The sequence below is a fragment of the Canis aureus genome, chromosome 36 (genome assembly GCF_053574225.1).
Source record: "Canis aureus isolate CA01 chromosome 36, VMU_Caureus_v.1.0, whole genome shotgun sequence".
Taxonomy (NCBI): Eukaryota; Metazoa; Chordata; class Mammalia; order Carnivora; family Canidae; genus Canis; species Canis aureus.
The window spans coordinates 8,916,172-9,060,350 of NC_135646.1; the positions used below are offsets into that span (position 1 = coordinate 8,916,172).

Consider the following 144,179-nt stretch of genomic DNA (forward strand, 5'->3'; position numbering starts at 1 on the left):
TGGGCTCGTCGTCCCCTCCGCGTCCCTCCGGGCGGCCCGGCCCCGCCCCTTCCCCGCCCACCGCAGGCCCCGCCCACCGCAGGCCCCGCCCCCGACTGGCGCGCCCGGGCTTTGGCGCGCTTCGGCGGCCCCGCCCCCTTTCCCACCCCGCAGGCCCCGCCCCCCGGCCCGCGAGCCTGGGCTTTGGCGCGCTCCGGCGGCCCCGCCCCCTTTCCCACCCCGCAGGCCCCGCCCCCCGGCCCGCGAGCCTGGGCTTTGGCGCGCTCCGGCGGCCCCGCCCCCTTTCCCACCCCGCAGGCCCCGCCCCCCGGCCCGCGAGCCTGGGCTTTGGCGCGCTTCGGCGGCCCCGCCCCGGCCCCGCCCCCCACAGGCCACGCCCCCAGCGTCCCGCCGGCCCCGACGCGGGACCACTCGGGCGGGGGTCGGGCGCCAGGCCTGCGGCGTCTCGGTCGTTGCCCGGGCCCGCCCGCCCGCCCGCCGCGGCTCCCGCTCGGGGAGGACCCCTGGCCAGGCGGGGCGATGCCGGGGGGCCGGCGGCCGAGGGTCCGCTCCGGGAACCAGCCTCGTCCCGCGCCCGCCATGGAGCCGTCCGGGCGCGGGCCCTGGGCCCACAGCCGCGCCGCGCTCGACCGGCTGGAGGAGCTGCTGCGTTGCTCGCGTTGGTAAAGACGGACCCGGGCGGGCGGGCGGGGGCGCGGGCATCACCTTGGCGGGCCCCCGCGCGTCTTCCCGGCCGGCTCGCAGCCCCTCCGCGCGCGCTCCCGCCGCCCCCGCCGCTCCTCCCTGCCCTAACCAGCCGCGACGGCAGTTCCGGAACCTCCGCGGCGGCCCGGCGGGCGGGGGCGTGGCCTCGGCCTGGCCGCGGCTCCCAGGCCCCGCCCCCGCGGGAGGTGCGCGCTGAGGCGGCGGCGCGGGCGGGACCCCGACGACCGGCCCCGGCCCCGACCCTCACCCTCACCCCCGCCCGCCCGGGGCTGCGCCCGCCCCTTTTGGGTTCCTCTGGCTGGAGGCGCGGCACGGACACCGCGGTGCGGCTTCAGGGGCTCGTCGCCTTGGTTCCGTCCGAAGGCGGTGCGGCTCCGGCCCCGGCCCCGGCCCCGGCCCCGGCCCCGGCCCCGGCCCCAGCCCCAGCTCTGACGGATGCTGTTTATCACTTTTTTTGCTTCCTGTTTTCCTTCACGCCGTGGCACCGCGGGAGTCTGCTCACTTCCAGGCTTTCGTTGTCCCTGAAGACCCCCCTGTCCTGGCCGGTGCCCCGTGCTGCTGTTCCCGGAGCTCTTCCCGGTCTGGGAGGCAGGCAGGTCTCTAACACGCAGGAAGGGCTTTTGCCGCCCTTTTTCGTTTCGTCCAAAAGCAATGATTGAGCACCTGCTGTGTGCACAGCTCCGTATTTCTGCATCGGTGTCTCTCGGGCGGGTTTTCTCTCTGCTTGTAGCCCAGTATTTATCTTTCTTGGACTTTGTTTTGATTTGTCCCCCCACGCCCCCCCCCTCTGATTTCCAACCTGCAGAACTTAGATGTACATAAAGTACAAGTAACACAGCAGCTTTTTCTTTAAAAATGAAATGGACTTCACTGTGGGGCGCCTGGGTGGGGTAAGTGTGGAACTCTCGGTTCTGGCCGGCATCCTGAGGGCCTGAGCTCCAGCCCTGGGTGGAGGGTCTGCTTCAGGTCCTCCCTCTTCCTCTGCACTTCTCCCTGCTTCCCACCCCGCCCCCCCATCTCTCTTCTCTCTCACTCTCAAATGAATCTTAAAAAAAAAAAAAAAAAAAAAAAAAAGAAATGGACTTAACTGTCAGAGACTTCTGCACTTTAGTTTTGTAAAACCTTTACAAAGTCATTGCACTCCTTAGAAAAGTGGCACTTTTGCTAGAATTCATGGAGACATTCTGAGTTGTGTGTGTTTTTCATAACACAGGGGCCATCCATCTGAGAACAAGAAATTTATTTTTATTTTATTTTAATTTTTTTGAGAATAGGAAATTTAAAACTGGCTCTGCTAGTTGCTATAATAGAAGCAATTATAATTACACCTTCCTAGTTCAACAAAAGTTAAGACATTCAGTTGGCACATTTCTGTATGGAAGGCACTAGGGCAGCAGCATAGTGCTTCACTTAGACTGTGGTGGAGTCAGGTTCCAGCTTTGACACTGTGGCCCAGGTCATTCAAATTCTCTGCCTCAGTTTCCCCGTCTGAGTGATAATATCACTCCGCTCATCCACCCTACGAGGATTCATTAGTAATAAAGATATTATTGAGCACCTGCAAAGTGCTATTTTGGCATTGGGGATTCATTTCGGTAGTGAACAAAGCAGACAAAACCATCAATCCTCATGAAACTAACATTCTGTAGGAAGAAACTAAATGAAATTGTACATGCAGAGTGTTGAGTATGGGTGGTTGTCATAGAATAAGTGATAAATAATAGCTGTCTTATAAAAATACAAAGAAGTATAGCCTGCTTGCTGAATGGTTTCGAGGAAGACAAAATAGGTGATTTGTAAGACTAATCTATAGGTTGTCCTGAAATCCATTGCAGCCAATTTCACTTTTTATCCTCTGCCAACGATTTTTCCAGTTTTTAACTGAAGTGAGCAGAAAATTAGAGCCAAAGGACTGAAAGTGGACATCAGTAGCTAGGTCCAGACTTCTAATACAAGTTGTTCTTTTGACTGGACAGTAATGGTGAGCTCCAGTGATTTTTCTTAAAAAGATAATATATGAACCACTGACAGAATAGCTAAATTTCACCTGTTTCTTTGCTTATTTTAATATAGGGGTCTGCAAACTTTCTATAAAAAGTCATATAGTAGGTACTGTAGACTTTGCTGGCCACAGTATCTGTTCTTTATTATTTATGTTTTTTACAATCCTTAAAAGCAAAAAGTGTTCATAGCTCAAGGCCGTACAAAGACAGTCTACTGACTTGATTTGGTGCACAGGCTGTAGTTTGCCAAACTGTTTTAACAGGTACAATCTTAAGTTTAAAAATACTTCTCTCTAAAATTTTATATCACAATATTTAGAAATGATTTTGTGTTCTTCTCGATGTCTCTGTGTTTTGGTACTGTCCGAGTGAATAGCGTGGCTAGTTGCTCCTTACCCATGGGGGACAAAAAAACATTCTTTCCACCTCTGCCTTTTCCTGCCTGACATCATTGCTTGAAAGGAGCAACTCCAATGGTTTGCTTCTTGCTTTTGCGACCCACCATTCAGAGCAGTGTCATATTATTTGAAATTGTGTCAGTATGCCCTTTTACAGAGTTTCAAAGTTCTACCCAGTGGGCTAGTGATTACCCCGATTACCCTCACATTCAGCTTGCAGCTGTCATCTATATTGTGTTCCCAGGTGTCACCTGTCTCGTGTAGCACATTGAATCTATTTTGCAGGAAGCATTACTTGCGCGTGCAGGTGGATTGGCTACATTACAGGGCATCCTTTCTTGACCTTTAACATAAGTGTGGCTCCAAGGTGAAGCTGATGAAATTTTTCAAGAGGCCAGATGTGACATTTGTGTTAGGTCCAAGCCTCACAACGAGATAGAAGCTATTTAAAGATTTGGACAAATGAGACAGGAAGACCGTATCGTTTGAGAGGCTGGCAGAAAGCATAGTAATAATGTGATCCTAAAGGAAGTAGGAAAAAATATTAGGAGCTGTAATGTAAAAACCCAAGTGTCATATGACACTGTTTTGTGAACTAAAATAATTAGGTACCTCTTGACGGTTAGAGCAAGGGGCTTTGATCTCTACTTACAATGTAATTTGGAGTTGTAGCATGTTTTATTTTTTATTTTTTTTTTAAATCTTTTTTTTTTTTTTTTTATTTATGATAGTCACAGAGAGAGAGAGAGAGGCAGAGACACAGGCAGAGGGAGAAGCAGGCTCCATGCACCGAGAGCCCAATGTGGGATTCGATCCCGGGTCTCCAGGATCGCGCCCTGGGCCAAAGGCAGGCGCTAAACCGCTGCGCCACCCAGGGATCCCTGTAGCATGTTTTAAATCAACTTTTAGTAAAAAGTAAAAAAGTAATCTTGTGATTTTTGGGGTAGGTGAATTTTTTCTAAATTGTCTTGTCATCGTAAAGGCGATCAAGATTTTTTTCTCTTAAGCAGAGCTTAGCTGTTACGAGCATTGATTTTGAACATTGGCTTCAAATCGTGGCTTAGTGGTTTTGGATAAATTATTTTATCTTTGTATGCTTTTCTCATTTGCAAAATGAGTTAGTAGTCGTTTCTATCTTATAAGTTGGCTATGGGAATTAAATGAGTTAATATTTATAAGATACTTACAGCAGTGCCCATTATGTTTTAAGTGCTATATGAATGTTTGTAAAATACAGGATGGATTTCCTGACCCCAGCATTAAGCTTTTGCCTTCATTAGTTTTGAATGTTCAGAAGCATTTTAATAGGCCAATGATCCTTAAATGGAATGATTACTCCTTTGGCTTGCTCTGGTGCTGATTAGGACCACAAGCCATCTCTGAGGCAGTACATTAGTGGTGCTATGTGGTGAGACATTTTCAACCTGTAAGGAGCATGCTTAACTATAAGGGATAAAATGTACACAGAGTTTGGGGTAAATTATGATGAAGGCCAAAGAGATGCAAAGGAGAATACTTTGGATGGTGCCAGTAGAGGAAAGTTTTATGGCTTTTGAATTGGGCTTTGGAAAGATTTTCACAGATGGAGACAGGTGGAATGTGCTAATTACAATATGTTAAAAGGTACAGTAGAATAAATAGGAAGTGTGAGTAGGTGGGTCAGATCAGAAAGCAATTAGTGGCCCAACAACAGACTATTCATTTGGTTCGCATAGTTCCTAAGGAGAAGCAATTTATGTACCTTTCCTGGGACTCTGGTGTCCCCATCTATAAAATGAGGAAGGTGGACCAAGTGCTTTTTAAGGCTCCTTCCAGTTTGTAGGTTCTATAATATTAGTTTCCATTGGATGCACATTGTTGTTTAAAACTTTTTTTTTTTAAAGATCTTACCCATTTATTTATTTGAGAGTGAGAGAGCACAAGCAGGGGGAGCTGTAGAGGGAGAGGGAGAAGCAGGCTCCCCGCTGCCCAGCAGGGAGTCTGACCCAGGGGCTCAATCCCAGGACTCTGGGATCACAACCTGAGCCAGAGGCAGAGGGGCTTAACCAACTGAGCCACCCAGGTGCCTCTGTTGTGTAAAACTTGCTATTGAAGTTTAACCTACAAAACTTGCTATTGAAGTTTAACCTACATCTAGAAAAGGGCACAAACCATTGGTGTTCAGTATGTATCAGATATCCCTCCTAACTTTTGGTGTTTTGATTTTTTGGTACCTGTAGCCTTCAGTAATACTACACATTTCATAAAGACAGGTTCGCATTTGTAGCCACAGTGCTGGACACAACATTTCTTCGTGTTTGTTAAATTAATGGATAAAAGAATTTAGATTAGGTTAGGATCACATTTGAGAAGCTTTTGCAGGTGGAAATAACCAGAAGGACCTGGTAAACTTGCCTCACCAAGAATCCTTCATAGGTTCCTGGGGTTTACTACCAGTAGTAAGTAATGACTGTGGTCTTAGAGTAGATGTAGAAGGCAAAGGTCTTTACCTCTGGGGGTTAGAGCTAGAACTATAACTTGCACAGACCCACTACAGGCCTACACACACCTAGTGCTATACAGGCTTGGGACTGCCAGAGAAACTTAGACATTGAGCATCTGTTTCCTAGAGTATAGGGGAAGGTCTTACAAGTGGACTTATTATTAGTTGGGTCTGGGACTTACAGGAGAGGCTGGGAGTGCACTTTTGACAGTCATCTATCTGCATGTAGATCATAATTGAAGGCATACTTCTGGAAGTGAGCAGGGAAGGGAATACAAAGATGAATGAGCCTTGAAACTCAACATTTGAATATAAGGTGGAAGAGGTGGAGCTTTAAGAACAGTTACCTAGGTACTGTTTTGCTTTGGAAGAAAGAGAATACAGGACAGAGTAAACCAGTGCTATTTGAGTCAGATATACGGGATATTCTCTGTGACTTACCTGTCTCATAACAGCAGATCCTATTTTAATTAGTCGTTAATAGATAGGAGTCTATTGCCCATTTGGCTTTTGGTGTATTGGCTCATTGATTTTATTCAGTGTTTGTTAACACTAAACAATTAGACATGATTTTTAAAAAAATTTTACCATGTGACTTACTTGAATCTGGCATACAAAATACACAGAAAAAGATGCTTTTGTGTCATTATTCATGTCCCTTGTTAACAATTTTGTTTATTTTGAAGATAAATACAAGAAATTGATTGGCTTGGAGAGCCTGTTAACCAATTGTGTTGGTGCACACTTAAAATAACTGGGCAGTTTTCTAAAATGTAAGAGCACTGTGGTAGCTAGCTATGTTGCCTAATGTTAAATAACAGTTTATCTCATAGAAGCTTAGGGAGCCATTCTGTTAAGAAATGGGTCTGCCTCAGTATTATAATCTCAGCTGAATTTACTTTCCTTTTCTTCTTTGCAAAGACATTTTTATATCAATAGGACCTTTTTTTTTAAAAAAAAATTGTTTGTTCTCACTACTTAGTCCTTCCCTAAGTTATAATCCTCTGACTTTGCCAATCTTTCCAAATCAACTCCATGTAAAGTAACAGAAATATGACTGCAGATGGGAAAAAGTAGAGTAGCCGAATTTTCAAGGTACGGAAATCCTGTTACCATGCAAATGTCTTTTCTTATTCTTCTGGATTTTTTTTCTTTCTAATATATATGTATATCAAACAAAGAATAGGGTAAGGATAAAATAGAATTGTTAATATAAATTCATTTTTGCATGTAGTTTTCCATTTGCTTCATTCACTAAGGATTTATCAGAGTCCTGCCGCTCACATAGCACCACGCTAGGGAGGAAATAGTGTGTTGGAGAGCTCAGAAAAAATAAAAGTCAAGACCTCTTGTTTGTAGGGCTACAGTCTATTTGGAGATGAGGGAATCAAGCGAATACAATACAAAATATTTTGCTTTCAGCATTGATTTCCAAAGCCCCAACTAGATGCCATCTCTCTGGGACTTTAGAGCATTTTGTACTTCTCTTAAGTCATATAGTAACTTTGCTTACGAAATTACCTATTTATATTATTTTATTTTATTTTATTTTTTTAAATGTAGGCACAAGCTTTTTTTTTTTTTTAAATTTTTATTTATTTATGATAGTCACACAGAGAGAGAGAGAGAGAGAGAGAGAGGCAGAGACACAGGCAGAGGGAGAAGCAGGCTCCATGCACCAGGAGCCCGACGTGGGATTCGATCCCGGGTCTCCAGGATCGCGCCCTGGGCCAAAGGCAGGCGCTAAACCGCTGCGCCACCCAGGGATCCCCTGAAATTACCTATTTAGATTATAATTCTAAAAAAAAAAAAAAAAAAAAGATTATAATTCTAAGCCCCTTAGGGTATATATTATATTGCAGGTGACCTTCTATTGTTTCTGGTCTTTTGCTGTAATAAGCTGTGCGGGAGGGAATATCTTTGTCCCCTGGCCTTTACATTTAAAAATTTTTTATTAAAATTATACATGAACATAGTCAACAAAGTAAGGCAAAGACATATGAAAACATTGTTTTGCTTCATCTATACTCCACATACAACCTCTTTATTTTAGTTCTTGAAGATTTACACCTATATTTCCAAATGATCAGTTTCTATTGCTACTTCTTGAATTTTTCCATTTTAGACCTTGTTCACTTTCTAACTTCCTACTCTAAAAGATGAGTTTTCTTATTTTTTTTTATTTTTTATTTTTATTTATTTATGATAGTCACACACACAGAGAGAGAGAGAGAGAGAGAGAGAGGCAGAGACACAGGCAGAGGGAGAAGCAGGCTCCATGCACCGGGAGCCTGACGTGGGATTCGATCCCGGGTCTCCAGGATCGCGCCCTGGGCCAAAGGCAGGCGCCAAACCGCTGCGCCACCCAGGGATCCCATGAGTTTTCTTATTATCTATTAACTTTCTAATATGGAAGAGGAAGTACAAAATAATTTTCAATCATTATTTTGAAGGCCAGGCATCCCTTGTTACCCTTGAGATGTCTTAGGCAATTTTGAATATATATATATGACGTTTTAGTTTTATTATTTCTTAATCTCTGGACTCTCTTGGTGAGATATCTCCTGTCTAGGTAGATATTTTTTGTGTTTTGAAGTTTCAGTTTTATAAGGACATATCTCTAAAAGATAAAATTCCTGGCAGGGGAATAGTTGAATTAAAAGTGGGTACATTTAAAATTTTGATACTGTCTGATTATAGTAGAAATTGTTTTATTCCTGAGTGTCTTCTCAGCTAAGCTCCTGGCATTGTCAGAAAGCCTGGCTTTGACTTGGATCTGTGCCATCTTCTGTCTGTATTTGCTCTTTGAACTCTTCATTAACCTTCTTTTGAACTTGACCTCATTCCCCCTAGCCTTGGTTGTAACATCCCTCTCCCTGCTCCTTCCCTTATGCACGCACACCCATACTTCTCAGTCATTCCTCTAATGTCTTTTTAAAATTTTAAAAGATATTTTATTTATTCATTAGAGACACACAGAGAGAGAGACAGAGACATAGGCAGAGAGAGAAGCAGGCTCCTCATGGGGAGTTGGGTGCAGGGCTCCATCCCTAGACCCGTCATCATGCCATGAGTGGAAGGCAGATGCTCAACCACTGAGCCACCCAGGCGTCCCCAGTGTCTTTCCTCATCTGTTAACAACAACAAAATATATTCTAGCTCAGTAATTAGAATAATTAGTACAATTGATCAATTGTTCATAGATCTTAGATTCATTGCTAATCACACTATAGCTTCTCATTACTGGGGTGAAGGGTCAGAACCATAGATAAAGTGTTCAGAGTCATCTTAGGACATTTAAGTTTAGAAACAGAATCAAGGCATTGAGTTGAATGCTGCCATAGAAAACCATTGAATGCTGTGGACTGCATCCTGGGTTGAGAGACAGGAAAGAGGCATTAACAAAATGCTGAAACAGGCAGGTAAATGTGCTCTAAGGAAATTCAAAACTCAACAGAAGGAAAACTTTCAAGAAAGAAGTTGAGGTCAGTGTTACTTCACAGAAATGTCAGGGGGAATGAGGCCTAAAAGTGTTTTTTGGGGGCAATTTCAACAGAGTGCTGGGAGTTAAAGCTAGGGAGATAAGGAGACAGTGACTGCTCTAGAGCTCTAAGTTAGGACCTTACATCTGTAGGGAAGAGCTGGGGTTGAAAGTAGAGTGAGAAGCAGGATCTAAAGAAAGTGCCCCCCCCCCCCTTTTTTGAGTGGAGGAGAGAGTACCTACCTGTGCATTTTTAGGCAGAGAGAGGAAGAAAGGTGACTATAATGATGAGAATAGATTACATTAGGGGACAGAGAAGATAAGGGACATAGGGAGAGATAGAGCAGTGCGTTGTAAGAAAAAAAGAATGACTGCAGGAGATCTCCTCTGAGCCTGGAGGGAGGGATAGAATTACGGGTGAAAAGGTTAGGAAAGGGTCCAGGTGGTAAGAAGCTCACACAGTTCATCTTCAGTCAGGTTAATGGTATTTCAGAGCATAGAGATTGTTAGGAATAGCCACCTATTCATTTATTTACTCATTGAAAATATAATGTGCCACTTTGGTAGAGATACATAGGTGAAGAAACTATCAAGTAGATTTATAAAGACATATTTACGTATCTTCTTTTTTTTTTTTTTTTTTCTGAGAGAGAGTGAGTGAGCCTGGGGAGGGGCGGACAGAGAAGGAGAATCTTAGGCAGACTCCACACTCTGCAGGGGGCCCTGACATGGGGCTTGCTCTCAGGACCCTGAGATCAAGAGTCCAGTGCTTAACTGACTGAGCCATCTAGACACTCCTATCTCTCTTTTTATGATAGTTAGTCATAGCCTGAGAGTAGGTGAGGAAGGAGTGGACTGTCAGGCCTGTCTGGCATTACAGATTGGCATCCGTGAGTGTCTAAGAGGTCAGTGGAAATAGGGTGATGGTGAAGGTGGCTGTGAAGTAGTTAACTGTGGCCTAGGGAATCCAAGGAGCTAATGAACTGAATGGTATTCTCTCAAGGTAGGGAGCAACCTGAAGGTGGAGGCTTGGTCAGTGATAGAATAAAAGAGACATAGGGAGTATATTGTGATAGAGGATGTGAACTACCACCACTTCAGAGATCTTAGAGCAGAGCTTGTAATGAAGTAGAATTTAATACATTGATTAGGAGATAAGAGATTAGGTTTGGTAGATGAAATCATGAACAAAAATTACAGGAGGAGCATGATTGTTGTAGCAGATATTATCTTAATTGCTAGAATCCCAAAAGTGGCTGGCATGTCACAAGTCATATATTTATCACTGTGATCTGTGTAGTGTGATAGAAAAATCAGATATTGTGAGTTTTTGAAAAGTAATGGGTTTTATGATGTCAATGAGCACCGTATGTGGTATTTTGAGGATAACATTGTAGGTGTGTACTCTGTTTTTAGCATTCTTTCTGAAAGCTCAATTTCACTTTAATGTTCATATCTATTAAAATGTGCAGTGTGATACTTTTGATCTTTTAAGAAATGTGGAAAACTGTTTTTATTGATATGTGGTATGTATACAGAGGTAATTGGATAATAATGGTGTAAATACCTAAAGGTCCTAAGGTTATTGTGATAAACCAAGCACAAAAAATGTTCATCCTTTGAAAGCTTTATTTCTCCTGTCTGCTCTCACTACATTACACCCTCTGAAAATAATGATTTGATGTGTTTATTAAGAAGTAAGTACTGTTATTTTCTGAGGATTATCAAATGTAGCAGGTATTTCCATGGACAATGATTGTGTTTCTGTCTTTCCTCTCCCAATGCCATGAATCTCATTCCGTCTGCAGAATGTCAACCTGATGATTCCTATTTGCAGTTGCTTAAAGTACAAAATAGTCAACTAATTGTTAACTGAAAGAATGGCTGGATTTTTGACAGGGCATTGATGAAATGTAAATAGCCACTTAACAATGGTCAGAAAACAGGGTATTTATTTCTATGGGAAACCATGAATTCTTAGGATCAAAGTGATTAGATGTCCTGATTTTCCTAGGTCAGCCTTGGTTTACACCTGCTGTCCCAGTGTCCTATTCAGTTACCACGTCCCTTCATTCTCAGAAATGTTTTTTTTTTTTTTTTAAAGATTTTATTTATTTATTAATGAGAGACACAGGCAGAGGGAGAAGCAGGCTCCATGCAGGGAGCCCGATGTGGGACCCGTTCCCGGGACTCCAGGATCACACCCTGAGCCAAAGGCAGATGTTTAACTGCTGAGCCACCCCGGCATCCCTCTCAGAAATGTTCTTATATGGAAAATATATGGTCATTTTATTTTTAAGTCTTATTTTGAAATTTATGGTCTATACTTTTGAGTCATTAGGTGACGATGTGTTTTAGTAGTTGAAAGAAGCAGCCAGTGGTTGGTTTTGCCTGTAAGGGATATAGAGATACCAGCACAGAGTTGCTTCTCTCTGTGATTTCCCAGTATGTGCATTATAAAAATTGTTACAGTTTGTACTGAGTTTGATAGTAGCTATTTGAATCCAGCAGATGTGTGATGATACAATATTTAATGAGGTAGTAACAGCCTTTCAAATAAATACATCCTTAGTATCTTCTGCTTTAAGAAAGAGAAATATGGTAGTGTTAGGCCTTGGATTTATGAAATGTTGGGTGTAAAATATTGATCTAACAATGACCTAAGTCTTGATTGTTTTCCTTTTCTTCAAACAGCTCTAATATTCTGAGGGAGCCTGTGTGTTTAGGAGGGTGTGAGCACATCTTCTGTAGGTAAGTAATTACGGCTTGATACTTAGCGTAATGGTATTTTTTACTAGGTCATCATCATGTAATCAATGACATTACCTTATGTTTGTGTAGCTCTCATACACTGCAGGTAATTTACTGTATATTCTCTCATTTTGATTTTTAGAACTGTCTTAATTTACAAATAATAGCATCAAAGCTCAAAGGGGATGGCTTGTCCAAAGTTGCAAAGCTTTAGTAAGTAGTTTTGCTGCTAAGGTTGGGGAGAAAATCTCTTGTGTTGTTGAAGTATGTCTCTTTTTCCTTCCAGTTAGTTTTGAGTCTAGACTTTCCAAATTATAAAAAATCTAGTTCTTATAGTTGTTAGATTAGTTTTCTAGGGCTGCTGTGCGAAATTGCCCAAGACTGAGTCCTTTAGAATAACAGAAATTTTTTGTCCCACAGTTCTGGAAGCTAGAAGTCTGAGAGCAAGGTGTCAAGCAGGGCTGTGAGGAAGACTATTCCATGATTCTCTTCTGTCTTCTGGTGGAGCAGCTTTGTCTTCTGGCAGTTTTTGGCATTCCTTGGCTTGTAGATATATCACTCTGATTTTGACCTTTATGTTCACATGACATTCTCTCTTGTGTGCATATTTGTCTCTGTCCAAACTTCCCCTTTTTGTAAGGATACTAGTTATATTGGATTAAGCCTTACCTCGATGGTCTCATATTAATTTGATCATCTAGAAGTCCCTATTTCCAAGTAAGATCCCATTCTTAGGTACTGGGGTAAAGACTTCAACATTTTTTGGGGGGCACAATTCAAATAATAATAGTTATGTGAAATTATATCCATGTTATAGTATGAGAGCTCTGGCTTATAGATTAGAATACCAGATTTTCATGTCATTCTATTTCTTATTTTGGAGAAGTAAATTCAAGGACCGAATGTCTTAGTTTAATTGTCTGAGACAGGGTTAACGTAGCCTCCTTTGAGTAGTTTTTTAATGATTTCAGTTATGACTATGACTATCTGGTATGAACACCTGCAAGACGAGGTTTAAGCACATATGAAAATAATTTACTAGGTGACTGCCGGGCTGGGATGTGTGGGAAGCAATTATGCTTGGGGTCCCGATTTTCTTTCTGGAAATATGGATCTGATATATGGGACCCACCAGCTGGATAGGAAGTAGTACCTGTTGCCTACCTGATAACTCCATATGGATGATAATGGGATTTCAGACTTGACGTGTGCAGAACATGCCTGTCGGCCACTCTTCCTTTTGCTGTGCCTGTCTCGGTGATCTTCACGGCAATAAAGGGTACTACCCATAGCAGTGTTGCTTAAGGCGAAAACCACAAGTAATACCCAATTGCTCTTTTTCTTCCTTATCACATCATGAAGTTCTGTTAGTTCCACCTCAAAATGTGCCTTGAATCTTGAATTTTCCCACTTTCTCTGTATTTATTACCATTGCCACTTTGGTCCAAGCCATCATCCTATTACCGTATCTCCTCCTAATAAGTTCAAAACTGAACCCCTTCCCATTTTATTCATTCTTATCAGCGATCTTTAAAAAAAGGTACATCACATCCCTATCATTAAATTCCTTAAATTCCTCTAGTGGCTTCTTTTACAGTTAGAATGAAATCTAGACTCTTCACTCTAAGGCCCAGAAGACCCTCCTGTACAGGACCCAATTCCTACCTGCCTCTACAGCCACGCTTCCTGCTTAGCTCACACTGTTCTACTCACCTTCTCCTTTTAGTTCATTAAACACACCAAACTCAACCAGTGCCCCAGGACTTTTGCACTTGCTATTTCTTCCATCTAGAATTTACTGCCACATTTTTGTAAGGCTGACTTTTCATTAGTTACATTTCAGCTCAGATGTCACCTCCTTCAAAAGGCCTCTTATGATCCCTTCACAAAATGATGCTACTTCCTGTCCTTACTTGATAGGAAGCAGATTTGTTTCAGCTGATGTACTCACTGTATATAATATGAGTGACAAATCTGCTGGAGCATAACAAACTCCCTGAAATTCTATGTAAAGCAAGTGTGTGTGTGTGTTTGTGTGTGTGTGTGTGTGTGTGTGTGTGTTTAGTGTGAGAGAGACCTATACTTTTAATTGGGTTCTAAAGCGGTCTGTGGGGATCCCTGGGTGGCGCAGCGGTTTAGCGCCTGCCTTTGGCCCAGGGCGCGATCCTGGAGACCCGGGATCGAATCCCACGTCGGGCTCCCGGTGCATGGAGCCTGCTTCTCCCTCTGCCTGTGTCTCTGCCTCTCTCTCTCTCTCTCTCTCTCTCTCTGTGACTATCATAAATCAATAAAAATTAAACAAAATTAAAAAAAAAATAAAGCGGTCTGTGGCTTAAAATGGTCAGTGAAAAATTAAGATAGGCATGGGAACTTCTTAAAAGAGAAAGTGGTCATCTGTAAATGACACGAACACAGGAAAGAATAGATTCAGTGCAGTTTTGGTTCATTTTGATTATGTGATGCCAAGAATTAGGGTTTTGCAGATTCGAAGCTGTGTAAAACTGTTGAGCAATGCTGTAAATATCATGCAGTTTTAAAAGATGGTTTGATATATGCCAATTTAGCTGCAGCTTAGAAGTGGGGTGGGGAGGGGGATGGTTGGAAGGGCACAGATTTTTATGTTATTGACAGTGTTGTGGTGGTTTCAAGGTAATTTCATGCCAATCCCTTATAAAAAGTAGGCCATGTATTCTCCTTAAGACAAAAAAGATCATTTAAAACATATGGCAGACATATGCAAACTTTTTGACTTTGGATCATTTTATACCCTTAAAAATTGAGGACCCCAAAGCAGTTTTGTGTGTGTGTGTGTGTGTGTGTATTTACCATGTAAAACAGTGTGTGTGTGTGTGTGTGTGTATTTACCATGTAAAACCGAGACATTTAAAACATACTATTCACTTAAAAATAACAATAATAAACTTATTACATGGTAACATAAAGAACACTTTTTTTAAGAAAAAAATAACCATTTTCTAAACCAAAGAAAAACTAGTGAGAAGAGTGAGACTGTTCTATTTATGCAAATCTCTTTTATGTTTTGCTGAATAGAAGACAGTAGGTTCTCATACCTGCTTACGTAATCAATCTGTTGTGATACATTGCTTTGATTGCAATATGTGAGGGAAGTCTTGTATTACACATGTGCATAGTTGGAAAAAGGAAGGATTTTTAAGTAGCCTGTTTAGATAATTATGGATATTCTTTTTTTGATACTACACTATTACTTGGCAAGTGCTAGTTTCTTTAGATTTGTTACAGTGTGGAATCTAGAAGGATAACAATGAACTTTTTGTATTCTGTTACATTAAATATCATTGGTTTATCCTGTGCTTTGAATGGGTCTTTTACCCAGCATGATTTTCTGACATGATGCTTAGGTCATTTGGAAAATATTGACTTACTATGTTACACAGATCTATTGAGAAATAACCTCTTTCCCCAGAATTCTATATTTATGTTTGTAAACTAATTTGAGAACAGTTATAAGATGAACATTATAGAATGTATAAAATAGACTGATCTGGGTATCTTATTAACCTAAGTGTCTTACCTAACTGGATTTCATTTTCTTCATCTGAAAATAAGGTAAGGATTCTTGATGAGTGGATTGTGACTCGTGTCACTGGTGTTCCTCAAATACTTTATTACACAGTAATTGATAATTTAAATCCCCTGTGGAATCAGTTTCCTCTTTTTATATATTGGGGTTTTAAGTTAAGAGCTCTAACTACAAGTAAAGAAACTCTCAAGAAGTTCCTTTCTTTGCTACAGAAATTTAACACTTCATGATCTTGGGGTTGTGAGATTGAGCCCCATGTTGGGCTCTGTGCTGAGTGTGGGATCTGCTTAAGATTGTTTCTCTCAAGAAAAAAAAAAAAAAAAGATTCTTTCTCTCCTCCTCCCTCTGCCCACTAGCCCCAAACCCCCAACTCACATGCACGCTCTCAAAAAAAAAAAAAAAATTGACATTTGTTGAGTGCAGTGCGGTGATCTGGAAGGTCTTTCCTAGCTCTAGTGTGGTTTGCAGATTTGTTTTATAACATTTATTGAGTTACTTTGCATCAGAATCTAAGATGCAAAGAATAGAAATGCCACAGGCTTTTTTCTGGAAGGAGCTCTCATTGTAAGAATCCTCTGTGCCTATAGAGGAGTGGGTCACATGGAAAGGAATGTATTTGGGGGAGATTGATGTGGCTTTCATCACTGTTAGCATTACTGTTAGCTTAGTCTTGCTGGAGCTCCTCTGGTGAGGCTAAGGAAGGAGTGGATTTTTTAGGTTTCTTAACCCACAGATAAGCTTTGGAAGAGGAGTTGTGAGCCCTGCCCCCCCCCCTTTTTTTTTTTACAAGAGCTTCTATATATCTTCATCAGATTTGCTAAGGATTTGTAACCGCTAAAGTCAAGGAACCCACTGCCCCCAACTATGAGACTTTCACTCCCAGACAGATAACCTGAGGTAATTTGAATCTGCAGGTTATAAAAGTATCTGAAAGAACCAAGTATCTTTTCTCAGAAACTATGTTAAAGCCTTTAGACAATTGTCAGCAACAAAACAAAAAAATACCTTTCCTAGTCTCTGCAATAATTTTCTATGAAGCACAGTGCATACAAAAAATGTTGAGATGCATGGCTGTTAAGCATTTACTACCAAATATATTTATTTATGTCCCTCTCTGTACTCTTACTGAAGCTATAGATTTATTTGCATGAAAAATTATGCAGACTCATGTCTGGCTAAAGTAAAGTCTCTTCATATCAAATTACCTAAGCAACTTTAGATTTAGATTTTGTGTGTGTATTATACTCTTTCAGAAGCATTATTTTAACAGATATTTTATGTTTACTCATTGCTTGTTAAAACAACCTTTACTTCATTTATTCTGTTCAAACTCTGTATCTTAGAATTAAGGTTCTGCTGAATGCATTGATATATATATATATATTTTTTTTCTTTTAATCCTTTTTAAAGTAATTGTGTAAGTGACTGTATTGGAACTGGCTGTCCAGTGTGTTACACCCCAGCGTGGATACAAGATGTGAAGATAAATAGACAATTGGACAGCATGATCCAGCTTTGTAGTAAGCTTCGGAATTTGCTACATGATGATAAGCTTTCAGGTGAGAAAAAATATTACTGCCTCTCTTCATTAAATAACTGATGAATTCATATTGGTCACATAAAGTATGTAAACATCTCTCAGGAATTCTGATAACATATTTCAGATTTTTAAGAGTTATAGTGTTTGCAGTTACTTTGAGAAGTGACAGATAATGTAGAGATAACTTAGAGAAACCAAGGTCCAGAGAGGTTAAATGATCTTGCCTAGAGTCACATGTGTAGTTAGTACCAGAAACAGGAGAAATAAAGCCCATTTCTTCTGAATGTCAGTCCAGACACTTTTCACCACATACACTGCTTGCTTTTTACAGTTAATATAATTTCTGTATAATATATATGGAAAAAGTGATTTTGTCCTTAAATTCATTTAAATACACTTTTACAAGATAGAATACAACCTTCTGTGCATCACTTTTCCAGACTGAATTAATTAGATGAGCACATTTTGAAAGAGCAAAAATCTAATATTCATTTTCTTTTCTATTTAAACGGGGGTTAATGTTTTTCAGATTGTTCTTAGGCTCTGTATTAACTATATATCTTCCCATTGTGCTTTCTGCTGAGAACTAATTAGCTGGGGAAAGAAAGTAAAGGGTTTTTAATCTTCGTAATTAGATATTGGAATTATCTTTTTATTGACCAGATCATATCATTTTAGCTTATGTTTATAGGATAACCTTCTCTTGACTGGCAGGGTGCTGTGAATGATTGATAATATTCATATAAAATGGTTGAATTTCTTTTTTAAAGCTTTTGACCTTAGATTTCTGACACAATGTGTTATTGTCAGCTACCAAAGGTGAAGTTGATTAGACAAGATAAACAAGGCAGGGGATCCCGGGTGGCTCAGCGGTTTAGTGCCTGCCTTCGGCCCAGGGCCTGATCCTGGAGTCCTGGGATCGAGTCCCACGTCAGGTTCCCTGCTTCTCCCTCTGCCTGTGTCTGTCTGTCTCTCTGTCTCTCTCTGTCTCTCATGAATAAATAAATAAAATCTTAACAAAAAGAAAGAAACAAGACAAATACTTTGAGTCTTATTGACCAGGTCTATATTTTTTAAGAAGAATTTAAATCATAGTCTACTTATGAAAAGTTTAGATAAATAAAATGATCAGACTCTATTGATCATTTTATCAAACTCTATTCTTTTTTAGGATAAAATGTGCTGTAGTAATTAAGTTTTACTTATTTGCAGATGTAATTATACACAGATACAGATTTCAAAAAGTACTTCCCTTTTTGAAAAAATAATTCTGTGTTGTAAATGTTTTTAAGAGTGAGGAAAAGTTTCATGATTAGTCCATCTGTCTTTTTTTTTTTTTTTTTTTCTTACTCAGAGGTAGGGCTGATAGTGTTTATTTTCTAATTAAAAAGATTAGTGTATGAGCTGCCTCCTCGCCCCCCCGCCCCCACAGCTACTGCTGATTAAAGAGAGTCCATGTATCTTTGGCCATGTTCGGGGTGGAGGGGGAGGATTAAATTTTTAATATTTTTTATTTTTAAGTAATTTCTGCACCCAATGTGGGGCACAAACTTAAAATCCCAAGATCACGAGTCACATGTTCCACCAACTGAGCCAGCCAGGTGCCCCTAAACTCTTAAGTGTACAATATGAAAAATGTTCACGTCTGAATCAAAGTGGCTTTCATCAGATTCTTAAAGACATGTGGTCTGTTAGGATTATTGGCTGTGCCATTTGGGTGCCACTCTGAGAATTCCGTCAGGAGGTTGTGATTTGATTCTCCAGTCCCTCACAAATTCATATATCCAAGTCCAGTCTCCAGCTGTATGGTGATACATTAGCATACTCAGGCTGTGGTAATAAGCTGGATGGCTTAAGAAATACAAGTGTATTTTCTTCCAGTTTGGGAGTTTAGGAGTTTTAAATTGAGGAGTTGGTATGGTTGGTGCTTTCAAGGACTGTGAGGGAAAGATGTCTGTGAAGGAAGGGCCTCTCTGCTTGGTTTGTCTTTGTGTTCACGTGGTGTTCTCCCTGTCTGAGTGCTTATGTCAGATCCCCGCCCCTCCCCCCCCCCCTTTTTAAAAGATTTTATTTATTCATGAGAGACCAAGAGTGGCAAAGACAGGCAGAGGGAGAAGCAGGCTCCCCGCAGGGAGCCTGATGTGGGACTCATTCATCCCGGGTCTTCATCAGGATCTCGCCCTTGAGCCAAAGGCAGACCAGACACTCAACCACTGAGCCACCCACGTGTCCCAGATTTCCCCTTTTTATAAGGATGTAAGATGTATTGCATTACAGAGACCCACTCTACTCATTTTTACTAATTATATTTATTTATTTATTTTTTTAATTTTTATTTCTATTTATGATAATCACACACACAGAGAGAGAGAGAGTCAGAGACATAGGCAGAGGGAGAAGCAGGCTCCATGCAGGGAGCCCAATGTGGGATTCCATCCCGGGTCTCCAGGATCGCGCCCTGGGCCAAAGGCAGGCGCCAAACCTCTGCGCCACCCAGGGATCCCTACTAATTATATTTATAATGACTTTTTACAAAAGTAAGGTCATCTCCTGAGGTACTGGGAGTAGGACTTGGATATATGAATTTGTGAGGGAAACAATTAAACCTGGGACGGGGGATCCCTGGGTGGCGCAGCGGTTTGGCGCCTGCCTTTGGCCCAGGGCGTGATCCTGGAGACCCGGGATCGAATCCCACATCGGGCTCCCGGTGCATGGAGCCTGCTTCTCCCTCTGCCTGTGTCTCTGCGCCTCTCTCTCTGTGTGACTATCATAAATAAATAAAAATTAAAAAAAAACAAAACAAAAAGAAAACCTGGGACAGGAACGTGACTATTTTTTTTTAATGTGACGTTTTTAATGTTGATAAAAAGGGAATAGGGTAACTCTTGATGGGTAGTGAACTATGGCATAATGGTGGTATTGGTATGGTTCTTTAGGGTGCTGAGAAGAATAAGCTAGCGTACTTCTGAAATTTTACTGTGGTTGATGGTGTTTGAGTCTTTAGTATGGTTTTCATATTTGTGGACTCTATGAAGTGCCTCCACATTTTATTATTACTAAAGATATTTAGGAAAATCATTGAGTTTAGAACAGTTTTTGTGTGGGGTCTGAGGCCTTTCAGAATCTCATCAAAAAGTAGATGTGGAGTTTGGGGAGAGAATTCTGGTGATTAATTTTTTGAAAGCCATTTTGTGTTCATTTTCCTTATTATAGTAAGTAATAACTACTTTTGTCCTGACCAGACTGAGCAGTGCTGGCTTCAACATTACTTATTTTAAGAGGAGTTGAAATTTCAGTTTGGATAACATACAATCAGAATATTAGGAGCAGGAAGGTCATCTTGAATTCCTTATTCTGTGGGTGAGGAAATTGAGGCCTTAGGTTATGCAAGGAGGTCATGCTGTAAGTTTTCTTGTTTACTGTTTTATCATTTAGCTCAGTGCTGTCAGGAGTATAGGTGTTCATTATATTTGTTGAATTGAATTGGAGACAAATTGCGAGTGCTATTATTAATTCATATCCCAAAGACTTAAACAGTGTTAAAACAGATTCTTCGGTTTTGGTTTCAGCAATTCATTTTATAACGGATTATCATCCTCCTTTGCTTCCTTTATAGAAAATGATAAATCTCGAGTATAAGCGTATTGAAATAAAAATCTCTGTCCAGATCTATAAATTACATGGTGCTGAGCCTTTTCTACTTAGCAGTTGCATTGTCATCACCTTTTCCTCCTGAGGTTTCCAAAATAAACTAGTCTCAGAGGGTATTTGAGTTTGAGGATATTTCTTTTTCTTTATAGTGCATTAAATGTCTTATGTAGCATTTGTAGAAGTACTTCCAAAACTCATGCTGTATAAGATGTACTAGATGAACAGGTAGAGGGAGCAAACAGTTGGGGACAAATAATGGTTTATCTTCTTTATAATGAAGAAATTGGAAATGGATCTCATAAAATAAGGGTATTAAATTAAGTGATCCATAAGGTCTAGCTTGAAAATTATATGGTTCTGTTAAATGAGTGTTGAGGATGATGAATTAAGCAGGATGGTTGGATATCTCCTACATCTGTATTTTTTTTTAAACCCTGTAGTTCACGATTTATCTTTCAAATGGAACCTTGTTACTTTCATTTACTATAAAATATATAATTACCATAATTAAGGTGGGTAATTAGGAAGAACTTGTCAAATCATGGACATGGTATATGATATGCTGGAGATAAAGAAGCCTGATTTATAGTAATACTTTTTAAAATGAGCTTCTAAATACTCGAACAGATTTTCCTCGGTTCAGTGTACTTTAAAGAGAAAAGATGGTGTGTCACAAATTTTTCTGACAACCATTTATGGATTAATTTTACCTTATTCTTTATAACATAATCTGCTTTCTACTAATAGAGTTAAATTTAAGAGTTTGTCTTTTATATTGCTTCCCATCATATTAAATCAGACCTTGCAGGTGCTGGTCAGGCTCTGTGAAGCATTTGTTGGTGTTGGTGATGCCACACACACACACACAAAAAAAGGCACTTTGATTATGCTTTCAGTGGATCACAATTTCCTTTTCTCTCCAGAAATGGCTTCCGGAGAGATAGATGCTTGTCTTTCTGGAGTGAATTACATAGTGTTTCATATATGTTATGACTTTTTTATAATAGATGAAGATGAACATTTGAATAGCTGTGTTGCTGTTGTTTTTTTTAAATGGAACTGAATACTTCTTAACTTCCAAAATAATCATTCTTTAGTGAAGGCGTTAATGTTGCACAGATGGTAGCAAAGTACTTTCCTTTGATTTTTAATAAGGGACTAGTTTGTCAAAGAGATTTCTCAACTTCTGTTGTGAAACCTCTAATAGAGAATAATTTGAAAGGCACACAATGTACATCATTATAATCCTTTGATGTAGATTAATGATAGCTAAATCACATTTTCTAATTGCCTCCTTTTTCTATAGTTTATTATTAAATTTTAAGAAAAAACTTGCCTAAGCTGCTCCTTACCAACGTGTGCATCTCTGTTCCTCGATATTTTGTGGTTTTCTCAGAAATATTTATATTCAGAGAATAGAATTTTTAAAAACGTCATCATTAAGAAATGTACTATGTAGAGGAAGGGACCAGTATTTTTCTTCATGAAATGAATATGACAATTTATCGTGCTTAGAAGCATTCACTCATAAAAATTGTTGTTGCTGTTAGTAATATGATTTACGTTCCAGCAGGGTGGATTTGGTGGTTTTGCTTTTTACAGTCTTAACTTAGATATGCTGTATAAAATCCAGGATTTACAATCACGTTTGCTATTGTGGTCCTTGCTTAGTTAGGACAAGATGTATAATTTCAAAAGCAAGTCATTTGTGATAAAATTTCAAGTCTGGAGGAAAGATCAACATGAAATCTTCCTGAGTGTATGTATTGTTACTGGATGATTATTAAATTATTGTGTACATATAAATTACATGCACATAGACTCTTTTCATTTACTTCTTTATAAATTAAGGGATAGGTACACCTGAGTATGAAATTGTTGTCTTAAATCTTAGATGTAGATTTTTTTTTTGTCAGTTGAGTGTGTTGCTACTACTTACCAGCCTTAATTTTCCCTTAAGTGCCTAATTCCACATTTTGTAAATTTTGTAAGTATTAAGGACTTTAGCATTTGACTTATTTTTAATTGAAAGTGTCATCCCCTATCTTTAAAATAAATTTTAGCACATCAAATACAAGTTTTACAGACTACCAGAGGATTAACCTTTCAGTCTTTGTAATCCTGAGTCTTAAAAAAGCAATCCTTGATAACATTTCATGTTGACCTTTCCTCTAGACTTGAGATTATATCACAAATGACTTGTTTTTTTGAAATCTGCCTATTACTGCAGAAAAGACCTTGTTAGAAATTAGACGTACAGTCTCTGTGTTGAGTGGATACCTCATTCTGATTGTTTTTATTTCCAAGATCCTGACCAAAATAACACTTTGTGGATCAACTGATATTCAGCTGGGATGTAAGAAGGGTGCCAGAGAGTCTGATGTTATTCAGATACACCCTCCTGCTTCCAGCTGGGTTTGTTGTCTTACTGTCTCCATAGTTGGGATGCTTCCATTTGCATGAGGAGGAAGGGATGGCTTCTTTGGAGTAGAATGGAGTTGGACTGAATTTCTTTGCTAGGCAGAGAGAGGGTCTGTGAAATTTCTACATGGTTAAATATGAATTATTTGTTTTTTATAATCCACTGTTTTTCATTTTTTCTTACCTGTTTAAAGTGCTATCTTGGCAGATCTATTTATAAAGGAGTTTTATACTCCAGAAATATGAGGTGAAAGGAATAGAAGAATCAATTTTGAACTTAAGAGATTTGAGAGATTTTTAGTTTACTAATCCTCTGGTGTATCAATAATTTTAAATGGATAAAATAATAGTGTTCTGTGTGAATAAAAATACCTAAAAGGAATTCAAAAATATTATTTAATAATTTCCTTTTCCCTTGCTTGTATTTTAAGACAGGAGAATGTTGAGAAGAAATGTATTCTCAGAAACAAATAAGAAAAATGAAACTAAAATTATGTTTTCTCTCTTAAGTATTAAAGCTTTTCAGGAATAGGCGCACTTGGCAATTTTGTATAACACCTTAGTAGCATCAGACATTTATTTCCTACACAGCAGATGTTACCGGTTCTTAGAAGTAAGATGCCATTGGTTTTCTTCTTAAAGTAACTTAGTTTTAGAACTAAGTTTGTTAAAACTTTGCTTTAGATTCTGTAATGTAAGAGAAGGCTTATGAAGAGTTCTCATCTTGAATGAAGAGTGACTTCTGAGGAGAAACACGTAATCAGAGAGCTTTCCTTTCTTCTTTTTAAAAATAGGACAAATCAAAAAAAAAAAATTAAAAATAGGACAAATCAAACATAGTCCAAGTACTCTGGTTGGTCTTAGGAGATTACGTCTCTGTTAATTTGGAGAATGAGTATCAGGCAGTACGAACTGATTTGTGAGGCACTGAAACCTGTCAGGTGGTGGTGATGATTTTCCATTTTCCCTGCCTTTCCTGGGTTCTTTTACCGGAAGCAGCCTCTCGGTAATCCTGTTCTCAGTGGAGAAGAGTGCTGCACTGGGCGACCTCCCTCCTTTGCCTTTCTTTTTAACTTTAATTCCTCGTCTTTACATGAGAGAATTGGATGTGTGGCTCTCAAGTTATCTTCTAGCCCTTAGATTCTAACCTCTTGTATAAATACTTGTGAAGATTTAAGGGCAGGTATCAAATAATTTATTTATCCGTATGTTTTTGAGCACCATTGAGGGTGCTCACCCCTGTGCCGGACTGACCTCGGTTGCCTTTACCTGTCTGCGTAGGATGAAAGGAAAGATTTTTGAGGGAATGCTTTTTAAGGAAAAACGAGTGGGCTTAAAGGCAAAAAACAAAATAAGACAACTTGAAGAGGGATCATGACAGAGTCGGAAAGTAGATCACTATATGTCTTACCCACTGAATAGTTCTTAAGCATCTGTTAATGAGCAAGATTGATAGGTCTAAAAAAATACATTATACATAGATAATATATAGTATATATATACTGTAGTACAGTGTATATATATATACTGTAATACTATAATATATATAATACCATAATACTATTTTCAATACTAGAATTATCTATCTATCTATATATATATATATAGTATGAAAAAAAACTCATTTGCCTGTGTGTTTTTCTCTATTTCACTCTGATACCAGATGTGTAGGTTTTCCACACATTAAGCCATTCTGTGACACTGGGTGGGCATCCTACAGTTTCTTTCACTCAATTCTTTCTGACACTGTCTGCCTGCAGATAACATCAGAGCCACAGGCTAAGAGCTTAGTCCTACAAGTCTGCCCCAACCAACTGGCCTTCAGAGCCTGACTGGCTATGAACATTAGAGGTTCCCATGGCCTCCTTGGATTCTGTTAATTTGCTAAAGTGACTCACAGAACTCAGGAAAATGTTTTACTTACTAGATGACTGTTCATTATAAATGGATATAACTCACGAATAGCCAGAGAGAAGAGATTCACATAGGCCAAGGAGCGTGGGAAGAGGTGTGAAGCTTGTATGCCCTCTCTGGGTGTGCCACTCCCCCAAGACCTCCATGTGTTTACCAGTTTGGAAGCTCTCCAAACCCTTCCTTTTAGGTTATTCTTTTAAAGGCTTCATTACATCGACACAACTAAGTCTTTGGCCATTGGGGATTGATGCAATGTGTAGCTCCTCTCCCCTCTTGAAGTTTAGGGGTGAGACTGTGAGTTCTAACTCTAATCTTGATTGGTTCCCCTGGCAACCGGCCCCCATTCTTAGAGGGACTCCAAAGTCACCGCATTAACATGTTCAGGTGTGGTTGAGAGAAGTGATGAATAACAGGAGATGCCCATTTCCTCTTTATAACTCTGGAACTGTTTTTGGAACTGGAAACATGACTAAATATTTATAACAAAAGATGCCCCTATGCCTTTTTTTTTTTTTTTTAGTTTTCTCATTTAGATCAATTTTTTAAAAATCTAAATCACAAGGGTTTTTGAACTTATGTACTAGGAACAACAGATGAAGACCATATATGTTTTCTTAAATTACAGTATTGCATAAAGTGTGTACTTGGTGAACAGTTGTCGTTTTATTTAGTAAAGTCAGGTATGAGTTCAAATGCCAGGTCTTTCAGCAACTAGGCTTATAACCTTAAATTTGGTTCTCTGTTTGTTTAATTTGTATAAGAAATATAAGAAAGCATTCTTTTCTACAACCAATTAAGCTATATAAAATTGTATAAAGCGTGAAAGTCCTCCTCTATCCTTTCTCTCAGCTGAAAAGTAGAAAATCCCTTTCTTTTACAGAGGCACTGTTTTCTACTTTATCTTTTGTGAATTTTTGAAAATATTTGGATGTAAATGCAATAGAACTTTTAGGACATAAATGGGATTGTGCTACACTTACAAGTGACTTGAAGATCTTTGCATGTCCATTGATGTATGTAGTGACCACATAAGATTTTGTAGTCCAAATCTTTCAAAGTTGGCTGATCGCTGAACACTGATTTTCTTTTTTCCTTAATTTATGCTATTGCAAATACTGCTGCAGTTAACATTCTTATACATTAATGTTTGCAGGTACCTGCATGGATTTTTCTATATTTGGTAAGAAAGATGACTAGAGGTGAAATTGCTTTGTGAGAGGGTGTATACATTTAAAATTTGCAAATATTTTACCATATTGCCTTTGAAATTCTGGATTTGATAGGCTTATGTTGTATTTAGCAGTTTTGCATCTTTGAGCATAACTGGCAAAGGCCTCATCATGGATTCCCCCACACACAGTGGGTTGCAATATAGGAAATGAACCCTAAGCTTGGGGAATAGACTTTTCATAGTAAGCAGAAATAGGCCTGCTTTTTTTTTCCCCACAAGGAGACCCTACCACATCCCTCAGAGATGATTGCCGTGAACCCAGTCCTCAGAAATGGTCTGGGTAGAGAGCAGCCAGGGCCTTGCCTTCCTGCAGGATACGGAGGATCCCTGGCAGCTTGTGTCCTCCCACATCCGTGTTTCTAGGTGCCTTCAGTGGTGTAAGCCACAAACATGTGAATCATCCTTGTTGCTGCCTTCTTGTATTCAGTTCACCAAATTCTGTAAATTTTATCTCCTAAATACTTTTCAAAGAGTTCTCTTTTTATTTTTTCCCCTTTCACCACCTCCCCAGTCTGTTACCTTCTACTTGTACTTCTACTTTGACTTCATAAGCATTGCCTTCTTCGAATCTGTTTTCTCTCCAGTTAGGACTGATTTTATAAAACACAGATGTAGGCCTGCCTTCTGACTTTTATAAAACATTTTATTGGTTTGAGGAACAACACCAAGGAGACCCAGTGGCTGGAAGAGAGTAAGGAGAGAACAGGAGAGGAGATGAGGAAGGTAATGGAAGATCAGGCTGTTCCTCACCTGTTAGATGGCTTATGAAGATTCAGAGTCAGAATGGAAGTCTGAAGGGTGTTAGTGATATAGTTTGACCAATTATAAAAGGATCACTGACTGCTGTGTTGAGAATACATACATACACTCATGGGGGAGGAAGCAATTACATAATCAGGGAGATGATTTAGGAGGTTATTATTATAATCTAGTGCAAAATGGTGTTTTATACCATACTGGCAGGAATGGAGGCAGTAGGAAGTGGTCAGATTTTATATGTATTTTGCAGGAATTATAGAACTTGTATTTTGCATATAGGATACGAAAGAGATAGAGGCAGGTTTGATTCTAAAGTGTTTGTTCTGAGCTACTGGATTGATGATGTTTCATTTACTGAGATGGGGGCAACTGTAGGAGGAACAGGTTTGGGAGGATTTGGATCAGGAGTTCAGTTTTAGTCATGTTCAATGTGAGATACTTATTATAAGTAGACTTGCTTATAAGAGCTGTTTAGTAGGCAGTCAAACATTAGTCTGGAGTTCGTGGAAGAGGTCTGGGCTGTACATACACGTTTGAGGTTGCTAGTGGATGGAAAGATAGGTAGGTAGGTAGATAGATATAAGGTTACCAAGGGACTGATTGCAGATGAAGAAGCCCCAAGCCCTCCCACTTCAGAGATTGATGGAATGAGGAATACCAGCAGTTAAACTTGAAGCTGAGCTCAAGAGTGCTCTGCTCCATAGAATACTTCTGCGTCCCTGTCTGCTTAATTTTCTGCTCCTTCTCCAAGCTCCAGCCATCGTGGCTTTCAATCCATTGAATGTGCTAAACTCATTTCCAGTGTAGGAACTTGGCACCTGCTCTTCCTTCTTGGGCTCCACTTTCCTACATACTTACGTGGCTGCTTCCATTTTGTCATTTGTCACAAGGTCTCAAATCAAAAGTGAACTTCCCAGGGAGACCTTCCTTAATGACCTTAGCTAACGAAGCAAGATGTTTGTACCAGAGTACTCACCCACAGACTGTGGCACCTGATCTACTTAGTGACAGTGATTCTTTTCTTTTTTAAACTCTACTGAATCTTCGTCTTTAAAATCTGACTATTAATAAAAAGTTAAGAAAATTCTTATAGTATACACATTATAATTATATAGTTTGATGACTTTTCACAAATGAACTCACCCAGAAGAATAGAAGTATTCTATTCTAGAAGCTCCACTTGTTGCCCCTTTTCAGTCACTAACTCTGTTCTCCAGAATTACTGGATAATCACTATTTTGACTTAACACATCAGATTAGTTTTGGCTGTTACTATGTATTCTTTTGTGTCTGACTTCTGTAGTTCATTCACTTGCATTAGTTTCTGTTGTACGTAGCTTGAGGTTATATTACGTGGCACCTAAAGAGTTCTGACTATGATCTTTAATCCCTACATTCATTTTGTCTGAAGTAAATTGAAGTCAGGTAGTATGAGTCCTCCAATTTTGTTCTTCAGTGTTGATTTGGCCATTCTAGGCCTTTTGCCTTTCTATATTAGTTCCTTTGCTTTCTCATGTAAATTTTAGGATCCACTTGTCTATCTTTACAAAAAAGCCTGGAATTTTCATTGGATTATATTATAGTCTGTAGACCTACTGGGAAGAATTGACATCTTAACAGTTTTTGAGTCTTCCTAGTCATGAACGTGGTATGTTTTTCCATTTGTACGGATTTCTTTCATAAGTATTTTATAATTTTCAGATCTTGTACATACTTCGCTAGATTTACCTTAAGTATTTTTTATACTATTAGAATTTACCAAATTTTAAAAAACTTCTTTGTACATTTGTTCATTGTTATTACATAGAAATATAGTTGGAGGGATCCCTGGGTGGCGCAGCGGTTTGGCGTCTGCCTTTGGCCCAGGGCGCGATCCTGGAGACCCGGGATCGAATCCCACGTCGGGCTCCCGGTGCATGGAGCCTGCTTCTCCCTCTGCCTGTGTCTCTGCCTCTCTCTCTCTCTCTCTGTGTGTGACTATCATAAATAAATTTTAAAAAAAATTAAAAAAAAAAAAGAAATATAGTTGGAGTTGACTTGGTATGTTGACCTCGTTTTCTACGGTCTTGGTAAGTTAAAGTTGTTAGTTTCATCAATTTAAAAAAAAAAAAACATTCTTTGGCATATTCTATATAGTGATTTAAGTCAATTGTAAATAGATACAGTTTTATATCTTCTTGTATAATCTGTGTGCCTTTTATATCTTACCTTGCTGTGCTATCTAAACCTTTCAGTATGATGCTGAATCAGAGTGGTGAGAACAGACATTTTTGCCTTGTCCCTAATAGGAGGAATAAAATGGCAGTTGGAGTCTTTCACCATTAAGGAGGATATTAGCTGTGTGTATTTTTGTAGATGACTTCATCAGGTTGAAGAAGTTACTTTCTATCCCTAATTTGCTGATTCCTTTTTAAAATCATAAATGGAGGGGATCCCTGGGTGGCTCAGTGGTTTGGTGCCTGCCTTGGGCTCAGGGCCTGATGCTGGAGACCCGGGATCGAGTCCCACATCGGGCCCCCTGCGTGGAGCCTGCTTCTCCCTCTGCCTGGGTCTCTGCCTCTCTCTCGCTCTCTCTCTCTCTCTCTCCCCCCCCCTCTGTGTGTCTCTCATGAATAAATAAATAAAATCTTAAAAAAATTAAAAATCATAAATGAATATTGGATTTTGTCATTTTGCTTCCTGTGTCTGTTGACAAAATCATATGGTTTTCCTTCAATTTGGCCATGCAGTGAATTGTTGAGGTGAATTTTTTTTTTAAAGATTTATTTATTCATGAGAGAGAGAAAGAGAGAGAGGGGCAGAGACCCAGGCAGAGGGAGAAGCAGGCTCCATGCAGGGAGCCCGATGTGGGACTCGCTCGATCCTGGGACTCCAGGATCACGCCCTGGGCCAAAGGCAGGTGCTAAACCGCTGAGCTACCTAGGGATCCCCTAATTTTTTTTTTTTTTTTTAAGATTTTATTTATCCATTCATAAGAGACACAGACAGAAAGAGAGGTAAAGACACTGGCAGAGGGAGAAGCAGGCTCCATGCAGGGAGCCCAACGTGGGACTCGATCCCGGGTTTCCAGGATCACACCCTGGGCTGAAGGCGGCGCTAAACCGCTGAGCCACCCAGGCTGCCCCAGGGATCCCCTAATTATTGATTATTGTAGTGTATTGATTGTTTTTCAGAAATCTTTTTTAAAAATTAGGCATTGTGTAACAAGTCTTACTTTTTTGACTACTGCTTATTAAATCCCATATTGCCTGCCTGTCTATCCATTGATTGGTCGATCTAATATATCTTTCTCCATGGCTCTTATTATTGTCAGGATGCTCTGTGTTCTACTTATTTATTTGAATATTCTGTCCATCTCCAGTGGAAATTAAGTTCCATTTTTTTGTTCTCTGTTGGATCTCCAGTCTGTAGAATGTTGTCTGGAATTAAAGTAGGATTCTATAAGTATTTGTTCAGTAAGTAAATATCTGCTCTCAAGGAGATCATAGTCCAGAAGAGGAAAAAGAGGTACAGAAATGAAATGTGATACAACTTAGGAGAACTACAAGCACAATTCTTTGAGAGCTCAAGATGGGGGATATTAAGTTCATGTAACAGATTTCTTTTCCTTTTTTCTGTCAGATTTGAAAGAAGACACATCTAGGGAAAATTTATTTAATGATGCAGAAAATAAGAAGAATTCAATAAAAATGTGGTTCAGTCCTCGAAGTAAGAAGGTCAGATATGTTGTGAGTAAAGTTTCAGTGCAAACCCACCCTCAAGTCATAAGTGATGAGAACGCTCGGCAGGCTTCAATGTACGAATTTGTTTCTACAAGTCCTCCAACAAGTGTTTCAGAGAGGGCTAAAAAGGCTCGTACAAGATCTAGAAAAAAACAAAAAAAGAAAACTTTAACCGAAATCAACCAAAAATGGAATTTAGAAGCAGAAAAAGAAGATGATGAACTTGACTCCAAAGAGGAATTTAAGGAGAAGCTGGTGTCTTTCTGTAGCCAGCCGTCTGTTAACCCTAGTCCTCAGGCAAATGGTGAAATAGACTTACTTGCAAGTGGCTCTGTAACAGAATCACAGTGTTTTAGCAGCTTAGCTGAAGTCTCTTTACCATTAGCTGAGCAAATAGAGTCTCCAGAATTGGAGAGCAGGAATGAAGAATTGACTCCCCAGAAGAATCTCTGTGAGAATCCTCTTCCACCTAAGCAGTCCTTGCCATCAGGTCACAGTGGGCGGCGTGGGCGGCGCAGCAGCCGGTCCAGTCCCATTTCTAAGAGATGCAGAAGCAGCATTCCTGGCACCAGTAGCCAGCACATAGTGCTTTCAGAAAGCAAGCCATTGCCTGGCTGCTCTTCACCACCTTCAAGCAAACTTAAAATTGGTGACACATTAAGGAGGAAAAACAGTAATCTATCAGTTGAGTCCATGACCCTTTCACCAGGTACACCGCCTTCTGCCCTGAATAGCCCACGTTACAGACGGATGATGTCTAGCCCCTCAGCAACAAAGCTGTCACCCAATAGCCTTACGGCTGTGAAGAGAAATCATAGAGGAGAGACTCTGCTCCATATTGCTTCAATTAAGGTAGGATGCTTACTCTGAAACACAATTTTGGAATGAGACCAACTATATATAAAACAGTTTCTGTGGGGCTTATGAACAATGACATAAGATGGCTGGGATAATTAGCATACCCCATGTCATAGTTCCTGTGAACTAGAGAAGAAAATTCATAGGGACTGCCTCCCCACCTCAGTTAGAGCCGTGGCCTCTGGGCCCGAGGAGCATGATCTTGCAGGAGAAAACCAATATTTCAACATTCCAGCTTCTACTTTGCCAGGGGCTTTAGTTTGTTCCATGAGAGTTTTGTTCAGTTTTTACCACTTTCTCATGCTTTATGGATACAGACAATTGCCAGGTTACTGCAGGCAGTATGTCTTTACCTGCCCAAAGAGCTAGGGACAGTGTGGGAGGGGACAGGCTTCTGTATATTGGTCACTTGTAGTGGGCACTGCCAGAATTTGCAGGGTTGAAAGAGGTGGTCTGTACATCTTTCCAATGATGTGGAAATGTGATTATCAGAAATGGCTCCCATGACAGACCATGAAGGAGCTTGTCTGTATCCTAAGGCCAGCCATTTCTTTTACTAGCTGTGATTAAAGTTACCTCTTTGTTTACTGCTCAACACTGGGGGTGTGGCAGTGTAAGTTTTTTGGAACCTAGCCTATTTGTCAAGCATGAGTTGTACTTGCAAGGGTTAATCTTTGCAATTGACTCAAGAACTGCACATATAGGGAGCACTTAGCGTCACAGCTTTAAAGACTCTGATTTCATGTGAGTGTTATCAAAATAAAATCTAGGCATGCTTAGGATGAAATTAGGATAGCTCTTATGGTCTTTTACGTGAATGGAGAACTTTGGGAGATCTGGGAGCCATTGGAGGCCCTCAGATGGAGGCCATCAGACACAGGGCTTGGTGAGCAACATGAAATACTTGGGAAGAACAGGGAGTAGACATTGAGTCCAGGCATTCCTGTATTTTTGTATGGAGAAAGGGAAAAGCACAAAAATGAGTTTCCCCAACTGTTAGGGTTTTATTTTTATTTTGTTGTTTTGTCTTCCACTAAATGATGAATGTAGAATACTCTATATCTGATTTCAGGGAGGAGGGAAACTGCAACATGATGACATGCTAGTTTCTACATACACATCCTTTGAACAACTTGAATGTTCAGAGTTTGTCCTGGTTATATTTTAGTTTATTTTTTGCAAAGCATTGGTTTAAAAAAAGCAGACTATATTTTTTTGTCCTATTTGTTTTTTTTATTTTTTGTCCTATTTGTTATATTTTTAATATACATGCACATAATCTAACTTTATAATGTTATAAATGTTTCATTAAACTTAAGTAGCTAGCATAATAATAATTTTTTTGTTTGTTTTTCTGACTAATACATGGGAACGAGGACCACTGTAGTTTCTACACTTTCCTTTCTGGTAATTACTTTCAGACCACCAGGCAAGCCTTTGTTTACATTGGTAGAGAATTTTTCTTTTAACCATAATAATAATTTATCTTTACTAATAAAGATTCTAAGAGCTAGGCCATGGTTTGACAAACTTTTATTTTTTTTTTTTTTGACAAACTTTTAAAGGAGCAAATATTTTCAGCTTCGCAGGCCATATTGTCTCTACAACTATTCATGTCTGCTTGTAGCTCAAAAGCAGCCATTGACAGTTATGTAAATCAATAAAATTTGACATATCACATCATGCACCTGGCCTGTGGGCCATCGTTTGCCAACCCTTGACCTCGTCAATGGGGGAAAAAAGACACAATCTTAAGACCAGGAAAACAGTATACTCCCCTGTGAATTTTCTCCATTGAAAATTGCTTCATACAAGTTTTGTCAGATTGTTAGTTTACCTAGGAAGAGTCTTGTCAGTATTAAAGCCCATTTGACTCTCTTCAACTTACTCAATACTGTTATTGTCATTAGTTGGCAGATTCTGATACATAGTACATTTAAGAAAAGCTAATTGATTTCTGTAGTTCTTTTAAATCACTATTTAACAAAAATGCACTCTTTTAAAAATTTGTTATGAGTTGAATGTAAACCCTTCACCCAGGTTGATTTTAGTAGAACTAATACTTGAGAAAACAAAAACAGTAGATTTATCAGGAGATCTATCTTTTTATGAATAGTATTCGTTTTGTTTTCTGCCCTAATATTCTCATTTGCGGTCAACAGTGAATAATCTGTGTGTACTAGAAAACCAAATATTGTGATTCTGCTATCTTAATTTATGTTTTGTGCCCACCCAGTTTAGAAAAAGATTTGAGGTGGCTCTGAAGTTAAAATACTAAAAATGGAACAGGGAGCAGGGAAAGAGAGAGAAAGAGTTGCTGTGGCTGAATGGAATGTAGATCTGATGACCAGGCAGGCAGCCCCACCAAATAAGGGGAAGTACCAGGTTTTCTGTCATCAAAGGTAGATTTTTGTTGTGCTTGTTTTTCCCCGAAGTGACTTGGTAGACTTGCCATTTCCATTGTCCAATCGGCTTTTGAGAGTGCATGGTTGCACCATACATGCTTGGTGTGTGGGCTCTGAGGGTAGAGATTCCACCCCCACCCAGCAGTTACATTGGGCTACTTCTCTTCAGCTTCTCTTACTGCAGTTACAGCTTTACAGAATGATCTCCGATCTTGGTAATGGTATTAACAAAATTCTTTAATATATTGCTGCACACCTAGCCCATGGTGTCTTTCTTGGCCATAACCTTTCCATAGCTACTATCCAGGTGGAAGTTCCTTACCTTTTCTTGCCCTGACCCTATGTGTTTCCTTTTGCTGGCACCATAAATGTAGTGACTTAAGACAAATTATTATTACTATTATTTTTTACAGTTCTATAGGTTAGAAGGCCAGTATGGGTCTCACTGAACTAAAATCAGTTTGTCAGCTGTGTTACAGCTCTTAGGCTCTAAGAGATAACCCGTTTCCTTGCTTATCTGGGATGTTGCACAGAACTGGATAGTTCCTTGTGGTTGGAGGACTGAGATCCTGTTTTCTGGCTGACCTTCCACTGAGGACCATTTTCATATTTGTTTTTTTAAAGATTTTATTTTTAAGTAATCTCTACACCCAGCATGGCCCCAGACTCACAACCCTGAGATCAAGAGTTGGATGCTCCACTGACTGTGCCAGCCAGCCAGGCGCTCCCATTCTCATGTTCTTTAGTTGATGGCCCCTTTCCTCTGTCTTTAAACTTGCAGCAGCAGATGCTTTTAAAGACTCCCATGATTAGACTGGGGCCACCTGGTCAATGCAGGATAATCTCCCCATCGAAGCTCAGTACCCTAAAGTGTAGTAGAAACCATAGCACATTACAAAATCCCTTTTGTCATATAAGGCATAACATAGTCACAAGTTCTGGGGATTAGGGCACAGACATTTTGGGGGACAGGGTGAGTATTCTAACAACCACTGAGGTAGCTTCCTAAGTTCTCACCCTGCTTTTCTACACACTTCCTGCAATCAGTTCTCTACATGGCAGCCAGAATAATCTGACCTAAGTTAGAATTTGTCATTCTCTGCTCCCCTACCAGTAACTTCCTGGCCCACTTAAAGTAAAAGCCATAGTGCTTCTCATGGTCTACACAGCCTGATGTGATCCTTTCCCTTGAGGCTTCTGCTCAGATGCCACTTCTTCAGAGGGACTTCCTAGCTTACCTGAACTAGCAGCCCTGCTTGTTTTGTTTTTCTTCCTTTATTTCCTGACATTATGAGTGTAGATCTCTTGGTTTCTTGCCTCTCTTTAGAATGAGAGCAAGAATTCTGTTTGTTCACTGTCATGTCTTCAGGATGTAGAACATTGCCTGGAACATAACAGATGAATTTGATGAATAAATGAGCAAATTTTCTACTCGGTCATGAGCTGAACCCCATTCTCCTGTCACACTGAGATTTAATATTATGACTTATTCAGGTACGTTCATTAATGCTGCCAATACTTTTCATGTGTTCTTTTTTCTGACTCTGAAATTCCTTCCTCTCCATGCTTCTGTCTTCCTTCCTAGCTCTTTGTACCTAACCTTTAGAATCCAGTTTACATCCTACCTTCTTAGTAAATCTTTCTCAGAATTCCCAGAGATAGTTTCTTCTCTATGATGACATTATTTTGTTTGCATTTATATTCATTTAGATTTTTATTACATGTCTCAGATATTGTGGTTATCCAGATTTTTCATTTAAAATTTAATTTTGAAATTTGAGTAATAACTGCATGTTTCAAAAATAAGAATAATAGTATTTATCGTAGAAAACCTCACTCCCATTTCTGCCCCTTGCTACCCTATTACTGACAAGCCCTTTTTGCTAACCACCTTCCTTACTTGTGTGTCCCTTGTGAATTTCTTTATGTATTTATAAGCAAATGCTTTTATATTGGCACACAGCTTTCTGTATATTTTCATAGTAGTATTGCTTTCCATGAATTTTCATGATTTAACTAGTCCCTTACTGGTGGATGCCTTTTTGTTTCTATTCTTTTGCTTTTATAAACAGTCCTGTAGTAAGCAATCTTTGTTTCATATCTGAGCAGGTGTATCTTGAGGATAAATTCCTAGAAGTGGACTTCTGGGTTAATGTAAAGCATCTGTTACCTTATTTATCTTGATAACCTCCATACTTGACAATAGAAGGGTCGTATTAAATATCCACACTACCTAAATTCAGGCTGCCTGAATGTAAACAGCTACTGTATCACTGGCAGATATTGTTTGTATTCTCAGTTCTCAAATCCTTTTTTCCCTCAGGATCATGGATTTACAGATGAGCCATCTAGGTTTTGAACATTAAGCACTTTTTGAATGCAAACCCTACACAGGATTATTCTTGAATTCCTTACTTACACTTTCGTTTTATTACACTGTGGAATTTCAAGCAGAATATTCATTAATATGATGTCTTGGATGTTGTGCATATTCTCATTTAACCAGAACAAAAGTTGAGATCCAGTTGGTTCTCTTTATTGCCCATGTTTCTATTTGTATTTGGATGTGAAGGTCACCTATGGTTAAAATGCTAGTGAGAATGTTATGTTATAAATGTGAAATTTTATGAGAAAGTGTTATACCTAATTAAAAACTAAGATAAATACTCACTATTCTTCTGATGTAATTTTTAAAAATTTAGTTTAGTTCGATACTTATTTAGACAGAAAATTTTGATTTGTTACTTATTATGTTACCTTTGCTTGAAGATTCGTAGTTGCTGGAATAAACGTCCTCAAATTTGTAGCACAGATTCTTAAAATGGTAATGATTACTCGTAATTCATGCCACAGCATTGAACATATCATGAAATAGAAGAAAGACCTCAGCTTGGCATGTCATGAGACGCATTTGATGCAGACATAATGAATCGTATTTTGAAGACAACTTACAAAGCATGATGTACTTAACGTAACAAAGGTGATGGGAATCTCCTGGGTGGAGAGAACATCCCTTGTGAGGAGTCTCCTTTAGCGTTTGACTTTGTAATTCATTATATTTTAAGGTGGTCATGTGTGTAAAGTTATTGTTACTACATGTCCTTCATAGTAGCTTCCTGAGAAAGTAGTGGAGGATTCAGAAGCAAACTAGCATCTATGATATCTTCAAGATTTTAATTTCTAGAACATCTCTTGGACTCAGTATCCATTTTTCCCTCTGTCACCCACCACTTTTATAATACTGAACCTCCTTAATACCAGAATCATCTGTGAAACTATTTTATTCAGTCAAGTCTGAGAAGCCAGGGAAGTGTTTAATCTATTTTAGAGCTTCATTCTGGATAACTAAAAAAAAAAAAAAATTTAACAATATTTAGTTGCCAAAAGAGGTTTTAGGTAGCTGATTAGTTCATTTATGTGGAAAAACTTAACCATTTGGGGTAAGTCATTATTATAATGTTTGTGCCATATTTATCAAATAATATTCTTATATTTTAGGAAAGCTAATATTTATAATAAGGGAAAAAGTGTGTGTGTGTTTGGGAAGTTAATTTATACTGCTGAAACGTGTGGATGTGTGAAGAATCTTTTTGAATGAAAGGTTAGCAATAAGAAAATTGATTGTGGTACACATGCTCTCTTTATTTTCAGCCTTTTAGGTATTACTTGAAAATATCAACTCCATTTAAGATTTCATACAAGCGTTGGTAAAAACTTTGCTTAGACTGTTTTTATTTTCTTGCTGTGGTTTAAGAAAATCTCAATCTTTTAAGTTGTGGGGAGTCTAAAAGTGAGTGCTTATTACTCAGAAAATATTGTTAGTAAAGAATGTAATTTAAAGAAATGAGAAGCAGAAATTAATTTATTTCCCAGAAACTCCATATTGGTTCAAGCTTACTCAGTTACTGTGGACTCTATCTAATTTTCATAATTTTATTTATGTGCATGACATTAAATTTACATAAAGTACAACAATGAAATTATGACAAACTTTTAAGGACTAGGGAGGGAGGAGAAAGCAGATTAGATTGGGTATAAAAAAACAAGCACTTTGCAAATTGGGTATGTATTTTGGGGAAGTCTAGGGATGGTTTGTTACCAGAAGACACTTTGATAGTCTAACGAGGTGACATGAAAGAAAAATACCACCGTCTAGCAACCTTACAAGAGAGTCTGCTTTTCGTCTTTAGATTGTCACTGTTTCTTTGTGACTGTTCCTGTGTGACTCTTCATTTCAGTTATGTTTATATTATTTTATGGGCTGCTTTAGGTGAATATGTCTGTGTGATTACTATGTAGAATTAGAATGAGGGAGTCTTTCTGAAGGCTTTTTGTAGTGGTGGTTTGGTTTGTTTATTTTAGATACTTTCATGTTGAAGGTTGGAAATGTATGTGGTTCTGGCAGTTCATCTGCCCTCAGTATTCATGGAATTGTTTTAAAAAATTCAAATTTGTATCTCGACAGATGTTCCTGGTTTTATTTGGAACTGACTTGAATATAGAGCAAATGTTGCTAAATAAATGTTACCTTGTACTAGAGGTATAGAGTTTGCACCCTTAAGTAACTATGGGAAATTTTTTTTTTTTTTAAATTGGAACGGGGACAATTGATTTGATTGGGTCATTTTGTTATTTTAGGAGCATAAAGATGTGTGTGTGTTGCATTATTTTTTTTTAAAGAAAGCTAAGTAAGGTACCATCTTAAGATTTGCTGTGTTTGAGAGGTGCCTCAAAACAAGCAAATAAACGCAGGTATTGGGAAACTTAGTGACTCCTACATAATCAAACCAATAGGGGAAAAACTCCTTTCAGAATATTGGGGCTGGGAGTGGGAGAGGAGAGGTTTCCTTCTCCCTAAAGAAGCTCTTCACAAAACCAGTTGAACACAACTTTTTCATAGGTAACTTTTGCCATATGTAACTTTTATTTATTCAGCCTTTTTTCAGAGTGAGCTCTGTCAGTAATTATTTGGAGAAAATAAGCATTGCTTTTGCCTAAAAAAAAAAAAAAAATCTTAGAGCAAATAACGTAAATATAGACTAAATTAATGTATTAAGGGATAAGTGGGTAACTGTCAAAAAGAAAGCAATTTTTGGTAATTTTTTTTTTAATTTTTATTTATTTGAAAGAGAGAAAGAGGCAGAGCATGAACTGGGGGAGAGACAGAGAGGGAGAGGCCAAGTCTCCACTGAGCAGAGAGCCCAGAGGACCCTGGGATCATGACTCTAGCCCAAGGCAGACACTCAACAGTCTGGGTCACCCAGGCACCCCAATTTTTTGGCAGCTTTAACTTAGCAGCCTTCTTAGCATTAATTTTGCCTTTAACGGTACTTGGAATTCATTTTAATGCATGCTTGAAAAGGATGTTTTTCACAAATGAAGGGATGACTTTAAATACTTCATTATCACCAGTTGATTTTTGGCTAGTGCCCTTTATTTGGTATTTTGAAATGACTTTTGATAAGGGTTGCTAATCTCAGGCATTTTGTGCTTGATAGTCAGGGATGGACAATATAACTTCATGACTTGGTACCTCACCACAGTTCATCTATACATTACTTATTATTCATGAGCAGTAGGCTTTAAATAAAAGACGTAATTTTGATTCTATCTTTGAGGAGACAGAATTAAAAAAAAAAAAAGATAGAAAACCCAAACCTAATTATCTTCTTTTCTTTTCTTGATGATTTTTAATTTCTTTTATTTTTTCATTGTTCTACTAGGGTGACGTACCCTCCGTTGAGTACCTCTTACAAAATGGAAGCGACCCAAATGTTAAAGACCATGCTGGATGGACACCATTGGTAGTTTTCTATTTGTTTTTTATTCTCATTTTGTTTATGTTTTATAGTTACTATACTTTTATGTATATAGTCATCTATATATTATTCTCTGCAATATACACTCTCCTTTTAACCTGAAGAACTTATATTTTCACCAAATAAGGGAAGATGATGATTTTTTCATCTGACTTTCCATTTGTGACAGGCAAGAAATTGGCTACCTTTACACTGACTACCTTTAGATTTAGGAATCTAGTTATTGCTATCTACTATGTTGCTGAATGTAGCCACTGTGTGCAGGTACCTACTACAATGTACATCAGGCTCCCTTTTGCCACATTGCATGTCATTAGAACCAGATTTCTTGGAACATGCAGAGGTCAGAGAACAGGGTATAGGATTCTATCACAAGGCAGTGATTCTTACTGAGGGTCTATTATAGCCTCATTTAAACCCGACCTAATTGCAAATGTGTAGAAGTAGTAGAAGATCTTGGCAGACATTACACAATTAAAAAAAAAATCTTTATTATTATTACTAAAAATGCAATGTGAAGTATAGCCTGCAAAAGGAATGGCACAAATACATGGTAATAAGCGCTGTATGGACTGCCTGATAGCCGTAGAGGTATCAACAGAGAAAGTGGAAGCCCTTATCCTGTGAGCTGGAAAGTTATCACAGAAATTAGGAGATTCTCATTAGGCCAGGTATAAAAAAGGTTTAAAGTGATATATAATTCTCACCAAGTTTTTAAGCTGGGAGGGGTTAGTCTGGATCAGAGTCACTTTGTTGTTTTGACTCCGTAGGCTAGCTAACCTTTTCAAAGAAAGGTCGAAAAGGTCAAAAAAAATTTTTTTTTAAAGCCAGTAAGGCAAATTGTAGTAAAGTTTGGTGAGCGATTTATTAGAGGACCTGATGTCTAATTTGGCTTCCTTTCTCCTAGAAATAGACCCACAGACATTTAGTGTGATATTGCTTATAAATTGAATAGATGTACTCAAAAAACAGTGTATGCCACAGAGATTTATTGGAGTTAAACATAGTGGCATTGTTAACAGTTCATTCCACATAAGGAAAGATTTGCATCTTTGAACATTGCATTGTTAAATCATTCATTCTTTTTGAGCACTTACCTCTATATTTGTTACCATCGACACCAGCTGTACAGCAATTTGTAACTTCACCAAAAAAAGAGGTTTGTCTTTTAAATACTCTCTCGGGGATATTCATTTTGTGGGGTGATTGTGTATATGTGGGTGCACCACTTAAATATATGTGTACTAAGAACCTGATTTAGTGAATTCTGTTCAGCCGTGGGGAATTTCACTTTTTATGCACGATCTAGTTGTTAAATACTCTGAATTTTTGTTGTTTGTGATTTTTTTACGGTGGAACAGTTGAGCTGGAGTTGGTTTATACCATATGTAGAGTTGTTCAACTACATTTTTCTTAAAAAAAAGAGTAGTTGATCAAAGGCTCAGGTAAATAACCTCTTTTTCCATGAATTGCATAGATCTTGATCATCATGCTAATAATCGTGAATTATTAACTGGGCTTTACTCTGGGTCAGCACTTATGGTCTATGTGAGTAGGTTAAGAACCAATTTACTGACTAAAGTTCATATTTTTCCTAAAGTGCAGTTTCACTACAATATTATGCACTGTGTTGTTATGCATCATCACTTTTCTCCCTTCTTCTCTTATCACTTAGCACGAAGCCTGCAATCACGGGCACCTGAAGGTAGTGGAGTTGTTGCTGCAGCACCAGGCGTTGGTGAACACTCCTGGCTATCAGAACGACTCCCCACTTCACGATGCTGCCAGAAACGGGCACTTGGAGATAGTCAAGCTCTTACTCGCCTCTGGAGCCTCCAGGGATGCCGTGTGAGTAGTTCAAAACTGTTGTTTTACTTGTATTCCTGAGTCCAGACTGATGGAGCACACACTATGAGACCCCAGCTGACAGCTCCCTTTCTTATCTTTCACAACCGAGGTTAGACGTGACCATTATATTCTGTATTTAATATCAACATTCGTGCCCTCTTCCTTTTGTGACGCTTACATATTTGAGGGAGGTTTGCTCCTTTAATTCAGAAGCGATTGCCAAATTAATTTCAGAAGCTTTGACTTTCCTGGTTAAGTTCACATAGTTACCTTCTGTAGATTGGGTCATACTTATTAATTAGAAAGGAATTAGAAACGTAGAAATAGCAATTTTGGATGCTTCCCGGTCCTTCAGGATTTGTTTTGAAAATTCTATTATGTTACACTTTTTCTGCATATTTAGTTAAAATAGATAAGAATTTAGATGTTGGGCAAGTGCTGTTGAGTTATTTCTTAGACTTTTCACATCATTCAAATGAAGCTCTCGGTAAATTGTTTTGCAGTGTCAGGGCACAGAGATGCATTAGTGAATGCTGGCGGCTGCATTTTCAAATTGCTATTGTCAAGAGTGTCACAAGCAATTGCCATATGTGGATTTTATATCTTTAATCTATAACTTGGTTCGTGTCCCCCTATATATTATTTTACTCTTTTCAGTTAATGAGGGAGTTGAAATGGAAATAGAAGAACTGCCTCTTCCTATCCCCATTGCCTGTATAGGTTTAGAAAGAGCACACAAAAGTCACGCTTACTTTGGCTACCGAGGCAAACAAGAATTACAAAATGCAGAGCTTCTAAGTTGTCATTTTTTATAGCATAATTAAAAAACAAATTAATAATGCAAGAGTGTACCATACCTTGAGGTTTTAGTTTCAGTAAGTGTGTCTGATATCCTTTATTTTCTGTCACATGTGATGAAATAGTTAAGGCAAGCTCAAGGGATACCTATTTTTATGTACTTTTATTTTTCTGGTTTGCATGTGCACACGCGCGTGCACGCACACACAAAAATACATGGTCCTAACAGATATGACCCTCCTGTGGGTATAGCCAGCCATTTGATAAAGCAAATGGTTGCTTGGGTCAGGTGAAACTGAATAGTTTCCATCCTTGGGTTCTTAAATCAGCCATGACTACTTTAATGAATGGAGCACTGGTCAGGGCGTTAGGGAATTCAGTTTTTATTTGCGACTCCATTATTGACTTTATAGCCTCAGGCAGGTTAATTTCTGTGCCTAGGTGTCCTCACCTATAAAACATGGGTGATGCCTGCTGCTTTTCTATTTCTTCAGAGCATAGTGAGGATTAATGAGCCAAAACACAGGGCCTGTCTGGTGGTTTGTACACCATGATTCTTCACTACACGGTGAAGCTTATTAATATACAAGGTGTGGGCATGAGACAGTGAGCTGAGTCTGCCTTCACAGGTGCCTCTCAGATAAATGTGTTGTTTTTAAATAGGCTTACCTAGTGAAGTGGCAGATGTAGGTATATCTGTAGCCCAGCACTATCCGATAGATCTTTCTGCAATGATGGAAGTGCTCTATGTCTGTGCTGGGCACGCAGTAGCCAGTAGCCATCTGCTGCTGTTGAAGACTTGAAATGTGGCTGTCACCACCGAGAAACTAAAATTTTTTTTAAAGATTTATTTATTTATTTATGAGAGAGAGAGAGAGAGAGAGAGAGAGAGAGAGAGAGAGAGGCAGAGACACAGGAGGAGGGAGAAGCAGGCTCCATGCCGGGAACCTGACATGGGACTCGGTCCCGGGACTCCAGGATTGCGCCCTGGGCCAAAGGCAGGCGCCAAACCGCTGAGCCACCCAGGGATCCCCTCCCCCCCCTTTTTAAAGATTTATTTTGAGAAACTAAATTTGAAAATGTATTTTAATTAATTTAAATAGCCACGTGGGCCAAGTAGCTACTGGATTGGACAATCGGTTGATACAATTAGGATAGAGGCAAGATTTATTTGGTGAGAGAGGTGAGGATAACGTTGAGTAGAGGACGGTAAGTCAGCTATGGTGCAAATACAGTGGTAGATTCATCTAGGGTATAAGTGTGTGGTAGCTATTTCTAAATATTGTTATTTCTTCTTTTCCAGACTGGTGATCATCATACTTTAGTATTTGCTATGTTTTTTGCTTTTCTATTTTATTTTTAGTTTTTAAATTTTTTATATTTTATTTAAATTCAATTTGCCAACGTATAGAATAACAGGCAGTGCTCATCTCAGGATGTTTTCATAGTAGTACTTGTTCACCTGATTGGCTTTATCAGTTTCCTAACTGGTCTCCTCCTTTTCAGATTACTTTTCCTCGTTCATTCCTCACACTGTAGCCCGAGAACTTTTAAATAAAAGTAGAAGTCTGGCCAAATCACTTTACTTGCTTAAAACCCTTCACTGATACCTCTTAATGTTTTTAAAATAAATTTCAAGATATGGTTCATAAGGCCCTGGATTGTGTGGCACCACTTAACCTCTCCAGCCTCCTCTTGCTAATAATCTTCCTCCTGTTCCCTTTGCCTTCAGCTTTTTTTTTTTTTTTTTCTTCATTTTTTATACCAGCCTTTCTAAATGATGCCTGTTCTCCTGGTCCTGCCAAGTGCCTAACATAGTCTATACCCACATTTATTTGTAGTAGAAATCAGTAAGTATTTGAATGCATGAGAAGATGATATATTTTTTCCTCTCTTTTGAAAAAGAGATCTGATGACAATAGCAATTGCCTCTCTGCTCCCAGATTGACTTTAAGTGTGGTGTGAAAAGTCTAAACCTAGTTTCTATAAGCTGCCCCTTTTCTGGGGTGGTGGAACTGGTTCCTGGTAGATGTTAGTGGACATGATGTGTGCTCCCTGGGGGAATCCTTAGTCTCTTCTCCAATGGTGGGCATCCATAGTATGTTACCTTTTGTAGGTTCGTGGCTTCCCAATAGGAATCTATTGCCTTGACATTTTTAAGATCTGTTTTTTTCTGCCAGTGTTATGTATATTGTCTTTTTTTTTGGTTTCTAAGCACTTTTATTTTTAAGAAAATTTGAATCTATCTCACACACACACACACACACCCAGGGACATTAAATACTACTTTACCAGGATAGCTGAGCATACAATTATTAACCTATTCTATGTGGAATACAAAATACCCTTATCTGAATTAACATGCATCAAAAAACCAAATTTAATATATTTGAGAATAAAGGAATCATAAATCAGAAGGAAAGCAGCAACTATGGTAGACACGGTAACAATCAGCTCAGCAGATCCTGTCTACATTTGTATCTTTATAAAGCTAGAACCTCCGTAGTAGGATAGGTGAATTGTCAAATATAATTTTGCCCTGATGCCATCAGTCACAATACCAGGAGATAATTGATCGTAATTTAGTTTCAATTTCCCATTTGCAAGGAGAAACTGACATTCATGATGTTCAGTTTTCTACTTGTTTTGTATATTGTCTTTTTGAGTTATGTACTGACAAGTGACCATAGATGAGAATTCATTCCTTGACTTTCTCCATTTACGAGTAGAGCATGGAGAGGGGGACCATGGGGACTAGATGGAGTTTTTACTACGTTTTTTTTTTTTTTTTCTTTTTTAGCCTAAAACTCTTGTTCCTTAAACCATTAATATCTCTGACTCTAGAATATGAGTTGGCAGGCATATTACTTTTATTTACTCTTATATTTTTATTTCTATTTATGTCTCTTTTACTCTTAATGGAACTCTTCTCTCAATAACTGGGACTAGACTTTTCTATCCCTGGAAGAAGGAAGAGGGTTGGAACTAGAAAGGGTGAAGGCTGTCCTTCTGTCCTTCCCTTTTTATGGCTTGGTACTTTGACTAAGTGAAGCCGTAGGTGGGTAGGGTCTATCTGCTTTTTCTGAGTTTCTGAATGGCAATCTTCAGCTCTATAACAGACATTTTGGCAGTCTTCTTCATTCTTTTGAGATTAAAGTTTTCTTACTCGAATGCCTTTATTTCTTCAGTAACATCCTGTTAGGTTTTCTCATATTTCTTTAGTAACATCCTGTTAGGTTTTCTCATATTCTTGCCACTGCTACTTTACCTCCTCATCCTCCAATCATTTTATCTGCTTGCTGTGTTTTAGTGGAGTGAATAGGAGTGAATAGACAGGCCAGTGATTACAGAGCTGTGTGACACATGCCTTCATGGGTCACTTCGCAAGATTCTGTGAAAATCTAGATTAGGGGCTGTAATTTTATGACTAGAGGAAGTCATAAAAGCTTTTCTAGAGGAAGGAGCACTTCCATTGACTTTTAAAGAAGAGGAGAAGGAGGATGGGCTTTTTAGAAGGGGCTGATGGGTACTAAGGGACATTGCCGTCAAGACGTCTTATCGATTCAGTTCTAGGAGCTTTGGTTAGTGATGTCAGCTAGTATGAAGGGGGGAGGAGGATGACCGCATAAGAGGCTGGAGAAGTTGACAGAGGCAGAACGAGACCTTGTGTGCCAGAGGGTTCAAATTTTACATTGAAAACTTCTTTCTGCACACGGCTGGGAGCTCAGTGGAGAACTCTGTCCAATAACCCAGGGAGGTGAGTCTGAGCTAAAGTAGTGACCGGGACAGTGGTGGCAGGGGCAGGGGAAGGATGGATGGATTTCTCTCTCTTTATCAGCTTCTTAGGTCACTCAAAGTCTAATACACTGTGTTAAGAAGTAATCTTACTAGAGTTGACGTTGAAATTGACTAAGGGTATGGATTATAGTGGATTTAATAAGCTTGATTTTTCATTCAGGAACATAGCATGTTTCTCCATTTATTTAAGCCTTCTGCTACATATCTTAGTAAAGTTTTTCATCTGTTATACATATGTGATCTTACATATGTATATTTATGTGTGCACTTGATATTTATTGAGGTTTCCTAGATATTTGATTCTTTTTTTATTCTGGTGAACTGGATGTTCTGTAAATAAATATAACTTTTTACTTTGATATATAGGAAACTGTTCATTTTAGTACATTTCTCTTATATCTAACCAACACCTAATTCTAAGGATCTGATTATCATTTATTAACTTTAACTTCTTACCGCATTTATCTGAGTTTCTAGGACAGTATTGTAAAATAATGTGATAGTTGGCATCCTTATTTTATTGTCATTTAAAAAAAATACTGTAGGTTTAGAGCCAGTGTTAAAGTCAATATGAAAAATAAACATCTTGTTATTTTACTATTTTTCAACAAGACTGTACTTTATTAAATGAATCTGAGTTTGTACTGAGATGATCTTAAACCTTTTGCCTGTTGTGTCATTAATACATTTAAAAATACTAAGCCATATTATATTCTTGTGATAAACTTGATTTAATGTACTGTGCTATTTTTTAAACAAATGCTTTACATCAGTTTGCTAGGATTTTATTTTGTATTTTTGCATTTCCCAGATGATTGATGGTGATCATCTTCTCATGTGTCTGTTGGGTATCTGTATATCTTCGTTGGAGAAATGTCTGTTCGTGTCTTCTGCTCATATTTAATGGGATTATTTGGATTTTTTGGTGTTGAATTGTATAAGTTCTTTATATATTTTGGATACTAACCCTGCATCAGATATGTTATTTGCAAATTATCTTCTCCCATTCAGTAGAATGTCTTTTAGTTTTGTTGATTGTTTCCTTTGCTATGTAGAAGATTTTTATTTTGGTGTAGTCCCAATAGTTTATTTTTGCTTTTGTTTCCCTTGCCTCAGGAGACATATTTAGAAAAACGTTGCTATGGCCAATGTCAGAGACATTGTTGCCTGTGGCTTTATTTATTTATTTATTTATTTATTTATTAATTAATTAATTAATTATAGGCACACAGTGAGAGAGAGAGAGAGAGGCAGAGACACAGGCAGAGGGAGAATAAGCAGGCTCCATGCACCGGGAGCCCGATGTGGGATTCGACCCCGGGTCTACCAGGATCGCGCCCTGGGCCAAAGGCAGGCACCAAACCGCTGCGCCACCCAGGGATCCCTGCCTGTGGCTTCTTAAGGAATTTTTATGGTTTCAGGTCTCACATTTACATCGTTAAATCCATTTTGAGTTCAGTTTTGTATATGGTGAAAAAAAGTGGTCCAGTTTCATCTGCATGTGGCTGTCCTCTTTTCCCAACACCATTTGTTGAAGAGACTTTTTCTCATTGCATATTCTTTCCTGCTTTGTTTATTCTGTTTAAGATTGACCATATAGGGATCCCTGGGTGGCGCAGCGGTTTAGCGCCTGCCTTTGGCCCAGGGCGCGATCCTGGAGACCTGGGATCGAATCCCACGTTGGGCTCCCGGTGCATGGAGCCTGCTTCTCCCTCTGCCTGTGTCTCTGCCTCTCTCTCTCTCTCTGTGTGACTATCATAAAAAAAAAAAAAAAAAAAAAAAAAAAAAGATTGACTATATAATTGTGGATTTGTTTATTTTACATATTTTCTTCCATTGATCTATGTGTCTGTTTTTGTGCCAGTACCATACTCTTGAAGTCTGGAATTGTGATGCCTCCAGCTTAGTTTTTTCTTTTGTGTGCCAGTACCTATAACTTGAAGTCTGGAATTGTGATGCCTCCAGCTTAGTTTTTTCTTTTCAAGGTTGCTTTGGCTATTTGGGTCTTTTATGGTTCCATACAGATTTTAGGATTGTTTGTTTTAGTTCTGTGAAAAATACTGTTGGTATTTTGATAGGGATTGCATTAAATCTACAGATTACTTTGGGTAGCTAGTATAGACATTTTAATTTAAGAATATTTATTCTTTCAATCTGTGAGCATGGAATGTCTTTCTATGCATTTGTGTCATCAGTTTTTTTTTATCAACATTTAGAGTTTTCAGAGTACATGTCTTTCACCTCTTAGATTTGTTCCTAGGTATCTTACTATTTTGGGTGCAATTATAAATGGGATTGTTTCTTAATTTCCCTTTCTGCTGCTTCATTATTAGTGTATAGAAATGTAGCAGATTTCTGCACATTGCTTTTGTATCCTTTGACCTTACTTAATTCATTTATCAGTTTTATCAGTTCTGGTAGTTTTTCCGGTAGATTCTTTTGGGTTTTCTGTATGTAGTATCATGTTGTATGCAAATAGTGAAAGTTTCACTTCTTCTTTACCAATGTGGATGCCTTTTATTTCTTTCTGTTGTCTGCTGAGGCTCGGACTTCTAGTACTATGTTGAATACAAGTGGGGAGAGTAGGCATGCTTAGCTTATTCCTGATTTTAGGGGAAAAGCTCGGTTTCTCTCCCATTGAATATGATGTTCGCTGTGGGTTTTTCATATAAGGCGTTTATTATGTTGAGGTATGTTTCCTCTAACCATACTTTGTTGACGGTTTTTATCATAAATGGATGTTGTATTTTTTCACGTGATTTTTGTGAGTCTATTGAAACGATCATATGATTTTTATCCTTTCTTTTTTGATGCGATATACGTGATGTATCACATTGATTGATTCGTGATTATTGAACCACCCTTGCATCCCAATAATAATCCTACATGATTGTGGTGAATGATTTGTTTATTGTTGGATTCAGTTAGCTAATATTTTGTTGAGGATTTTCGCATCTGTGTTCATGAGAGATAGCAGCATGTAGTTCTCTTTATTTTTTGTGGTGTTTCGTTTTGTTTCATTTCATTTCATTTCTTTCTTTTATAAAAAATATTTATTTATTTATTTGACAGAGAAAGAGCACACAGGAAGGAGGAGCAGGAGAGGGAGAAGCAGGCTCTCTGCTGAGCATGGAGCCCGACATGGGGCTTGATCCCAGAACCCTGGGATCATGACTTGAGTTGAAGGCAGATCATGACTTGAGTTGAAGGCAGATGCTTAGCCACTCAGGCACCCCTTTTTGTGATACTTTTATCTGGCTTTGGTATTAGGGTAATGCTGTCCTCATAGAATGAAAATGGAAGTTTTTCTCTTATTTTTTGGAAAAATTTGAAAATAATAGATATTAACTCTTATTTAAATATTTGGTAGAAAAAAAAATATTTGGTAGAGTTCATCTGTGAAGCTTACTGATCCTAGACTTTTGTTTGGAGCTTATGGATTACTTATTCAATGTTGTTGCTGGTAAATTGGTCTGTTTAGATTATATATACATATATGTATATAGGTATATGTGTATATACACATAAAATCTTTAAAATATATATGTGTGTATATACACGTACACATATGTGTATGTATATACACACATATATATATTTTAAATATTTTATTTATTTGAGAGAAAGAGCACGCGCGCACGCGCATGAGTGGGGTTAGGGAAGGGGCAGAGGGAGAGGGAGAAGACTTCCTGTTGAGCAGGGAGCCCAATACCAGGCTTGATCTCATGACCCTGGGATCATGGCCTGAGCTGAAGGTAGAGATGCTTAAGTGACTGAGTCACCCGGGTTCCCCAAGTTCAGATTTTATATTTCCTCCTGCTTTTGTACATTATATGTTTCTAGGGATTTATTCATTTCTTCTAGGTTTGCATATGATTTTCCACAATATTCTCTTATAATCCTTAGTATCTCTGTGGTATCCTTTGTTATTTCTCCTCTTCCATTATTGATTTTGTTTTTTGGAGTCCTGTCTTTTTTTTTTTTTTTTCTTGATGAGTCTGCCTAGAAGTTTATTAGCTTTGTTGATCTTTTCGAAGAACCATTTTGGTTTCATTGACCTCATCTTTTTTTTCTATTTTTCTTTCTCTCTTTTTCGTTTGTTTCTGTGTCATTTATTTCTGCTTAATTTTTATATGATTTCTTTCCTTCTGCTGGTTTGTATTTTATTTATCCTTCTTTTTCTAGCTCCTTTAGGTGTAAGGTGTTAGGTTCTTTATTTGAGATTTTTCTTACTTCTGGAGGTAGTCATGTGTTGCTTAGACATTCTATCCTAGAACTTCTTTTGCTGCATCAGAAAGATTTTGGACTATTGTGTTTTCATTGTCATTTGTCTCCATTTGCATTTTGATTCCTTGTTTGATTTCTTGGTTGATATAGTCATTGTTTAGTAGCATGTTATTTAATTCCTTGTATTTACGCTTGATTTTTTTTCTTATGGTTGATTTCTAGTTTCATTGTGTTACAGTCAGAAAAGATGCATGGTATAACTTTGATTCTTTTGAATTTGTTGAGGCTTGTGACCTATGTGATCTATTCTGGGAATGTTCCTTGTGCACTTGATAGGAATGTGTATTCTGCTTTAGGATGAAATATCTTAAGTCCATCTGGTTCAGTGTGTCACTCATTGTTTCTTTGTTGATTTTCTGTTTTGATTATGTGTCCATTTATGTAAGTGAGGTGTTAAAGTCCCCTAGTATTATAACACTATTGATTAGTTCCTTTAGAGTTATTAACTGTTTTATATATTTGGGTACTCCCATGTTGGGTGCATAAATACTTAAAATAGTTGTATCTTCTTGTTGGATTGTCCCCTTAATGACTATACAGGGTTGTCTTTTGTTACAGTCTTTGTTTCAAAGTCTATTTTGATACAAGTATTGCTGCCCCAGCTTTCTTTTGATATCCATTTACATGATAAATGTTTCTCTCCCCTCACTTTCAATCTGCATGTGTCTTTAGGTTTGAAGTGACTCTCTTGTCAGCAGCATATAGATGGGTCTTGTTTTTTTAACTATTCTGTTATCATCCTATGTCTTTTGATTGGAGAGTTTATTTTCCATTTATATTCTAATTATTGATAGGTACATATATATTATTGCCATTGTATTATTTGTTTGTGGTTGTTTTTGTAGTTCTTTTCTGATCCTTTTTTCTCTTGCTTTCTTTTCTCATGGTTTTCCTTCGTACACTGGGATTCCCTTCTTTATTTTGCATGTCTATTACTGGTTTTTCATTTGTAGTTACCATTAGGTTTGTAAATAACATCTTCTGTAAATAACAATCTGTATGAAGTTGATGGTCATTTAAATTTGAATCTGTTCTTTACTTCTCTCCCCACCAACATTTGGGTATATGGGGTCATACTTTATATCCTCTTATTTCCTAATTCCCTTGACTGATTTATTTTTACTGCTTTTGTGCTTCCTACTTTTCTTACCCTTACTTATAGTCTTTCCTTTCCACTCAAAAGATTCCCTTTAACATTTTTTATAGGGCTGGTTTATTGGTTAGGAACTCCTTTACCTTTCATTTGTCTAGGAATCTCTTCTTTTCTCTCCTATTCTGAATAATAGCCTTGCTGGATAGAGTCTTCTTGGCTTCAAAGTTTTTTTCTTTCAGCACTTTGAATTTATCATGCCATTCTTTTCTGGCCTGCAAGGTTTCTGCCAAAAAAAAAAAAAAATCTGCTGATGCCATATGGGGTTTTCTCTTGTATGTAACTATCTTCTTTTCTCTTGCTGCTTTTCAAATTTTCTCTACTTTTTGCCATTTTATTTTTTTTTATTTTAAAGATTGTATTTATTTATTTAGCACAAGCAAGGGGAGGGGGCAGAAGGAGAGGGAGAGAATCTCAGACTCCTCACTGAGTCTCAAGCTAGACTGGAGGCTCAATCTCACATCCCTAAGATGACGACTTAAGGTGAAATTAAGAGTAGGATTCAGCTGCTTCACTGACTAAGCCACTCAGGCACCCCACTTTCAGCCATTTTAATTACTATGTATCTTGGTGTGTTGGAGAAATCTCTGTGCCTCTTGGATCTTAATATCTGTTTCCTTTGCCACAATAGGAAGGTTTTCATCAATTATTTCTTGAAATACATTTTCTGCCTCCTTTTTTCTCTTTTTCTTTTAAAGTGTTTATAATACAAATGTTATCACACTTGATGTGTTGGAGTTGCTGAGTTTCCCTTAGATTATTCTCATTTTATATAATTTTTTTTCTCTCACCTGCTTGGCTTGATTACTTTCCATCACCCTGTCCTTCCAGTTGCTAATACATTCTTCTGCTTTCTCTAGCTTGCTATTTATTCCACCTAGTGTATTTTTCATTTCATTTATTATATTCTTCACCTCTGATTGGTTCTTTTTTTATCTTTTTGTTAAGGGTTTCACTGATGTCCTCCACTCTTTTCTCAGTGCCAGTGAGTAACTTTATGATTGTTACTTTAAATTCTCTATCAGGTATATTACTTATATCTGTTTTGCTTATGTCTCTTGCTCTGGTTTTGTCCTGTTTTTTTATTTGGGATGTATTTCTGTGTGTTCTCATTTTGTCTAACTCTCTGTGTGTCTGTTTGTGCTAGGAAGGTCAGCTATATGTCTCTTGCTCTTAGAAGTAATGGCCTTAGAAAGAAGAAGTAATGGCCTCCTGTGGTGTCCTGCAATGCAGTGTTTCCTGTTTACCAGAGCCTGGCACTTCAGAATTGTCTCTTACATTGCATGAGCCCTGCTGTTGTGTCCTGGCTGCCTTTTCCCTTAACCTAGTTGTCTGCAGTGATTTCCTTTGCCAATTGTGGGCAGTGTTGGGTCCCGCCTAGGGTGGGTGCATAGTTTTAACAGTGTGCAGGGTATTCTGTGTGGGGGCCTCTGCCACTGCTGAGACCAAGGCCCTGCAATATGTGCAGGTAGGGAGACTTGGTGTTGGCATGGCTTGCACAGGTCTTCTAGGGAGCTGGGATTGAGGTAAGATGGGCTGGAGGAGGTGGAGCTTAGTATAAGCAAGTTAGTGAATGTTGGCACTGTGTTGTTTCCCCAAGGGCCATGCCACGTGGGGCCATTCATTTGTGCCTGGCAGCATGGGGGGAAATGGTGCCAGCTGGCTCCTTTGTTCCTGGTGGAATCTCCCGGAGAAACCTCCCTGTCACTCTGAGAGGAGTAAATAACTCTTTGGTATCTCCCAGATGTTTTCAAACTGCTGCTTCTATACCATATCTGGCTCTTGTCGAACTTTCTTTAAGGGTGGGAACTCTACCTCCTGATGCCCTCTGGGCTCTCCCAGAACCAAGCTGGCTAATTTTTTTAAGTTTTAGGCTTTAACTCCTTCTGGTTGTAAGAATTTATGAAATTCAGCTCCTCTCACTTTCAAACCCAAATATTCTGGGGAATTGTCTTCCCCATGCAAGCTCTCTGGTAATGTTCTGTTTTTTCCTCCCTTCTCTGTGCCCCCAGCTCTCTCCCTCTCAGGGATGCCATTGTCCGATTAGCTTCCCACATGTCTCTGCCCTTCCTACCCTCTTCAGTGTGGCCTCTTTTCTGTCTTCTGTGGGATTTGTTCTGCCAGTCTACTCACTGACAGGAGTATTTTCTAGCCCTATCCATGGGACAGGGTGATTGATCTTAGGGTCCTCCTACTCCACCATCTTCCAACTTCTGCTCATCTTCTTGAAGATAATCAAGGATGCTTTCTACCTTCTCTGGTCACTGGAACATGAATGGAGTATGTTATAGAAATAAACTCTCCATTTGGCACATCATTGTCAATTTTATAATTTGCATAGTATGTAATATGTGAAGATTTCTCCAATTGTGTTACTAGTAGTTAATTGCTCTCAAATAGTAATATATTCATAGTAGAATACAGATACTAAAATAAACCTTGTCTGCTACTGTAAGAATTTAACTTAAATTATTTCAGTTGTCTGTAAAGCAAACTTGTAGAGAGAAGTAAAGATTTTTGTAACTTAGCCCTGATAGGGAGAAGAAAAACTGAGACAAAATCTAGCCTTTAAAAAAAAAAAAAAAAATCCAACCTTAGTTATTTTTGGATGTCTTTAGAAGGGAGCAAAGCTCATATATGAGAGCCAAGGGATCCAAGTTAAAAGTTCTATATTCTAGGGATGCCTGGGTGGCTCAGTGGTTGAGTGTCTGTCTTTGACTCAGGTTGTGATCCTTGAGTCCCAGGATCAAGTCCCACATCAGGCTACCTGCATGGAGCCTGCTTCTCCCTCTGCCTATGTCTCTGCGTCTCTCTCTCTCTCTCTGTGTCTCATGAATAAATAAATAAAATATAAAAAAAAGTTCTATATTCTAATAGGTTCTGGTATTAAATTGTCGTAAATGGTGTTAAGACCATGTGACTTTAAGTTTTGGGGAGAAGGCTCAAGAACTAACTTTTTTAGTAATACTTTAAAAATGTGACAATAACAGAATCTTGTTATAGTCCAGGAGGTAGAGAGAGTCAACAACTGAGAAATATAATTAGGCATTGAGCATCTATGGAAGACCAGATACAGGTAAAGAAAGAATGGAACATCATTTATCACAAAGCTAAATAAATTTAAAACCATCTTACTGAATACTGGTGGAGGAAAATCTTGAAATGTCAGTCAAGATAAGGTAATTAGGAAATAACTATATGCAGTACTATCATTGATGCTCTTCATCTATCGTCTTCATTGTTTAATTTAAAAAATACAGAAACTTTTATAAGTTCAGTGAAATTTCCCAGTCCATTTCCATTTCTTCGTGAAGGCTGTAATCCTCAACTATGAATTTTATGCTGCAAGGTTTTGGGGCCATAAGTCTTTATTATTATGGAGGGAATATGTATACAGTAGAAGGTTATATATATATATATATATATATATATATATATATATATATATCTACTTCAGACTTAATCTTTTGTTTAGATTTAATCTAACACTTTTAAATCACATTTTACTTAGAATACTTATGTGATTTGGACTTTTGCTATGCGAACTTTGCCACTTTTAAAAATACGTTTTTGCATTTAAATACAGTATTGATTCATTTAACTCTGATTTTACTTACGTTTTGCATGAGAAATTTATATCTTAGTCACTAAAATAAGAGTCCATTACCCAAGAGGGAAAATTAACTTCTCTTTCAACCTCAGATAAAAAGGTCCATATCTTCTATGCTTCATTGTTGCTTGAGAATATTTATATTGATGACTAGTCAAAACCTCAGTGGCTATCCTTCTTTCCCACTACCTTCAGTGCATCTGGTGTGAACCTAAAATAAAAGCTCTTCATTGTATCAGAACCATTTTGAGTGTATGGAGAATAGCATATGCCTTTTTTTTTTTTTTTTTAAAGAGATATATAAAGTTGTAGGATTTGGTACTTGGTCTGCCATTAACACAGTTTCCCCTGCAGGGGTGTAGAATTCATAATTAGAAAATAGTACATGGACCATTGGACCTATTAATTGTCCTCTGCCCTGGTTAATTTTTAAAAAATTAATCTTCTATAAAAATAATCTTCTATAACAGATAATTTATGTTTTATAATTTAAAAAAGGAATGTTGCTGTTTTGAATTTCTGTGCCTTTTCCTGCTCCACAGCCAGCCAGTGACTTGAAAATTAAAATGTATGTGTTTGCAATTTTATAGGATTCATAAAGGATTTCATTCATGGACACTGTCTTGGTAGCCTGTCATGCATGATAGGTTTAGTATTAGTTAAAATGCCTTTTGGCATGAGTGTTTGGGACTGAAAGACCTGTATGTGTAAGTTCAAGTTTGAATTTGCCCATCTCTCCTTCTGCCTTTTTTTGAGTGGTGCACCTTCTCTTGGGCCTAGTTGTGGACAGGTTCTAGTATATTCTTGAGTGGAAAGGACACTAAAGGGCTATACTCTATTCTGAACTCTTGCCTGTGGGGTAAGACTGCACTGTTAAACACAGCAGTTCAACTCTTTAGTAACTTCCTTGTCATCAGTCTTAGTGATCAAAAGGAATCCTAGTGAGGAAAGTTATTCTCATTGTCTTCAATTAATAATCGGTCACATTGGTAGTCTTTTGTGATTTTTCTCCCAAGTATTACTTTTTTTTTCAAAAAAGAAGATATATCTAACTGTACATTTTATTTATGTATTTATTTAAAGATTTATGTATTTATTTTAGAGAGAGGGAGAGAGAAAGTGGGTGTAGATGAGAAGAGGGAGAGAATCTCAAGCAGACTCTCCACTGAGTTTAGAGACAGACACGGGGCTTGATCTCACGACCCACGAGATCATGATAGGAGCTGAAATCACAAGGTAGACACTTAACTGACTGAACTACTCAGACACCCCTAATTTTGTACATTTGAAACTGATTTTTTACACTAAGTCTAAAGAAAATAATTCATGCATTCAAATATATCATTATGGGGGGAAAAGTTGTATGACTTCTTTGTGTCCATGTGATAAAGGAGAAATCTTACCTATGCCCGGTCTTGCTGTGGGTTTTTGAAGGTGCCACATTATTAAAACTTGATTCTAATTTCAAATGTCAGTGATCCACGACAAAGCAGAAACATGACAGGATTTAATAGGCTCCATCTCCCATGATGCAGGACTGAGGTTTAACTGATTATCTTTCAATCTGTAGCATTTGTATGTACCATTTGCCAGTTCATTAGCAATACAAGAGAGCTAAGGGTTTATTGAACTGTGTATAAGCAGAAGCATCCATAATCCAAGTACATGTTTAAAGACCATATGAGATAGTGAGCTTTGTGTAGTAAGGACTGTAAATGTAAATTAGAATCATGCCAGTCATTTTATGAAGGAGAACTTTAGACAGTATAAGCATCTTACTTGTTCAGACAATTGTTTTACTGGTTACTTTTTGTTTGCAGACCACTGGCTGATGGTAGTACTTTTGGGAAATATTTCCATTAACATTGTTTTCTATTATCAGAGTGGACTTAAATTCATATTTATATAAAACAAACTATACTATAGTTACTATTTATTAAAGTTTATTTCTTAGGCTTTCACATTTTATTTCTTTGAAGTTGTCTTTTTAAAATTTACAGTTGTCTTAAAAAGATCCTCTGGCGGTGTACAGTTTTTTTTTGTTTTTTGTTTTTGATGGCATAGGGTGTGACACATTTTTTTGTTGTTTATTCACTTTTGTACTTGGTGGTTTAAGACCTAGAATATTGATTCATTATCTCATATTCCTAGTTTTTGATTGTCATACTTACAGAATATATGTGTGAGGAGATTGTTTATTTGGTATGTGAGTACAGTAATTTAAAAGAATGAAATGAAGAAATATCAAGTATAGTGGATGAAATCCACTGCCTTTTGCAGTAAACTGAGACCATCTGCTATAAATGTATGTGGATTCAGAAAGACCCAAAATCCAGTGCAGTGGCTTGTCACTTGGTTGTAAATCAGAAAGCAGAAACACAGTATGATTCTTGGCCGGAGAAAGACTGTTGCTAGAGAAAGATTGCAAACTATTGAACCTAGGTCTAAACGGAAATCTGAGAGTACAAATTTATCAGTGTTTACGGGTACATTACAAGAGGAGCGAATGAACCTGAGTCATGAGTGGCAGTCATTAGAGAAATGGTTACTGGGGTTCATTTCTTAATGCATTAGCTATCTTTTCCTGCTTTGCTATCAAAACCACTTTCTCCAGGGTCATTCATAATGACCTTGTCTCCAAACCAGATTGGTGCTTCTATCTCTCATCTGTGTGCCTGCCCTTCATGCGGCATCAGAGTTGACACCTTCCTCTTCCTTCCACTCTGTTTCTAGATCTTCTAGATCTTTTCTGTATATTCAGGACAGTTTTAAAAACTGGTATTGTATCATGTGTATCGTTTTGTGTCCTGTTGAAATCATTGCATTTTCATGTGCACTTCAGTGGCCATTACTTGGATATACCATAATCTTAAAAACCCTGAAAGCATATAAAAAGAATGCTCATTTTAGGAAACTTTTTTTTTTTAAGATTTTATTTATTTATTCATGAGAATACACAGAGAGGAGAGAGAGAGAGAGGCAGAGACACAGGCAGAGGGAGAAGCAGGCTTCACATGGGGAGCCTGATGTGGGACTCGATCCAGGGTCTCCAGGATCACACCCCGGGCTGCAGGCGGCGCTAAACCGCTGAGCCACCGGGGCTGCCCTTAGGAAACTTTTTTTGTCATAATACAATATATTAAAATTATTTGGAAACCACACGTAGGAAGTGGAAGAGTAGACTAAGTGTATATTTTTAACAATTTACTTATAATTAAAAAACTAATGATGGGCAATATTGCCTGTTATTGGAATAAACGAGGAAAACACAACCTTCATCATCATTGGAACCTTGTTCTCTTTGTTTTATCTTTGAAATAACAGATTTCTACTATTTCTGAATTCTCTTCCAGAATCTCCGACTTGTGAATTAGTACATTCTGAGAAGTCTGTGTTGTTTCCTAAACCACCAGTTGATTCTCTTAGATGGCTGTGATTACTATATAATGTACATACATATTAAAGTTAATTTTAAAAGTGCCCCGTTCACTGCTTTATTCATTTGTTTGTCATGTGGCATGGTTTTCTTTCTAGCAGATCTGAATGCCTGTCCTATGTATTTATCTAATTTCTGTGTTTGTTTATGTAGAATATAGAGCCTATGATAGCTATGGTAAATTATTTTTATTTGCATTTGAAAGCATCTTGCCCTTGGTGATTAATGATTATGAAGCTATATTAAAAATATGAATATGAATACAGAAGAATACAGAGTTGTGAAAAAATTCATGTGTAAGTAACAACATATTCAATTAAAAATACTCCCTAGAAATGGTTGATGTCAAATTGAAATTTCGCATCCTTTTTTTCATTGAATTCAGCAGCTTGTGATACTTGATCCTTAGGCTTTATGTGAATTATGAGTCATTTATCTTACTAAAGTTGTATATTATTAAGGAAGTTGGAAAAAATCTTCCCCTGGTGCATTTAGTTAAAAATCAAGGCACACATTTTATTTACTTAAACCCATCTGCACTTATTTCACCAGTAACATATTTGGTTTGCGGCCTGTGGATTATGCAGACAATGAAAATATGAAATCACTATTGCTGCTACCAGAGAAGAATGAATCATCATCAACTCGCCATTACTCAGTAGTAAGTATGGATTAGGCTTTGGGGAATTTCTGTCTTTTATTGAAAGGAATATAATAGGAAAATTTCCAGTTAGCAAATTGCTTTCAATCACCACACAATTATTGAACGCTTCCTTTGCATTAGGTATTGTTAATTCAAAGACTGTTAGAATAAGTCTAACAACAAGTGGGTTTTTTTTTATCTCCCCCATATATTTTAGGGAGCATTCATACTGCAACCAATGTGATAGGTGGAACTCTTATTCTCAAGGAGCTAACATTCTAATGAGAGATAGGAAAGAGAGAAATTATAAATATGTCAACTAATATAAATGAAATAATTTCAGGAACTTATAAATACGTGGTTTATAGATTTTGTAGTGTGTGATTGAGTGGCAGTTGAGGGCTCCAGAAAAGGTACTACTTTAGCAGTGTCATTGAGGAGGGCCTCCAGAAAGCTGATGTTTGTTTGAAACTTGAATGAGGAGGACGAGTAGGCATCCATTATCTGGAGGACAAGTGTTCTAAGCAGAGGAAATAGCAAATGTTGTGTGGGTCTTTCAGTGGATGAGCTTGGCATGCTTGAAGGGTAGAGAGAAGAAGGTCATACTTGCTGGTGATGTCAGTGTCTAATCTAAGAATAGTGGTAACCACTGAAAGGATTTAAATTAAGGGAATAACATGATTTATGTTCTAGAAAGTTCACTCCAGCTGCTTTGTAATAGAGAGGGGTGGGACAAAATCAGAAGCAGGGAGATTACTGAGGAGGTTTCATCCAGGTATGATCACCTGGATTAAAGTAATAGCAGTGGAGATTATAAGAAATAATGATTAGTGATATTTTTGAGTTAATGGCAACAAACTTTCTGATGGATTATATATGAAGTGTGGACACATACTAGAATTAGTGTGACTTTAGCAATGCAGTGGTAAATGGTGGTACCATTTCCTGATATGGAGAAGGAAATAATTAATTCTCTGCCAATTTTGTATCTGTAAGGCAGGAAACCTGTTGAACCTGTAGCTTAGGAAAGAGCTATAAGCTAGAGAAAGTGGAAAGAATGCTTATTCTTTAGGAATTCATGGTTTAGTGAGAAATATAGATGTTAAAAAGTTAATTACATACTATAATAAATTTATAATAGAAGCCATAAAAATGTACAGTAGATTCATAGGGAAGGAAGAAGCCAACTTCAGGACTGATCAGCAGAGCTTCACAGAGAGGGTGGCAAAGAAGTCATGTAAACTTATAAGGTAAAAGTTTTAGCAAGATACGTAATAGAATGCTGTTGGCTGCAACTAACAAAACATTTAGCTGAATGCCTAAAGGCAGTATATTATTTTTATATAAAGATCATCTCAGTATAGATGGATTTTTTTGGTGAGTTCAGCAATTAAATGGCTGCACCAGAAACCCAAATTCTTTGTTTTTGTACAATTCCATCTTTGACTTGTTGGCTCTGTCCTCCCTCATCTCCCCTGCCTGGTTGTAGGATGATTGCTACAATGTCGATGTGACAGTGTCCAGTGTTAAAAGAGGGGCTAAAACCTTTCCCAGAAGCTTTCCAGTGAACTTCGCCCTATGTCTTATTGGTGTTGACATACCTTGTGGTTGAAGACACAATCAGTCCTCAAAGAGTGGGTATCTGTAAAAATTGGGATCTCTTTGTGTGGAGGAAGTAAGGCATGGATTCAGTGAGCATTGTCCCCCGCCCCCCCATAAGGTATACAGAGTGGGAACGGAAGCCCAAATCTAGGGAACAATAGCTCAAAGGCGAGGAGGTGCAAAGAACTTTCGAAATCTCAAAAACTAAGTTTAATGTGGGTGGAGTGCAGAGTATATTATTATTAGAAAGAAACCAGAGGTCAGGAGTGAGATTGGGGTCAGATTGTAAGGGCTTTGAATCCCGAGAAGTGTAGACATTACTGCCCTACTCAAGGGGGCATCGTCAGTGCTGTTGGTACAGAGGACAGCTCGGAGTGGGCTGAGACCAGAGACTGGTTGAGAGACCATGTGGTAGACCGAGCTCTGATGTGAAATGGTGGGGTGTGTGGGCAGGGAAAGAAGAGGAGTGTGGTGGACACATTGCAACTGCCCAGGTGGAGGAGGAGGAGAGAAAGAGATGAGTTGAGGTCTACGACCAGAGGTCCTGCCCTTCTTGTCTAGTGAGGGCAGCGGCATGGTGATTGATCTCTTGCTGAAGATGAGGAGGTGACCTAAGGCACTTGAAGGGGGTCATAGGTGCTGTCATGGGTTTGTTACTCTTGGGCTCTGAGAACTCTGTCTCCTGCCTTCTGGACGTCAGCCCGGCAAGTGTGCCCCAAGCTGTAATTTTGGTAATGAAGGGAAAAGTAGAAATCAGCAGTTTAATTTTCTTGGTTCACAAATGAGAAAGCTGAAACGTAGTATGATTTGCTTATGGTTAAGGAGCAATTATCAAAAAAGGGGCAGGGAAGTCAGGTTTTTGTTTTTGGTTTTTTTTTTTTTTTTTTTTTTTTTAAAGAGATCAATTAGAACTTGAATTTCTTAGATCTTAGGTCAGTACTCCTTCAGTCCCACCATATTTAAGAACTATGAATTGCCATTTATCTTATTCGTTTGGACTTGAACCCTCCCAGCAGAACACAGAACTAAGAACCAAGTGGTCATTTGCCAGTGTTCCTCCAAGCTGGAGACAGGGTATTTTAAATGTGTCAAAAATAAGGCTGCGTTTACGGTATTCTTGGAGTGTGAAAGTGGTGCTGTCCATCAGAGAAGAGGGCATCGGTTATTCTCCTTTCCATTCTGCTGTCCGTTTCCCGTTTATTTTTATTAAATGTGAGAAACTTACACTTTCTGCATGTCACATGGACATGGCCTGAGAATGTCATTATTTACTTATCTTAGTGGTAGATTTTTGGCTAAGGAAAAGATCCTTAGATCTAAGTTCAGGGTTGAAATGGTTGTCTCTTTCTGGAATCTGGCTTCTCAGCTGCTGCCAGACTCCCTTTTTACTCCTTCTTCTTTAGCCACATTGGGCTGCCTACTGTTCCTTGAATCCACCAAGTGTGCTCCCATTTCAGATCCTCTGCACTGGCAATTTTCTCTGCCAGGAGCAGTTGTAGGGAGCTGCGTCACCCCCTTCAAGTCCTGCTCTGGAGTAGTCCTATCCAAGAGGGCTCCGTACTACGGGATCTGAACATAGCAACCTTCCAGTGCTTCCTAGCCCCCAAACCCAGCTTTATTTTCCCGTACCACTAATCATTTGCCAAAATATATTTTTATTTTATTGGGTTTTTACCCCTCTCCCAACTAGAATGTAAACTGTGAGGTCAGGGACTTGCCTCTTTTGTTACTGTAGTAATCCCAGTTTTTGAACAGTGTGTGCAAATAGTGCGTGCTAAATATGCGTTTCCAAGCTGTCCCAGGAGCTGCTTCAGGAAGAGCATCATGTTGGGGGAAAGAGGTGAGAAGTGGGTGGGGTTTGAGTGTCTCTACTTCCCATTTAGAACTTTTGTTTCCTGGTGGTTGGAAAACACAGTTTTAAAATTGAAAAGCTGTCTCTAATGACTTGAAAAGCTGCTTGCCTTCTTTATTTTGTTACTTCTCTGCCCATGATCCCTTCAAGCAGCGTATTTACCCTTTTTGTTCTTTTTGTAGTTTTTAAACCCTATTTTTTATAAACTCATTAATTAAGAATAATTTGTTTAAGACAAATTTTCATGTCTGATTAACTCTTTAAATAAGAGTTTAATGCTGTTGTACATATAATGACTCATACCTATAAAATCAGGATATTGAACCCTTGGGATGTTTTCTGAACATTTTTTGAACTTCGTGATTTTAAGACCTCTGCTTATTCAAACCAAATGCCTCCCGTACCCCTCACCTCCTGTTCCAAATCAAATGTATAGCTTTGGTGGCTGTTTGCTTTATCTTTTTTCTTTTTAAATAGTATTCCTTAACTATGAGAAATTAGTGCCAGTTTCTATTCTTTATTCAAATTTTAAAACTATGATAGGAAAATGCTTGACCCACTTTGGTGCTTTTCTTGGATTGATGGAAATAGTATCATATGCTATATTTAGAATTGATATCTTTTCACTCTTGTATTTTGTGCAGAGAACTCATTTAGCTGAAGTAGAGTTATATAAATTGGAAAGTAATGTGTTCCATTTAGAGCTATTTTTGTGGCACTTATTTGTATAACACAGTAATTTTTGAATGACTGTTTTTTGCTATTATTTAGTAATTGATCATAAAGTATCCTGCATTATTTTCATTTTACAGAATATTTACAATGTTTAGGTTAGACATGGTTACATCACCTTATAACTTAGTGAATAAGAAAGACACATATATAGAAATGTGATATAAATGTGTATGTGATGTGTGTAGCTTGTCCAGGAAAACCTTTGCAGTTTGAACCTTAGATGAATAATTTAGGAAACTGATTTTAACTGCTGTATATTGTGTAAAAAACTTTTTATAGAAATCTTTTTTTAAAAAATCTTATATATATACTTGTTTAATACAGAGTAGAATCCATTCAGTAGATTTGAATGAATGAGCTCTGTTTATAGATGTAGCTAACAATTTAGATGTTACATTGTCAGGTATCAGACTGTTTGAATTATCACTACTCTGATATATGAAGTGAATATTTAAATACTCACTTTCTCGAATCTAGTTGCTGAACTGTGTTGGTGATCATACTTTCAGTGTTTCACTTGTGTTCTTTGGGGCTTTTGAGAACCCAGAAATCCTCTGCATATAAAGTCACGTGTCAGAGGGCCCTGTGTCTTGTATTTGGAAATTACCATACTGTGTTTGGTAATTTTTGTCCTCTAATTTTGTCGTCTAATACAGTGTCCTCTATACAGTTATGCCGATTTGCTTTTTTTCCTTTTTTTTTTTGCTGGGTCATTGCTTATCTTTTATCAGGTAGCTTGTAGCTAACTCATTCCAATTCTATTTGTGAAGTTCTGTTGGCTGCTGTTGGAGGCATTATTTTATTGTTTCTTTGAATCTTTCATTTCTAATCTCGAATGCTATCCATTCGTGTCTTCTCTTTATTTTGTTTTGATCTTCTGTAAGTTCTATGTCTTACTGTTCAAGTGAAATACTGGTCTTTGTTAAAGCAATTCTTTCCTTTTCATGAGCTACATTGAGTTATTACTGTTAGTGGATCTAAGTTTTGTATTCTCTTGTCTTTTTTAATTTTCTTGGTTTTGATAGGTAGCTGTTTTGATGTTGAGTTTGTTTTCTATTTTTGAGCTGAGTGCTGTTAGAAGCTTTAGTGTTCATTTTTCACATAACCTCAGTTTAAAATAAGGCCAAACTGGATTGAACTTTTGTGAAGTAAGTTAGTAGAGGGGACATAGGGAATTGATAATTTTAAATGGATGTTTTGGGTTACTTAAAAAAAAAAAGCAGCTTACTGGTGACAGAATTAAGTTGTAAAATCCTAGAGAGATCCAATTTAGAATCAAGGAAACAAGAGCTCTGGGTTTAGATTGCTATTCCAAATAGCGTTTTATTGGGGGAAAAATAAAGGACTAATAAAATAACTCTTGAAATGCATTGAGCATTAAGGCTTTGAGTGACGATTCAATGGAGATGGTGGGGAATTACTAGGTAGAGAGGAAGCTAAATACTGAGACTTAAGCTTCTATCAAGTGAAAGCCAGTTTATATCTTTTTCTAGTCTTTAAGTGATTTTAACACTGTTGTATCTCCCCTTTTTTAATAGCCAAACACTGGTCAGCGTAGGGATGGACCTCTTGTGCTTATAGGCAGTGGGCTTTCTTCAGAACAACAGAAAATGCTCAGTGAGCTTGCAGCAATTCTTAAGGCTAAAAAATGTGCTGAATTTGACAATACAGGTGAGGATTTTTATATATTTATTTTTGGTTCAAAAAATTTTTTAAATAGATAATTCCTTTGTAGACCTCCCTTGATAATTTATGCTTTAACCATTGGGGATTAGCAGTATACTTTGAATTTTGTAATACATTGAAAATGTGTTTATAAACTACTTGCAGGCCTAATTTAGTCAGAAAATGTTAAGTTTAAAGCTTTGCACATATTTTAGGACCGAATAGTTGTCAGAAGGGCAAACTTAAGAGTTCACTAATGACAAATAAATTGTGTGCAATGTAGTGCTTTAATTCTTTAGTTATAGTTTGAAAATAAAAATAATGTTTGCTAATGTGGCTTTCAGATACAGGGTTTATGGTCTGATTTTTCATGTTGTTGACCAGGATGGAGAATGATACTAACTTTAAAAAAGTCTAATATTTAAGTGTAAAAAGTGTTGCTTTTTGTCTTTTAAAAATGTTATTTATTTGAGAGAGAGCGAGAGAGAGATTACAAGCAGGGTTGAAGGGCAAAGGGAGAGGGACAAGCGGATGCCCCCCTGGGCAGGGAGCCTGATCCTGGTACCCTGGGATCACAGCCCGAGACGAAGGCAGACTTTTAACCGACTGAGCCACCCAGGTGTCCCAAAATTGTTGCTTTTGAAGAAGATTCAGGTTATGAAGCACAGACTAGCTGGTATAATAGTTAAAGAATTATTTTGGTTTAAATCTCTGTTTCTCTTCTTTTTTTTTTATATTCTAGTAACTCATGTCATTGTTCCTGGGGATACAGTTCAAAGTACCCTGAAATGTATGCTTGGGATTCTCAATGGATGTTGGATCTTAAAATTTGAATGTAAGTACTGGATGTGGGAGAACTACAAAATGAATTAAGTTGACGAATTTCATTTTTTATGGTGCTCTACTGCCAATAATTATTTAAGGAACTTAATGCTTTTTTTTTAAACAAAGCTTCTTATATTAATGATATCATTTAGATGTTCTTGATGAACGTCCACAGAAGTGTTTTTTAGTCTTTTTTTAATTTCTTTTTTTCTACACTATGAAATATTTTAATGAAGAGTGAACGAATGTATAGTAGAATTTTAAGCTTAAGTTATCCATATCACTCTCATGGTATATTTAACTTTATAATAAACACCTGTTTTAAATATACTACCATGACATTAAATAATTTATTGCTTTTGTTTTACGATTTTTTTTAGGGGTTGGGGAGGGACAGGGGGAGATGGGGAGAGAATTTTAAGCAGGCTCCATACCCAGTGTGGAGCTAGACATGGGGCTCGACCTCACAACCCTGAGATCATAACCTGAGCTGAAAGCAAGAATCAGATGCTTAATTGACTGAGCCACCAGGCGCCCCTCATATTAAGATGTCTGAAAACTATGCATGCTTTCTTAGCTGATCCAGTATATTTTTGGGAGCTATGAGAACTTTAGACTGCCTTGTACTACCTGATTTGAGGCAATTAATACCAGCTATTATCCAAACCTCTGATGAAGAAGTATCATCCTTATCTGCTTCTTGTTGGTGGTTAAGCACACCGCCTTCAGAATTGCCTTTCACCTTCCCTGCTCGCACTTGTTTGTTTTCTTACTCTTGGATTCCCTTAGGACTCATGGGGCTCCACTGTACATTTCTGTGAATCCTCCAATGAATCTAATTATTTCAGATTAAAAAATTTAAAAAAGATAGTATTTTTAATGAAACTTTCTTTTTATGAAGCAAATGATGGATTAGAATTAGTTTTAAAAAACTTTGTTATAGCTTTGTGCTTTGAAGATTTTATAGTAGGAATGCTTGATTTATCAAGATCTGGATTATTATTAATTTAATCTGTAGTTTGAAATTAATTTGGTTTGTAGAACAGTTTCTCTCTAGCAATTGGTATTCATGTCCTTTTTAAATGCAGCTCCCATTGTCCTTGTGATCATTGTCTCCACTGATAGGTCAGATCCGGCTAAGGCTATGACCAGCACTGTGACTCATCTATTCTCATCCATTTCTGTTATTATCTGTCCTGGTTAAGACCAGTTTAAGAAGTATGATAAGCAGTTGGACTGATTGATTATGTACATAGAAAAAAAAAATTTCTCTTTCTGCCTCACTTTTATTTTTGAACTTCTTTTCCCTTTTAAATCTGTGGCAAGTCTTAATGGACCATAGTGTTTAAAACATTTCGTTTCATGATTGTAGATGCTGTTTTACTGAACCTGCTCCAGAAGCTTTGCCAGTGGTTATAGGAAGGAACAGATTTTTGTAATAACAAGGTCTTGATAATAAAGTAACCATGTGAAATTTTGAAAAGACATTGCTGGTTTAAGTCTTTTTCTTGTGAATATTCTCAACTTGCTTCTGGTTAAATATACAGGCTACATGATTTATTTCCATAAAATCTGCCTTCTTTAAGAAATGGAAGTTGTATCATTTTAATGACTTGGCTATGTCATTTTTATAAAGGAATCACGATGGACTCAAGCTGACTCAATAGTGTGTTATTTGGTGAGTCTTATAGTGGTGAATAACACACTTGAATGTCAATGGTTCTGTAGGATAAAGGATGCATGGAATCAGTTATTTACGATTATATTTATTTATTTGAGAGAGAGTACAAGTAGGGGTGGGAGGAGGGGCGTTCAGAGAGGGAGAAGCAGACTCGCTGCTGAGCAGGGAGCCTGATGCAGGGCTTTATCGCAGGACCCTGAGATAACAACCTGAACCGAAGGCAGATGTTTAATGCAATGAGCCACTCAGGGACCCTGATTGCATGGAACCTCTTAACTGAAGTTTATATCCTTGTACTTTCTAACAAAGAGTCAAAGAGAAATAAGGTCAGGGTTTGGGACAATTATTGTAAACAGTCACTGAGTTTATCAAGAGAAGGCAAGAAACTGCAAATACCTTCTGTACTAATAATATATATATTTCTCATTACATTGTTTTTTGTGTCAGACATATCTCTCAATTTGATTTTTTAAAATGTTCAAATCTATTGAAAACTCTCTGAAACAAACATGTATATTGGAGAAAGAGGAGATGGACCAAAGCTTTCAAAATTAATTGTAAAGATTTATGACTTATGAAAAGTAGGTCTTGTGGTTGAAGATATCCATGAACTTGCTGGTAAACAAAATCTTCTTTAATGTATGGAAACTTCAATATTATCTTTATGGGATTTTCCATAAACCGACTAGATTCAAGAGAAAATTCTATCTGAACTTTTCTCTAGATAATTACCAAAATAATGTAACAGATTAAACAAATTTAAACAAATTAACAAAAAAAAATTCTAACTCTCCAAATTTAGCTATTGAAAATGTTTCTATTTAACCATATTTTGTCTTAATTGATTATGATCTTATTTTCCCACTTTATGTATGTAGAGTATATTACAGTGCCACAGTTAATGACCATACTGACAGAGATTCTGAGACTAGGCCATAGTTATACTATTGTATCAGCCATTTGTCTCATCATATTTGTTTTGTAGATATTTTGCAGAAATGGGAGGAAAATTCCTTTAAGATTATATTTATAGCTAAACTCCTGCTCAAGTCTTGGTTCTGGCAAATTCTTTATAGGCAACTCAGAGCCATTATCGTACGAGGGTGGATTTTGGTAATTAAAGACATGACTAGAATAAAAAAATATAAAATGCATGAATAAGTGATTTTTATTCACCTTATAGGCTGTAAGATGGAGCTACATCCTAAAGATGTAAACTAGTCTTCAAAAAAGAGGAAATATCTTTTATTGACTTGTCTTTTGAGTACACTTCTTTCAAAATTTCCTCTAGACCGACCTTTTTTCAAAAAAATTAATTCTGCCTTTTCGTGTCTCCTCTCAATGTGAAGAAGAGAGCAGATGGCTGTCATCTTTTCTTTAATAATCTCTCCCTCTCCCTGTCCTCTAAGTTTAGCTGCAGGAGAAGTTTTGAAAGTCCTTAGCACCTGAGGGCATTGCCATGAGAATGTACCAAACCTTTTACCCTAGACTGGTGTCTGTCAGGTGAGGAGGCACCGAAAAGGGTGTTTTAGTTGAGGAGGATGGAACCTAAAAGATGATCATTATACCATCATATTATAAATGACCTCACAATCAGTTTAATAAACTTTTCTATTTAAAATTTGTCTCTTCAAATTTTATTCTATTCAATAAAATAGAATAGAATCTATTTAGTTCCATTTAAACTTTGCTAATTTCCAAAAATAAACAAACCAAAGCATTTCTATCAACTAAAATTGGTAGGCAGCTTCATGCTTAACAGAAATCCTCCACCAGAGATTCTGTAAGAATTATTAAAAAAAAAAATCTTTTGATCTGATAGTCCCACTTCTGAGAATTTGTCCTTAGCAAGAAATACAGAAGAAAGAAAAACTTACTTTCATTGTTATTTCCAATAACAAGGCATAAGGGGAATAGCATTAAATATGAAATAATTAAGAAAAGGTTAAATAAATTCTCTGAAAAAGTTCGTATTATGTGATAATTATTAAGACAAAGTATTATAAAGAACAGGATTGTTGAAGTGTTAAAAAAAAGCATAAAACAATTACATCTTCACTTTTAACAATATATAAATGTGTAAATACATACAGGCAAAGAAACAATCAAAAGGAAACATTGGTGAACCCGTAGGTGGAGGCCTGTTGGTAACAGTTCTAAAAACAATATGTGTCTGGGTGGCTTTGTCAGTTAAACATCTGACTTTTGATTTTGGCTTGAGTGTGGAGCCTACTTGGGATTCTTTCTCCCTCCAACTCCCTCCCTGCCCCGTGAGTACATGCTCATTCTCTCTCTCTGAAAAACAAAAAAACAAATCCAATATGTGTCTTTTAGATGAAATCCAAGTGCTGTCAGAAGAAATTCAGTTTCTTAAGTTCTCATGACAATTAGAAAGTTTATCTTCTTTTTCAGCTTTCCAAAGATTAATTGGCCAGGAAAGGGCGGGCTTCAGTCTTAATCAGGGAAATTAGAACTTGTGTGTGTATATTGCTGCAGTCAGATATACCAGATCTCTTATATCAGTTCTGTAGACCTGCCAGTCAAAATGGAAATTCTTATGTACATATTTAAACTATATGACTAAAAAAGAATACCAGGTATGAATTATTTAGAAAAAATTTTAGATGTTTGAAAAAAGAAAAAAGCTTGGTTTTTAACCACAGCTCTAAAAAGGGGATTATTTTGATATTAATAATACAAGGTTTTAGAAATGATACGCAAATTTTGCCTAATAAAGTATTGTGATATAGCATGTAGCATGATTTTATATATATATATATGTATGTATATATATAAATATAAAGATACAAAGATATATTTATTTTAGAGAGTGTGAGCCAGGGGAAAGGAGAGGGAGAGAGAATCTCAAGCAGACTCCTGCTGAGCACAGAGCCCAAGGCAGGGCTTGATCTCCTGACCCTGAGATCATGACCTGAGCTGAAACCAAGAATCAGGCTCAACCAGCTGAGCCACCCAGGCACCCCAGTACAGCATGTGATATATTTTTGTGATAGAATTTGACCTGCTTTTCAATACGCATGTGAAACAAATAAATTCAGCATACTGTCCTATGAAGAAAAATGTTTTCATGTGTAAATATATTTTTGTAATTGGAATACTAGCTTAAAAAGTGCTAGAAATAAGTTGTTAAATGGTATTTATGTAGAATTACAAAATCTAATGATCTGTGGTACCATTTTCTGTGATATCCCAAGTCTAGATGTTTATGATGGCATGAGTGGAACATTTAGCTTTTATTTTATATTTTCAGCCTTCATTTCATTGTCCTTCCACCCTATACTGTGACATTTCATAATACTGAGCTTATTTCTTCTTGTACCAGCCATGCAGGTTTTCAGAAATTGCAGGGAGAATGGATGTTGTTCTTCCCTTTTTTTTTTTTTTGTCACTGTTGTGAAAGGTTTCCAGTGATGATTTCCTTTTTTCTAAAGTTTAGCGATATCATAGCCTCTTTGCCTAAAAAGCCTAGTAGAAAAGCTGTACAAATAAAATAATTTGTTTATTCCATCTTTGTTGTATTCTATAATCACTTGTATATAGCTGTGGATTCAGGAACACCCCCTTCCCCTTTTTCTTACTCCTTCCCACTTCCATGATTTAAAGCTACATTTTTCATTTCTAAAACTAGGGAAATGAGTAAGTTTAGTATAGATTTGCAAACATCATCAGCAGTTCATAAAAATGTACATTCATTATGTGCTGTTATGAGGTATAGGAGATAAGAGTGGTTACTAGAGATTTAAGATAAAGGAATACCTTTCGTATATAGTACAGACTTCTTTTAAAAAACTTATTATAGCACAGTATTCATAAGCTGCATTAGTCTGCGAAGATTCCAGGCTTTGCTAAGGTAGCCAGAGCTACCTTAATGATTTTGAGTTAATGACTTTGAATTAAGTAGTACTTTGGGAATTGGGCTCCTTACCTATATGTAAAAAAGTAGTAAATCAGGGCCAAAGGAAAGCTTACCTGAAATGGTAAACAGGATCAGGAATATATGTGGGCTAAAAAAATCTGAGTTATAATAAAATAAGTAATTCATTCCTATATTTATGCAAAATGATAGCTTTAGTCACATCTTGAAACATAATGGAACATGTGAAAAGAAGGAAAGGATATAAACTTTTTTGAGGATATTGGGCCCACACATTTTAAGATACATATATCATTTTGGCATATGTAGAAATCTGTGTTTACATAAATAAAACAGCTTGTTCATGTAAAATCATTTCAGTTTGGAAATTGTTAGCTGAGAAAGCTAATAAGTGGTCTTACATATACGTCTTATTTCTTCAAAAAAAAAAAAAGTCTAAGTGAGATGCCTGGAAGACTTAGCGGTTGAGCATCTACCTTCGGCTCAGGTTGTGGTCCCAGGGTCCTGGGATCGAGTTCCGCATCGGGCTCTCAGCAGGGAGTCTGCTTCTCCCTCTACCTATGTCTCTGCCTCTCTCTCTGTGTCTCCCATGAGTAAATAAATAAAATCTTAAAAAAAAAAAAATTAAGAGGCTAAGTATCCATCTTTCTGCTAAACTCTTTTAGTGTCAGATGATGGAATAATACCAGCTTTACTAAGTGCATGTTACGAAAATAAAACCTCTTTTGGTTAAGTTTTTAGAAATATCTTTTAATGAATGGAAAATGGCCTATTTTAAAATCTTGATGTATATATAGATAATAAGGATTACAGTATATATTGTACGTAGGATGACTTTATGCCAGTGAATGTTAAGAAAGGTCTGATATTTTGTTTAACATGGAAGATAGGTTTAGGAATTCTTGCTGCAGTTTGCTTAACTTTCATTGAGTAAATAAAATCTTAAAATAGGGATCCCTGGGTGGCGCAGCGGTTTAGCGCCTGCCTTTGGCTCAGGGCGCGATCCTGGAGACCCGGGATCGAGTCCCACGTCGGGCTCCCGGTGCATGGAGCCTGCTTCTCTGCCTCTCTCTCTCTCTCTCTGTGACTATCATAAATAAATTAAAAAAAAAATAAAAAAAATATTAAAATATTATCCAATGTCTCTACTTGTTAATTAGGTAGTATTTAGGCTGGTAGAGTCTTCCATTTTATTGATGATGTTAGTATGTCACTATTTAAATTGCTGAAAGTTTATTTTAAAGTACCTTATTTATTTATTTATTTTTTGCTTGTTAGTAAATCAGGTTAGTTGGTTTATCTCAAAAGAGGTTTACTAGAAAATTGATACAAATTGGTATGTAATTATCTTAAATGTTGGTGGTAAGTAAATGTTGAGAAAGAGTAGCAGCTTTGGCATCAGTCAGAGTAAATAACTCATTGATTCACTAAAGACAAAGCCAAATGCATGGTCTCCCTACACCCCCACTCCCAGGGTAGTAGCAGTTTTTGCCATTCGGTTTACCTTTTTGCTAATCTCTTAAAAATGAAGATCGTCCTATTTAGACATCTATTAAGAGGTTTTATGACTTACTTTAAGAGAAGTATGTTAAATCTGCGTAGAGAATGCCTGGCATTTCCTTAGATACTTTATTTTTTAATTAAATGATAAAGATTAAACAACTGATCTAGGAGTTGGAAGATCTCTGAGTTCTCATTCTTGGTTATGTCTCTGAGAAACTGCTTAAATCTCTTAAGACTTAAGCATCAGGGTGCCTGGGTGTCTCAGTCCGTTTTTGGTTCAGGTCATGATCTCAGGATCCTGGGATAGAGCGGAATTGGGCTCCCTGCTCAGTGGGGAGTATGCTTCTCCCTCTTCCTCTGCCACTTGCTCGGCTCGTGCACTCACCTACTCTCTCATAAAGAAATAAAACCTTAAAAAAAAAAAAGACTTAAATTTGTCTATCTGAAATGAAAAGATTGATTAGACAAAGCATCATGCATTTCAAATTGTCAATCTAAGGGCCAAAGTAGACTGAGTTAACAACTCAGTCCAGCATAACCATTTAAGTTTTGCATCTTGATGTATGATATCCATTTTCCTATTGGTTACAGTCTCCACAACTTCCTGCCCCTTAATACCGTTACATTATTCCTTAAAACTTTACGTAGTCCGATTGGCCCTTGTAGGTGGTCAAGTTGCAACCCTTAGGCTAGATGTCATTCTTAATTTTCAAAAAATTCTTGATGTTTTCTATGCTATGACCGCAACTAACAGAATACTTAGTCACCATGCAAGCATATTATTAAAGACCTGTATACTGTTCATTAATTTTCAGGGGGGGGAGGGGAGTGCTTTATTTTCTTTCTTCTTGATAATTAAGTGATACAGAGAATTGGCAGATTGTTGCTTAGAATAAGAGAATGTCAGAAGAATGTACTCTTGATTCAACTCACTAATTAGAGCGTTGGATTTCTCTTACTCTGTAGAAATTTATTGAGCAACTGCTCTAAAGCTGTAAATTTTCTGGCTTAAGGCGTTTTCATACTCTAGAAGCACTGGCGTCTTCCTACTGAACTGCTGTGCTGCCCTATTTGTGACCGCTAGATGCTACACTTCCCTCATTCTCATATCTGGTGATTGAAACTAATACCAGCATGTTGCCAGGATCAATAGATAACCATTTTAATATGCTTTTTTGACCATTTAAATAATCAACTAAATGAATTTGTAAAATGGATAAATAGCAAGTATAGGCACAGTCCATTTATTTATTTCTGTATTTAAGACATTTACTTTTCACTTGTACCAGTAGTTATTATAGGAGTATTCAGTTGTTGGCTTTATATGCTCTCATGTTCATTCATCTAAAGATCCTGGTCTGACTGCTCTGCAAGTGTCATTAGGAAAGGAGATTTAAGAGGAGGAATACATGCTTAAGTGATAAAAAGAAAATAACTTACATGTAGAATAATGAGTTTAAGGTAAGTCCATGATTTAGCTAGATTGCTCACGTTATTTAGGTTGGTTTTTAATATAGAAACAGTATGTGATATAATTTAAGCACACTGGCGTTATTTCTATGATACTTTGACCTAGTCAAAAATATTGAGACTCATTTCCTTTTTTTTTTTCCTTCAGAGATTTTATTTATTTGGGCTGGAGAGAGAGAGAGTGAGTGAGAGAGAGCACAAGAGTACAGGGTTGGAGAGGAGCAGGCTCCACACTGAGCAGGAAGGCTCAACATGGGGCTCATCCCAGGATGCTGGGATTATGACTTGGGCCGAAGGCAGGCACTTAACCGACCGAGCCAGCCAGGGGACCCAGCATAAGCAAAATTAACAAATTAAGAAGCACATGATAGGGAATTAAAGATATTCCAAGGTTGAATGTCAATATTGAATATCAATATTCACTGACAGTCCCAAGTTAAAAAAATCCAGTCTCTTAACAAAGCTCTGCTTTTGGAGAATTGGAGAATCCAGTTGTTAAAATCCTCTGACTTTTATATATTAAGTAGTATCTTAGGACATCGCTATTGAAGCAGCTCTAAAGCATTTGAAATATTCACCAAGTTATCTTTAGACTGGAGACTTCAGTTGTGTACCTGTCAAATTCCCAACATTTGCCAAGCTCTGCTTACCTTGTAACAAGTGCTGTCGTGCTTCTGCTGGGTGGCCATATGACCTAGGTGCTGTGGACAAAAGCACTTTCCTTAATACCAGATCATCTAAGAGTCTAACAGGAGGTTAAACATAGGACTGTAGAAATGAGCAGTGCAGGTGAAAAGCCCTCAAGTTCAAATCATGATCAGGGACTTTTTATCCACCTTCATTTTGGTAATTGCTATGAATAAAAATTCAGGTTTTTATAATTGCATGTGAAATAGCATATTGATTTAGGTTTTTCAGAAAAGAAACTAAAATTAGTGTTCAGTACACTTCATTGCTCAGTTCTCTGAAGGAAAGATTTCTTCTATTTTCTTTATATGGAAAACCATTTTTATTACATTTTGTTTTACCTAAGTAAGGTTTCTATTTCTGTTTCAGAACAATACTTAAAACAATGGGGGAGAAGAAAAAGCACATGAATAAACTACTTGTTTCAGTGAGAAACAAATACTCGATACTTATTTTGCTGTTATCCTTGTTTTTTGTTAGGGGTGAAAGCATGTCTACAGAGAAAAGCATGTGAACAAGAGGAAAAATATGAGATACCTGAGGGACCCCATCGAAGCAGGCTCAACAAGGAACAGCTGGTATTTGTCTTTTGATACCACTTTCATTGTTCTTATTATAACTTAATATTATCACCATCAGGAAAAACTTCTCTTGCCCTTTCAACAAGTACAGGTGACTGATTAAAATTTTAATTGCGCTTGTTTCAAGCACTGGATTCTGAGAGATGATCACAATGAGCAGTAAAACCCAGAAGGTGATAATTTCATACTGTTAATGGATTGTTGGCATCTTGAACATTCCCATAAACCTTTCAGAATCTGAGGTTAGTCTCAGAGTAACTTGAAAGAAGACTTATGGCCGCTGCTCGGATTTAGTTCCCATATGTCTTTATTGCCACGTATTGCAGTTTTAATGGATAATATTCCATTATCCTGTGTATGTATATATTAGAAGTGACAAAGAAAAATTTTCATAGAGGGCAATTGTGAAATTTTTTTTTCATAATGCACAAGGAGAGGTGTGTTTCAGAGCTAAATGGATGCCTAGCCATAGCTTCATAATGTATTGTGCCCCAAGGAATATGTGTCTGGAACCCTGGAGGCCACACTCCCACCGAGGCTGTTCTAGAGACCCAAGGTTGGTAACATAGGGAACTGAATCAAGATCCACAGAAATGATGTTACTTGTATAATTTTTTTTTTTTAAAGCATAACCTGGTATCCCTGAAGCACATTTCAGATACCGTTGGAGTTCTTGGGACTTTAAGTCCCACCAAATGTAAATAACATTCTGATAAAAGAAGTTTGATGAGCAGTTTTTGTTTGCCTTTTTTTCCCCTTTTTTTTTTTTTTAAGATTTTATTTATTTATTCATGAGAAACACAGAGAGAGAGAGAGGGAGAGGGAGGCAGGGACACGGCAGAGGGAAAAGCAGGCCCCATGCAGGAAGCTCGATGTGGGACTCGATCCTGGGATTCCCAGATCATGCCCTGGGCCAAAAGCAGGCGCTAAACCGCTGAGCCACCCAGGGATCCCTGTTTGCTTTTTTAAAACATGTATGTGTGTGTACAGAGACACATGCATACACACAAAGCACACCTAATCTGAGGAGAATGAGGTTCCTTAGATGGTGACTGAGTTTTAGGAAAAAATTGTAAATAGGAAACCTATAAATACATAAGTATATTTCTTGACCCAAATAGCTTACTTGAAATACAGCTTATCCTAGCACTTCATTTAAGCAGCTTCTTAACTGCTCATGACTATTTATCTTTATTTTCCTCATTCATATGCAGTGTTTTAAAATATTTTGATCTGCTTTTAACAAGCTTTTTCTTGTTATTTCAGCTGCCAAAGCTGTTTGACGGATGCTACTTCTATTTTGGGGGAACCTTCAAACACCATCCCAAGGACAACCTTATTAAGCTTGTCACTGCTGCTGGGGGCCAGGTCCTCAGTCGAAAGCCCAAGCCAGACAGTGATGTGACTCAGACCATCAATACGGTTGCGTACCATGGGAGACCAGATTCCGATCAGCGCTTCTGCACACAGTATATCATCTACGAAGATTTGTCTAATCATCACCCAAAGAGGGTTCGGCAGGGCAAAGTCTGGATGGCTCCTTCCAGCTGGTTTATAGATTGTGTGATGTCCTTTGAGTTGCTCCCTCTTGACAGCTGAATATTACACCAGATGAACATTTCAGATTGAACTTACAGATTGAACTTACACGGTGTGAGAACCCAGCCATTGCACTGTTGTGATCATTCACATTTTTAAAAATAGGTAGACTCATTCTACGTATTTTTTCCTTAAATTAAAAAAAAACAAAAACAAAAAACAAAAAACAAAAACAAAACAAAACACCTTATGCCAGATTAGGAACTCATTTGGTGTTTACCATTTAGATGCTGAGATTGTTTTGACGGATTTTTCTTTTTAAATCTGGTGTATGCTTTGATTCATCATGTCTTTTTATTCAAATTATCAGCTATCAAAGATTAATGAGAGAGTATCAGAACTATTGGTTAAATATACAAGCAGTATGGTTATTATCTCAGCCTTTTAATGTTCTTTGATGAAAAAAATCCACACTTTGCCACCAGCAAAAATGCTTCCCATGCTTAGTAAACAAAAAATATAGTCAAATAATTGATTCTGGCTTTATTGTAATACAGTACCTGGTCTGAATGTACCACCATAGGTGTTAAATTCTTCTGTTTACAATTGTCTTCAACTTACGTTTCATTTCTTATAATTCATGGGGATTGTCAGTTCCTCTGTTTTTATCCCTTCTTTTATCTTATGTATTCATCAAGAAATCATGATTTAAACCATAGCAGCATTCTTTGGTGGTGAAAATCAACATTGGGCACCTGGTACGTATTTTTATTATATATACTTGCTTATCGCTAACTATCAATTTGCGACTGTGCCTACAGTGTATGTGTATATACGTAGAGCATTTTCTCTCACACATTTAGTCTCACCAGATGAGTGAATTGTCAATCAAATGTTAATAAATTAAATTAGGAGCCAGTTCTTCTTCTGGTAGACCTCACTACATATTGCTAAAATAATTGTTTTGAAGGTCTTAATTTCTTTTGTAAGATTTTTTATTTACCCCTTTTAGATTGCTGTGGAGGCAGAAGTTGGGGATTATTTGTAAGAAGCAGAATTCTTTAGTAAGTCTTCCTAGAAACTGAACATACTTCTAATATGAAAGACAGGGGAAGGGAGACACTGTGGGACCTGCCAGGTTTGGTCTCTGATGCGCTGGAGATGGTCAAGCTGTGGATGACAATACTGAGAGTCTGAAGTGAACGAACATACTAAGATGCATTTATTTGTGTGTTTGAGATTCTGCTGATTATTTCAAAATAAATCTTATTGTAATTCCCTCTTTGACACGGCACTTTTCCATATAAAGAAACACATTATGTAAACGCGGTGATACACTGCGGACCCTGACCTTCACGGATGAATTAGCTCCGCAGCGCTGTCCGACCAGCCATGTGCTTATCCCACATTTTATTGTTATGGAGAATGATGAAGAGCACAGCACCACACAAATCTGAGGGGTTAGATAATGTCTGGATTAAATAATTTGGGACACTCTGGGATTTCACTTGTCATTTTTGATTTATGACGGACTTGTGGTCACTTTCTATTGCCTCATCGGTCACATTCCTAGACAGCTTTGTGTCTCCCTCGGATTTGAATCCCTTTTTGTAAAACCACTTTGGGGGTTGCCCACTCTGCTTCATTCATTTTCTTGGTTTGTCCCCACCCACCCTCCCTCTTTGTCATATTTTCTCCCCCACTATTAAGCGGTTTTATTTTTTGTTCTTTTAAGTATTTATTTTGATAGAAGTTGGTTGATGTTAAGCTTCTAAGCCTTGTAATTTCTGCGTAGATAATACTTGTAACGTTTCATTTTTCAATCATAGATTCAAGCTTCCTTTTTATTGAGTATAAATCATTAAAGTTATTTGTGTATCTGTATCTCTATATCTTCTAGAAGTAGCTTACTTACTGCGTGCTCTTGAAGCGTGAGACTCCACAAGACCTGGGAGGAAACCTTTCAGCGAACAAAGCCTGTCTTTCGGAACACTAACACATATAATTAACTTTGGATAGAAATCTCTCTAAAGTATATTAGATGCTTTATTACCTTAAATAAATACGTCTGAACAGAGTGTAACCTTGATAGTTTGAAATTGTCATTAGGAGGGTCATTAATCGATGACACAGTGACTCCTTCATGGTTCCATTAAAGCCAGAGGGTCAGCAGCTTGTCTGTATTATCACCCAGGGCTGCTTTCTACTTCTGCCTTCATTTTTGTAGTTTCTTCCCTTGGCAGCCACTACTTTGCAGCTAGTTATCTATTTCCTTTAAAAAAAATTTTTTTTTAAATGTTATTTATTTGAGAGAGAAAGTATTGAGAGAGAGAGAGCATGGGCAAGGGGGAGGGGGCAGAGGGAGAAGCAGACCCCCCACTGAGCAGGGAGCCCCATTCAGGACTCCTTCTCAGGACCCTGAGATCATGAGCTGAGCCCAAGGCAGCTACTTAACCGACTGAGCCACCCAGGTGCCCCCTACTTATCTATTTCTATTAATATTTTACCCTATCTAATTACTTTTTTTTCTTTTGACTTGCTAAGGAATAAAAACCAGGCATGAACCATTTTTGAATTATGAGGATAAATAAGCAACATGTGAGGGTTTTGGTGATTCACCTAAGAGTTAGATACTTAACGTTTTTGTAGAAAATATTTACCATTTATTTTACCTGTCTTGATTTCTTCTGAGCCTGCTCTGTGAGTTTGGTGATTGACCCCTGCATAGGTGAAGAGTATGTTTTGTGAGATTTAATGTTTCTGTGGGAATAAGAAAATGCAGAGAAGTGCATGCAGGGCAGTCACATCACACATTAGCTGTAATTACCTCCTTGGGTTGGGGCAGAAAAGTCAGTTGTGATCTGAAGGTTCGTGGACCTCATCACAACCACGAATGTGTATTCTGTTCTCCAACCTAAACACATAAAAATGGCGGGAAATTGTGCTTATTTTAATAAGTACAAGCCACTATTTCGTTTGAACTACAAATTGTGAACTTAATGTGTATATATATACATATGTATATATGTATGTATGTGTATATATATATATATATTTTTAAAGATTTTATTTATTTGAGAGAGGGAGAGAGCCTGAGCAGGGTGGGGAGAGCCTGATGGGGGCCTCCCCGATCCCGGGATCCTGGGATCATGACCTGAGCCTAAGGCAGACATTTAACTGACTGAGCCACCCAGGCATCCCTCATGTATGTTTTTATAATCAAATCACCTAATAAATGAAAACTAAGCATTTCCAATGTTTTTTCAGTCAACTAATACATACTATGGTTGCTTAGTTGAATACTACCTTATGAATTAAGGATTGTTGATTGTGTAGCTTTCTAAGGCACATACACTATACCTTTGGATAACTGGATGTTGTTATTAGAAGAGCAATGTAGGAGAAGTTGGGGAAGGCACTAGACCTTTTTTTCCCGTGAACTGGCTTCAAAGGTGGTTGACTAATTCCCTATGTGCCTGTGTAGGCCAGGTCCAGAAGGTCAGTAAGCCAGTCAGACTTGGAGATTGGATTAAATACGTTGCGGGGGGGGGGGGGGGGGGGGGGGGGGGGGAGGAGAGTGGCAGGATGTGCAGGTTTTGGGTTCAGTTGTACCTGGGTTTGTTTTATCATCTCTTTACTCATTTTGCTAACCTATGTCTACGGTTATAAAGTGGGAAAAACACTGTCCATCGATTAAAGCATCGAGCACCTTGTTTTTGGTATTCACAGGATCACCTTCCAAAACCTTGGTGAGCAATATGGATGAGACCTCTCTGAAAGCAGCTTATTCAAAGGTGACTTTTGGTAGCACAGCTCATCTCAGTCCTAAAGAGTCCTGGCTGTTGTCCCCAACCCCTGCTCAACTTCAGGGTGTCCTGTCTTCACTTTGCTGGGCTTGGTCTTAACAACAGCTAGGACCCAGCCTGTCTAATTTCTCACCTCTGACTTCTCTCCCCACCTCTGACTTCTCTCCCCACAGTGCAGTGTCCCCATTCAGCTAACATTTTATTTTGGATATCAGGCCTGTTTAGGCCTACACACTTGAAATACACACCCCTTTATTCATTTGCTTGGGCTTGGAACATTACAGAGTTCATCTACAACCCAGAAAAACAGCTATTGACATGCTTGTCTTTTTTTTTTTTTTTCTCTTCAAGTGCACACACATGGAGGTTTTGTAACTAAGTAATTAAACCCCTAATATATTTTTACTTTGCTTGTTTTCCCATGTAATTAAATATTCTTGAATGTGATTTCCCTGTTCATATGGTAGCCTATCAACAAGATGTATGATAATTTAACTAAATCCCCGCTATTTTGTATTTGGATTATTTCAGTCATAGATAAATCTGTATAAATATTGTTATGATAAACTTTGGTCCTGGGGAAAGGAGGTGTTTTTTTTTTTTAAATGTCAAACTAAGTCATTGTCTGTCGTTACCATCTCTACAAAATGCAGTGCATACCCCACATATTTAAATTAAGACCTCTAGTTATTCTTAAAATACAAAAATTAGAAAATGAGCCTTAAGTGATTGCTATGACTTTCATGATCGATGAGACTTTGCTTGTAAGGTTCAAAACTCTTCTGCTTTCTGGGTTAGAAACTAACCAGGAAAAGGAAGGGAAAGAAAGGATTCTGGCCTTTCAGTAGAGACCTTGGAAATCACCTTGCCTGTGTTAAGATGAGGAAACAGGCCCAGAGAACTCTAGATCATGCAGCTTGTTATTGGCAAGGCCCAGACAAAGCACATGAGTTCCTTTCCTCCCGCCATACCACCTCCCAAGCTACATAGCTTCTTTAAGTGAATTGGAAGCATCTGCTATTAAAAGGAGCCTGTGACCTGACTTTTACTTATGAAAGAACATATTGGGCTGGCCTATGACATCTAGAAGGGAAGGTGGCATCCATCCCCAAACTGCTGTAGCCTCCACTTCATCTCGGCAGACATTACTAATTACTGCATCTGTTTCTGAGACCAAAGAGGGTCTTAAAGTCTTTTTCAGCTTTTGTTTCAGGCAGCCACAACCAATTGGTGAATTTGGTTTATTAGCTAGGATGTATTTACTGTCCTCAAAGTGAACCACGTTAAAAACTTAAGTGATCATTGTATGTTTGTTGCTTTCCCCACAACGTGCCTAGTACGTTGGCTCAGTACACAACGTGCCTAGTACGTGGCTCAGTACAGAGATGATTTTCAACTGGCAGGCCATGTCCTCCTAGTTGGGAGTTAAAGGGGCTAAAAAATAAATAGCCCCAAAAACAATAGGAAAAAAAACCCTCCAAGATAAGGAGAGTGTAAGGAAGGAGAAAAATATTTGAAAAAGCTTTCTGGGTGATTGTTATGCCTGCACTTAACCGCACTTGCAAGGTACTGCTTGGCACCATTTATTGTTGGAAATTTCCTTGTGAAATTGTATTTCTGATTCAGGCACCTAGTGCAATGCAGTGTGTGTGTGTATGTGTGTGTGTGTGTCTAAATGCGACCATATATTTTGTATATAATGCGTCTGATTTCCCAAGACCTACATTTCTGAGGCTGAGGCATGTGGAGTTTGAGGTAGAATGTGGCGACACATGTGCCTTAACATCAACAATCCCATTGTAATAATCATTTCCTTGCTGTGAGCGCTGAAGTTCTGATACCTGGTAGTAAGTTCGGATTATTTTTCTGGGCAGGAGAAGTAACAATTAGCAAGTGTGATGTTTATTTTAAAAGGGAATTATTACATTCTGAAAAGTAAATGAAGCCTAAAGATTTTTTCCTATTGATCTTCCTTTTGCAGAGTGACAGAAGCACAAGCGTAGGCAATTGACTTTCAGTAAGTATCCCCACATTTAAAGAGCTACACAAAGATGCCCTAGCAGTTAAACCTATGAATTTTGTCTTTTTTTTTTTTTTTTAAAGAACTATATAGATCTGGTTTCACATTTTCAAAGGAGTCCGATCCTGACTTACTCACAAATGTGTACATTGACTCATTGGGTATTTATTGGGAAACTACTAGATAGAAGCTGTATTGGTCACTTGGAATAACTAAGGTGAATAAAAGCCCATGGCTACAGCCCTCAAGGAACTCCTGCTCTAGCAGGGAAAGCCAAGCAAGTAAAGGAGAAAGTAAAGATTGCACAGGCATTGTTCTCAGACCCTGACCTGTGCAAGAGGGATGTGTTGATGGAGACCTGAATGCTGATGGCCTTTACTGTGTCAGGACATACTTCTAGAAGTCTACCTTGCCCCCTTGACAGAAGAAGCAAACCCATGTTTGCTCTGGACATAATATTTGGAAGGATACCTGGGACTCATTCTTAGGATCAGATGACTTAATATTTACCATGATAGTCACTAAGCATTTTTTGATTCCCCTTGAGTGATACTTCTTGTCTTTTGCAAGAGAAGAGAATGACATTTTATCAATATTTTATTAGGGGATTTTATTTATTTTTATTTATTTTTTTAATTAGGAAGACGCGTCAGAAATAGGAAATGCGGCTTGCTGAAGCCATGAATAGGAAATGAGGTTTTTTTTTTTTTGCTCTCAGTGTTTTATTTGCTAAGTTAGCAAGTTTAATCTCAAGATAATTTAAATAGTAGTTAAAGCTATCCAGATTTATTTCATTTACCTTTTCAAAAAAATGCATGATTTTAATATTCATGCTGGTTTTCTATGAATTCAGATGTCGGAAGACCTTTTTTTTAATGTTTTTTAAGTGAATTGTTAGTATTTTGCAATTTTCCATTGTATAGCAAAGTCATTTGTGTACGTAGTTTAAAAAGTGAAATAGTGCTAAAATATTTAGACCAAAATGCATGTCTCCTATATCTCTTTCTGTCTGCTTAGAAACAATCACTTTATACTGTTTTAGTACTTTACCTTGGTATTTGCCTTCTACATAAGTAAGTATGGGTGTGCTGCATTCTTTTGAATAACCTATTTTAGATATCTGTGATTTACTATTATGGTAGCTGATTTTTTTTTTTTCATTCTGAGATTCCTTTTTCCTTTTCAAATCTTTCCTAGCCCATAAATTTCTTCTCAAGGCTTTTACAATGATGACTATGGACATAGTCCCTGCTCTTCCAAGTTTTTTATAGTGATTGGATGTCCTTTGTATAAACCTTTTTGTTTTTCTTAAATTTTAGTTTAGTTTTTTTTTTTTTTTTTTTTACAAATTTTAGTTTTTAAATATCTAAAGGTTTGAACCTTTGTCTACGACTTCAACTACTTTCTGATGTCTTTGAAAAAAAGTCGCACAATGTAATTTTTCCCCAAGACCAAACGAGGTAACAGACTGCTTGTTTTTCCTGGAAACACCTCCTAAAGGTTTCTGTCTTCTCTCTCCAGTGTGGACTGCTTGATGGTGAAATCTACTGCAAAGCTTTTATCCTGCCACTTTCCTGCTTTCCCAGATCTCAGGAAACCCCTTTGCTTCTCTTTCATAATGGGGGAGGGGAGAGTCCCTGTTTACTGCTTTATACCTTAATCATAATTAAGCATGTCCTCCAGCAACTTGAGAGAGAATACAGTTTGTACATATATTGGCTGAAAAATGTTTTAATTCTGCTATCACCTGTGACTTTGCTTTGACAAATAATTCTTAGATGCCAACTGTTTTCCCTCAGAGTGGGGTTTGAAGAGTGATCAGCATCTCCCTTCTTGTCTATGACCATCTGCAGGCACTTGGTTTTGACCTTCCTCCCACATAGAAGTCATTTTCACCTACCATATGTTGTGTTGAGGGTTACGTCAAATTATTCAGTGGTTTTCAGCCAGAGAAGGGTGTAGGCAATGGACCAACATAAAGCAAATTTTAACGTCTGTACTCATTCTTTCAAATACCTTTTATCTATACTTATAGGTAACTATGCCTTTTACATATAGTTAATAAAAGGATGCTTTGGATTACTTCTGCCATTTGTAAATAATTGGGAATGCTCTTGTTTAAAATGGTGCAATCTGGCCCTTTGAGAGCAATGTTTCACAAAAAAAGACAGGTTAGTCATGCAGGGCTTAGGCAACTTACTAACAATGTATAAACAGTTTCTTTTCTAAATTAGATTTGAGCCCTTGAATGGTAATTTTGAATGATTAAATCATTTCCTGCACAGATAAGCCCACTGATTCTATTTGTAGTATTTTATATGCAAAATATCAGTACATCGTGAATAGTCTTTTTAGCCACAAGCCTTTCATTCTAACGTTTCTTAGGTACCTTTTTTTCTTTAGGTAGAACTATTGAGATTTATAAATCTTGTAACCTAAAAGTAAAGGCAGTATTGATGATAGGTCTTCTAAAAGGCAGATGGAAAAAAAATAAATAAAAGGCAGATGGAAGTCATCTAGATGTAGGGTGATAATGGAGCTTTTTTTTAAAAAACCTAAGAAAGAGCTACAATGATAACACACAAAAAGATAAAGCCATTTAATGATGACCAACTGGGCATGTTGGAGGGTGGAATATCAAGTGAAAAACCTATTAATCTTCTATAACCATGGTTGAGGAAAGAGGAAGAAAGGACAAATTAAAATATTGAGAATATTTGCTAAATTATTCTAAAGTATTTAGAATAATTGCTTTGTATCTTATGTTACACAATGATAATTTCTTAAGAATTGGCAGGTATCCAGAATGTGGAAGGGGTGGTCCAAGATGGCAGCCTGGCAAGATCCTGAACTCAGCTCCTCCTGGGAATGCACTGAATCTACAGCTACACATGGGACAGTTCCCTCTGAAAAAGAGCTGAAAACTAGCTGAGCAGCTCCTTCATGAAAACTAAATTGCTATTGACTATTGTATACATAGGCTCTTATATGTGAGCCTCGTGATTACCACAAAGCAGAAACCTATAGCAGATACAAAAAAGATAATGAGAAAGGAACCCAAGCATAGCCCTAAAGAAATCAAATCAGAAGGGAAGAAAACAAGAGAAGAAGAAAGGAAAAGAGAGGAACTATAAAACAATAAACAAAATGGCAATAAGTACATACCTATCAATGATTATTTTTAATGTAAATGGACTATATTCTCTGATCCAAAGACACAGAGTAGCTGAATGGGTAAAAAGACAAAAAACAAGACTCCTGTTTATGTTGCCTGTAAAAGACTCACTTCAGATGTAAGGAAACAGGCAAAGTGAAGGGCTAGAAAAAAATATTCCATGCAAATGAAGACAAAAAGCTGAGGTAGCTATACTTATATAAGACAAAGTTGGACTTAATTTAATTTTATTTTTTTAAAAGATTTTACTTATTTGAGACAGAACAAGAGAGAGAACATGAGCAGGGGCAGAGGGAAAGGGAGAAGCAGACTCACCTATTGAGCAAAGAGCCTGATGGGGGAGACTCTATCCCAGGACTTTGGCAGAGTGACCTGAGCCAAAGACAGATGCTTAACCGACTGAGCTACCCACGCACTCCCTGACAAAGTGGACCTTAAAACAGACTATAATAAGAGACAAAGGCATTACTTAATAATAAAGGGGTCAAACAAGAGGATATGATATTTGTAAATATTTACATATTCAAACAGCATCAAATAAAGCAAATTTTAGCAGACTTACAGGGAGAAATTGACAGTAATACAATAACAGTAGAGATCTTGAATACCCCACTTAAATCAATGAATAGGTCATGCAGACTGAAAATCAATAATGAAATATTTGCCTTAAATGACAGATGGACTTAATGCATACATACAAAACATTCCATCCAGAAGCAACAGAATATGCATACCTCTCAAATGCACTTGGAACATTCTCTAGGATAGATCGTATGATAGGCCATGCAACAAGACTCAAGAAATTTAAGATTGAGATCATGTTAAGCATTTTTTTCTGACGACAGTGGTATGGAGCTAGAAATCAATGGTAAGAGAACTGGAAAAATCACAAATATGTAGAGATTAAACAACGTGCTACTGAACAACCAATGGGTCAATGAAGATATCAAAATAGAAATCAGAAAAATTCCTTGAGACAAATTAAAATGGAAATACAACATACCAAAATCTATGAGATGCGGATACCCAAAGGTTTTTTTGCTTGAAATCTCTATAACAGCAGTTCAAAGAGGAAAGTTCACAGGATGCAAATCTATCTCAAACAAAAACAAAAAAACAAAACTATGAAACAATCTAACTTTGTACCTAAAGGAACTATAAAAAGAACAAATGAATCCCAAAGTTAGTAGAAGGAAGGAAATAACAAAGATCAAAGTGGAAATAAGTGAAATAGAGACTTAAAAGGCAGTAGAGTAGATCAATGGAATTAAGAGCTGGTTCTTTGAAAAGATAAAATTAATAAACCTTTCACCAAACTCACCAAGAAGAGAGTTCAAATAAATAAATAAAAGAGGAAAAGTTACAACTGATAACCACAGAAATACAAAAGATGATAAAAGATTACTTTCAAAAAAAAAAATCCGACAACCTAGAAATAAATTCCTAGAAACATATAATTGTCCAAGACTGAATCATAAAGAAATACAAAATGTAAATAGACCAATTACCTGTAAGAAGATTGAATCAGTAATCAAAACCCTCTCAACAAACAAATGACCAGGACCAGACCAGCTTTGCTGTTAAATTCTACCAAACATTCAAAGATTTAATCCCTATCCTCAAATTTTTCCAAAAAATGGAAGAGAGGGGAATTCTCCCAAACTCACTTTACAAGGCCAACATTACCCATATACCAAAACATTGCAACAAAAGGAAAATTTCAGGCAATTATTTTTGATGAACATAGACACAAGAAGTCTTAACAGAATGTTAGCACACTGAGCTCAACAATACATTAAAAGAATCATACATCATGATCAAGTGACTTTATTCCAGATCTGCAAGGACGATTCAACACGCACAAATCAATCAAGGTGATGCACCACATTAACAAAATAAAGGATAAAAGTTATATAGATGCAAAGAAGATTGATGAAATTCCTTACTTATGTATGTGTGTGTGTGTGCACGCTCACACACACGGGTACGTGTGCATGCCGGTAGGAGTGGAGAGGAGGGAAAGAAGGAGAAGAAGGTGAGGGAGAGAGAGAATCTCAAACATCCTCCATGCCCAGCATGGAGCCTGACCTGGGGCTCAGTCTCACAACACTGAGATCATGACCTGAGTTGAAGTCAAGAGCAGTTGCTTGACTGACTGAGCCACCAGGTGCCCTTCCCCCATTTTTAAAAGAGAAATACTGATTTTAATTCAACATAAGGTAAGCTCTAAGCATCTGTCATCTTCAGTCTAAAATTTAGCAAAAACTGTTGAAACAAGGCACAATTTCCCCCATACTTGTTACGTGGCTCCAGTTACAAAAAAAAAAAAATTATGAAAATGTTAAAAACATAAAAATAGAAGTCTGTGATTTTAAAAAAATGTATAAAAATTTCCTGCAAAACCTGTCAACGTTGTTCCTTATCCTACAAAATAGCACCAGTAAGATGAATAAAAGGTGTTAAAAACCATTACGGCAGCATTTCTGAAATGCAGTTTCCCGACCTCCTGTTCCCCCTAAAAACAACTTCTCATGAAATACAAAAGGACTTTAAAATCTCTGGAGGGAAAGTCAGCTTTTACTGCAGTTTCCCCCTGCAATCTCTCTTAGATAAGGAGAAAGTGAGGGGAATGTGCTTGTGCCCTGGCTGTCACTGCTGCTTCTCAGTTTGGAAAAAAGGTGGAGGATTTGAGATGTCATATTTCTCATGTGAGGACTGTGCCAGGGTAGTCTGGAAGGTACATTCTGGAGGCATGGGGGATGTCTTGCCTAAGTCTCCTCCTTTGCCCCCTTCACAGGAGGAAGAGGGAGACCGTGAGAAGCCATACACCTGCCTGCATAATATACAGCAGCTTGTAGCCCATCCCATCCCCTTCCTTAGTTCTCCAGAAGGTTCTATGGCAGTCCCTGGGATGGATTTAACTAAGGGTGGACCTCCCCTTGGGTTTGGAGGGGAAAGTAGCTCTGAATGTGATGATGAGGTCATCCCTGTTGAAATCATCAAAGTTATGAAAAATACATAAGCCCTGACAGTGGGTCCCAGCCCTTTTTACTGAGACCAGGGGAAATATGTTGAGTAAAATTCCAGAAAGACATAGGCATCATTTCCTCTTCTGCTAGTCCTAGAGAAAAAAGACACCCAGGGTACTTAAAATGTCCCTTAGGTACATCAACATTATGATAAAAATTCAACAATGTGGCTATAAAGAGAATGTACCTCAACATAATAAAGGCCGTATATGACAAGCCCACACCCAACTCATAGTGGTGAAAAGCTGAAAAGTTTTCCTCTAAGATCAGCAACAAGACAAGCATGTCCATTCTCACCACTTTTATTTAGCATACTATTGGAAATCCCAGTCAGAGCACTTAGACAAGAAAAAGACAAGACATCCAAATTGGAGAGGAAGTAAAGGTGTCAATGTTTGCAGATGACATGATTTTTGTATAGAGAAAATCTTAAGGACTTCCTCCCAAAACTGTGAGAACTAATAAATTTAGTAAATTTTCCAAGTACAAAATCACTGCAAGAATCTGTTGTGTCTCTATATCCTAACAATTAGCTATTAGAGAAATTAAGAAAGCAATCTCATTTATAATTATATCAAAGAGAATAAAATGCCTAGGAATAAATTTAATCAAGGAAGTGAAAGACCTGTACATGTAAATTTTAAGACATCAACAGAAGAAATTGAAGAAGATGCAAGAAATTGAAGAAAAGGAAAGATTTTGTACTCATGGATTGGAAATATTAATATTGTTAAGATGTCCATATTGATCAAAGCAATCTATAGATGTAATGCTGCCCATATTGGAATTCCAAAAGCATTTTTCACAGAAATAGAACAAATAATCCTAAAATTTGTATAGAGCCATGAATCACCTCAAATAGCCAAAGCAATCTTGAGAAAGAAAGCTAAAGGCATCTGTGTTCTCTCATTTTAAATTGTACTAGAAAGCCTTAGTAATCAAAAACAGTATGGCATTGGCATAAAAACAGACACATAGGTCAATGGAACAAAAAAGAGAGTCCAGAAATGAGCCCACACATGTATGGTCAACAAGTTTATGACAGAGAAACTAAGAATATACAATGGGGAAATGACAGTCACTTTAATAAATGGTGTTGGAAAAACTGGGCAGCCATATGCAACGGAATAAAATTAGACTACTATGTCATACACGAAAACTACCTCCAAATGTATTAAAAACTTGAATGCAAGATCTGTAAACATAGAACTCTTCAAAAAAAAAAAAAAAAACGAAAATGAAAAACAAGTGGTGAGTTCCTTGACATTGGCTTTGGCAATGATTTTTTGGATCTAACTCTAAAAGCAAAGACAACAAAAGCAAAAATAAACAAGCAGGACTACATCAAACAAAAGCGTCTGCACAGCAAAGGAAACCATCAACAAAGTGAAAAGACAACCTACTAAATGGGTGAAAATATCCACAAATCATATATCTGATAAGGAGTTAACATCCAAAATATGCAAAGAACGCCTACAACTCAACAGCAAAAAGCCAAAAAAAAAAAAAAAAAAAAAAAAAGATAAAAAAAAGGTAGAGGATCTGAGCAGACATTCTGCCAAAGAAGACCTACAGATGGCCACCAGGCACATGAAAAGATATTCAACATCACTAATGATCAGGAAAATGCAAATCAAAACCACAATGAGATATCCCATCACATCTGTTAGAATGGCTATTCTCAAAAAGACATGAAATAACAAGTGTTGTAGAGAAAAAGAAACCCTCGTGCATCGTTGGTAGGAATGCAAATTAGAGCAGCCACCATGGAAAACAATATGGAGATTCCTCAAAGAATTAAAAATAGAACTATATGATACAGCAATTCTACTTTTGGCTATTTATCTAAAGAAAGTGAAAACATATCTTTGGAAAGATACATGCACCCCTAAGTTCATTGCAGCATTATTTACAATAGCCAAGATTTGGAAACAACCTAAGGGTCCATCAATGGCTATATATATAAACTTAAGTCATGAAAAAGAATAGCATCTTACAATTTGTGATAACATGGTTGGACCTTGAAGGTATTATGCTAAGTGACTAAGTCAGAAAGACAAATACTGCATGAATTCACTTATATATGGAGTTGGAAAACAAAACTCGTGGATACAGAAAGCAAAATGGTGGTTGCCAGAGGGGAGTGCGTTTGGGGGCTGATGACACGGGTGAAGAGGTTACAACTTCCAGTTACGAAATAAATGTCATGGGGTTGTAATGTGCAGCATAGTGACTATAGTTAACAATATTGTAGTAAATATTTATAAGTTGCCCAGAAAGTAAATTTAAAAAATTCTCATGACAAGAAAAAACGATATAACCATATGAAGAAGGATGGTAACTAGATTTACTGTGGTGATCATTTCTCAGTGTGTATATGTGTGTGTGTGTGTGTGTGTGTGTGTGTGTTTTGAATCATGTTGTACACCTAAAACTAATGTAATGTATGTCAATTATACCTCTTAAAAAAGAAAGAATTGGCAGGTAAGACAAGCCTGTTCACTGAAAGGTATGCTTGTCATCTTGTGGCTTTTCATCTATAAGAAAATACAGTCATTCAATTTCAATGTATGTTGAATATATTGGGGAAGTTAGAGGCAATAAGCCACTGAACCTACGTTGGGTAATAATCTGAATTATTTCTATATATAGAAATATCCGATTCAGATGGTTACCTCTGTGGAATGCCTTAAATATCATATAATAATTTTTTTTTGTTTTTTTTTCATATAATAATTTTTGAAGGAAAGGAATCCATAGAACAGAAAAGAGGAATTTAAATGTTAAACGTGTCTTTAATGCAACCATCTCTACCAAAACCATCAGCATGTGCTGAGTGTCGGGAAATCGTGAATTAGAATCTTGATCCTGAGCCATTTCCTTCTTTTGTTTTGAACCTTTACCAAAATTTTGTTCCTTTATAAATCATTTCCATTTGTAGGTGATCTTCAGGATCTCCAAAAATAGCATACTGCTTCAGTTGTCTTGTTTAAACTGTTGCATCACACGTAAGCAAAAAGGTTACAGAACCGAAGCTCAGAGTTTTTCCCTCCCAATTATTAGATATTCCTTCTTCCCCATTTTATATTTGGGCATTTTCTTCTTGCCAATTTTGTCACCATATATTTTTAATAGTTTTTTTTCTTACTGTAAGCTATCTATCTGCCTCCATCTCTCCCCCCACACCTTTTTTTTTTTTTTTTTTTTTTTTGCTTCTGGCAGACTTTCATTTACCTTGATACTACCATTCTTCTACTTTGCTCTGTATTTATACCCCTTGTTGTCTATTCAATGGTGTTCAGTTTCAAATATCTGATCTTCACTACAGTGATTTTCTAGCTTTGTCATCCAAGAGGAAAATATGTTTCACAGGACTCTTGGAATTGTCTACTTTTGTAAAGCCATCAGAAGTTCCCCTACTTCAGTAAATGGAATACTACTTTAAAAAAAAAAAAAATCTATCTTCTTTACCGCCCGCCCCCCCAGAATTTTGCTTTTACTTCAACATTTATTCAATGTAGCTATCAATCAATTACCAAAATTTTTGTTTTTTTACTGGTGAAAGTCAACAATCCTTTGGCTCTTATCACGGAAACTGTGATCTAATTTATATAACCTCCTTAAAGCTAGGGCTATGTAGTGATCACAGCAGCGAATGCTTTCTTGCTGCATACCCTACCATGACCAGACATCACTTTGGTTGCTTCATATGTGCAAAATAATTCTCACAACAGCTTTCATTTCCTCAGTACTATTTTTGTCCCATTTTAAAAATGGGGCAGGCTCTGAGAGGTTAAGTGATAAAAGAATCTTCAAGAGTTCCAATGCAAGATGGATGAAACAGATAGAAATAAGGCCCATGTAGAATAATGTCCAGGTTCACAGCTAATGGCAAATTTCTTATACTGCTAGGAAATGGTCTGGCTGAAAAAGATAAGTATGATTTTCCCCCTATCTGCTTTAAAATATGAAAGTAATGTGATTTTAATATGCCCACTTTTGAGAGGAGACAGTGGCCTGTATACATTTCTTTTGCCTTTGATCTGATAAAATTCATTTTTTAATATAGGTCATTTCAGAGAAGATTCTTGCTTATTAGGTAAAATATACTAGTAACAAAAGAGGCAAAATTTGTCCCATCTAGTGAAAAAAGAACATTAAAAAATTTGGAGAAATATTTAAGCACTGGGCTGTCGGGGATTTTACCAAAAACCCAAAACTGAGTCTTTAATGTTATAGGCTTGAGTTGTCATCGCCCTTGGAGGAAAATAGGCATATTTGTTTTTTTCTGCAGTTATGAGTACAGCCAGTTTCACTGTGGCATTGATGGAGTTAGCTGGCTTCAGCTGCTGGGTTTTTGCTATTTTCAAGATAAGAGCTGATGCAATCATACAGAAGCTCCTGATATTTATGTAGATGTACTCTATGGCTTGAAGAATTCTTCTCTACCTAATTTCAAATCACTGCTAGGCATGGTTGGGCCAGTACAATGTTTCTCAATTTCTTGGAGCTTTGCTACATATTTCTACCATATAAAAGTCAAGGATGTATTAAATTAAATCACCCATCTCCTGATAATAAGATTGGTGATTGCCGCTCTTACATCAGAGCACACTCTTATATCCACAACTGAAGATGTCAAGCATTTCTGTCTCTATCAGAGCAAATTTAAGTATGTCTGAATCAGGGTTCAAATAGAATACTTTGCCAAATATTTATGTTTATTTTATATATTAAGAACATAGCCTTGAAAACATTTTTTAACAAAGAGGAGTTCCTTTCGACTTGTGTATCACTGCAACTGTGGTGACTCTGAAATCAGAATTTTGTAATATTTTTGATTCATGAGAAAGAATAGCATGTGTTTTGCTCTTCTGTAGCAATATTGGTTCTGCAGAGGAGGAGGTAGTAAAAAATTTATTTTTTCTGAGTACACTAAGCAGACGTGAATCAGAAGACACATGGGAAGGAAATATATGTTCTTCTGAGCACTATTTTTGCAAAGGCTCTTTTTGGCAGTAACCACATTTATGTCCCTGTCCTTTACAATATTCTGTAATTTCTAATACCACATAAAATAAATTTACGCTTTCCTCTTCAAGTCAGCAGTTGTAGGTTCTGCTATCAATCCCTCAAGTTAAAGTATATTGTGTGGTTTGAAGCAGCATGATATAGTAGCAAGAGCATGAGACCAGGAGTCGGAAGTTCTGGATTGAGTTCCCACTGGACCATTTACTATCAACCAGGACAAGGCTTTTCAGAGTCTCATTTTTTTGACCCATGTCAAAAAATAATAATCTTTTACTATCCCACAGTGGCTTTGTATATCAAGTAATAATGCATGTTTAAATTGTTAGGTCCTCCATAGATAATTTTGGAGGCTTCTGACAACATACTAGCTTTTCTAAATCCAGGGCTTATTTTATCCGGGGTCGGGGAGGGAGGGTGAGGGAATAGCTGATAGATGTACTTGACCAAGGCAGACAAAGTTATTGGCTGTCAAGAGAAATCGGAAGTGTTTTATACATCAAAAAAAGTCTTATATTTTAGAGGTGAATAGCATCTCCAGAAGCTCTCCAGTTGTGAGATATAGAATTGCACCAATTGTAGTATTATTTACAACTTATCTAAATTTGAAATATTTTATATATGCCATGTAATCAAAGGTAAATAAAATGAATGATATTTTTAATAGATGCCTTCTACTCTATTAAAATTATGGGATGCTTTTGTACACCAAGAATATAACTATAATGTAGTTTTGATAATAGCATAAATTATTTATTCTTCCTTCATATGATTTTTAGTGAGTTATTTCTTGAAAAAGATTATTTAAATTTTTAAGTAAGGAGGTATTATTCAATGCAAATGTTTTATTTCTAAGCCTCATAATTTTTAAAGAAAGAACATAAAGGATATCTTCTTGAGCTATTCATAATTACATAATCTTAGTGGTATAGGAGAATCATAAATTGCAATCAAGATTAATCTGGTAATTGGATTTTCAATCATGCATAGATTCAGTAGTATCTCCTTCAAGAATTAGAAAGAGGACTTTAAGTGGTATAGACTATAAGTTCACAAAGTAATCACATAATAGTTATCTATAAAATATCTGTAGTCTGATGTTTTGTTCTTTACAGCATAATAAAATTACGTGAAATCAGAACTTAGCTCTGAATTTGTAAACTTGCAAAACTATATAACATTTCAGGAAATATGTTCTAAAAAGTAGTCAGAAATCAAATGTCAATTCAGGATGACTAACAAAGAGATGATGATTACCAAGAATGTTTTTCTTTTTTTCCTTCCTAGTTCATTCGTTCTCTCTCTCTCTCTCTTCCTTTGTCATTCTCTATTGGAGGAAATCATCCTATCTATAAACATCATTATCCTCAAAATGCTCAAAATAATTTTCAAAAAAATGCTTATTCTTTTGTCTCTCATTGAAATTTTTACACTGCTTATCAAAAATCTTTACTTTTTACACCCTACTTTTTATACTATAAACGTGTATCTGTCAAAAAACATTGCTTCTTAAGTAAACATTTACTGAAGACCAAGTCTATTACTAGTCATATATAGGCTCTATGCAATTCAAGGTGAGAAGACATAGTTTTTGATTCATGAGGCTAAATTTTCCTGATTTAAACAAATTTAAGAATTATTTTATTTTATTTTTTAATTAAAAAAAAATTATTTATTTATTTATGATAGTCACAGAGAGAGAGAGAGAGAGGCAGAGACACAGGCAGAGGGAGAAGCAGGCTCCATGCACCGGGAGCCTGATGTGGGATTTGATCCCGGGTCTCCGGGATCGCGCCCCGGGCCAAAGGCAGGCGCCAAACCGCTGCGCCACCCAGGGATCCCTAAGAATTATTTTAAAAGGCAAAATAAATTTTAACATCTGAGACAAAGCCAAATTATATTTTATCACTTATCTAACACAGGAGGGTGTATGTCTGTCAGTTACATATCACCATAACAAAACTTATTGGCTTAAAAATGAGTCATATTTCATGAAGCTATGGCTTGATTGGATTCATCTGATTCATGAGGCTGTGCTTGATTGTATTCAGCTGAGATTGCAGACATCTGTAGATTTGACTGGGTTGAGTCATTTAATTCATGTTGGTCATGTGACTGGCAGTTGGCATTGGCTACACAACCACCTTGTGTCTTGGTTCTTCTCCATGGGGCCTCTCAATTTAGACTTGGGTTAGACTTCTGAGAACCTTCCAACGGACTTCCAAAAAAAGAGTCGTATTTCAAGCAGCAAAGGATGAAAATGCTTTTGAGGCAAAATCTCTTGAAGCCTGGTCTCAGTAGTTACACATTATCACTTGTGATGAATTCTATTGATTGAAGCATATCATTAGGGTCAACCAGGTCCAGGGGAGTGGAAATAAAGCACACATCTCAATGGAAGGATGGATTGGAGAATGTGGTCATCTTTAATCCACGGCAGGGAGATAGTTCTCCATGTTTGGTAAGAAATTGTCACGACACCCTAAACATAGTTTCAGATTCTACCATTACTTAGATGATTACTTGCTTTTTCTAAGCATCCTTCTTCATTGCTTATTGATTCAAGACAGAGTTTATTATATACATAGAACATTGTGACTTTTTTTTGGGGGGGGGTGCCTGAGTGGTTCAGTCAGTTAAGCATCTGACTCTTGATTTCCACTCACGTCATGATCTCAGGGTCACGAGATCAAGCCCTGCTGCCAGGCTCCATACTCAGCACAGTTTGCTTGAGATTCTCCCTCTCCCTCTGCTCCTCCGCTGACTTGCACTCTCCAAATAAACATTTTGATCTGGCACGTAGCTTTGGAAAAATATGTGTAAAATAGCCGCAGAACATTTACAGTCAGCACATAAAAATAGAAGAAAAAACATATTGTTTATGCTCATTGTTGGGTTAAATTTGATGGGCCAACATAAATTTTGATCATTGTTTTGTTTTTTAAAGATTTTATTTATTTATTCGAGAGAGAGACAGAGAGAGAGAGAGAGAGAGAGAGAGAGGCAGAGACACAGGCAGAGGGAGAAGCAGGCTCCACGCAGGGAGCCCGATGTGGGACTTGATCCCAGGTCTCCAGGATCATGCCCTAGGCTGAAGGTGGCACTAAACCACTGGGCCACCGGGGCTGCCCTTATCATTGTTATATCCACTCATCATAGTATAGATTTTTTGCCTATTATTAGTCTTTCTCTCCTCATTCCTTAGTATAGATTTATAATCTGTATTTATAATCTAACTAAAAGACTACATTTCCAGTTGTCCAGTGCAGTTAACTATGTGATTAAATGCTAATGGTCAGTCACAAGATGTGTTCAGTGAAGAAGAACCTTCACGTCTACTTTCATTTTACTGTTCAAACTGGATAGATTTGCTAGACAAGGATCATACCCAGATATCATGAAGTGGGAAGCCAAAACAACTCTGGCTCCCTGATGACATTGTGGAGAGCCTACACCAGTTCAGGACTGCCAACTGCAGAATTTCTTTTATGCGAGATAAACTTGTATTTTTTTGTATAAGCTACTTCTGTTTTAGATTTTTTGTTTTTGTTGTTATGAGGAGCCAAGCTTAATCCCACTTGATTTATCTGCTAAGCAAATCCTCTATCTCAGATTTAAACTCAATGAAAATTGAGTCAATGTTGATAAATATCTTTTCTATGGGTGATGTGGAACATGACTCTTGTGCTTTTGTGTGTTTCTTTTGTTTTCTTTTGGGCCCAGGCACTAGTTTGGTGGCTGCAATGAAAGAAACATTGTGTGTATACACGCTCATTTATATGCGAGAAAAATTAAGAAAACTTTAAAGCTGACCTCAGATAATATTCTGATTGTTGTTTGTCAAGTCATAATTTGCCAAAGACTATAGCAAAGAAAGTTGATTGTTTTATATTTTTTGTTTTGAATATTAGAGCACTACTGAGAGTCCCAAGCAGAAAATGAGTACATCTAACTAAAATTAAAGAGAAAGTAAAATACAACTAACATATAATGTTTGATACAAAGAAAATTATGCAATATTTTTATGTAAATAGAATTTTTTTTCAAAGGCAGTGTTTAAATTTTATTTTTCTTTCAGTAAGGGGGTACTTTCCTCAATGAGTGATGCAATTTTACGCATAATTTTACAGTGAAAGGACTTACATCTTTCTCTGCTTGTGCACTGGATTTGTTTTACAGTAGGTAAACCAGTGCCCAAGCTGGTAACCGTCCCTACAGCACTCCTTGATGACACCCTTGGTCTTGAACTCCAGAGTAAACTGCAGGCTGAGTAGAAGGCTGCTGGGGAGAAGCAAGGGCACAGTGGCCACCATCATGTTGGGTTTTGCACCAGTGGGACCTCTAGCACGAAGTGGTCCCGCGCAGGAGGGGTTTTATGGGCACTGACTTTGGTGGAGCAGAAAGTTCAGGGAAGACACCAGCATTTCCCTTACAAACCCAGTTGCCATATTGTGGTTAAATCTGGGAAGAAGGTGCCCTGGAAGTCCAGCAACAGTGTGTATGCACCTTCTCAATAGAAATATTTAAATACAATCCTGAAAGTTTATTTTTTTCATTTGAATTATAGTTTTATGCTTATAGTGTCTACTTTAAAAAAAATAACAGACTTTTTGAGACAAATTTAATTCATATGCCACAAAATTCACTATTTTAAACGTACAATTCACTGGGTTTTAGTATGTCCACAGAGTTGTGGGACCATCACCACTATCTAATTTCCAAACACTTTCATAACCCTACAAACATTACATAACCCTTTCATTTCCTATTTAGCCCTACCTCCTGCCCCTAGGGAACATTAATCTACTCTTTGTTTCTATAGATTTGCCTATTCTAATCACTTCATATATGTGGAATATATAATGTGGCCTTTTGTGACTGGCTTCTTTCACTTAGCATAATGCTTTCAACATTTATCCATACTGTAGCATTTATGGGTACTTCACTCTTTTTTATGGGTGAATAATTTCCATTATTCAGATCTACCATGTTTTGTTTATCATCAGCACATGGATATTTGAGTTGTTTCCACATTTGGGCTACTATGAATAATGATGCTATAAATATCTGTATATGAGTTTTTGAGTAGATATATGTTTTCATTTCTCTTGGGTATATACCTAGGAGTGAAATTGCTGGTTATGGTAGCTCAATGTTTAATCATTTTCAGAACTTGTAGACTGTTTCCCACATAGGTTGTACCATTTTACATTGCTAGCAGCAGTACATGAGGGTTCTGAGTTTCCACATTCTCCATAACACTTGTTATTACCTGACTTTTTGATTCTAGATATCCTAGGGCCTGTACAATGGCAACTCATTTGGGTTTTGATTGGCATTTCCCTGATTACTAATGATACTGAACATCTTTTCATGTCCTTATTGGCTATTTGCACATTGCCCTTGGAGAAATATTTATTGATTACTTCTGTCTATTTTTTTTATTCAGTTGTCTTTTTATTATTGAGTTGTAAGAGTTTTTTTTTTTTTTTACTTCTAGATACAAGTCCCTTATCAAATATATAATTTGCAAATATTTTCTTCCATTCTGTGACTGTCTTTTTACTTCATTGTTGGTGTCTTTTGAAAAAAAAAAAAACCCAAAAACAAAAACAACCGATGGTATTTGATTAATCTATTTTTTTTCTTTTGCCACTTGTGTTTATATTGTCGAATCTAAGAAACCATTACCTAATCCAAAGTTATGAAGATTTATTTCTATGTTACCTTTTAAGAGTTTTACACTTTTTACTTTTACACTTAGGTCTTTGATCCATTGAGTTGATTTTTAGGTATGGTGTTAGATAAGTATTCTGCTTCATTCTTATGTGTGTGGATATCCAGTTCCAGCACCATTTGTTGGAAAGATTATTCTTTTTTTTTTTTAATATTTTATTTATTTATTCATGAGAGATACAGAAAGAGGGAGAGAGAGAGAGAGACAGCAAGAGAGAGAGAGAAAAGCAGAGACACAGGCAGAGGGAGAAGCAGGCTCCATGCTGGGAGCCCGATGTGGGACCCCAGGATCATGCCCTGGGTCAAAGGCAGGCACCAAACCACTGAGCTGCCCAGGTGTCCCAAGATTATTCTTTTCCCATTGATTTCTTGGCACACTTATCAAAAATCAACTGATCATAAATGTAAAGATTTATTCTTGGACTCTTAATTCTATTCCTTAATCTAAAAGGCTAGCCTGTGCCAGCCACACTATCTTAATTACTGTGGAGTTCTAGTAAATTTTGAAATTGAGAAGTGTGAGGTCTCCAACTTTGCTTTTCTTTTTCAAGACTGCTTTGGCTATTCTGTGTCTTATATATTTCTATGTGAATTTTAGGATCAGCTTGTCTACTTATGCAAAAACAGATAGCTGGAATTTTGGTGAGAATCGTCTAAAACCTTCAGATAAATTTGGGGAGTGTTCTCATCTTAATAATATTACATCTTCCATCTCATGAACATGGGATGTGTCTTTCATTTATTTAGTTCTTCTCTAACTTACTTCAATGATGTTTTATAGTTTTTTGGGGGGAAGTACAAGCGTTACACATCTTTTTCTAAATTTATTTTTAAGTAGTTTTTTTTTTTTCCTTTTAGTGTTATGGAAATGTAATTCTTTTCTTAACTTCCTTTTTTGATTTTTTATTGTTAATGTATATAAATACAACTGACTTCTGTATAGTGCTCTTGTATTTTGCAACCTTGTTGAACCCATTTATTAGATTTAATAGTTTTTCTGTGGATTTGTTATAATTATCTGTACACAAGATAATGCCTGTATGAATAGAGATAGTTTTTACTTATTCCTTTCCATCTGGATGTTTATCATTTTTATATTGATTGATTGATTGATTACCTAATTATCCTGGCTAGTAACTCTATTACAGTGTTGAATTGAAGTGGCTAGAGTGGACACCCTTATCTTGATCATAGAGGGAAACCAGTCTTTCAACAATAAGTGTGATGTTAGTTGCAGATATTTAATAAATGTTCCTTATCAAGTTGAAGAAATTCACATTTATTCCTAGTTTTCCTTGCGTTTTTGTAATGAAAGGATTTTGATTTTGTCAAAATTTTTTTCCATCTATAGAATTGACCATGTGGTGTTTATTCTTATTCTAGTAACATTATTTATTACAAGACCCTTTCATTCCTGGAATAAATTCTACTTGGTCGTGGCAAATAATCCTTTTTATATATTTCTGGATTCCTTCTGTTATATTGTGTTGATAAATTTTATGACTATATTCACAGAGGATATTAGCCTACAATTTTCTTTTTTTGTGATGTCTTTGTCTGGTTTTGGTATTATAGAGAAGTTGGAAAAATTTACTCCTATTTTTTCGGGGAGTGTTGATGAAAGATTGGTATTAATTGTTCTCTAAATGTTGGGTAGGATTCACCAGTGAAGCAATCTGTGCCTGGGCTTTTTCTTTGTGGGAAATTTTTGGTTACTAATTCAATCTCTTTTTCTCATTATGGATCTGTTTATATTTTTAGAAATTTTCTTCATGAATTTCAGTTTTTATCTTTATAGGAATTTGCCCATTTCACTTAGGTTTTTTTTTTTTTTTTTTGGCATAGAATTATTCCTAGTATTCTCTTTAAATCATTTTTATTTCTGTAAACTCAGTAGTAATGTCCCCTCTTTCATTTCTGATTTCAATAATTTCAGTCTTCTCTCTTTTTTTATTGGTCAGTCTAAGGAAAGTTTTGCCACTTTTGTGGATCTTTTCAAAGAGCCAACTTTTGGGTTTCTTGATTTACTCACTTTTCTATTGTCTCAAATACCTATTCTGATATTTATTATTTCTTTCCTTTTGCTTGCTTTGGTTTAGTTTGCTTTCTTTTTTCTAGTTTCTTAATGTGTAAGGGAAGTTATTGATTCAAAATCTTTTTAATAGGGATCCCTGGGTGGCGCAGCGGTTTGGCGCCTGCCTTTGGCCCAGGGTGCGATCCTGGAGACCCGGGATCGAATCCCATATCAGGCTCCTGATGCATGGAGCCTGCTTCTCCCTCTGCCTGTGTCTCTGCCTCCCTCTCTCTCTGTGACTATCATAAGTAAATAAATAAAAATTAAAAAGAAAAAAAAAAAAAAAAAAAAAAAAAAAAACAAAAAACAAAATCTTTTTAATATAAAAATTTAGAGCTATGAATTTCCTTCTAAGCACTGCATTGTTGTATCATATAAATTTTGGTACATTATGTTTTCATTTTTATTAATATAAAAGTATTTTATAATTTCCCTTGTTATTTCTTTTATCAATCCATTGGCTATTTAGGAAAATATATATTCTTGATGCCAGATTACAAGACAAAGAAGGGAAAAATAAATGCCAAATACAAATTTTAATAATTTATAGTATGAAGCAGATCCTACCTTAAAAACATTACTTGCAATTAATAGAACATGCCATTGCTCGTATTCATCTTGCATCTGTGTTCCAAGATGGTACATATTCAAGATGTATTACATATTCCAAGATGGTATGGCTATTTCTTTTCAAGGTTTTATCATGTTTTCAGTCTTTATTTCTTCTGATTTGATCCCAGTTTTCCTGACTGTTCAGCAATCAGTGAAATATAGCAGTTTTTTTCTTCTCCATCTTGAGGGAGTAATGAAGACAGCAAAGAAAGTCAAATGTTTATTAAATCTTCTACTTTCAGCATAACAGGAATTTCAGTAGAAAAGATCTGAAATTTAATAGACTTGTTATGTTTTGTGTTATTTTAAATTATTCCAAAGCCATGTGGTAGGGAAATTGTTTCTATTTTACATATGAGACTCAGAAAAATTGAGTAATTTTAAATAAAGTTTCAATAATTATATATCTGGGATTTGAACCCACTTTTGTGACATGTTTGGTCTCATATCCTTTCCACTGTATCTTCCTCACAAGAGACAAAGGGAATGACCTATCCTGATTACATTTGGGGGTTTTATAATAAGCATTAGGACTATACCAGCCATAGCCAGGCTGTACAACCTGTTCTCTACTTTCTCAAAACTCTCACTTGTTTTTCTTTCCTTTAATTCTTACCAAAATGTTCTCCATCAAATGATCCTCCTCTCAAATGTGTTGATTTTTAAAGTGTTTGATATCTTCTTCACATATAGCTCTTTTCTCTATTTGATCGTATTGTTACATTATCAACATTTTAGCCACAGTTTCCATGTCATTTATCTTGGAGATACCTAAGATAATATGCATAATTTGCTATACAATTGTGTCTCCATTTTCCCCATGTTTTGTTCCAGTATATTTGAGGTTAAAATGATTGTTCTTATCACTTAATCCTTTTCATTCTTCTATTTTTTCTTTTTGCTATAGCTATTGACCTCTCCATCATCTCATTGTCATATTGTTATGGTATTATCTCCATTGCCATTGTCAGCTTAAAACTTATAAGTGGTTAAGAGGGTGGATTTTGAAGCTAAACTGTTAGCTTCAAATTCTTGCTCTGTGTCTGACCCCAACTGTAAAAACAGGAGGAAGTCACTTCACCTCTTAAAACCCAACTCATTAGGTTACTGAGAGCTTGGTTACATAGACACGTATAGAGTGCTTGGACAGTGCCTAGCATAAAGTGTTCAGAAGCATTAACTATTATTTTTGTTATTGCTATTATCTGCTACAATTCATGGAAATATATAATTTTTTCCAATAAAGCTATGAGCTGGAACCTAGCCTTCTAATATTTAAAAAATTTCTTTTAAAAAGATCTTATTTATTTATTCACAAGAGACACAGACATATAGGCAGAGGGAAAAGTAGGTTCCTCATGGGGAGCCTGATGTGGGACTTGATCCCAGGACCCCAGGATCACACCTGAGCCAAAGGCAGCTGCTCAACCACTGAGCCACCCAGGTGCCCCACCTTCTAATATTTTTAAAAGAATTTCTACATGGTACCAGTAACTTCCTACAATTTCTTCATTTTTTTCACTATTGCATTTGTAGCTTTTCTTGAAGAAACTCTCTCTCTCTCTCTCTGTATATATATATATATATATATTTCTTCCAAGTGGATAGTATACCATAATGGAAGAAGCTAGAATTTTTTTGTCTTGAAAAGAGTTTTGTAAACTTCATAGAGCCTGATTCCTCTTTGTTTGTCAAGCACAGGGCAGTCAATGGTCCTGCAGAAGATTTGGGTTACCTTTAATGGAAGGGATGCATCCTTGTATAGTTCTAGCAAGGCTCACTTCCTCTGGTCTTTTCCCTAGCCAATATCTTCACAGTATTTTGATTTTCTCACTATTGGAATTCTGCATCTTCTCTAATTTCTCAAGTCTTATTCTTTTGCAAAGAGGCCTTTGTCAGAAAATCAAAACATAAAGTCGCATTGGACCTTCTGTTCAGCCTTGAGGTAAAATATAAGCATTTATGTTTCCCCACAGATACAACTGTATATCCTTTAAGAATGGGAGTTGGGGGAAATGCTTTTGGTAAGAATCCTCATTAGCTCTTCTGGTTATCAGTTTCCTTTTCTTCTCTACATTTACTTCTACCCAACCTTCCAAATAAAGATAATTCCAAACAGCAATAGCTTTCCTCAGCAATGGCACTAAAATAAAAAAAAAAAAAAATCTGAGGCACTTGTAAAATTATAGTTGCCAGGGTAAGATCTTTGATACCCTGAATCAGAATTTTTGAGTATAAGGTTGCATAGGTAAGTATTTTTAAAATAGCAGCCAGAATATATACATTTTCTATATATTTTTTCCTCCCTCTTCTTGATATGCCTATCAGTCCAAATGATTTCTTTGAACATCTGGGTCGGTCCTTCCTTCCTTCCTTCCTTCCTTCCTTCCTTCCTTCCTTCCTTTCCTTCTGAAAAATTTCATACCTTTGTCTATGAGTCTGCCTTCTGGAGATTTCCCTGCCTTATTTCCAATTTATCTATTGAAAAGTTTATTTCAAAAACATTAATTTTTGAGTGCTCTTGTTTTCTAAATATTACCATTTTATGCTCTCCCCCCCCCTTTTTGTCTTCTCAAGTGGTACATTAGATTTGTTTAGAATTAGCATGGCTATGGGTTATCTAGACCTAGAAATATTTCCTGGAAGCTGTAGGATATTTAAAACAATGATGAGGAAAAAATACATATAAATTTGGAACCCTAGAGAATATTCCTGACTTTAAAATTGTAGTGAAGAAAATGTCTTTGCCGTTCTATTACTAAAATGCTAAGATTCTTAAAAATCATCATTCCAATTTTGTTCTTATTCTCTGCATGCGATATCCCCTTGAATATCTTTGAAGATACAAAAATAACTTCCCTTTTATCTGGGATCATTTATCTTGGTTTTTATCTTTAATATTACAGATTTTTCTCAGCTTCTGGATGTTGACCTTGGATATTCAGTCAAAGTCTAGAAAGAAGGACTGATGGGTGAAAGCTCTACGTGTACAGTCAAGGTTGGTAACACCAGGCTTTTAATTTTTTTTTTTTCCAGAGTGAAAAAAAATATATATAGTGAAAATACTAAATTGAGGGAGCAATCACAATGTCAGAATCAGGAGAGTTACACTCAAGGACATGAATACATTCACCAGCTATCCTTAGTTATTCTAAGATCACCAATGCAAGTATGGGGATATGACAGTAGGGTGAGAAAAGACTCAGCTTTTCTGTATATACGCAGACTTATACAGTCAGTTGCCCTATTTTCTGCCCCACCTCCCTTTCCCTTCTGTCCTTTGTTTTACTTGTTCTTTGTCTTAAGTCTAGAGATTTGATTAGTTCTCTGTGGCATTGAATCCATTTTGTTTAAACTCTAGGCTACAGCTTCCACAATTTTGTCTCATTTGTCAACATTCCTCCATCTGTTTTTCTCTTCTACAAATATGTTGAAATAGCTCATCTGCTGAAGACCTGCATTTTATGTTAGAGGTCTTTTATCCTTCACTGTCTTTGGAGTGGGGTTCAGTGAAGTGAGGAGACAAAACAGATTCTCTGTCAAACTCCAATCTTGGACATCTAATCTATCGTTGCTCTCTAGTGATTCCAAATGATGTTTTCTATCTCTTCTCAGACTGAGCCATGAATTCAGGTTTGACTATGTGATATTTTGATAATTAGTTTGATAATGTGATGCTCCAAGAGCCTTTCTATTCCTGAGATGCCCTCTCACCAGTAGAGTTGTGGATAGCATCTTGGTATCTTCCTTTGCTCTGACCAACGTGTTCTATCTCTGCCCCAGATTTTCTAGTTTCTGACATTGCCACACAATTTTTCCCCCAATTGATTATTTGAATAGAAATCTGGTGGAGTGGAGTTAAATGTTATTTAACCTGGAAATCCTTTCCAGGTCTTTGATTTAAAAATAAGGACATTAGGGTGCATTACAAGGTACAGTAAGGTACAGTATGTTAAGACAGTAGCATAGGTAATAAATGACAAAAGCAGACTTACATGTAGATTTTCTGACTCTTTTCCCCTAATGCTCTTTCGTTCATACTACATCACTATTACCAACTGGTTCTGTGCTACTGACTGGTTCTTGAAGCATGAATTATTTCAGGGTAACTGACATCATGGACCACAAATATTGATAGTTCATTTTATATTTATGTCTTAAATTCTGACTGTTGAATTATTCGTATTTATGTTGAGCTAAAATCTATAGCCCAGTAACTAATACTGTTTGGTGTTGACTTTTTCTTAAAGTAATAAAAATAAGTTTATATATTTTTCAAATAGTGACCCTTAATTAACAGATTTGCCCTCTTTGTTTTTTAATCTTTTGACTCATAAGTCTTTCTCTTTTCCTTCTCTCAGCAGATTTCTTTTTGAATTTTTAGTTATGGTAAAATACACACAATATAAAATTTACTCTCTTAACTATTTTTAAGTGAACAGTTCAGTAGTGTTAAGTACAATCAGATTATTGTGCAACTAATCTCAAGAACTCTTCATCTTGCAAAACTGAAACTCTGTGCCTAGACAACAACTCCCCATTGCCCCTTCCTCCAAGCCCCTGGCAATATTTCTACTTTCTAACTCAATGTATTTGACTATTCTAAGTACCTCATTTAAATGGAGTCATATGATATTTGTCTTTTTGTGGAAGGCTTATGTCACCTAGAATAATGCCCTCAAGCAGTTCTTTTACAGCAGGATTTCAGGCCGCCTAACCTCCTCTCTTACTCCTCTGAATTCCCTTCTGTTTGTCCATATCCCACTCAAGAAGGTGAGTCCCAAACAACACATATTAATCCAGGCATAGTCTGAAAATCAGAGAAGAGAACTCACCGTGAACATTATATTTCTAATAAAGAATGTGTGAGATTTTTCGATTGCCTCCTGCCACTGTTGACTCATATTGAGCTGTGCTATCAACTCAAAACTGCTAAGTCCTTTCAGCCACTTCTTCCCTGCCACCCCTGGGCTCCCACACCACACCATTGTGTATCACCAGGCACGAAGAACATTAGAAATTGCATATTAAGGCCATAATGAGATTTTTAAAATCTGCATAGGGTCTGCATGGTGAATGAATTTTCTTATGCAGTTTCTTCTATAATAACATTTCATATTTTCATTAAACTTTGGTCCAAAGGTAGAATGAATATAGTGACTTCAGGAGATAGAAAAGAGTAAAAATTATGAATATGCACTGACCCTGGTCTCCAAATGCATGTTCTATGATGATCCAGAATTACTATGCTGGGCACGTTCTTTTTATCCCCCCACTTAAAGCACAAACATATGAAATTGAATTTTTTCTTTGCAAACACACATTAGTTTGCATTTAACAGGCTAGCAGTTCTCAAAATGATGTCAAGCCACATTTATATAACTGTGATAAAATGAGTGGTGAACCTCAGTATAGGTCATTTGTTACTAACAAGAGTACCAAAGCTTATAAATGAATTACTTTCTGTTAAAAATTAAAGTGGACTCAAACCTATATCTCTCACTTGCTTTCTGATATGGGACAAAAAGTGTTGAATTGTAATTCATTATCTGGGTGGAAATCACACGTAATTCCCAACCTTGTCTTTCGAATGCAACTGTTATTAATATGCTGGTAATACATGAGGGATTGTGAATCATTTAAGTATGTGTGAGTAGCAATTTTAATTATTTTTTTAAAAAATTTACCAAATGAGTACATTTATAAGGAGGAAGAAAGTGAGAATAAGGAAAGTGTAAATAAGATTGTGAGACCTAAGTCTACATTACATCCCTGGGATTGTTTAAAAATGCTTCAGGTCCCAGTTATGTCTTTGTTGCAGCACAATCTGCCTAACCATGGAAATGTAAACGTGTGAACATCTCCCATCATAGGTGTCAAAGCTGAAAAAAATATTGAGAACCACTAATCCAGGGCAGTAGGATAATGGGAATACAAATATAATTTTTTACATTATAAAAACCTCAAATGCACACCCGTATATATTATAAGACACTTGAAGCATTACTTTTTTTTTTTTTTGAAGCATTACTTTCTGAGCAAGTATCTACCTCGTACTGGTTAAATTCTCTAAGAATGTAACTCAGTAGGCCTTGCTACAGTAGTATTTTTGTAAAGCAGTCATTAAATAGATTGCATTTTAACCTGTGAAATGGTATTAAGTATTCATAGTATTAAGTTTATCTGTGAGTTTGAAAATTATTTAACCGTTATAGTTTGTAGTATTTCCCTCTAAATACATGTAAGCTTCTTAAAACAACAGTGGACTTTCATACAACATGAGCACTTGGAGAAAATAATATTGTAGGATGACTGGAAATGATACACTTGCCAACAGAAAATAATTTATATACTTATCAACAAATATAGAGAGAATTTTATACTTTTTAACTCAGAATCATGCATTATAAAATGTAGTCAAGCTGAATTCCTTTACAACTAACTGACACACATATTGTTATAAATAAAATTGTAAAAAAAAAAAAAAGACAAAATCAAATGAAACAAAATGTAGTCAGGATGCCATGGAGAAAGTAGAGATTGGCTCTGAGCACAAGGGGAGGTCAGCTGGCTGGTCTTGCCTTTCCCTAATCCAGAGGCAAATGGTCATCTGTGGGCTGAGTTCACAGGTAGGCTTTCTTTCATGTTTCTTACAATATTTAAAATTTTTTGAATAGTTATTAATAGTTATTAATATTGAAATGTTGGGAGCTGATATATAAAATTCTGATTTCTTCTTTTGAAAAATCTAATGCTATGATACCAATGGGCTTACATTCTCTGGGGTAGCAATTGGCTGGGCTGCCCAGAGCTGGCCTTTTTTAGAATGGAGCCTATGTCCTCTTTGTCCTCCTTTGTTCTCCCAGGACTATGTTCTTTTTATACTAACAGCATCTCGATCATTAAGGTATCTGCTTGGCTCCTGTAGCATATATTTGAGACTTTTATTCCAAATAATTCGGTACATTGCTGCCATATTAATTTTTAAAACATTTTTCTCCACACTTTTAAGTACTTCTAGTTGTCTTTCAATAAAGTTTATAGTCTCCTTGGTAGCATTTTGTCCCACTACAAACATGGAGATTCCTTCCCTCCATTGCATAAACCCTTCACCTTGCCATTCCTCAAATGATGATATCCTCACCTGCTTCCATGCCTTTAACTAGAAAACTTTCATGACCTACAACACCTTTGGGGTTGGCTGAACAGTGTCTGTTTTGGGCATGCCATATCCTAATCCCTGGAATCTGTGAATATCTTACCTTACATGGCAAAAGGGGGACTTATAGTTGTGGTTTAGTTAACAATCTTGAGAAAGAGAGATTATTCTGTTTATTATTATCCAGGTGGGCTTGATGTAATCACAAGGATCCTTGTAAGAGATGCAGGAGATCAGATTGGGAGAAGGTTATATGAAGACAGAAGCAGAGATTGGAGTTAAATGGTTGTGGGTTAAGGACTGCCAAGGTAACCTTTAGAAGCTGGGATACGCAAAGATTGGATTATCCCCTAGCACCTTGAGAAGGTGCCAGCCCTGCTGACACTTTTGTTTTTGCTACCTAAGACTTAGGTTAGACTTCTCACCTCCAGAACTGTAGGAGAGTAAATTTGTGTTGTATAAGCAACTACGTTTGTGATAACTTGCTACAGTGGCAACAAGAAAATTACTATAATCTTCTTTATCTTTGCTTATAAATGCTACCTTCTTGAAACACTTCTGGTCATCAAAACAATGTACGATCTCTCACTGATTTCATATCTTAGTTCTTGTACTAGAATGCAAGCTTAATGAGAACTGGTCCTTCGTGATTCAATGTTATATTTTTCCCAGGAATTATTAAGTGCTTGAAAACAGTTAATAGTTCAGAAATATTTTTTGAGTGCCAGGAAGAAGGGATAAAAGGGAAGACTAAGGATATTGGTGGCTAACATGGCTATGAGGAGCAATTGTAGGGAATGACAATAGTTTATATGCTTTGATATCTCAAAATGCTAGTGTATCTTGATTACTTGCATTAGCCTGATAAACCTACGGGAGAGGAGAAGAGAGAAGAGAGAAGAGTAGAACTTGGTCAAAATGAGAAGAATGGATTTCCTCTGTTTTCCTTTCTGTTTGGATATGGTATGGATCATGAAAAGCCCACATTGCCTATTGGAGTACCAGAAGAGTCAATTTTCTCCAATGAATTTTAAGTTTATTTTATTTATTTATTTATTCATTCATTCATCATTCATTCAAATAATTTCTACACCTAATGTGGAGCTTGAATTTATGACCCGAGATCAAGAATTGCAGACTCTTCCAGCTGAACCAACAGGCTGCCCCTGCTCAAGTAATTTTATTTTAAATTCTACCTCTTGAGGGCTCCTCCTAGATAGATTGGATCATGCTATTCCAAAGGTATTTTTTCTTGTGGGATTTTTGGTCTAAGATACTACTCCACTCTAGAAATTATAGATTCCCTTAGCAGATGAGATCAAGATAATTTTTCTTTGTTTTTCTGACACACATTAGAGTAGATTACAGCTGTCTAAATGGACAATGTGTTATTTCAGTGCAACTTAGAAATTGGCATCCAGGCAAAAAGTCTCCAGGGAAGGTTACACATTTGCATAATGTCACCGAAGGTTTGTGTTCCTGTATTAACTGACAGAGATGGTCAATGACAGGATGCCAGACAGCTGCATTGATGACAGAGCCTCTGAAAATAGAGAGTGCATGTTCTTTCAAGATGACATCAGCTTTCAATTATAGGAAGGTAGGAGGACACTCAAAGGAAGGAGACATGGAAAGACAGGAAAAGAGCTGCCGAAGAGGTGACAGGTTAGGAGCACAGTATTTGATCACCGAAAGAAGGAGGGAAGCAAATATTTTGATTATGTTGGACTTTTGATAACAGAATGTGAAATGTGGAACAAATGGTTTAAATATTTTGAAATGTTACTATATCTGCATTACTTGCATTGGCGAGATGAACGAGGAGAATGCAGAGAAGAGTGGAACTTAGTTAAAATGGGAAGAGTAGATTTCTAAAGGTTTAATGAAAGAGAACCACTAGATTAGAGTTAGGCTAAAAGTATTACTGCTATTTTTCCATTCCATGTTGTTGATCACAACATAAAATCTTGTCTTTTCTATGTGTAACCAGAGTGAAATGTGCCCTAGTTCTCTGGCCCTGTGTAGTGCACAAGGACAATTTCTGTTTTTGCTTTTTACCCATCCCAATGAAGACCTCAGAACTTGGTCCAATTCTTCAGAAGAATCCATTTGTGTATGAACATCTTAGAGTATGACATAGACATTACTTGACATTTCATAGAGAAGATGATTTGTATATATATATGTGGGGGGGTGGGTAGTGGTGAAGAGTGATTCTGTCACATGAGTCACCAGCTCTGTCTCAGTAACTACTACTAAATTTATATTCTCAAACCCACTGAAACACAGGGCTTTCTGATTAATGGGACCTACCAATTTTAGAAGGCAGGTAGCAATTATCTTTTGTTACTGATGCATGCCTTTGTGGTTGCAGCCTGTACCTAAGTGGCTCATTGATGAGTTGGGTTCCCAGAGGCAAACCATTAGATAAAAATTTTAGTGTAAGTAATTTATTTAAGGTGTTCCCAGGGGAAACTAGGAAAGGAGTGAGAAATATAAAACACAAAAGGGAAGAAGCCAAGCAAAGATGGAACCACAGGTGAAGTCTTGGACTTGGCCTGGTCTTATGGAGTATAAATTGCACCTCATAGTTTGTGCCTTGAGGTAAGAAGGCTGGGCTTCCATGTTCTGGTACCATCAATCATTGACCGCCAACCTGAAGGGTAATAAACTCTCATGTACTTGAGATTCTGTGTATGTGCAGGCTAAGGACTTCCACTGCCTGAGGCCCATCCAGCAAAAAGAAGATACCACTGTGGGCCACAAGAGGCAAGTACACATGGAAGCTGCACAGAATGGCACGAAGAAATAGGAAGAAGGATCCAAGAAGATTTAGGCTGAGCACCACCAGTGTCTGCTATCCCTATCAAAGTATTCTTTCCAAAGTGAATATTCTCTTCAAGAGGATCTCTTGGAGACAACATTTCTCTTTCCTATTTTATTTTTATTACCCCTTCACCAAAATGATTTCCCTGCTCTTGAATATTATAGTAGGAATTAATCAAGGTAAATTGTCCTTTCAAAATGTCAGAGAGCGGGATAGGCTGTATGAGTCAACTCTCTACAAGCTCTTCATCCTCTTGACATCATTTGAGTAACCATCTGGGAACTGACTTCTCAGATTCTGGTTTGGTGCTTCCAAGTAACTTAGTCATGGTATTTCTGGTGTTTTTCTGGATAATCCCAAACTTCACTGTTTTGGGAATGACATCTTGACAAAAGCTTTTCTTTCTATGGTGTCTTTAGGTTTTAGCCCTGTTCTGAATGACTGAGATTCATCCTTTCTTCTTACTGATTGTTATGTTGGTAATAATAAAAGTGGCACTTACTATTTATTGAGTGCTTCTCAGGCGGTTTAGATATAAACTCTCACTGAATTCTCACACTGGCCCTGACAATGGATATTGTTATCTTCCTTTCATGGATGAGGAAACTGAGGTTAAGCAGAGAAAAAAAAAACAAACCAAAAAAACAATTTTATCCAGGACCTTTCTACTCCTTCCACACAGTGCAGTGGTCTGGGCATCTCTACCTCACCTCTTCTTACATCCCTGCTCTCTCCTAGGCAACTGGCTTTTGAAGTTTACATAATCCAGACATCAGAGGCAAATACATGTTTGTTTTCTTCAAGGTCAGTAGTAGGTTGTCTTGTTTAGTGGGGCCTATTGACAAATGACAGTCCATTGTTTGACCTCTATATGAGGACTGTCAAATAATAGCGAAAAATATAGTTAGCTATTCTTTTTGCAACCTAATGTTTCTTTTTTTGAATTGATGGCTTCTGTCCTCATTAGAGGCTCTTAGCATATCAAAAAGGTGTTTTAAAAATCACTCTGAGAATCCAAAGAGCAAACACAAGCACATTTTGATGTATTCATAATGAGGCTAGCTACTTCAGTTAATAAATAGGCTATAGTACTAAGAACAGAAGTGCCCCACAAATGATCCACACAGATGAGTCTAGTGATGTGTAAGGTCCCTGGGGCTTGACATTTCTAGGATGCCATGACTCTTATGACACTATTGAGAGTTTAGAGCCCAGAAGAGATCATCTGCATGGTGATCAGTCTGGGCTGACTTTTATTTTCTTTTTAAAGTCTAAACGAGCTTTAGGTTATTTTAATTTTCTTTTCAAATTCTACAGTGGATTTGACTCCTCTGTCTCTCAAAGTAACAACTTTATTTACCACCAACTCATGATGAACTGGTTATCAGCTGTGTAACAAACTGTGCCAAACGTATGAAATCTTAAAGAAGTTATTTTATTATAATACAATTTTGTGCATCAGGAATTTGGGCAGAGATCTCCTAGGTGATTCTTTTACATTATGTGCCATCATTTACTCGGTGGACTTCAGTTTACATTTAAGCTTTTGAAGTAACTCAGTAGATGAGTTAGAGTGAAGAATGAATATAGATGAAGTAAGAATAACAAATTATGAAATCAGATTGAGGGAATCTGTAGACATCAGAAAAGGATAATAAATGGGAAGAATGAAAAAGAAATTAAGAAATATGAAGGCTAGATGTAGAAATGTCAAAAACTCTTTTTAAAAAAAGATTTATTTATTTTAGAGAAAGCAAGAACATGAGTGGAGTGAGAGGCTGAGGGAGAGAGAATCTTAAGCAGACTCCCCACCAAGTGTGGAGCCCAACATGGAGTCGGAGCTGATATCATGATCCTGAGATCATGACCAGAGCTGAAAACAGAGTTGGACATTCAACTGACTGAGCCACCCATGCACTTTTGTCAATGACTCTTTGGTATTAATACCAGAAAGAGAAAAAAGGGGTTCATGGAATGGAGAAATTACCTAAATCAATAATGGTAGATACAAGTTTCACATATAGAAGTCAATAGCATTCTCCAGCAAAAATATAATAAAAACTAATTAGAACATATAAGAAAATATTATAGCAACAGAAATTATAAAATGTCCAATAATCCTAATAGAATGTACAAGATCTTCAAGTAGAACATTTTTTAAAGTTATAGGTTAGTAAAAGAAAACCTAATAAATTAGGTTAAGAGGTATAGTATATTCAAGGATGAGATCATATAACACAGTAAGATGTATTTCTCCCCCCAAATTAATCTTAAACTCAATGCAATTCCAGTTAGAATTCCTAAAGGATTCTTTGATGAAATTTGAAAATATGGTTTTCCAAAATTTGGGTGAAAAAAGTAAAAGTCCATGAATAAACATAAACTCTTATCAAACACTGGGATATATTACAGAGATTGAAAAACAAGATGGTACTGGCACAGAAAAAGAGAATTGACTAATGAAAGAATATAAAGAGCCCAGAAATAAACCCACACATATATGGGAATTTGGGATATGATAGTTATAGCAATGTAAATCAATAGGTATATGATAGATTATTAATAGATGTTCTTGGATAAACTTTATGGAGAGAAAAAAATAAAATTGGATCATTAATACCATAGGATCTCATATGAGTTAAAGATTTAGACTTATAAGGCCAAAATTATAAAGATAAATATAATACAATATATGAGAATATCTTTATGACCCCGGGTTGTGAAAGGGTTTAAAAAAATCAAATTTCCCAAAGCACAAACCATCAGATAACACTTCATGTGCTTGAATTTTACCACAAATTAACTTTTTTATTAAACAAAATTTACCATAAACAAGTTAAAATATGATGCTAGATTGATACAAGATATTTGCAGTTTCTAAAATACAAGAAGAGGGCAGCCCCGGTGGCTCAGTGGTTTAGCGCCACCTTCAGCCCAGGGCATGATCCTGGAGAACCGGGATGGAGTACCAGGTCGGGCTCCTTGCATGGAGCCTGCTTCTCCCTCTGCCTGTGTCTCTGCTGCTCTCTCTCTCTGTGTCTCTCATTAATAAATAAATAAAATCTTAAAAAAAGAAAAGAAAATATAAGAAGAGATTAATACCTAGAACATAGAGGACACATCTATAAATTCACAAGGAAAAAAAGAAAACCCAATAGAAAATTGGGCAAAGGTAAAGAACAGGTAATTCAGAGAATGGGAAATTAAATGGCTAAGAAATATATAGAGAGATGTTCAATTTTTTAATAATTAGAGAAATGAAAATTAAATTTATGAACAACACTAATTTTGCCAAACATTAAAAGTGAGAAAGTCATGATGAGGATAGGGAGCTCATGGTGGCAGGAATTCTTATATATAGTTGTCTGAGGAATATCCATCTTGATGGTTCATCATGACGTTAAATATGGATGTACCCTTAGAGCTCACAAATTCCTGTGTATATATCTTAGAGAAACTCTGGCACAAACCCCTAAAGAGACTTTGAAGAAGAGTTTGTGGAAGTTCATAGCAGCATTTTTATTGGGCAAAATTTGGTTCTTGATAGATGATGGTCTCTAAGGGAATGGGACCTAAACTATGGTGCAACCACATGGTGCATTACTATATTGCTATCAGAATTAATCAGCTAGATTAAAAAATAACAATGTTATTAGAGAACTCAAGAACAGTATAAGTAAAAAAAAAAAAAAAGAAAAGCTAATATTAGTGGGATTTAAATCTAAATCTAATGTCATTTGTGAAATTTTGTAAAACACACAAAAAAACTGGTCTTGAATTTGTTTTTCATGACAGTTATAGGCAGAAGAGTCTAATTTTTAAAAAGATTTAATTTTTATTGTTTAAAAAAGATTTTATCTATTTAAGAGAGAGAGAGAGAGAGAAGGCAAGGACAGGGAGAGGGACAAGCACTCTGCTGAGTGCAGAGCCTGATGTGGGGCTCAATCCCACCACCTTGAGATCATAACGTGAGTTGAAATTGAGTTGGTCATTTAACTGAGCTACCCAGGCACCCCTAAAGATTTTTTTCCCCCTAAAGATTTTATTTTTAAGTAATCTCCACACTCAACTGGGGCTCAAACTTATAACCGCAAGATGAAGAGTCCATGCTCCACTCACTGAACTGCCTGGTGTCCTCAAAAGAGTCTATTATAGACTGAAGAAAACCCCCCAAAAATGTTGATTTAGTCATGGACAGTAAGGATTGAACAGTTTTGTTTTCTCTGTTGCACACCTTAACTTTTCACTGCCTTTAACATACTGTCAAATGAGAAACTGAAAAGCCACTCAAATGTGAAGTCATACCAAGTGTATATTTTCTCCTAATGACTCTGCTGTCACCTTGCATTTGGAAACCTGCATTGACTGACGTGTGTGTCGAGAACCTCTTCTTATGAAGCCCATTTGTGACTGTTTTGGGAAATGTGAGATGATAGATTACTTTCCAAATAGGAAATTGACCCAGAGAATCAGTCGGTGATATTTGAGATTTTCAAAAACTTAAAAACCATATGCCAAGATTCTGATGATTTTTTTTATGGCAATGTCTGGCTTCAAATTCTAGAGTCTAAGGAAATCATATCAGATACAGGATTATGAGAACTCTAGCCATATTTCCTTACTTCCTGAGATGCAGCTCCTGAAGCATATTCTTTGGGGGATAGTTGAATAAAAAGAGGGAGGCTTGGGGACAGGATACAGAGAGAACAGACACGCATCAACACCTAATGTAGCTCTTACATTTAGAGCCCTTTAAATATCTCCTTTATCTCCCACTCTCACCTCTGCCTTGATGGAGTTCTGAGAAAGCATTGACACCTGCAGTTTTCCTACTGTGCTAATAATGGAGAATTGGCTTTCCTAAGAAGACAAATAATGCAAGTAATAGAATAGAATTATTACTATTATTTTTCCTTTAAAAAGTCCCTAATTTTGGTTTTGGGTATCTGCATCTTTTGAGTACAAAGTGACACTAAAAACATCTTAAATCTTGACCTGAAAGAGGTCAAATTATCTTAAAAAATCAGCCAATTTGGTTTTTATTTTTGAAAAATTAAAATAGATGTACATCTATATATACGTACACGCACACACACATACATGTATATACACATATATTTGTATATATACACACATAAACATATAAAACAGTTTGAATATGTAATACAAGTGCATCTATACAAACATGCACACACATCTACACTTGCAGATACACATGCGTACATCGTGCATACGTAAGTGTATGTGCACAGATATACAGGCAGGTGCATATAGGTATATATGTACACATATAAATTCATGCATCTATATATACATACACATATATATCCTAACTTACAAACCAAACGAAGCCATTTGGTGTGTTACAAGTTCTCTTTTGGAGGCTTTCTGTAGCATCCGGTAGTTAAAGGAGGCAAAGGGATGCCAGTTCAGTTTGCTTGGACCAGACTCTATTTGTTCCTGTTGTCATGGTGCCCCATTCAGTCAGTGGTTGAGCACATCTCACTTGAATGATAAATTGTAGGGCTACTCTGCATTGGTCTCCACTCCAACAACCTCCGTGCTGGGTAGTAGATCACATTGGAAACCAGTTTTAGACCCCATTCTAGTCACATATAAAAACTTTTATTAGCAAGGCAGGCACAAAAACAGTCAGACAACCTGTTCTGGAAGCTGGAGGGCGAGCCAGCTCTTTGTTCTCACAGGCCCTCTGAGTACTTTACCTACAGGTCTTGCATGGACTAAAGCTTAAATAATTCCGAGAGCTCTTTTTAGGAAAAAAATAACACCGAATTCCAAGTCCAAAACTAGGGATAACAGTGGGTATTTAGAGAGAGAGGAGAAATCACACACATACAAATCACACCTTTTTGTGGAGCTCACAGATACCACAAACAACACAAAATTCAGACAAATCATGTCCTATCCTGCCTGACTCTTTGGACATTTCTTCATATATTATGTACATCCATAGGTCATCTAAATACATAAGTTATAGAGTAGTTATTTTATTTTATCACCATAGTTAGCTTTTTGGAGTTACCTCTTTTTGAATTTCTTATTGGCTATTGTAGCTTGATAATGTCATTATTTTATCTTAGCAGCTCTGCCTTAATACTTTGCCTCATATGTAAGAACATTTCACAGTGTATTTCTACTTGTCCCTCCTGTCCCTCTTGCTATCATTGTTATCACATTTCTTCATATATTATAAACCCCACAATATATTATTATTTTGAATAAAGTTTAAAAAGTTAGAAAATACAAGTCATATATTATTTACATACTAGCTATGTCCAGCTCTCTTCATTCTATTACATAGATTTGAGTTACTATGAGGTGTCCTTTTATTTCCATCTGAAGAATTTCTTTTAATAGTGACATTCCTCTCTCTCTTGCTTTTTGGTTGTCTAATAAAAGCCTTTATTTTCCCTTTATCTTTAAACTATAATTTCACTGAATATAGAATTTGAGATTGGTAGGTGTTTCCCCTTCATTTTCTTTTTTTTTTTTCCCCTTCATTTTCAAGGTGCTATCCTATTGTCTTTTTGGCTTCCGTTATTTCTGATGATCAGTCAGTGTATTTCCCTTTCCCTTTCTTTTAAGTAATGTGTCTTTGACTGCTTTTAAGACTTTTTATCACCAGCTTTCAGCATTTTGATTATGATGTGCCTCTTTTTTTTTTTTAAGACTTTATTTATTTATTCATGAGAGACAGAGAGAGAGAGAGGCAGAGACACAGGCTGAGGGAGAAGCAGGCTCCCTGTGGGGAGCCCAATGTAGGACTCGATCCCAGGACCCCGGGATCACAAGAGTGAGACTGAGCCGAAGGCAGACTCACCCACTGAGCCACCCAGGTGCTTCTGCTTGGAGCTTGTTGAACTAATTAGATCTCTGTAAGTTTATAGTTTTCAACAAATTTGAAAAATTGTATCCAGTAATACTTTTATCCTCTTCAATCTCTTACTGGATTTTAGTCCTTTAATTTCACATATATTAGAACTCTTGGAACCGTAAATAACTTGGTTTCATAAATAACTGTTGGCTAATTTTATTTATTTTTTTTCTTTTTTGTGATTCAGTTTGGGTGGTTTCTTTTGCTGTATCTTCAAGTGAGTGTAGTGTTTAATTTGATATTAAGTAAATACTGTATGTTTTAATTTCAGGTACTCTACTTTTTACTTTTAGAAGTCCCTCTTTATTATAGGTTCCATTTCTTCATTTTGTTTATATTTTTCTTTAAATATTAGGATATATTTATAATAAACATTTTAAAGTTTTTGGGGATCCCTGGGTGGCGCAGCGGTTTGGCGTCTGCCTTTGGCCCAGGGCGCGATCATGGAGACCTGGGATCGAATCCCACATCGGGCTCCCGGTGCATGGAGCCTGCTTCTCCCTCTGCCTATGTCTCTGCCTCTCTCTCTCTCTGTGTGAGTATCATGAATAAATAAATAAAATCTTAAAAAAAAAAAAAGTTTTTGTATACTAATTTTCTTGTCTCTGACATTTTGTGACTTTTTCATTTGATTGATTTTTTTTTTTTTTGCTCATTATGGATTACATTTTTCTGCTTTTTTTTACATGTCTAGTAATTATAAATGGGATGCCAGATAATGTAATGTTACATTATTGAGAATCAAGATTTTGTTGTCTTTTTTAGAAAGAATGTTAAATTTTGTTTGTCAGGCAGATGAGATAGTGTGATACTTTTGAGGCTTATTCTTAATCTTTGTTGAAGTGAGTTTTGTGTAGTCCTTACCTTAAGACTAGCTTAACATTATTATTATTATTAATTTTATTCAAATTCAAGTTAGCATATTGTGTGTATTATTAGTTTCAGGGGTAGAATTTAGTGATTCATCAGTTGCATTTAACAGCCAGTGCTAATTAGGTCAAATGCCCTCCAGTAATGCCCATCACCCAATTATTCCACTCTTCCCCCCAACTTCCCCTCCAGCAACTCTGAGTTTGTTGCCTATAGTTAAGAGTTTCTTATAGTTTGCCTCCTTCTCTGTTTTTATCTTTTTATTTTGTTTTTCCTTCCCTTCCCCTATGTCCATCAGTTTTGCTTGGTAAATTCCACATGAGTGAAATCATATGTTATTTGTGTTTCTCTGACTGACTTATTTTGCTCAGCATAATAGCCTCTAGTTCCATCCATGTCATTGCAAATGGCAACTTCTTTATTGATTCATCTGTCGATGGACATCTGAGCTCTTTCCATATTTTGGCTATTGTGTACCTTGCTGGATAGACATTGGGGTGTGTGTGCCCCTTTGAATCACTATTTTTGTGTCCTTTGGATAAATACCTAGTAAGTGCAATTGTTGAGTTGAAGAGTAGTTCTATTTTTAACTTTTTGAGGAACCTCCATATTATTCTCCAGAGTGGACACACCAGCTTGCATTCCCACCAACAGTATAGGAGGAGTATAGGAGTATCTGCATCCTTGCCAGTGTCTGTTATCTTTTGAGTTCTGCTCTAGGATTCTGATGGATTCCTGTATCATATTTAGGTCTTTCATTCATTTTGAATTGATTTTTGTGTATGGTGTAAAAATGTGGCCTAGTTTCATTCTTCTGCATGTTGCTGTCCAGTTTTCCCAACACCATTTGTTGAAGACATTCTTCTTTTCAATTGGATATTCTTTCTTGCTTTGTCAAAGATGAATTTACCATATAGTTGAGGGGCTATTTCTGGGTTCTCGATTCTGTTTCATGGATCTATGTGTCTGTTTTTATGCCGCTACTTTGCTGTCTTGATGCTTACAGCTTTGTAATACAGTTTGAAGTCCAGAATTGTGATGCCTCAAGCTTTGGTAGTTTTTTTTTTTTTTCAACATTCCTTTGGCTATTTGGAGTTTTTTCTGGTTCTGTATACATTTCAGAATTATTTGTTCCAGCTCTCTGAAAAATGCTGGTATTATTTTGATAGAGATTGCACTGAATGTGTAGATTGCTTTGGGTAGTATAGACATTTTGACAGTATTTGTTCTTCTGAGCCATGAACATGGAATGTTTTTCCATTTCTTTGTGTCTTCCTCAATTTCTTTTATAAGTGCTCTAGAGTTTTCAGGGTACAGATCTTTTACCACTTTGGTTAGGTTTATTCCTAGGTATCTTAAATTTTTTTGAATTTTTTATTTATTTATGATAGTCACAGAGAGAGAGAGAGAGAGGCAGAGACACAGGCAGAGGGAGAGAAGCAGGCTCCGTGCACCGGGAGCCCAACGTGGGATTCGATCCTGGATCTCCAGGATCGCACCCCGGGCCAAAGGCAGGCGCCAAACCGCTGTGCCACCCAGGGATCCCTATTCCTAGGTATCTTATAGTTTTTGGAGAAACTTATCATGCTAGTGGATATCAATAGAAAGCTGGGGTAGCCATACTTATATCAGACAAACTAGATTTTAAACCAGAGACTGTAATAAGAGATGAAGAAGGACACTATATCATAATAAAAGAGTCTATCCAACAAGAAGATCTAACAATTGTAAATATTTATACCCCTAACTTGGGAACAGCCAAAGATATAAATCAATTAATAACAAACTTAAAGAAACTCATTGATAATAATAGTAGGGGACTTTAAAACCCCACTCACAGCAATGGACAGATCATCTAAGCAGAAGATCAACAAGGAAACAAGGGCTTTAAATACACACTGGACTAGGTGGACTTAATAGATATATTCAGAGTATTTCATCCTAAAGCAGAAGAATATATGTTCTTTTTCAAGTGCACATGGAACATTCTCCAGAATAGATCACATACTGGGTCACAAATGTGGCCTCAAGTGGTAAAAAAGATTGAGTTCATACCATGCATATTTTCAGCCTATGAAACTTGAAGCCAATCTCAAGAAAAATCTGGAAGGACCACAAATACATGGAAGTTAAAGAACATTCGACTAAAGAATTAATGGGCCAACCAGGAAATTAAAGAGGGATTAAAAAATACATGGAAGTAAATGAAGATGATGACATGACAGTCCAAAAACCATCCAGGGTGGTCTTAAGAGGGAAGCATGTAGCAATATAGGCCTTTCTCAAGAAGCAAGAAAATTCTCAAACACACAACCTAACCTTTCACCCGAAGACGCTAGAAAAAGAACAGCAAATGAAGCTGAAAGCCAGTAGGAAAAGGGAAATAATAAAGATTAGAGTAGAAATCAATGATATAGAAATAAAAAAGACAGTAGAACAGATCAATGAGACTAGGAGATTGTTCTTTGAAAAATTAACAAGATTGATAAACACTTACGCAGACTTATCAAAAAGAAAAGAGAAAGGACCCAAATAAATAAAATCATACCTGAAAGGGAGAGATCACAACCAGCACCAGAGAAATACAAACAATGATAAGAGAATACTATGAGCAATTATATGCCAACATATTGGGCAATATGGAAAAAAAATGGATGAGTTCCTAGAAATATAAACTACCAAAACTGAAATAGAAAGAAATAGAAAATCTGAACCACTTCGTACCTAGGAAAGAAATTGAATCAGAAATCAAAAATCTCTCAACAATAAGAGTCTGGAGTGAGATGGCTTCCCAGGGGAATTCAACCAAACATTTAAAGAAGAATTAATATCTATTCTTTCTGAAACTGTTTCAAAAAAATAGAAATGGAAGTAAAACTTCCAAACTCACTTTATGAGGCCAGCATTACCTTCATCCCCAAACCAAAAACCCCACTAAAAAGGAAAATTACAGACCAATATCCCTGATGACTATGGATACAAAAATTTTCAAAAGATACTAGGTGATCAGATCAATAGTACATTAAAAGGATTATTCACCATGACTAAGTGGGATTTATTCCTGGGCTGCAAGATTGGTTCAACATCTGCAAATTAATCAGTGTGATACATCACATTAATAATAATAAAAAAAGAATAAGAACCATATGATCCTTTCAACAGATGCAGATGAAACATTTGACAAAATATAGTGTTCCTTCTTGATAAAAGCCCTCCACATAGTAGGGATAGAAGGAACATACCTCAGCATCATAAAGGCCATATATGACCCACAGCTAATAGCATCCTCAATAGGAAAAAACTGAGAGCTTTTCCTCCAACGTCAGGAACATGACAGGGATGTCCACTCCCACCGCTATTGTTCAACATAGTACTAAGTATTTGACTTCACCTCAGGCCCTGATCTTAGGGTCCTGGGATCAAGCCCTACATCGGGCATTCAGTGGAGGTCTGCTTGTCCGTCTGCCCTGCCGCCCCCACTGCCCATCAGCTGCTGGTGTACATGAGCTCTCTCTCTCCCACTTTCTCAAATAAATAAATAACGATTTCAAGTTGGTATCTTGAAATCAGTTGTTGTGGAAGTATTTATACCCACAGAAATTGCCAAACACCAAACATTTCTCATCCCACGACTGGTTTGGGGGAACAGCAAGGGATGGTGAGGCAGCAGATTAGCAACAGCATGAAGCCATCATCACCCTTAGGCAGAGGAAGGTAATGTTAGCAGAACAGGGGCAGAGGCTTGGCGAAAAGAGCCATCCATGGGGAACGATCTTTATGGAAGAGTTCAGTCACTTCCAGAACATGCAGTTCAGAGGGGAAAGGAGTGGAAAATAAGACCATGATTTCTTTCCACACACTCAAACCCAGTGGCTAAGCACCACCAGTGGTTAAGGGTCAGCCTCCGTGGATAGAGAACATCAGGTTAAGAACAGAGCATAATCTGTGAGAAAGGCAAACAGAGACTAGCCAGTTCGTTATTTAAATATCTGTCAAGACGGAATAAATTACATATTTTGGAACATGTGTTAAAACGAAAGACTACGAAGACCTGAAAAAGAAGGCGGCAGGCCTCTCTGTAGCAATTCCAATAATACATTGTTAAACATGGTGAAAAGTAAGGTATAGAAATGTATGCATATACTGGAAATTTAGTTCAACATAGTTCCTGCAAATTTCATTCCTCCATAGCTGTGATCAGCAAGACCAGTGGTTTGTTTGGGGTCCCCATTTCTGTACTACTTTCTGGAAGGTGTCTCTAGGCAGAAAATCAGGGCAACAAGTAGGAATCATTTTGTTTCCCTGGACTCCCTGTTTTTCCTGGGCTCTCTGTTTTTCAGTGTCTGCTGACAATTACTTAATTGTCTGTGTTGTGGGGAAAGTCAGACTATTTAACCTATCATACCTAGAAAAAAGAAGTCAAAACCACTAATCTTATTAATGAAAACAATCTTTAAAAAATGTATTAGATCACTAGAAGAATACAGATATTTGTTTTTGTTCATTGATATAGAGAAAGTGCTGCAAATACTTGTATTCAAAGAATTGCTCAGTAAATATTTGTTAAATTCATGAATAAATCAATATAATCTATTTTTAAACTAATATGACCTTTGTTATTGATCAAAAAAGGCTAATGATGTGACTGTATTAGCCTATTTATGGACTATGAGCTTTTGATTAGCACTGTTTTTTTTAAATATATTTTTTTGATTAGCACTTTTAAAAACTATTATTAATAATTATTTAAATGCTAAGGAACTTCAAATATTAACTAACCCCTCCCCATCCCAGGTACAGGAATACGTTAAAATAGTGAGTGTGCACATATATGTCACATTATGTATGTTAGTCTTTTAAGGAAAAGCACAGTGGTGCCTGGGAGGCTCAGTTGGTTAAGCCTCTGCCTTTGGCTCAGGTCATGATCTCTGGGTCCTGAGATGGGGGGCCCTACATTGGGCTCCTTGCTCAGCAAAGAGTCTGCTTCTCCCTCTCCTTCTGACCCTTCTCCCCACTTGTGCTCTCTCTCTCTCTGTCATAAATAAATAAATAAATAAATAAATAAATAATATCTTTAAAAATAATAAAGTACACATAACATACAGCACAGAACAAAAATGTAAAAAATTTCTTTCTGCCCCTAATTCCTATTCTTTCAATCCTCTTCTCCATAATAATAATTATTTTTTCTTATTTGCCTATGCATATATGAGTTAAATATACATGTCTAATCCTCCTTTAGTCCCACAAATGATTGGATATTATATATACTAAACCACACCTTTTACTTTCATGTAACTATAAAGAGAATTTAAAGAGAATTAAAATTAATTAATTAAAGAGAATTTCATAAATTATCACATTGTTTTAACAGCTGCTTAGTATTTTACTGAAAAGACATAGCATCATTTATTTAAAATATTTCCTATTGATATATATTTAGTTTTTTCCTAGTTATTTACAGTTATAAACAGTGCTATAATCAAGAGCCTTGGATATATGTCATTGTGCTTTCATGTGCCACGTTTCCATCATATAATTGCACAAAGCAGCAATAAAAATGTACCCCAAACCCAGGTAATGAACAAGTAAGCCTTCAATGCAATTGTCCTTTATTGCTATATAATAATTGCATCTCCTAGGTCCAAAGTATTATAATAAAAAAACTTCATACACACAAATTACCCCCAAACATTAACACTGCTTTGTAATACACCCTTACCTCTTCTCAGTGGGCTCTGTATAATAATGTATGGCATTATTATGGTAAAAGTACTTTTTACTAAGAAAATAAATTGGATTCTTGAACTTCTTTGGTCTCTCAATTAGAAAAAAAAAGAAAGCTTCAACCTTTGAGCCTGTGTGTGTGTGTGTGTGTGTGTGTGCACGCGCATGCATGCAGGCAAACAAATAAATAAAATTCCTCATATAAATGAAGATCCAGAATCTTGTTTTCATTATCCTCATTTTTTGTCTACTGTGTAATTCATTGAATTAGGTATTTGCATTCAGAAGAGAATTGCATTTGTCTTGCTTTACTTTCTCATTAAGTTGTCTTAGAATGCTACCTCTGACAGAGGAAACTCCTATTCATAATTCTAAAACATATGATAGCCACATGCTGATAGAATTATGGCTACAGGTTTTCCCTAAGAAGAGGAGGCACAAATATTCTTTATATGTTAAAACAAAAATCTGACTCTCCCAAAGAATAATTGTAGGTCATGAAGTCCTTCAAATACTTTTCTTGCTCACCAATTAACATCTTTGTGTATTGAAGGAATTCCCAGTGGAAGCTTAAGACATTATTAAAACAAAGCAGAAGTTTGGATTTTGTAATGTAAAGATACTAGATAGACACATGAGAGCCTGGATGTAGAATAATTCTTAACGACTCACAATTAAAGGTCATTTACTATGACATTGAAAATGTAATTTTCTTAAGGCTTTGATCCTTAATTGTTTTTTTCCTTATCAACACCTGGAGGGTTCCCCAGATTTAATATACTTCAGCATTTCTTTGTAACAACTACCCAGAATGTTGAAAGCAGGTGATTGTAGAAATGTTTTGTGAAGAGAGAGAAGACCCATAGGGCCAGTTCTCTGGGAGACAGTCTGCTGGATTTTGGGTCCAGGTCACAGCACATCTTACCTATGGGGAGAAATATAGGATGGCTACAAAATGAGGGATGAGAGAGACCCAGATTTTTCTGGAACGCCAATGGAGCCACGTGGCTGTAGGAAAAATAAGGTGACATTCCAGGACCTGCTTCTGTTGACATTCCACGTGTAACCTTCACTGACTGGGGTCCGTGGTAGACTATGATTTGACCAGTGCTGTGATGTCCAAATAATTGGAACGTGCTGAACAAAATCTCTCGCCTGACATCCAGCTCTGCTGTAATGACAACTATAAAGAGAAATCTGACAGCAAACCATTGTTATTATTTAGTATTTATGGAATATTAACAGCATGCTGGGTGCTATGAAAAATGAGGAATACAATACTGAGATAGCTTGATGAGTTTATGTTGTCAAGTAAGTAGTGGCAGCTAGAGCATGGAGGCTAGCCTTTGAAAGGGGTGGGCCCCATGCATTGAACTCAGTGGTTTGTTTTTCTTTCTCTTCTCACTCTTTCAGTGTTCTTGGATGTCTCACATCCTACAGCTCAGTGGTTCTTAAACGTGGCTACATATTGGGATCATCCAGGGAGCTTTTAAAAATAACATGGCTGACTGCTTCTCATCCTCAAAGATACTGAAGTAATAGATCTAGAGTGTGTTCTGCGCATCAGTGTTTTTTTAAAGCCCTCTGTGTAATTCCTCTATGCAGCTAAGGTTGTGAATCGCTTTTGTGGTTTTGTTATTATAATTGTTTATTTTTTAATCAACAGCCCTTGGTAGCACTCCAGTTGAAACAACCTTGGTCCCTATTTTATTTTTTTCCCCCTCTTTGTACTTTTTGAAAAAAAAAAAAAAAAAGAAACAAACACTATTAATCAACCCCTCTTCTACCATAATATTAATGGAAGAGGGCTTTTGCTTTTCTGTCATGTGATGTTTTAATTAGTGTTTTCTGGAGACAATGCCTTTTTTCCTCTCCAAAGCTGTGTGTTTAATAGTGCGGATTTTAAGTGAATTGTTTGGCTGCAAAGTCTCTACTTAATTTGTGAATCACATTCTAGCCCTTACTCTGTTTGCTGGAACAGGCAGGTAAGAAAGACCTCTGTTAAGATCTCCGTGTTGTGCTTCCCAAGCAGCTTCAGGTAATTGTTTTGGATTAGAGAGATGTCCTTCTTTTTTCCAGCTCCTTTACATAGACCCAGAGAGACCAGATCAGATTACATCTGCTCCCTTGACCACTCTACATCCTTTTCCTTTCTTTCCATTGTCCAAAGAACATATTGGATCATTTGTAGGCTCTGGGATGGCATTCTAAAGGTACTGCTATGTTAGGGTGTGGGCATCCTAAGACATACATACTGAATGTCAGCTTATGTCTAACTCTCATCTTGTAGGAGAAGGTTGGTATAGTAGTTACCTATTACTGTATAAAAGATTATTCCACAACTTATCAGCTTGAAACAACAAACATTTATTGTTATCTCACTCAGTTTCTGAGGGTCAGGAATTCAGGAAATCGTTTAGCTGAGTGGTTCAGGCTCAGGATCTCTCATGAGGTTGTAGTTATCATGTGAAGGCTTGACTGGGGCAGGTGGATCCTCACTCACACGGCTGTAGTCAGGCCTCAGTTTCTTGCTGGCTCTTGGCCATCAGCCTCAGTTTCTTACCACATGGGGCGCTCTGTAATGCTGGACATGATGTGGCAGCTGGCTTACTCCAGGGTGCATATCAAAGACAGAGAGTGAGAGAGAGAGGCCATGATATAAGCCAGAATGACTTTTATAATTAATCTTGAAAATGACATTCCATAATTTCTGTATTTGATTGGTTACACGGACCAACACCTGTACAATGTAGGAACAGACTTTTTCTTATTGTTGTTCTATTACTTAACTTTTTAACTTTTTTAAAGAACAGCTTTATTGAGGCATAATAGATAAGTAGTGTTTAAGTGTACAAACTCATTATTGCTAACATGAGTTTATGCACATGAAATGATCACTAAAATCAAGATAGTGGGCAGCCCGGGTGGCTCGGCGGTTTAGCATCACCTTCAGTCCAGGACCTGATCCTGCAGACTTGGGATGGGGTCCCACATCAGGCTCCCTGCATGGAGCCTGCTTCTCCTTTTGCCTGTGTCTCTGCCTCTCTCTCTCTCTGTCTCTCATGAATAAATAAATAAAATCTTAAAAAAAAATCAAGATAGTGAATGTATCCATCACCCCTGGTAGTCTTTTGTAATCTCTTCCTCCGATTCTTGCTTGCCCCCACTTCCCCCCCTTCCCTAAACAACTACTAATTTCCTTTCTGTCACTATAGACTAGTTTGCATTTTCTGTAGCAGATGACCTCGACCTCAGCCTCAGTGCTATGGATATTTGGGACCAGATAATTCTTTGTTGTAGAAGACTGTCATGGGCATTGCAGGGAGTTTATCAGCATCCCTTGTCTCCATCCACCAACTGTGTGTAGCACCCTTACCCCCATGACAACAAACAGACATATCACCAGACACTGCCAAATGTCCCTTAGGGGGCAAAACTCACTGTGACTGAGACCCATTGTTCTAGAATTTTATATAAATGGTATCATATGGTATATACTCTTTTCTGTCTTCATTTCCTCAGTATAGTTAGAGATTCATCCCAGGGGAATCCCTTTCATCAGGCTACCTGACCAGAATGACCAGTCTCTGAGAATGAATTTTTTGCTGTCAAAGTAGGTAGCATGCAGAGCATTGGGCAATGTAGGAGTCAAAAGTCTTAGAGTCTGATTCTAGCATTTCCACATACTAGCTGTTCCATGTTGATGATGCAAAACTATTTATTTTGCTTACTTTGCAAGATTACTGTGAGGATCAAGGCTGAGCTATATAACACTGAAGTACTAGTGTTTGCTTCCATTTTGGAGAGTCTATGAATTTGATTATTTTTATCAAATAATCTAAACTGTCGTCCAATTTGAAAGTTTTATGGAGTGCTTGTATCAATAGAGTTCCTATGTACTGTGACACAAAAATTAGTTTGTTCCCAAAGAATATACAAGACATTGTGGTTAAATAAAACAACAGAAATATAGAAATATGGATGAAGTGCCAATCTGGCAGAGAGAGGAAAGAGTGATGGATACATTCAGGGAAGCACTAATACAAGGATTTCTTGGAGTAGGTAAAATATGGGCTGGATTGTGAAGGATGAATGGGATTTTACTGGGTGGACATTGCAGAACGGAATCCCATTAGAATGATAAACATGCAAGCAAGGAGGCATAAAATAGTTTGGTATATTTGGAGAACCGTGAGCAGCTTACTATTGCCGTAGTATGAAACAAGAGATGGCATCTGCATGGTGGGATATGAGCAAAAAGCAAGAATCAACTAACTACAGAAGGAAATATTTTATTATACTAATGAGTTTGGACTTTATTTTACAAATGACAGGAAGCTAGTGAAGGGTTTTAAGCAAGAACTGCAAACTGGTTAGTGTTTTAGAAAGATTGCTTCGGTGCTGTGTGAAGAATTGATTTAAATGTCTGTTTTCATGTCTGAAGTCTGGGGCTTTTTATTTCATCAATATTTTATTGTTTCATTGTTATAAATTAACATGATTCGTGCAATTATGTTTCATTACTAAATGGCAAAAAAAATGACTTCTTAGAGAAGCAATTCCTTAACAATTTTAATTTAAAGAGCCAGTTTAAATATATAGAAAAAGTTTTTTAATAGGACCTTAGTTCAGTCATGACAGTTTGAAACGACTCTCTGACCACATTAAAACATTATAAGTCCCCTGTGGCTGGAAAGTGGGGGGAGCTTGAGACCATGAACGAAACAGCTCCAAATGTAGTGCACATTGACATCTTCTCCTCTAGGGAGAGGTAAAGGAACAAGCTGCCCTTTAGAAATGAGACTCACAGCCTATTCCATATTGAAGAGAGAAATAGGATTTACAAGCTACAAACTCTTGTCTTATTTTCAAAAGGATAAAATTCTCAACTAACAGGGATCTTTAATATTTTATCCTCCTAGACAGATATTGAGACCCCTTTAAGAATCTGCAATGTCCTTTTGTACGTATCCTGGCCTTTCTTTTCCTATTGAATGTCGTGAGATCTCATTTTTCTTAACTGAATGTCATGTCACCCCCCCTCCTCCTATACTGATCACAAAGCAAATCTGTGCTCAGTATCAACCAAAGCCTGTCATGTAGAAGTGTTAGGGAACTGGAGCACCATCCCTTCTTTCATTGCTTCTTACTTCCTCCATGGCAATTCATATAAATAGCAAAGTCTTGTTTTTATGTTCTGAGCCTGGATTGACTTTTCTACAATAGTACTGATTAAGCATATGGTGTATGGGGCCCTTCATTCTCCTGGAATGGAAAACTGAGACCAGAGAAAGGGAATTAGGATGAGAGAGAGAAAAAATGAGAGGAAAAAAAAAAAAAATCTGGGTATGTAGGAATGAAACTTAGCCAGACAGAATTATTGGCTGGCTGAGGGATATTCCTGGAAGCTTGACTTTTCTTTAATAAGTTTCTCAGTAAACACTTAGGATCATGTTGCATTACTTTGTTGTGTCTGTTGAGTATATAAACATAGACTGAGCTTGTGGGGTGGGGGTGAGTGGGTAAGGGAGAAACTAGAACCCAGAGCAGCCTGTGGAGCTGGTTCTCCAGGGCTGCCATCCCCACCCTGTCCGTGGCAGAGTTCCCTGTGTTCTGAGCTCCAGTGCCTTTTGGCTGGGCCCTCCTTGGGTAGGGACGCAGAATCCTGACCCTTGGACGGCCTTGGCCGTGGCTCCATGCTGCTGCCTCCTGTGTGGAGGTGCCTAACTGGTGTTAAGCGTCCAGAGGTGTGGCCGCTCCTGAAGGTGGGATGGAGAGAGGCCTTGAAGTCCGTGTCCTTCCAGTCTGGTTAGGGACTTACTTTTGACCTCAGCAGTGGTCCCCTCCATGCTTCTTGGTTCTTTGTAACATGAAATTAATTTGAACAAAACTGACTGTGTTAAACTGTGTATTTAAAGCTATTGTATTAAGCATCTTTCTGGTACATAAAAAATATGTCTTCATTGGAGATCATGAAGGCACTACTATTTTTGTTTGGATAATGAGATGTCCTTATTTTTCCTCTGTACTGTTGTCGTTTCCTCTGTACTGTTGTCATTTTTTTGTGAGTGTCCCTCGACTATTTTAATTTATTCTTTCATTTGTTTGTTTGTTCATTTCTTCAACAAGAATTATTGAATTCCTCATCTACACTAGATACTGTGCTAAGAACCCAAAATGAGAAAGACACTGTACGTGCCTTGTCCTCATGAAGATGTGAGTCTGCTCAACCGTGAACCATATACTTAAATGTATATGATACTTTATCTTGTTTATTCATTATTTAGACCCTTAAAATATAGTGTTATTTATTCATGTGGATGGTTTTAAGCACGGATCAACTCAAACCAGATGTCCCAAGAATTCAGTGAGAAGGCATTTGAAAGACATCATTCAGTACTGTATTTAAATACCTTTTGGGGCAGCCCTGGTGGCTCAGCGGTTTAGCGCCACCTTCAGCCCAGGGCTTGAGCCTGGAGACCTGGGATCGAGTCCCACATTGGGCTCTCTGCATGGAGCCTGCTTCTCTCTCTGCCTGTGTCTCTGCCTCTCTCTCTCTCTCTCTGTGTCTCTCATGAATAAATAAATAAAATTTTAAAAAATTAAATACCTCTTGACCATGACCAGATGGTCCAAGTTGTCTATGCCAGTGCTTAAGGACATAGGTTCCAGGTTCAAGCAGCAGGGTTCACATCCTACTTCCTATATTTAGGAACATAGAAACTGAGCTACTTAACCTGTGTCTTGATCTTTTCATCTTTAAAAGGAAATTATAATAGAACCTACCTAGGAGGGTTCTTATGCACAATGGAGATGTTTGTAAATTGCTTACCACAGTGTTTCACACATAGTAATTTCTCAACAAAGATAAACTATTATTGTGGGATCTTAAATGAGGCTGCCATCTGTTCATATTTTTTATTAGCACTTACTAAATTGCACTTTAGTAACTATAGTTATTTGCTTAAATGTCTCACTTACTCAATGGTAAGGTTTCCAAAAACCTTAGTCTTTACTGTATCTTAATGTCACAGTGCTTCCCATCATTGTTCACGTCAAGGCAAACACCATGAATCCTGATCCTCTAGTGACACACCACGGAAATGAAGAAGCCTAATTTGTCTGGAAGTGGCCAACCTATGAGTTCTAAAGACTCCATGCTCTGTCCATCTTTCCTGAGGGCTGAGAGCATCAATCTTTCAGAGCACAGACATGGTAGCAAGTAGGTTGGAAAGCTCTGGCCTCTCTCAGTGCTCATCATGGCGGTAAGCAGAGAATAGTCAGTAACTGTTCTGCTGATTTTTCACCCCCTGTATTGAAAAGACTTCTCCTCCCGGCTCTATTCATGTGCTCTAAAATTTAAATGCTCTTTTTCTGCTTTCTGCTTTTTGTTTTTTGAGTGTAAGTCTTCTGAAATCTTAAGCTTCTTTCCCAAAACTTCCTCCACAGGAAATGTGATGCCTGTGCAGATGCCTTGGGGTTTCCAAAGTGGTTTAGGTCCTCAGTTTGCTACCTAATTACCAATTACTTACATGTACATAACAATTTTATAATGAGATCATCAGGAGCAAGATATAAGGATACACAATATCAAGGTACAAAGTTCTATCTACCATAGCTTAAAATTTTATGGTAATTGTTAAAGAGAGATGCCTATTTTCCTGATTCTCTGTAGTTTATGGAGAGGGCTTTTCTTAAGTATTGAAGCCTCTTACCTCAAACATTAATTTTTGCCATGTGGGTGGGATGAGCTAAGTACTTGGTAGATAAAAGGCGTCAATTCACAACTTTCTATTAGGTCAAACTAATATAAAAAGTTCTTAGGCACGGAGGGTGCTTTCTCTTGTTGCTATTTTTCCTCCTGAAGAGTGCTAGGCAGTGATCCTTATGACGTGTATACATTCTTAGATTCAAACTCTTTGCCACAGTTTTTTTGCTTCTGTTTTTAAGAGATTTTATTTATTTATTCACTAGAGACACACAGAGAGAGGTAGAGACACAGGGAGAGGAAGAAGCAGGCTCCCTTACAGGGAGCCCGATGTGGGACTCTATCCCATGACCCCGGGATCACGATTTGAACCAAAGGCAGATGCTCAACCACTGAGCCACCCAGGTGCCTCTGTTTGTTTGTTTGTTTGTTTGTTTGTTTGTTTTAGAGAGAGAGTTGGGGAAGGAGCAGAAGGAGAGAGAGAAAGATAATCTTAAGCTGGCTCCATGCATGCATGGAGTATGATGCAGGGCTCCATCTCACAACCCTGAGATCATGACCTGAGCTGAAATCAAGAGTTGGATGCTTAGCCAACTGAGCCACCCATCCAGGACCCCCGACTCAAACTTGTTCTTAGGTAGGCTGTTTCATGGTATAAACCAGGGGGAAGGTTGGGGCAGGATGTTTTAACAGTTGGTTCTTACAGTAAGCCACTGCTTTATTAGAAATCAGGTTGACATTATGACTTCCATTTATCTAATTACTGTATCTGTATCTCAGTCAGTTCTGAATTTAGGCAGAAGAACAGGATTGTCATTTATTAGTCCTTCTAAAGTGCCAACAGTAGTCAATTGCTATTTATTAGTATTCAATCTCAATTTTTTAAAAAAAGTCTTTAAAATAGAAGTGATACATAAACATCATAAAATATTTCTACCAGGGATCCCTGGGTGGTGGCAGCGGTTTGGTGCCTGCCCTTGGCCCAGGGCGCAATCCTGGAGACCCAGGATTGAATCCCGTGTCGGGCTCCCTGCATGGAGCCTGCTTCTCGCTCTGCCAGTGTCTCTGCCTCTCTCTCTCTCTCTCTCTCTGTGTCTATTATGAATAAATAAATAAAATCTTAAAAAAATTTAAAAAAAGACTAATTTCTCATATTTAAAAAATAAATAAATAAATTATTTCCACCATACACATGAATAATGTAAAACATAAAATTCTCTCTCCTTCCCCTTATCCTTCTTCACAAAGTTAACCACTACTAACATTTTTGTGAATCTTTAGAAAAGAAAAAAACACATGCTTACATAGGGGTTTTTATGTGCTTTAGAAAATGTATACAAAACTTTGCGTTTGGCAACAATCTCTTAGATATGACACCTAAAGTGGAAGTCATAAAAGAGATAGATTGTGCTTTAAAATGAACGACTTTTGTGGTCCAAAGGACATCATCAAGGTAGTGAAAAGATGGCCTGCAGAATGGGAGAAGGTATTTACGGTTCATGTATCTGATTAGGGACATGTATTCAAAATATATGAATGTATGACCACAAGTAATAGAAGTCAGAGGACCCAACTGAAAAATGGGCAAAGAATCTGAGCTGACATTTCTCTGGAGAAAATATGTGGGTGGCTCATAAGCACATGAAAAGAAGCTCAACTTTGCTAGTCATTAGGAAAATGCAATTAAGACCGAAATGAGACATCACCTCACGCTCAGTAGGATGGGAATAAAAGGAGCAAATATAGGTGAGGAAGTGGAGAAATTGGAACACTCATGTGTGCTGGTGGGATCGTAAAATGCAACCACTTTGGAAAACAGTCTGACAGGTCCGCAAAATGTTAAACATAGAGTTACCATACGACCCAGTAATTCTACTTCTAGATATATACTCAAGGGAAATAAAAACATATGTCTACACAAAAACCTGTACACTAACGCTCATAGAATATTTATCTGTAACAACCAGAAAGTAGAAAAAATCCAGACGTCCATCAACAGACAGCTGGATAAATAGAATGTAATATATCCATACAATAGAACATTATTGGGCCATAAAAGGAAACGTGGTGCTGATATATGGTAGGCCTGGATGAACCCTGAAAACACCCTAAGTGAAAGAAACCAGTCACATAAGAGCACAGATCATATGATGTCATTAATATCAGATGTTCAGAAGAGGCAGATCTATAGAAACAGAAAGTAGTTTAGTGTCTACCTGTGTCTGGGTGAGAGAGAATTGTGAGCGAGTATTAACGGGTGCAGACTTACATTTTGGGATAATGAAAAGATTCTATAATAAGATTATGGTGATAGGTGTACAACTTTGTAAATACACTTAAATAGCAGAAGCGTACAATTTAAATAGGTAAACTTATGTATATTATATCTCAGTAAAGTTGTTAGAAGGAAAGAAAAATGTTTGCATATATAATCAGGTAATACACACCTGCACCCTAGCTTTTCATTTAATGCAGCTTAGGTTACTTTTTTTCTCCTATAAGAATATATAAAATTGCATATGTTTTAAAATGGTTATATAATTAGGGCACCTGGGCGGCTCAGTCGGGTAAGTGTCTTCCTTTGGCTCAGATCATGATATCAGTGTCCTGGGATTCAGCCCTGGGGGTGGACTCTCTCCGCTCACTCCACTACTGCTACTCCCTCTCCCTCTGCCCTTTCCCCTCCACTCCTGTGTGTGCTCTCTCTCTCTCTTTCTCTCTCAAATAAATAAATAAAATCGTTTTTTAAAAAATAAATGGCTATGTAATGTTCCAAGTTTGAGGACACTTGATGGTTTTCTGTAATTTGAATTTACATTCTAGAGTTTCTTCAAGTTAAAAGGAGTCTTGTTTTTGGCCTGTCCGTATCCTACAAATGACCATAATTAGAGGATTAGAAGCACTTAGAACTGATAGAGCAGAGCATTAGGGAAAAGAAAGAAATAGGTTTTGTCTCTGCTGATGAGACCAGGAGTATTGGAGAGGAAGTTGAACAGCTGCAGGCTACTCACTGCTCCCTTAGTATGTTTTCTTGTCTGACCATGTAGTTTCTTAGATATTAAAATTTGCGCCACCCAGTCTGCCCCAGTATGATGAACTCCCTCAGAGTAAACTCCATGCACTTGTGTGAGTGATGATTTTGCTTTTTGATTAGACCTGCTTTGCATTTCTTTGTGGAAGCATATAGGTCTTTAATATTTTATATCTCATTTTAATATTTTTGCTGCCTTTCCTATCTCAGGCCTGTGAGCTTATTTTTATTCATAATTGAGTCCTTGAAGGTGATAACTATCTTTTCTTTTATAAATATTTAGAAATATATTTTGCTGTTGGTTTCTGATAAGTCCCTTTATCAGGTTAATGATATTTCTTCTATTTTGTGATGAATAGTTTTTTTAAAAAATCAGGAATGGATGTGGAGTATTACCTGACTTGTGGGGACATCCATCACAATGGTTGCATATGTATTTATTTTTTCTCTCCTTTAATCCGTTCATGTGGTGAATTGCATTAATGCATTTCCTAATCTATTTTCAATCAGTCACTTGGCATTCATTTCACACATATTTATTTAGTGCCTTCTACATGGCAGATGCTGCTCTGAGCAGCAGTGATACAGTAATAGGCAAAACAGACTTTATTCTTTAAAAACATAGTTAAATGCAATCTTTTAACATTTAAACGTTTTACATTTATATTTGAGAATTTATCTTGAGAAATATTAAAATGTACACATAAAGATATCTAATAAAGGATGATTATTATAACATTGTTTATAAACATTAACATGTCCATTCATAGAGAGTTGAAATATATTTTGGTTTCTCCACAGTATAGAATAATAAGTAGTAGTTCAAAAGAACCAGGTAGCTCAAACATAAAAAGATTTTTTGAAAAGTTGCAGGATTTATGTATATGTGGTTTCATGTCATTTTTGTAAAAATGAAAAAAAAAATCCCACCTCTCTGTGTGTTCACTTTATATAGGCATAAAAAATATCTGGAAGGATGTGAAATAAACTATTTAACAGTGGTTTGCTTTGGGATATAAGCTGAGGGGCGGGAAGCATGAGGACAGATTTTCATTTTTTCAGTGTATAACTTTTGCATTGATTCCTTTTCCTTTTTTTCTTTTTTCTTTTTTCTTTTTTTTGCAACAGGCAGATATCATTGTCGTAACTGCAAAAGGAAGAAAAGCAAGAGTCGAGTTAAGAATTGGAAAGAGGGTATATAAGAACATTTTGAACGTGACCGTGGGTTAATGCTCAATTACAAGCAATAGAACTATCGTAGCTGGTTTTAAGCAGAATGGGGTTTTTACTATGTATGAGAGATTATCAGAAAAATTATTATTGCAAAAGCCAAAGGAACAGGTGGTAAGTGAAATTCCCAGGAACGGTTCCTGGTCCCAGAATCATACTGTCTCCCTTGTCACCAGTGCAGTTGCTACAACTGCTGCAAGAGCCTGCTGAGGCAGGAGGCTGGAGAGAACACAGCGCAGAAACACATGGCTTCTGTGATTGGCCTCCATCTGTACCCCACAACCTGCCTCTCCCCCAATTCACCTCACTTTCAAGTTCTAGCCTCATCTGAGGGCATCTGATTAGCAGAACTTAAGTCTCATCTGGACCCCTGGCTGCAGAGGACTCTAAAAATATGATGTTCAGCTTTCCAAACCCTACACCGTAGGCAGATGTACTTGAAAGAGGCTGGCATGGCTATTAAGCAGGGAAGCCACACACAGTATCTGCCACGACCAGCAAATAGCTTGCTTTTCAAATACAAGAAATAACTGTTTACACTGGCAAGATCGTTTTTGCATTGTATAAGAAATATATATTTATGGTAGAAAACCGAGAATAAAAAAAAAAAAAGAAAACTGAGAATATAAGCAAGCACAGATAAGAAAAAGGTAAATACAAATGATCTGAAATCCTACCATCCATTGGTAATATTTTCAAGTATGACTTTTCAAACCCCTATACACACAATCGCCCCAAATGCCCCTACACTTTAAAAACTTTAGAATCCTTTGGCACATTGACAGAGTCTGTTTCTAATGTGTAGCAAAGCTTGATGCAATGTTTAAAAAGTGAAGCTAATTAAAAATCATAAAACATGTATTGACTTAATAACTTAATTTAAAAACTCATTGAAGTAATAGACACTGAGTTTAAAAAAAAAAACAAAATTCACCATTAAGTCATTTTCATCAAGTCAAAATAGGCTATCTTTCTTCATTTTAATGAACTTTAATTTTTGACTTAATAAGGGTTTGTTTTTAATTAACTTTTTTTTTTTTTTAAATTTCGAAGAGCATCCCTTAATACCTCTTCTCCCCAGTATGAGGGAACTTCTGTACTCTTTCCAGTTTTAAAACAATGGAAAGAACTATCTAGATCAGTCATTAACTGACCACATGACCCACACAAGCCATAAAACCTCTCAACAGCTTTGGCTTCAGTGTTTGTAAACTGAAGAGGTGGAACTAGGCTCTTGGGTCCAGATCTGTGCGACTAAGCATTCTGTGAAGAGATTTCCATCCTTATGTAAAAGTTTCAGCCTACAGAATCCAGACTTTGATGTCTGGACCTGTGTCTCATGGACCAGGTGACCTTGAGCTCATTATGAACTGCTTGATGCCTGCATTTATGAATCTGAGCCCTGAGATTAAAAGTAGCTCCTACCTACTTCCTGGAGGTTGACAAGCCTGCCAGCTCCCTTGCAGCAAATGTCCTATATACATATTATAACTAATTAAATAAGGACAGTAATGTGGTCCAAGAGATAGCTAAACAGTTTCGGTGTAAATTTTAACCTTGAGATGCCTCTGTGAGATATAAGAGCAACAACGACAAAATTTCAAGATAACAAAGAGCATAAGAATTTATTTCAGATAATGAATGGATGAAAGGATCATTCCAAGTGAAAAGTTTACCTGGCCATATATATTTCTCTGTCTGTAAATCTACCAATCTAGTGACTCATGTTCCCTATATCTACATGTATCTGGAGGAGTTTCCATAAGTTAAATGTGCTTACCTCTGGGGATGTGCCCTTGTAGTAAATGGTGGATTCTGGGATTGGCAAAGAAACAGGGTGACCTAGTCCCAGGTGAAGCTTTCTGCGGATGTTATGGGACCATATTGATAGACTCTGGTTTCTCACTGTCTCCAGTCCCACCCCCAAATCTTTTTTACAATCTCGTTTTAATTGTTTTCTCAAACACAGCTCTAATATTTGCAGTCCCTTTCTCAATAATCACAAGTGCATCCCTAGCATATGAAAACAAAATAAATGAAAAAAGAAACAAACACAAAAAAATCCTCCGAAGTCTTTAAGTGGCTTTTCAACGCCTCCTTGTCTGTTTCCCAGCCTATCTTTCCAAACTTATTCTTCCTTCTACAATCCTTTCCTTTCCTGCTTTTTACCTCTACTCATGCCAGTGCCCTACACTGCCCTTCTTCATCCCCTCTACACATCCATATCCTTGTCATTTAGGATTCAACTCAAACCCCTAGGAAGCTGTTCCCAATTCTGTTTCTTGAAATACTATACCTTCCTCTCAGATCCCATAACACTCCATCTTTTCTTCTCTTGGGCACTTGCTACCTTTCAAGTGTATTGTGGTTATTTGTGCTCTCTGGGAGCCCAGCCATAAACACATTCTGTCTCTGAACTGACTCTATTTTCCATTGTAGGCTTGTAATAAGTATGTGCTGGTAAAGAATTGGACCCAACATTTTTCTGGGTTAGATTCCACCAGGGTAGCTATATGGTGGCTGCCTATTGAACTTAAAAAAAAAAAAAAATTAACTTCCCCAGGCCACAGAAGTAGCATTTAGTGCTATAATTTATTAAATCACCCTCTACTAGCTCAGTTATTTTCTCGAAGATGAGATGCCCATAGTTAACACTGCACTGTCTTTTGGGGGGATTATGAGCTCTTTCTTGGTGCTAGCCCCTAAATCCACATGGATGATTCCAAAGCTTGAAAATAGTAAAGTAGTTTATCATGGCTTTTGAAATCACAGGCAGTGGAATAAATTTTAAACTTCTTATCACATTTTCCCTACTTTTTCTGCTCTGCCTCTTGCCCCTCTGATTTATTTGTTTATACTTTTTTTTTTCTTACACAGGTTGGCTCTAGGCTATTTTTTAGAGTGATTCCATTGGGGTAGCTGCCAACTTCTATTAATGACAACCTGTGAGTGCTTGAGGTGGTGGGTGGGAGCTTGCTGAGAAAGAGGCAGGGAAGGTGTTTTTGTTTTTGTTTCTGGGGAGGGGAATGTTTTATCAAGGATAGTGGAAGACCAGATTGCCTTTCCCCAGAGTTGTATCAGCCATCCACCCCCACCCTGTGTGGATAGCCTGAATCAATAAAGGAATCCTAAAATCCACAGATGACCACGAAATGACCAATATAAAATTTCTCCACTCAGCAACATAAAGTTTCAAAGTAGAAGGTAGGAAAGAATAAAGAAAGCAACATTTCTTGAACAACTAGGTTTATGATCTGAGATTTGGACCCATTACATCTATATCATATATGCCACTCTTAGATGATTTTGTTTGGTTATTCCACATCCAATAAATTCTGGCCCTCTCTAATTATGTTGAATTTCTAAACTGAAGAGCTGTGATTAAGTCTCTGGATAATGATGATTTCACTAGTGATATGCTATTCTTGGAAACATTTTCTGAGTAGCCTTATAATCTTTCCTTCGCCTTTGACTTTATCACCATGGCTCTTTTATATTACTACAGGACATATTAATGGGGAGAGAGGAAGAATGGCATTGATGTAGGCATGGTGACATAGGGATGGTTTGTTCTGGCTGTACATGTAGTAAAATTTTAAAAGAAGCTTGTATTTCTATAGTTACAAATTTAAAGATTCTATGATTTTAATGAAAAATAATATTTAAAATTTTTGTTGAATGGATATATGCAACTGCTGCCAAACTGTTTCCACAGAGTTAGGACTGGATATTCTTAAGAAAAAATACTTCTTTTTTTCTTATAGTCAAAGAACTAATATGAAATAATGTAGGAAAGTTGAAAAAGGAGGAAATGTGCAAAAGAAAATAATGCAACAATACGTAAAACAGTACTCCCCCCCCCCTTGTTTTTTTTTTTATCATTGAGTTTCAGCAGAATCTTGTAAGGCTAAGAACAATTCAAAAGGTTTGGGATGCCTGGGTGGCTCAGAGGTTTGGCACCTGCCTTCGGCCCAGGGTGTGATCCTGGAGACCTGGGATCAAGTCCCATGTTGGGCTCCCTGCATGGAGCCTGCTTCTCCTCCCTCTGCCTGTGTCTCTGCCTTTCTCTCTTTGTGTGTGTCTCTCATGGATAAATAAATAAAATCTTAAAACAAAAACAAAAACCCCAAAAGGTTTCATACCCTACAGTCCAAAGTGAGATATGGACCTACTAGGAGTTGGAGGAATCAGTCAGCAGCGTTAATCCAGAGTGATCTTTCATGTCGACAGCATAGAAGAACTGAGTTGCTTTTTCTTCACTGTAGCTAAGTGAGACCACGGGCATCAGAAAACTTATGTGGAGGACTTGACAGTCATCCCCTGGAATTTGGTGAGCTCAGAACTGGGGCCTGATTATTTCCCAGAGAAATTCTAAGACTGACCAGAGACACTGGGAGCGAGCTGCACTTCCTTTGACAGTGGGATGAAGATGTTTCTTTCTTGGAGACCAGACCACATTGAAAGGAGTAGCTTGGGATTATATTGAAATAGATTATCCAGACTCCATCTGAAAGGACAATATGACTCCAACCCAGTTGTGGAGTGCTCGAAGTTCAGGGCCATGGCCGTGTCAGAAATGGGTTGGAGGAGAAATTTTGAGGATTTGAGAGAGAGCTATAGTCAGAGGTACTCAGGGATGAATATCTGAGGAATTTGCAAAGATCTCTATGAAAGAAAGAGTCAGTTCTGGGCTGCCATTTCCAGAGGGCCTCATCACCTGATTACAGGTAAGTCATTGGGAAAAAACCTTCTCTGTACCTTTACATCTCCTCACCCTTCACTCTCAGCCCACTTTCAAGTCACCCACTTCAGCAGCCAGGTTGTGGAGGATGCAAAGAGAGAAGAAGCTGGGCTGCCAATCCTTTTCCATCATGCAGGATTTGAGCTAAAGTAAGATAAGAATTACTGGTCATTATATATAGAGAGAATGTTGGATAAGAATTTGGAGTTTTAATATTACACCTGACTGGAGTTGTGTGATTCTTAGGCTGGACTGGACATTTTGTCCAGAGCAAGAAACTGTTCCTCTGTTATTTAAGAGTTACTAGAAAAAATTATGGGAACTCTATGAAATTCCAAACTCATAGAGTGGATTCCTAGAAGCAATACAGAGAAAACATGGTTGGTTTTTGCTTGCTGTTACATTGTCAATCACCTGAGATACCAACCACCCAAAGATAATCCGTGCATCTTGGTTTCTTTCTTATCAGGCTTTTTCTTTGCCTACATACTTTTCGTAAAAACAAAATTGGGGTCATATTCTGTTGATTACAGTGTATGTTTCCCATTTATTTCCCCTAATCCTTTATTAAAGTCTTTTTAAAAAGTTAGACAACAATAATGAAGTCCTTTAAGAAAATAAATTGGGGTGAATCTGGAAGAGGTAAGTCACTTTAATGCTATTAATTTCCTGTAAGGGTCAAGGCAATTGTGTAATTGCAGAATGACTATCATTAGAGACTATTACAGTGCTTTGCAAATCAGTTAGTTTTACTTGCTGCATTTTGTTGACAGAACGAGTCACTGCAGCATATGAGAGTTTCACACTCCATTTCAGTTCCAAGTAGAACTCAAAGTGTGTGAGTCCCTGGTCTGTCCCCTTCACCATGAGTCATCAGTCTGTGTTGAAGTATCAGAAAACACCTGGTAATTGCAGCAAGACAACAATCTTGGCACTATTTCATTAATTATGTCTCCTTCTCAGCTGGCGCTTTTATTTCTGGAATGTTTTGTCTTCCTTGTGTAGACTTCATGCCCCCTGGGCAGGGACCACATTTTGTATTTTGTCTTGTCTTGAGCTATTGCCTAACAAATATTGAAAAATAATTTGAAAAATGGATTTGGTTCACTTGGAATTCATCTACAGAAATTGACAATGCCACAGGTATTTTTCTGCCTCTTGTCTTACAACATAATATGCTCCAAAGTTTTAGTTTGTTCAGCAT

The 144,179-nt window shown here is 37.2% G+C and overlaps 1 protein-coding gene and 1 long non-coding RNA gene across 11 annotated transcripts; both read left to right on the top strand.

Moving 5' to 3' along the window:
• The first annotated feature begins 504 nt into the window (after window positions 1-504).
• Window positions 505-78,804, top strand: BARD1 (BRCA1 associated RING domain 1). Of its 10 annotated transcripts, none has more exons than XM_077885570.1 (11): window positions 505-662; window positions 11,764-11,820; window positions 16,793-16,941; window positions 30,520-31,472; window positions 39,607-39,687; window positions 41,378-41,550; window positions 59,182-59,290; window positions 65,000-65,132; window positions 65,869-65,961; window positions 75,668-75,765; window positions 77,035-78,804. In XM_077885570.1, exons 1-11 carry the CDS (start codon window positions 520-522, stop codon window positions 77,365-77,367), a joined length of 2,322 nt encoding a protein of 773 aa, XP_077741696.1. In that variant the 5' UTR covers window positions 505-519; the 3' UTR covers window positions 77,368-78,804. The 10 variants fall into 10 exon arrangements, with proteins under 10 accessions (XP_077741696.1, XP_077741701.1, XP_077741700.1 ...); XM_077885572.1 differs by lacking the exon at window positions 505-662 and adding an exon at window positions 1,127-1,301; XM_077885571.1 differs by lacking the exon at window positions 505-662 and adding an exon at window positions 1,538-1,595.
• Window positions 78,805-83,092: 4,288 nt separating this feature from the next.
• On the top strand, window positions 83,093-138,883 carry LOC144306083 (uncharacterized). The gene is made up of 3 exons (XR_013373115.1): window positions 83,093-83,130; window positions 105,694-105,785; window positions 138,133-138,883. It is a non-coding gene; the product is annotated as an uncharacterized LOC144306083 (long non-coding RNA).
• Window positions 138,884-144,179: the final 5,296 nt, after the last annotated feature.

Coding starts and splice junctions, on each gene's coding strand:
- BARD1 (XM_077885570.1), top strand. CDS start 520: ATGCCGGGGGGCCGGCGGCCGAGGGTCCGCTCCGGGAACCAGCCTCGT. Junction 11,821..16,792: donor TGTGAGCACATCTTCTGTAG/GTAAGTAATTAC, acceptor TCCTTTTTAAAG/TAATTGTGTAAGTGACTGTA. Junction 39,688..41,377: donor ATGCTGGATGGACACCATTG/GTAGTTTTCTAT, acceptor CTTATCACTTAG/CACGAAGCCTGCAATCACGG.